The 144,179-nt window shown below is 41.9% G+C and overlaps 2 protein-coding genes and 1 long non-coding RNA gene across 7 annotated transcripts; 2 read left to right on the forward strand and 1 right to left on the reverse strand.

Moving 5' to 3' along the window:
• Nucleotides 1-22,562: 22,562 nt before the first annotated feature.
• Nucleotides 22,563-77,942, reverse strand: trmt61a (tRNA methyltransferase 61A). 4 transcript variants are annotated; one of them, XM_041214471.1, is made up of 4 exons: nt 77,871-77,942; nt 56,195-56,557; nt 35,857-36,123; nt 22,563-23,216 (listed from the first exon to the last, which is right to left on the reverse strand). In XM_041214471.1, the coding sequence occupies exons 2-4, from the start codon at nt 56,523-56,525 to the stop codon at nt 22,903-22,905; spliced, it is 912 nt and encodes a 303-aa protein (XP_041070405.1). In that variant the 5' UTR covers nt 56,526-56,557; nt 77,871-77,942; the 3' UTR covers nt 22,563-22,902. The 4 variants fall into 4 exon arrangements, with proteins under 4 accessions (XP_041070405.1, XP_041070407.1, XP_041070406.1 ...); XM_041214473.1 differs by having other exon boundaries at nt 77,875-77,892; XM_041214472.1 differs by lacking the exon at nt 77,871-77,942 and adding an exon at nt 76,455-77,234.
• A 128-nt stretch (nt 77,943-78,070) lies between these two features.
• On the forward strand, nt 78,071-98,506 carry ckba (creatine kinase, brain a). Of its 2 annotated transcripts, none has more exons than XM_041214466.1 (8): nt 78,071-78,177; nt 79,349-79,554; nt 80,576-80,730; nt 81,715-81,847; nt 85,505-85,676; nt 89,038-89,161; nt 89,243-89,432; nt 98,126-98,506. In XM_041214466.1, exons 2-8 carry the CDS (start codon nt 79,362-79,364, stop codon nt 98,302-98,304), a joined length of 1,146 nt encoding a protein of 381 aa, XP_041070400.1. In that variant the 5' UTR covers nt 78,071-78,177; nt 79,349-79,361; the 3' UTR covers nt 98,305-98,506. The 2 variants fall into 2 exon arrangements, with proteins under 2 accessions (XP_041070400.1, XP_041070401.1); XM_041214467.1 differs by lacking the exon at nt 79,349-79,554 and adding an exon at nt 79,901-80,099.
• A 2,049-nt stretch (nt 98,507-100,555) lies between these two features.
• On the forward strand, nt 100,556-105,429 carry LOC121292648. The gene is made up of 3 exons (XR_005946309.1): nt 100,556-100,601; nt 101,939-101,989; nt 102,069-105,429. It is a non-coding gene; the product is annotated as an uncharacterized LOC121292648 (long non-coding RNA).
• The last annotated feature ends 38,750 nt before the right edge of the window (nt 105,430-144,179 follow it).

Genomic DNA, 144,179 nt, shown 5'->3' on the forward strand with positions numbered 1-144,179 from the left:
TGCTCCTGCTGCTGGCCCTAGCTGTTATCGAATGGATGGCCGTGACACCCTGGATGCCTTAATACAGCAAAGGTTTCTGTAGTACATCTTGCCACTGCATCAGAAGGGGTTTGGGGAAATTTTGCCCTTCCTTTTCCCACTTGCCATGAAAGAGTCCTGTAGCCCTTACATCCATACATTCTCCATCACCCCACATGAGAACACGATTCCTCCTGCCATCCCTGAACCTTTGGGGCAGGAATTTCCCATCGGTGAGCGGAGGGCAGGGCCCCCTCACCGACGCATAAAATGACCGCGATGATCTCGGGCGGAACCCCGACGTCACCACGCCCCATTTAAATTTTCCGGTAGGCAGGGGTGCAGCAAAATCAGCTGTGCGCCCGCAGACTTGTCAATAACCAATTGAAGCCATTTACAGAGCAATTAAAGTAATTAGTGGACCTGCCCGTCCAACCTTAAGGTTGGCAGGCAGGCCAAGAGCCCCGGCGGGAAGTAGAAAAAGCATGAAATCTCATCCACGGGCAGGATGAGGTTTCATGTAGGGTTTTAAAATATTTTAATAAAGTTTTTGTAGAAGTTATGGACATATCCCAACTCATGTGACAGTGTCACATGAAGGGGCATGTTAGGGAATTTTTATTATTCTATTTTTAGCTTTTTTACATTTAGAGCCGATCTCTCTGAGGCAGCATTTAGCCTCAGAGAGATGAGTGCGCTCTTTCATGCGGATATGTGAAAGAGCGCACTCTCAATTTTGGGATTCCCCCCCAACTGCACAGGGAGCGCATAGTGCTTCTGTGCGGACGTCACACTGGGTGGGTCTTAATTGGTCCGCCCATGTAAAATGGCGCCAATCAGAAGCACGCCTGTGCGTACCCGCCATTCAACTTCGCCCCCGACGGGGGAAAATCCTGTCCTTGATTTCCTCCCTCAACCTTCAGACATCAGTCACACAGACACAGCAACTGATAAGAGCACCAGTATGAGGGAATGTGAGTTTTGTGTTTATCCACAAGCTTTAAAGGCTTAAAATCAATAAATAATAACCTCACCCATCTGCCCCTCTTTGTGACTAATGTGGATATTTACTAACACGTTTACGAGTGCTCCGGCGCAGCCCTCCCCCCTTGCTTGCAGCTGCATTGGAGAAGGGGTCTGATTTGCCACCTCCCTTGCCCCCGATGTCCTCTGTGCGACTGTGGCCTTGAGTGGCTGGCCACTCCAGGAGGCTTTTACTGAGACGCATGCAAGTCTTCAGTCGCCACGGCAATGGTCGAGGACTGTGTCAATGACTGATGGAGGAGCAGATGCTGATGCTATCAGAAGTGCCATGAGAGGAACTTCCAGATGGAGGCAGCTGCTGCCCACCCTCTGCCGCTAGGACCAGTTGGCCCTCCCTGCCAAGGTGAGGTTCCAGCAGCTAGATGAGCGACCAAGCTCCCAGTTCCCCTGTTGTACCAGGTCTGTGCCCCTGAGCTCAGATGAATGACTCCATAGGCTCCTCATCTGACTCGGAATCAGTTTCTGGAACACCCTGGACACTCCTCTAACTGCTTGGGGCTGCTCCACCACACTCTCTGGCAGTTGGATGTGTGAATGTGAAGTGCCCTCACCAGTGTGTGCTTGACCCTTGTCTGATGAACTGAACTCTGCTGAAGTGCCAGCATCTGTGATGGTGCTGGGTGCAGACTGAGGATGTGATGCTGCACCCTCTAAGGGTTCCTCCTCCTCCTCCTTGAAGGGAGGTTGCTGGATGGCTTCTGGTGGAGCTTGTATTGAAGCGGCTTCTCTTGTAACAGGGAAACATCAGTAAGGGGGTAATTGAGTATTGAATAACTTGACACATCAGCCCTACCACACGTCTGACATGAGTGATTGAATTCCGAAGGCACAATGTATTCTTGAATGATGATGTGAAGCTTCAGATGATGAAGCTTGTCAAGCGTAAACACTATTTATCAGCCAAATTGCATAATTCCTAACTTCTATCAAAGCACTATTTGCTATCTTCCCTTATCAACCAGTCTGAGACCTTTGCTATTTCACCAGAACCAGGCCTCTTCCCAACCTGGCCATTGCCTATACCCCTGGACAGAGTCAGGCTCTACTAGCAGGGCTAGCACTTGCTCCTCGAAAAGAGTCAGGACTTCCAGATTGGGTAGACCCCTGCCTGTGCAGGCTCTCTCATGGGCATTGTGGGCTCACCTTCTCCTGATAAGATTTGACGCAGAGATTTCATCAAAAATTTCAAACTATCATATGTAATGCCCCAAACCCATTATCAGATCAGTGCATGCTAGCCTGGAACCTTTGCTCATGTGTCAAAAGGTGATCCTGCCAACTACCTGCGGTATAACTAGACCACTGCTTGAAATGCGCAATGGAGTGGTCTAGGGCAGCTGTGTCCTTGTGAATCATGGTACTTTTGATGAGCAGCTAACCCCAATTACTTTTTCATTCGCTAGCGTGACGCCTAGCATACTAGACCAAAATTGGTCATACCGATGCCATATGGCCACCGATTACCGATCATCCTGGCTGACCTCATGAGGTCATTGAGCCTTTTGTGGCACTGGGACCAAGTCCTTCTCACCACGCCCACACTGTTGACCTCTTTGGCCACCTCCTCCCATGCAGCACAAGTCTGGCTGGGCTTCCTCCTCTTGCCCACAGTTGGCATGGGCTGGTCACTTCAACCGTGAACTGCACACAGGTGGGCACCATGGATGGCCTCACTGAATCTGGTATGCCTCTCCCCTCACTCCGATGGCACTGACTTCTATGTATGGAAACATGCAACAAATGTACAATTCCTCAAGGCCTAAAGGGGGGAGGCTTGTTGGTTTTTAAAATTTCTGCCCCTATGAAGATTGACATGGTTTGCAGGCATAGGCTACAATTTACCTGGTCAGACTTACCTGGTCAGACAGAAAAACGTACAAATCTTTTCTCTGTATAGTTGATCATCTGATGGGTCACCTGACACTGTCCCGTGCCAGGGGGCCCTTCATATTGCTGGCCGTAACCTTGTTCTGGGTCACGGCCAGCAGCCTCTGACTGGACATCCTGTCTTCCAGCACTCATTGGGCGGGATGAAGGTCTACGACTCATCCTTGTTGCTAATTAGTGGCAATTAACTTATTATCAGGCACACTCTGACAGCGGGCCCAGAAATTGGAATGCTGCTGACTTTGGGTGTGGAACCCACCGTTGGCGCATGACCGTGTTTTTCAGCCTGTTAACTCTGTTTATCTCTGCAGCAGATGCTGCCCGACCTACTGAGTATTCCCAGCATTTCCTGTTTTTATTTCAGATTTCCGACATCTATCATGGTTTGCTTTTGTGTTGGGTTTCTGCTGAGTTAGTTTTGAAAGGTAAATTCACTGGACTGTTTTTTTCTATGACCAGGAATGTTTTTTTTTTAATTTTGTTCTTCCTTCCTGTTCTGGTGCTCCAACCTGACAAGCACTTGCAGTACATTATAAACACTTTTAGAAGACTCTGGTTGGTTGTATTATAATTATATTCCAGTCAGGTAACTTGTTTCCTGGGCTTCGATGTACAGGGTAAATCAGGAATGTAATCAACAATTCATTGCCAACATTAATTAATCTGTTGAGGCTTTGTGTGGGAAGGTAAACCTATCCGAGTGTTACGCCTCTTTATTACATTAGCGACTTTGTTTGACCTTGAAAATCTGAGGCGAACTAAAGTGTACAGTATTATTCAGCACAAAACATGACAAGTTCTACTGCTCGTTATCAAGGTAATTATACATTTTGCACAACAATAAAAACACTTTAAACCGCTTGAAAACAAGATCAATTTTAAACACTGGTTGTCATTGTCAACAAACAACTTTTACAGATTATGAGAATGGTTTAAAAATATGAACTGCCTAGTGCTAAATATTGTGTTTACGTAACACTTAAAAATACACATAGCAATATTGCAGAAATAGGTTTCTAAATCTCACAGTTATGAAGTAGATCCAGCAGGCTGGAAGTATATGCAAATGTCAGATCAGCAGCAAGTCTGGGAAAGTTGCCCTATTTTATTGTGGTGCTAATTATTCAGTTCACAACCTTTAGTTCAGTCAAGATCTTCTATTCACACTTCTAGAACTAAAATCAAAAGTTTTCTTCACATAAATATCTATAGCTTCTATCACAGAAATTAGACACTCAGGTTCTATTTAGTTCACTCATTTATAATTGTATTTGTACAATGACAATTGTAATGTACTGTAATTATGCACAGTAGCTTAACTATAGTTTGTATCCCTCATTATAGAATTATGATGTGCCCATCCTGGTTCAGTAGTCCAAATAATTTGATGCCCTATCTTTAGTTATCACTCCTGTAGAGCCTCTGACAAGACACCAAGGAAATGCGCTAATTGTGCCCATTTGACCAGTTCCCAGAAGCAGTGTGGAGGGAGACCATTTGTCCTGGCTCTTGGTTACAGAATTCTAAAACTGGGTTCCATTCTTCCCATAGCGATGTGCCTTCTTCTGCTTCAGGTAGTATCCCATTCAAGGCTTATCACAGTTTGGGAGTTGATAAAGAGGATGTTTAGTGACCATACACTAATGTTACACCCAATCAAAATGTTCTGTTTGGACTAATTGTGATACTTTCAAAAACCATAGGATGCTAATCCTGGGTGATTAAAATTTAAAAATGGCAGTTGGGTGCTTCCTGCTTTATTCTTGATGCATTCATGTTTGCTATCATTTTAATTGCCAGCTTTTCAGGAACATCAAGCTGTCCCCACTAGGAGGCATGGAGCACAGGGTGGCCTCAAAGAATTAAAATTCAGAGTCAAGTCACCAGGGCCAGGGAGGGAAATCATGGGTCCTGCTTTTTCTCCTGTTTCCCGGCACCTTATTCCTCCCCCCTCCCACCCCTCCGCCTTTAATCCCCTCAATCATGCACAATATCTTTTCCCCTTTCAAGATTCACCAATCAAAAAATTCACCGTAGTTTGTGTGTGCCCGAAAGGTGATCCCAAAGCGACTATTAAACAAACCAGAGTACAATTTTTACTTTAACAGCATCATGCAATATGGTTAATTTGACAAGAAAATATCCCATTAGCTATTTTACAATGCTTGCACAGATGATAACACTGATGTTGGTGACTGCCTCTGCCCTCATTAATATGTTCTGCACATTGCACCATATGGATATGACAGTAAATTTATATTTGGGGAAAGATTCAATACTTGCAACCCAGTTAAACTGCACAAGGTCTTTTCCATTCTGTAGAAGAAGTAGAAGACTTTCTCCTGCCTGGATATTATTCAACATAATCATTTCATATATGGGTGCAGTTGGATTCTGTTTTATCTGAAATCTCATGGGGTAAAAAAATCAAATGACTCCAGAGAAACAAAATGGAATGATTGAAAAACATAGATCTTCACTGTCATTGAGAAGCGTTGGAGCCTTCAGGTGCCTCTATGCAATACATCATTTTAGAGGCCAGAGGACAAACTGAATGGTTCACAATTATATGTGTTTCTTGATTAGCAAGTCTGAAGAATCTGCTGATTGCTGCTTTTCACTCCAATATATTTTTAATATCTACTATGCAATACAACTTTATCATAAAATTTCAATACTCAAAACACATAAAAGCACCAAGATGGAGTGGGATAATAGGTAAGTAGACAAAAGGGCAAGGTTGAAGCCAATGGAAAAGTCTCTTGAGAATCATGATTCACCAGCCCCTCACACCCACCAGCCCTTCACCCCCCCCCCACATCCTCACTCCAACCACCCCCTCAACCCCCATGACTGCCTTAACCCCCCACCACCTCTCCACCAACCCCACCATCACACGCCCTCACTCCCCCCACACCCCCCCCCCACACCACCGCACTCCACTCAACCCTTCCCCTGCGCCCAATTGGCTCTAGAATAATTACAGCTTTCATTTTCCATTTTTCAAGCAGATATTCAACCAACAACACTCTTCTGACAGAATGTGAACTTCTTCCAACCTTTGGACAGCTTCTTGGTTTTCTGGCAGCTTTAAAAAAAAAACTGAAGCTGCCCAAAGGTTGGAAGCAGCAGCGCAGCAACTCAGGAAAACTGACCCGAAAGAACGGTTTTAGAAAAATCAGAACTGTCATGCTGATGGTTCCCTTTTTTTAAAGCTGGTCTTTCAGGTTTGCATCTCTAGCAGCTCAGTCTATATGACAAGGTACTCCATTTAAAACATCAAGCCCAGGCCTTCCCCAGGCCCTGGGCCCTGGGATTTGGCATCATCTGCACCCTCCCCCGCCCCCATCTCCCAGGCCCTGCAGGCCACATCATTTGGACTCCAAGGTGATTTTAACTGGCTCGCAGCAGTGATCCCCAGTGGCAGGCCTGTCAGTGAAATCTGGCAGTAGGCAGGTTTATAGCCAAATGTAGATCTATTGGCTTCTCTTTAAAAAAAAGGTCAACTCTTTATATAGCACCATTAACATAACAAAAGGTCTCAAGGCACTGCAGCTAATTTCAAAGCAGGAGCAGGAAATTGGGAAAGGAATGGCTAGGCCAGATTTTAAGGAGGCTTTTGAAAATTGGCGGAGGTAGAAAAGTATTTAGGCAGAGGATTCCAGATTGCTTAGTCCAAATGGCTGAAAGCTCTGCCACGAATTGAGCGCTGGGGTGGAGGGTGGGGAAAGGAGAGCTCACCCAATTGGCCAGAGTTAGAATAACTGAGGATGCAAGGACTAGAAGGTTTTGCAGTCGTAATGGTGTGACAATTTGTAAATGAGAATGAGTTGAGTTGCTGAAGAACAAGGAATTAATGGAAGTTGGCTGGGGGAGGGGAGTTGTGATTATGTGTGTGTGTGTTATTTGCGGAGCAATGTGGAGTATCTGGGAGCAGCACAGCCCTTGGAAGGTGCAGAGGAGCACTGACGGGGTTGAGGACGCAGTCTGCAAGTTAAAAATTTTATACGTAGTATGTTGTGATGGGCAAAGCCTTTTAGCTGAGCAACTCATTTGGGCCCCCTCGGTCCCGTTGATGCTGTGCATACTGTTCCGTTGAAGCTCTTGCCCCACCCACAACTCCTCTGGTCTCATCACATTCCTGCTTTCTCCCCTCCAGTCTCACCAGCATCGCCACCACCCCCCGCACCTCCCCCACTAACCCCCAGCCCCCATCCCAACATTAGCTCCTCTGATGAAGTGACCCTTATTATTCTCCCACAGAATTAGTCACCCTGGATAGACAATAGATTTGAGTGCTGGAATTCTGGATGAGTGAAAAATAGTGTTGGAAAGGGAAAGAGTGAAAAGGGAAAAATACAAAGAAAAAAGTGATGGAAGATAAAAATATACAAATAAGGAGAGAGAGAGACCATAATGAGGGCGTAGAGGTGAAGTGAAGGAGATAAAGAAACAAAAGTGGGGAGAAGACAAAAGTGAATAAGAGAATGGAAAGCAGAACTGGAGGAGTTAGAAACAAAGGTGAAGGTGGAAACAGCAAAGCAATGAAAGAGGAGAGAAAAAAAAGGAAAAAAGGGTAAGAGAAACAGAAGTAGAGGAAAGAAATCAATAACAGCGAAGGGTGAGACAAACATAAGTAAAAGAGGAGAATGAGAGAGAAACAGAAGTAAAGGACATTAGGGGAGAAACAAATGACAGGGTGAGAAGAAAAGCGAAGGATGAAATGAGAAAACCAAATGCAAAAGAGTTGAAAAACAGATGTGAAAAAGAGAAACCTGTTCTTAATTACCACCACCAGTCTCCTTATTTAGAAGCTGAAAGACTTCTCAAATTTGTCTAGAATGACAATTAGCTTGAGCTGGCATTGAACATGTGGGTAGGAAATGTGTGTGGGTTGGCATTATTTTGTCAATGGTTACACCTACAGTGGAAGCCAGATTGAAGGGCTTAAAAAAACAATCCACTACCTCCCAATGCTCTGATTAAATGTATAACTATTTCTATAACGATTTATTTTTTTCCACTTTCTGGAGGCTGCCTGCAACTTCTTTAAAACGTTGTGAGGGATTCTATGTTTTTAAATTTAATTTGCATCTTTAAGGAAGACCCTAACAAAAACCGAAACTGAACTGAAAAGGGAACAGGTAAATATAGACTGTCCACCAATATTCATTACAAGCCTACCGACTCCCACAGCTACCTCGACTACAGCTCCTCACACCCCGCTTCCGGTAAGGACTCCATCCCATTCTTTCAGTTCTTTCACCTCTATCCCATCTGTTCTGATGATGCCACTTTCATAAACAGTTCCTCTGACATGTCTTCCTTCTTCCTTAACCGAGGTTTTCTACCCATGGTGGTTGTCAAGGCCCTCAACCGTGTCAGGCCCATCTCCCGTGCATCTGCCCTCACACCTTCTTCTCCCTCCCAGAAACATGATAGGGTCCCCCTTGTCCTCACTTATCACCCCACCAACCTCCGCATTCCAAGGATCATCCTCCACCATTTCTGCCAACCCCAGCATGATGCCACCACCAAACACATCTTCCCTTCACCCCCTCCACCCCTCTCCCCCCCCCCACCCCGGCGGCATTCTGCAGGGATCATTCCCTCCGGGACAACCTGGTCCACCCCTCCATCAACCCCTACACCTCAACCCCCTCCCACTGTACCTTCCCATGCAACCACAGAAGGTGCCCCTTTACTTCATCCCTCCTCATCGTCCAAGGGCCCAAACACTCCTTTCAAGTGAAGCAGCATTTCACTTGCACTTCCCTCAATTTAGAATGCTGCATTCGCTGCTCCCAATGCAGTTTCCTCTACATTGGAGAGGCCAAATGCAGACTGGGTGACCGCTTTGCGGAATACCTTTGATCTGTCCGCAAGCATGACCCAGACCTCCCTATCACTTGCCATTTCAACACACCCACATGTCCTTCCTTGGCCTGCTGCAACGTTCCAGTGAAGCTCAACGCAAACCGGAGGAACAGCACCTCATCTTCCGACTAGGCACTTAACAGCCTTCCGGACTGAACATTGGGTTCAATAACTTCAGATCATGGACTCTGTCCTCCACTCCCACCCCTTTCCGATCCCCCCTTTTCCAATAATTTATAATTATGTGTATATATATATTTCTTTTCCCACCTCTTTCCATTATTTTTAAATGTATTTCCATCCATTGTTTTATCTCTACCTATTTCAATCCCTTCCCCCCACCCCACCCTCATAGGGCTGTCACTTGTACGTCCCACTTTCTACTCTTGTCATCATTAGCACATTCCTCAGCTAATATCACCACCGTCAACATCCCTTTGTCTATGACATCTTTGGTAATCTCTTCTTTGCCTCCACCTATCACTGGCTCTCTATCCAGCTCTACCTGTCTCACCCCCCTCAACCAGCTTATACTTCAACTCATTTCTATATTTCTTAGTCCTGATGAAAAGTCATACAGACTCGAAACGTTAACTGTATTCCTCTCTGCAGATACTGTCAGACCTGCTGAGTTTTTTCAGCTATTTTTGTTATAGAAAGGAAACTGACTCTTCCAGCTTCTAAGGAAACGGAAACAAACAGGTTTAAAAACCAAAACTTCTTGCAAACTGATCCTAGTTGAAAGATATAGTGACACCGATCAGTCTAAGCTGAGCAGTAGCGGTTGATGAGTCCAGTGGTACAGAACAGGCAAGTTGAAGAAGGCAGATTCCAGATACAGAAGCTGAGAACAAGTTGCTGGAGCTGTTTCTGTTACTCGAAAATAACACTGGTGGATCTGTCATCAAGACTGAGTTGAGCAGGTTCCGCAGGTGTGTGCATTTCAGTGAAGAATGTGCCCTTGGAGCTTGGCTTGGTTGTGCACTGCTGTCAGCTGGGGATCAGACTAGCTTGAAAGAGAGGAGCTGAAATTCTTCATGAGGTTTGTGATAATCACCAAATTCTGAGTGGACTGCTGAGTCAATTTGCAAGAATTGCCTTACTTGTGTATGTCATTTAAGGTGCAATTTATTGTTTATGTTCAACTACAATTTGCCTGTCAATTCATGTTTAACACGTTAATTCTGAGTGTTAGAGTATAGGATAGACAGTCTTTAGCGTATGCTTTGTTGATCCGTGTATAATAAAAAAAATTCTGTTTTAAACACTGGAATCTTGTGGCTTTATTCTTTCAGTAAATAACTGGGAATATTTCGTTCACTTTTAAGAAAGAAGTTACTGGTCTCTACCAAGATTGTAACATGTGTGATTAGCTGTTAATAGAATCACAGCATTGTTGCAGTACAGGAGGAGACCTTTGGGCCTGTCAAGTTCATACCAACTCTCTTCTACAAGAGTAAGTCAGCTAGTCTCACTCCTCCGCCCTTTCCTCGTACCCCTGCAATATTTTTTTTGTCTGCTGTGCTTATCCCATTCCCTTTTAAAAGCCACAATTGAAGCTCCCTCCACCACCTTCTCAGGCAGTGTATTCTTGACCCTAACCGCTCGCTTAAAAAAATTGTTTTCTCATGTCATCTTTGTTTCCTTTGCCAATCACCTAAAATTCGTGTCCTCTGGTTCTCAGCCCCTCCATCAAAGGGAACAGTTTATTTTTATCTCTGCCTAGACCTCTCATGGTTTTGAACATTCCCCTTTCAATCTTCTCGAGTCCCTCATGGAGCTATTCTCGTAAATCTTCTCTTCACCCTTGCCAAAGCCTTCACATCCTTCCTATAGTGCGGTGCCCAGAAACGGACATAATAATCCAGTTGAGGTTGAACTAGTGTTTTATAAAGGTCCATCATAACTTCCTTGCTTTTGTACTCCATGCCTCTATTATTTATAAAGGCCAAAACTGTGATAACAAGGAAGCTCACATATTTTGGACACATGATGTGAACTGGAGGAGAGTGTTGTAGAAAATGAGGTAGTGCAAGGCAAAACACCTGGAAAACATGCAAAAGGAAGACCCAAGATGGCATGGACGGATAATATCAGAACATGGGCTGGCCTCCATATGGAACAGGCAGCGAGGGCAATGGAGAAAAGAAATCATTGGAGAAAGTTTGTTCATAGTACGGGCAACTCTCAGAACAAGGGCAGATGAAAGACAAGACAACCTGCCCTGTCCCCTTCAGGTCGCTCTGTCCCTATACCCAGTTTAGAATTGTACCCTTTAGCTTACATTGCCTCTCCTCATCTTCCTATCAAGATGCATCAGTTCACATTTCTCGGCATTAAATTTCATCTGCCATGTGTCCATTTATTCCACCAGTCTGTCACTATCCTCCACACAATTTACAATACTTCCAAGTTTCGGGTCATCTGCAAATTTTGAAATTATGCCTTATATACTCAAGTCTAAGTCCTTAATATAAAACGCTTAAAGGCATTCAACCAAAGTTCTGATTATCCCTTGCACAGAGTAAACAACTCATTTCAGCACACTAGGCTATGCTGGGAACAAAGGGTCACCATAGAATCTACATCCCATCACTAAACACAGGTCACAATGGAACTGAATTATGAAATCTTAGCCAGTTTAGATAATAAATAATGTAATTGATACCAAACATCAAACATTTACAGTGCAGGAAGAGATACATATATTGCAGGCTTTGTAGTTTTATAATGGTAGTGATAGCCAGAGTTCAACATTTATCAATGTTTGTTCTAATCAGATGAAAATCTTTTGTCATGTGATTTTAAAACACATGTAACTGATGAAAATTGTATTTGCAAAATTTGCAGGTCTATTTAAATGCTTGTATAAAAATAAACTATAAAGTCGACGTTGCATTTAAAGTTCAGCGTGAAAAAGATAAGGGAGTCAGGCAAGCATTGACAATATGCCTGCCTTTCCAGGTTAACATGCAACTCTCCTTGCATGCTGAAACATTATGACCCTTGAAATATATTTGCTGCTTTTATTTCTGAATTCAAAGGAACCTTGCTTTCTTCACCTCATTGACCTTAAGTATTAGTAATTAATATCAGTGACAATGATGGGCCAAATACTGATAGATTTATGAGAAGATATAGTTTGCATTGTTCCTCTTATCCATTAAAATCTCAAAACATGTTTTGGAAAAGCCTAAGCTATATATTAAAAATGTTGTTTCAATTATGTGGAAATGACATCTAGGACATCCAGTTGAATGTCATTTGTAGATACCAAGCCTTGAAGACAGTTTTTTTTTTCCATTACCAATCTCTTAAGTCTAACAGTTAAAAATCATCAAAGATGGTTTGGATCATTTATGCTGAGGCCAAGATGTCTTAAGTACTCAATAAATGCAGGCTTCTCCAGAATAAAGCTTAAGTGAACTCCAGGATAGAGAAGACAAGAAAACATGACTAAAATATCATCCAGTAATCCCTTATTTGACTTTAATCTCCCAGCTGTCCCTGACATACAGAACCATACTACCTCCTCACCTGTCTACTCCATCTTTTCTGAACACTATGCTCTGTCTGTTGTATTCTTTAACATCTTCAGTGATCAGCTATGTTTTAAATATTCTCCAAAGACTCACTCTCAAACCTCAATGCCACACTGTAGTTTCCCTACTGCCACAACAGTGCCCAGTTCTGGTATCATAATCCTAATGTTTTACCATTCATACATTTTATTGTAGATTTTCCCTCTTTCTTGGCCCCTAGTATCTCCCTGCTTCTGTTACCTGGTTCTTGTATTACTCTGTGTCTATCCACACTCTGATCAGCCTCATCCCTTTCCCTTCCCACCCATCCATTTTTTATGATTCTTGATAGCTATGTCAACTGTTTCTCACCAGTCTCATTGTTCCTGTTCATGCCATTTCTTTGGGGTTTAATCTTGTTAAATTACAGTGAGAAAATCAGGAAGCCTCCATGGAAATTCTACACCAATATTTCAGGATGTACATGGAAAGGTCAGTACTCAGGAAATTCAGTGGGACTAACAGATTTCAGCACTTGTACTAAACAACATCTCAGAATCTGATATGGTACAACATTTTCCAACATGCTATGCTACTATCATGCCCCTTTATTTGATCTTTTGCTTAAATTGCCAGTGACGTAAAGGAAACATTTTAATTGGTTGTGGAATAATTTTGCATTGCCTCACTCAAGATAAAAAGCATCACAAGTTTTTGACCATACATATAAATGCAAATACTAATTAAGCACAAGGTGACTTGTTCCTCATTTATGCTAGCTTTCAACATGCTGATAAAAAAAACACATACTATTTTGAAGTCTATGCTCCACATGGGTACAGTGTGATAATAGTCTATGTTACCTCAGGAGGGCGAGATGGATTATCAATTTGGCACTTCCAGCTGAAGATGGTTGTAAACGCTTTGTAAGCCTTATCTTTTGCTTGGGCTTCTCGGAGGTTGGGGATGTTCATGGAGCCTCTACCTCTGTTAGTTATTTAATTCACAAATGGATGTGGCAGTACTACAGAGCTTTAATCAGAACTGACGGTTGTGCAATTATTTAGCTCTATCTATAGCATGCTGCTTCTGCTGCTTCATACAATAAAGGGTCACCATCGACCTTGTTAACCTTGTTTCTATCCACAGGTGCTGCGGAGCCTGCTGAATATTTCCAGCATTTTCTGTTTTTATTTCAGCATAACTTCCTTGCTTTTGTGCTCAATACCTCTATTTATGAAACCCACGACCCAATATGATTTGCTAACCATTCTCATTATGTCCTGCCAAAGGTCAATGCACATGAATCCCCAGGGCTCTCTGTCCCTGTACACCTTTTAGAACTGTGCCGTCTAGTCTATATTGTCTCCCCCTATTTGTTCTGCCTAAATGCATCACACCACATTTCCCTGTATTAAATTCATTTGCCACTTGGCTGCCCATTCTGCTAACCAATCTATGCCCTGTTGCAATCGAATGATATCATCCTCACTGTCAGTTACATATCCAGGTTTAGAATCATCAGCAAATTTTGAAATTTTACTTTGTATTCCAATATGCAAGTCAGCTACATATATATCAAAAAAGCCATGGTCCCATCACTGACCCTTGAGGAACAACACTGTCTACCAGCCTTCACACTGAAAAGCAACCATTTAACATGACTCCCTGTTTTCTGTCCTTAAGCCGGTTTTTTTATCGCAAGCTGATACTGATCCTCCTATTCCACGAGCTTCAATTTTGTTAACCAGTCTTTTATGTGGTACTTTCTCAAAAGCTTTCTTAAAATCCATATAGACAACATCTATTTCTTTCCCTTCATCCACCTTGTTACTTGACCAAAAAGTTCAATTAGATGGGCAAGGAAAGCTCTTGATAGTTACAACCTACAACCCTACCTCAACTAATGAATAAGTTGAGGTGAACAGCTGGAAGAAGCACTGAGGATAGCAAAGGTACAGAATGTACTCCGGATGAGGGACTTCAATATCCATCACCAAGAGTGGCTCGGTAGTAGCGTTATTGACCAAGCCGGCTAAGTCCTGAAGCATACATAGCTGGCAGACTGCCCCTCAAACAGGTGATGGCAGAACCATTGAGAGAAAAAACCCACTTGACCTCATCCTCACCAATCTACCTGTTGAAGATGGATCCATCCATGACAGTGTTGATATTTGAGACCACTGGATAGGCCCTGTGGAGGCAAGGCACATCTTCACAATCTTGCAAAAGGCAAGGCTGAAGCATTTGCAACCATCTTCAGCCAGAAGTGCCGAGTGGATGATTCAATTCACTTTCAGCCATTTCAATTTACTCCACCCCATATCAAGAAATTACTGACTGCACTGGATACAACAACTTCTATTTATAGAGCACCTTTAACATAATAAAACATCCCAAGGTGCTTCATAGGAACATTATAAAACTAATTATGACAACGAGTCACAAAAGGAAATACTCGGTGAGATGATCAAAAGCTTGGTCAAAGAGGTTTCAAATAGCATTTTAAAAGAGGAAAGCGAGGTAGAGGGGAGGAAAAGCATAGGGAGGATATTCCTAGCTTAGGGCAATTGAAGAGATGTCCACCGATGGTGGAGAGATTAAAATCAGAGATGCACAAGAGGTGAGAATTAGAGGAACACAGATATCTTGGAGGGTTGTGGAGGTTTGGAAATCACTGCCTGAAAAGGTAGTAGAGGCAGAAATCCTCAACTCATTTAAAAGGTGTATGGGTATGCACCTCGAGGGCTATGGACCAAATGCTGGAAAGTGGGGTTAGGCTGGGTCGTTTATTTTTCGGCCAGAGCAGGCATGAAACAAGTAGCCTCCTTCTGTGCTATAAACTTTCTATGATTCTATGAACATTTGCACCACATAAGTGGTAGGCAATGACCATCTCAGGCAAGAGAGAATCTAACCATCCCGATGACATTAAATGGCATTACCGGCATGGAATCGCCCACCATCAACAGCCTATGGCTCATCATTGACCAGAAAATCAACTGGATTAGCCAGATAAATAATGCGACTACAAGGAGCAGGTCAGAGGCTGGGAATTCTGCATTGAGTAACTCATGTCCTGACTCCCCAAAGTCTGTTTACCATCTACAATGCACAAGTCAGGAGTGTGATGAATACTCTCCACATTCCTGGATCAGTGCAGCCCCAAAAACACTCAAGAAGCTCCACACTATCCAGGATAAAGCTTGATCGGCACCCCATCCACCACCTTAACGATTCACTCTCTCCACCACTGCCACACACTGCAGCCATGGTGTGCCAACAAGATGCACTACTGCAACTCATTAAGGCTTCTTCGACAGCACCTCCCAAATATGTGTGCTCTATTAGAAGACAAATGTAGAACATGCATGGAAACTAAGTGACATAACATCCTGACAAGGAAATATATCACCCTTCCTTCATCATGACTAGGTCAAAATCCTGGAACTCCCTACTTAATAGCACCATGAGAATGCCTTCACAGACTGCAGTGGTTTAAGAAGGCAGTAATCCACCACCTTCACAAAGGCAATTAGGGAGGGGCAATAATTGCAGGCCTTGGCAGTGATGCTCACATTCCATGAACGAATAAACAAAAAGTTAATGATGGTCATAAAGTACGGATAAGTAAACTTTCACGTATGGAAATTATAGCTTTTTAACAGCAATGTGCAATTTGGGAGGAAGTTTCAGAAAAACATCCAGTACGTAATACTCTAAAAGTTTCAACTACCTTGACAGCTAGCAAGGATACTACATTATTAGGAAATGCTTAGAAAAAGAATTGAAAGATAAAACATTAACCTTGCCAGGCAAGGTGAACTCCTGGCAATGACAGTGCTATTGTAAACTAAGCATTGACGGCTTGACAACATTTAAATAGCTACCATTTAAGGTAAGGGGTCCCGAGGCTACATAAAGCAAAACTGAACAAAGATGATATCAACATTGCTTGAATATAAAGTACACAAAAAGTGCAACTCACCAAAATGCAAAGAGCAAGCCACAATAATGCTTTGCTCGTATGTAAGTAATTCAAGTTTAATACTTTTCATCTACAAACTAAGGTGAAAGAAATTCATCATTTGGTTTTATGAGCAGTAGTACACCAGGTTTATTTGAACAATCAAAATTTTTATTTGGTGATTGCGAACTTTAATGAAATAATATGGACACCACCATATTTTTAAAAAAATATCAAACATTGATTTAAATTGTTAATAAATCAGTCTAATTAGCAACCTGCAACCTTTGGGCATTCAACACAGTAGAAGCTTTTAAAAAGTATTAAATTTGTAGAAGAAAAGTTGCAAGCAACTTAAAAAAGATTTTCTCAGCATACAACATAAAATTTGCCAAACCCATCTTTGTGTCACTTGTGTTGAGTATAACTCCATCCTGTTTTGTACCATGCTGAAAATAGATTTTAAGAATGTGATGTTTAACATTATTATTATTATAGAGCTCCCTATAGTGTCTGTAAATCTGGAGCAGCCATATAAAGGCAAGATGGGACAAATACACTTTGTGCTGTTGAAATGCTGGTCATAATCCCAAAATAATAAACTTCAGTTTTTCCGATGTATTTTGTCTCATCACTGAGACTTTGGAGAATCAGTAATTAGGGAATAGGATAGATTTGTGTTCCGTATGAATACTCCTTTTGAGAGGAAACTATGTTAATTGACTTTTATATCATAGCTGTAAACTTAAAACATTTGTAACTACAGACGAGCTGTGTAGCCTTTAAGCAAACTATAAATTGATTTAAAAATATATTTAAGATTAATCTAATCAAATTTAAGGAACAGCTACACAAAACCAATCAAGGCAGCTCTGGGTTGTTGAACACAGGTTCCATCCCTAGCAAATGTCATTTACATTACGAATTCCAACTGCATTAGACATTTTGCCGAATATGTTTGGAAAAATAAGGATTTAATAAAGAAATTGGAAATATAACAAATGTTTCAGCTTATCCTGAATTTTCCAATAAACAGAGTCCTCATTTAGTTCCTCAGCCGTCAGCATGGCAACTGTGATAAAACTACAGACTGTGCTACCATCTGTGAATCATTTCACCAAACAATACTGTCAGCATGTTCTACTTCAAATAGCAGAACTAATCTAAAATGGAGAAAATAACACACTGGGTGGAATTCCCAGATTTGCACAAAGTGCGGTAGCGGACGGGAAAAAAGTACATTCTACTCACTTACTACTGAAATGGCGGGTTTTCACGCCCTAATGTCCCATTCCTGGCGCATCCCACCTCATTAATAATGCATTTCTAGGAAACACGCTAGGTTGCTGGTGGGGTGACCTCTGATTTGCCTACTCCACTGTCACCTCAGGCTTTCAGTAAACCGGGCGCCATATTTAAAGGCCGCCCTTGCACAGAGCTAACACTTGCTATGGGATTGGAAGCTGCTGTAAAGTCATGGCTGCTGAAGGGAGGAAACGTGCTGCCCCCAAATTTAGCTTTGCTTTCCTTGGGCGCCTATTGGATGTAGTGGAAGCCCGCCGTGAAGTCCTCTACCCTCGCTCTGGGTGACCATGCAAGGTCACCAATCCAGCATGGGAGATGGTGGCAGCGATGGTCAGTGCCAACACCCTGCAAAAGAGGCCAAAAAAGGAGGAATGATCTCCTCCCCTCCACCAGGGTAGGTCACTCTCCTCATCGTTCTCAACTCACAAACCCATCTACAGGGATCTCACTCACTGCCAGTTCAAGGGACACCACCATTCACTCTCTCACACACACCTTCATCTGCCCCTTGGATCATATCCTCATCCCGTCCATGGCACCACACTCACCACCCACACACGCTAGGCAACCTTCTCATCTGGCCTGGCAGGTGTCCTGCTTACACTCTCTCCATCTATCTTCATGCAGGCCAAACTGACACACAATAAAAGGGAGGGGTCACAGACTGACCGAGGAATTCCTGACATCAAGGTCCACAAAGACTTTGAAAATAGAGTCAGCAAGCTGGCCGGTGACGATCTGGACTGTTCCTGTGCTGATACTGAGGTTGTCGGATCTCAATCAATTGAGGATCCAGCAGTGCAACATCCATCAGACTGTCATGCTGTGAGTGAATTCCCCTGTTCTGCAGTCCCCTGCCATGCACTAATTATTTCTCCTTGCTTTCGCAGGCACTCCTGGGTAGCAGCCGAGGGGCTCCATGAGCCAGGTCCTCGACTCAAGCCCCGAGGACACCTTGGAAGAAGAATCTGATGACACCCTAATTGAAGACCCACACCCTCCACTAGCGCAGAGACACACATCTTGGTGAGATGTTATGAGGGTTCTGTGTGAGCACATCGCACTGTCTGATCCACAGCAGGCAGTGGGAGGGACTTCCCAGGTTTCCAGCACTCGGAGGACTGCTGGAGGTCAGTCAATATTGCAGATGCTGTATTTCTGGATATTCCATCACCTTGGGAGGCTGTAAAATATGCAAAATTTGCTCTGAAAATGGAAGGTATGAGAACAAGGAATCAAAAATAAAATGATTATTTCGTAAATTTACTATTCAACAACTACAGTAGGTAACATTAACCTGAAAAACATACTGGCAGCTTGCTTTGTTATCTAATCCTATTGAAATTCTTTCCTTCATTTCCCCTATTTTTGTTTCCCTCCATTTTACATGCACTATGCTTTTTAAATAAATGTCTTAATCATATTTGGGCATATAAACAGCTAGGCATTTATCATTTATCTGATATTATTGCATAAATCAATTCTCATACAAGTGTGATTCCTTAAATATAGCAAATTGATTAAGAAAAGGATTTTTTCTATAAGCAAGCAGGAGAATGTGATTTAAATCATTAAGTTTGAGTCAAGTGACTGGACCATTGTGAGCTTGTCTGATGACTTTACTGTTCTTTGGGAATACTGCTCTGAATTACCCCTAGATAGGCTATTCCATAGCTTTACCATAAAAAAGTTATGAGGGTTCAACTTTTACTTGCCTATTAGAATCAGTTTTCCCTTGTTATATAGCTTGTGTTAATGCCAAATATCATTTGGGATTACCTAGTCCCTAGATCTCCAATCCCAAATAAGATCAGCAGCATAAACTGCCTCTTTCCCAATGTAGACATCCATAGCACCTTTTTAGTCTTTCCTTAGATTTCAGATGCCCAAATCCATTGATCAACTTAGTTGCACTTATTTGTACGTCATTCAAGTTCAAAATGTCCCATCCACTCATGATGTCCATGATAATGTTGATAGAACTGACCACTGTGCATGTTCCTTAAGGTGACAATGTTTATCCCCACAGTAAAGACATCCTTTATCATGTGCTGTTTCCTTGCTAAATGAGATGAACTAAAAATATATGTAGTAGTAAAACTCGGTCTCTATGAGATGCTTTGAGCCATCATCAGCAGCAGAATTGCATGCAGCCACAATTTGTAACCTCATGGCCTGGCAGACCCCTCATTCATCCATTTTCAAGCCAGAAGCTTAACCCTGGTTCAGTGGAGAGATCACAGATTTGAACTTGTGACCCCAAAACATTAGCCTGGGCCTCTGAATCACTAGTCCAGTGACATTGAAACATAGAAAATAGGAGCAGGAGTAGGCCATTGGCCCTTTGAGCCTGCTCCGCCATTCATTATGGCTGATCATCTAACTCAATAGCCTACTCCCGTTTTCTCCCCATATCCTTTGATCCCTTTCGACCCAAGAGCTATATCTAACTTCTTCTTGAAAACATACAATGTTTTGGCCTCAACTACTTTCTGTGGTAGCGAAATCCACAGACTCATCACTCTCTGGGTGAAGAAATTTCTCATCTCAGTCCCAAATGGTCTACCTCGTATCCTCAGACTGTGACCCCTGGTTCTGGACTCCCCCATCGGGAACATCCTTCCACTATGACCACTATGCCACCATCTCCCCCTATCAAATACAGAGTCTGGGCTGGCACTTCGGTGCACTATTAAAGGAATGCTTCACTATTGAGGTGCCACATTTCAGATGAGACTTCCATGGACCTGTCAACTCCCTCAGGTCGATGAAAGATTTTTTTGAAGAGCAGGGAATTTGCCAGGTATTTCAGCCAGTATTTGTCCCTCAGCCAATACCTTAAAACAGATGATTCTGAACATTTAAATTATTATTGGTTTTCGGATCTTACACATGAAATTGCCTTGCATGTTTCGGTGTTACAATAATGACAATGCTGAAAAAGCATTTCATTTTCTGCAGGGCAATTTGGGATACTTGAATGGGACAAACCGATGGATTCAGCTGGTCTCTTTCTATACTTTCCATGTAAACTCATGCTGTCAGGAAATATTCTTCACACAGAGTGACCTGCCTAGTCTTCCGAGTAAGCTAGGGCAGACAGAAACTAGTCATTCAAGCATGTGATGAGGTAGGGGCTGTATCTAGGGAGGGAAACCATGGGCCAGTTAGCATAACATCTGTCATTGGGAAAATGTTAGAGTCTATTATAAAGTATGTAACAGCAGAGCATTTTGAACTGCAAAATATAATCAAGCAGAGTCAGCCTGGCTTCATGAAGGGGGAATCATGCCTGGCAAATTTATTAGAATTCTTTGAGGAGGTAACAAGCAGGGTAGATAAAGGGAATCAGTAGATGTAATATATTTGGATTTCCAAAAGGCATTCAATAAGGTACCACACATAAGGCTACTTAATAAGATAAGAGCCCGTGGTGTTGGGGGTAGTATATTAGCATGGTTAGAGGACTGGCTAAATAATAGAAGGTAGAGAGTTGGGATGTGGGGGCATTTTCAGGATGGCAACTTGTAACTAGTGGAGTGCCAAACGGGTCAGTGCTGGGGCCACAATTATTTACAATATATATTAATGACGGAGTTTGCAAATGACACAAAAATAGATGGGAAGGCAAGTGGTGAGGGTGACACAGAGTCTACAGAGGGATATAGACAGGTTAAGTGAGTGGGCAAAAATGTGGCAGATGGAACATAATGTGGGAAAATGTGAGGTTATGCACTTTGGCATGAAGAATAGAGGAGCTGAATATTATTTAAATGGAGATAGATTGAAGAAAGCTGCAGAACAGAGGGACTTTGGAGTCCTTGTGCGTGAATCCCAAAAAGCTAGCATACAAGTTCAGCAGGTAATAGGGAAGGCAAGTGAAATGTGGGCATTTGCTTCAAAGGGAATGGAGTATAAAAATAGGGAAGTCTTGGTAAAACTATACCAGGCACTAGTTAGACCACACCTAGAATACTGTGAACAATTTTGGTCCCCTTACCTAAGGAAAGATATACTGGCATTGGAAACAGTCCAGAGAAGGTTCACTAGTTGATCCTGGGGATAGTGGGATTTTCTTATGAGGAGAGGTTGAGCCGGTTGGGCCTGTACTCATTGGTGTTTAGGAGAATGAGAGGCAACTTTATTGAAACATATAAGATTCTTAGGGGGCTTGACAGGGTAGATGCTGAGAGGTTGTTTCCCCTTGTGGGAGAGTTTAGGACCAGAGGGCATAATCTCAGAATAAGGGGGCTTCCACTTAAAACAGAGATGAGGAGGAATTTCTTCTCTCAGAGGGTAATCAATCTGTGGAATTCTTTATCACAGAGGGCTGTAGAGGCTGGGTTGTTATGTATATTCAAGGCTGAGATAGACTGATTTTTAATCAGTAAGGGAATCAAGGGGTATGGGGGAAAGGCAGGAAAGTGGAAGATTATCAGATCAGCCATGATCTCATTGAATGGCAGAGCAGACTCGATGGGCCGAATGACATACTTCTGCTCCTACGTCTTATGGTCTTAGGGTGCCTACAAGGGTTACCTGGCCTCCTCTTCTGGTTCTTCGTAAATTTTGAATTTTTTTTGAGCTCCATGCCTAAATTTGAAATTAACTGAATATTCTCTACAGAAAGACAAGTTTCAGGATCTTGCTGTCTTGCAGTACTTAAAACTCAAATATAGACAGTAGCCATGTGTACCCGTAAATGAATTTTCCAGCTTGCCAACATTTCCAAACACAGTGAGCAGTCTTGCAACACAAAGTGGAAAGTTGGAATGTTTTCATACCACATCGTTTATAAACAAGTACAACCATCACCATGTAAGTCAGCCATCAAAATCACTCTCCAATTATTTCATGCTTATGTGTGCATGCAGCCTCAGTCTATATGTATCAGATCATACCAGTACATTTCAAAATTTACTGTAAGCAAAAGTCACTTAATATTCTTGTATATAAAACATTTATTAGAAAATCAATTAAATAAAAAAAAAATTCTAAAGAAACAAAGGACAGATGAAAGAAGGCCAGCACAACATGCCCACATGGAATTTATATGTGGTTTAGAGCCCACTGATTCATTCCATTTACAGCCCATGTTCTGATTTTGCATTCAATTCAATGCTGTTTCTCCGACATTTTCTGCAAAAACAGAGTAAAAGGTTATGTTCTTGCTGTCATTCTTGGCATGCATTACTGAACCAACTCCACATAAATGCAACTCTGTGGTATTTGATTCCAGATTCCAGCTTTTTTTTTTGGAGAAAATAAAACATTTGTCAGTGCCTATGAGAGATACTTTGTAGCAAAGGTTAAATACCCAGTATGACCTGCCATCTCTCTCAGAGGTGCACCACTTTTAAACTGTTGTGAATCAGTCCAGCTGTTTTCCTTTGATTGGTTCTTCACGTCGCCTGGTGTGTCCTGGTTATTTGTGTCTCCTGTACCAAGGTCAGGGAGCTGCAGGCTCACAGTCCTGACATCATACACACGGAGAAGAATTTCAAATGTACTGATATCCATGAAATCTTGCTCAGTCAAAGCAAGGCAGGTGCGCTGTACTTGCTCAATACAGGGAGAGAAAGAACAGATCCTTCCACCTGCATTAAAAAAAAGACATTTAGATATTAAAAATAATTAAAACATCCCATGTGTCCATTCTACCCATCACAGACAAAATTAATTAACGTTCACCTTTCTATCTTTGTTTGAAAACCATGACACACACACATTTGATTTGTCCTTTATCCTTCATTTCTCATTTGTCCCTTTCCTTTATCCCTCAAGTTCTAATTTTTCCCCACCAGCCCCACTTCCCTCTTTTTAGCACCTTATTTTAAATTCATATAGACCGCTGTTATTTTATTAATTCAACATGATCATGATTGTTCCCTTCCTCTCCCCCACCAGGCTCCCCTCCTCCTGTGGTCAAAGACTGTAGAGGTGACAACCCAATATGATGGAATGAACCGAAAATTCAACGAATGCAAAGGAATCCTATGGAATTCAAAGCAGTTTTGTAAATTAGACAGCAACCTAACATCTGATTTGAACAAAGCCACATCATGGGACCTGCACAGAAATGATGGAAAAGGTCAGGAGTGATTATACAACTCAATAGGATTAGGTGGCAGGCTGCACTGTAAAATAAAATCGAAGATGTATTGGCATGTTAAACCCTCCATGGTCGATGTTGTTTTCATAATGAGGTCAATCACAAAGTTCTTTGGAGAAGAACCATGGGACAACCTTTTCCCCGAATACAGAAACTTGCCCAAGGGCATTTTTACTCATTAAGAACTTTAAGAATGTAGAACACGAGAAAAATACACAAAATATGAAAGCATTATTCCAGTTGGGGGTTTAACCAATCAACTAAAGTATCAATTCCTCAATTTTATATTACAACCCCGCCCCCCCACCACCCCGAGTAAAGTCTAACATTCTATTAGCCTTCTTGATTACTTTTTGTACAAATGCACATAGGCACCCAAATCCCTTTGCTTTTCCACAGCTCCTAGCCTCTCCCCATTATGAAAATATTCCGATTTGTCCTTCAAATCCAAAGTGGATGACTTCACACATCCCTACATTGAACTCCACTCGCCATTGATTTGCCTACTCACTTAATCTATTTATGTCCCTTGGGATATTCCTGCTCCTATGTACTGAATTTACTGTAAATCCTAACAGCGTCATCTGTAAACTTGGATTTACAATTCTCTACCCCTTCATCCAAGTCATTGATATACACAGTGAAATGGTGACTATGGTATTGTTAATAATTAATCTTTCCAGCCTATTTGTTGGAGCACTTCTACATTGTCTACCTTATCCTCATCATTTTTCTGTTTGGATTATACATCCTATGCAATAATTCTACATGTAACATTGTCAATATGATTAATAGAGCATTTTCCCCCAGGTTGTTAATATTTTAAATGGTTTAATGCTTTCTACTAACAAAATTTAATTTTTATATATGCTCCATTTTTAAGCTGCAATAAATTGTTAAGAAGGAAGGGTGTTAATCACGCTTTAAGCCTCAAGATTCAATATCCCTTAATAAAATGCGGCTTTAAATTTTTGCCTTTGGTGCAAAGTCACCCCTTCAAGATGACTGATAAGGGAGGTTACTCCCAAAGCCCATCCAAATCAAATCAAGGATCATCAGTAAGGACAGTACAAGAAAGTCCTGACCTTGTGCCTCAGATTCCCTGTGGATTAATTATTCAAAATAAATGTAATTTTACTAAACTGCAAATCGCAGCAAAACTTTGAAAAGGTTAAGTCAAGTTAAAAACATTTATTCCATTTGCAACCTGAGAGATTGCTCCAGGTTGTTTTGAAACCCATATTTTGTGCAGCTCAATGGAATTCAACAGCAACAATGACCTTAGAAAATATCTGCATGTTGTCAGCTGCTTGAGTAAAGGCTGCATTGTAATCACCTTAAGTTACTTTCAAAAATAGCCAGTACACTTCAACCTACCAACTTTAATCAGAGAATCTGTTCAAGCTATTCTAGCAATGACAGAACCTATCAAATGGCAGCTATTTACAACCATTGCAGAATTCTATTTGATTAAATAAAAGCATTTCACAGATATAATGTATGCAGTAATTGTTGCTTTGAAAAACCAATCAAGTACCAGGTTCAAGTAGATTTTCACTACCTCTAGCCTTGGTTGCTTACAAAATATATAGCAAAAGGAAGCCAAATGGCAATCAGTGTAAATTTATCCTTTGAATTCAGCCTCCAAAATTTGTATCTTTCAAATCTGAAGTAAGAGATAATGCTGGCAAACCACCTTCTTTAACACCTACTCTCCCCATCAACCCAAAGGTCTTGAATTCATGACCTGAATATTATACCTATTTATAGTTGATGGGTGGAAAACTTAACTTGATAAAGACCAAGTCCTTCTGAATCACTCAACCGGACATGCCATTTAAACCACTGAACAACTTTCCCATATATATTAAAAAAAGGGCTGTTTGACCCTCCCAACCTCCAAGAGGGATTCAAAGAAAAATAAATGCAACAATTAAAATAACATACAAGGACATTCAAATCAGAACCTGATTTAACCAAGACGAATAGGCTTTCTCTTCTATTCATTGGTTAATAATTGTTATATCTAATAATAGTTCTTTTGTAGAGTTTCAAAATACAAAATTATCAGCCTTTCCTACAAGTGCTCTTACCACAGCAACCAGCCTCCTTGTATGTCAAATAATGTGCCATCTCTGGATTCTTGTCCATTTGCTGCAACCCCACCCTTGCTGCCTCAGCATTTCTTACTTAACAGCACAGCTTTTAACCATCTGGATCCCAACCTTCTGCAAATTAAGTGACTCTTGAATCTTATTCATTGTACTTGGTGGACCAAACAGCCTTTTCTTAGCCCATGCTTTTGCTCCTCATGCACTTCTCTGGTTTTCTCTGGCAATTCTTTCCCCTTCTTTGGACACTGGTTCTTTGCTGGGGTACAGTTTCATGGGCATCAGTAATGGTCCAGTATCTCTTTCAAGTGGCCATTATTCACGTTGGATTATTGACGGGCAGATTGTGCTGGCAGACTATTAAACTATGATGGTATCGCAAGTATTTGATTTGCCCTCATCCAAGTCCACGCACATAAACTTCCAGCAAGGGTTAAAAGATAGACGTTTTGGAGCAAGAACCCCAGACAATTTTCCTCTGCATGCAAAGGGTAGGGACCAATTGTAGGAACCCTGTCATCATCCTAAACTAGATTATCTAACAAATTTGGTTGAGAGCAGTATACCTCAAACCCAAAGCACTTTTGAGAATTGCTAACTTGATGATATCTAATTACATCTCAACTTCTATGCTTTTATGTCACACTTTTAACATAGCAAAAATGCTCCAATTTCTTCACAAGAATGTTAAACAAAATTTGATACCGAGTCATAGGAGGAAATAACAGGACACTTAAGGTGGGTTTTAAGGAGCATTTTAAAGAAGGGAGAGGCACAAAATGAGGAAGAGAGGTGGGGCATTTAGGGAAATTAGGGCCAAGGCAGTAAAAGCACCGCTGTCAATGCTAGGGCGCTTAAAATCAGGGATGTAGAAGGAAGGCAGGACTCTTGGAGGGTGGTTGGGCTGGAAGAGGTTAGAGATGGCGGGGGGCGGCAAGGCCATGGGGAGATTTGAAAACAAGGGTGAGGCGATGGCAGACTGGGAGCCAATGTCGGACAGCAAGGATGGGTGATAAATGAATAGAATTTTCTGCGATTTAAGATATGGGCAATTTTTTAATGAGTACAAGTTTATGTAGGGTGGAAGATGGGAAGCTAGCCAGGAGAAAATTTGAATCACAATAGACAATTAACATATTCTGCTTATTTGGTTTCATCCATACTGTAATGCTTAAGTTTTAAAGTTTGTAACATTGGCACACATTTTCATTGTTACCGTCTCATTTTTTTCTTGTATCTTATGTAGGCCATTTTGTTCTGTCAAATAAATATAGCTGTTCCCATGCGCATAAAATACTAGCTGCATAGCTCTCACAATGGCTGCAGGTTGCTTGGTGAGAAACCCATCTCATCAGCCTCAATCCAGCTGTCATTGCGCATCAGTTCACCATACAGACAAAAAAATGTGTTCATATTTGATACCAATGATATTTAATCGTAAATGATATTAAAATACTTTTTTCGTAAAAACTATTTTTTGGTTTAACATTATATGCATTTTTGTAAGTAGTATGCCAGGTATTTTTGACGATAAAGCTAATAAATTAACAAGATTTTCCTACAATTTCCGCTGAGACACCAATCTCAGCAAATTTGTATTCCAATACCAGCTGAATTTAACTCTTCTTCGAATCATAGTGAAAGTTTAGAAATTGAAACAAACTCAAAAAACAACTAAGCAGAACCTATTTTACAGCTCCATATGAATGACAGTGAACACTGATGGGAGAATCTGCTTGCAAGTCTAATAGCTGTATCCATCTGCTTCTTAATATTATCTAGAGTTAACTGAGTTGGCTGCACACGCCTCCAGGTGGACATTGGGACGAGGCAGAATCGGATCACCCCACACATTACTTCAGCTGAATATTTTTGCGAAAATTTTAGCTTTGCCTCTTGCACTCAAGTACTGAACCCCACGATTCTTGAGGGCAGAGATATTCATGGAACTACCTCCATCCATCACAGGCCTCACTATTCACTATTTTTTTCAACCAGGTGAGATAAAGGTAGGAACAGAAGTAGACCATTCAGCCCCTCTAGCCTGTTCCATCTTTCAATGAGATCATGGCTGAACTGCGACCCAACTCTATACACTTCCTTTAAAATCCAAGAATACCAACCATCTAGTCCTGGTGGTGTCACTCATTAATATCATTATTTTCCCCATGAGAGTTATTTTGCTGACATTAATTTTGATGAGTTCCTGTCCCTGATTCAATATTAGTTTCCTAGGCAAAAACAGAATTACCTGGAAAAACTCAGCAGGTCTGGCAGCATCGGCGGAGAAGAAAAGAGTTGACGTTTCGAGTCCTCATGACCCTTCAGCAGAACTGGGTGAATCCAAGGAGAGGGGTGAAATATAAGCTGGTTTAAGGTGGGGGGGGGGGTGGTGGGGTGTGTGTGTGTGTGTGAGTGGAGAGAGAGAGAAGTGGAGGGGGGTGGTGTGGTTGTAGGGACAAGCAAGCAGTGATAGGAACAGATAATCAAAAGATGTCACAGACAAAAGAACACAGAGGTGTTGAAGTTGGTGATATTATCTAAACGAATGTGCTAATTAAAAATGGATGGTAGGGCACTCAAGGTATAGCTCTAATGGGGGTGGGGGGCATAAAAGATTTAAAAATAATGGAAATAGGTGGGAAAAGAAAAATCTATATAAATTATTGGAAAAAACAAAAGGAAGGGGGAAGAAACGGAAAGGGGGTGGGGATGGAGGAGGGAGTTCAAGATCTAAAGTTGTTGAATTCAATATTCAGTCCGGAAGGCTGTAAAGTGCCTAGTCGGAAGATGAGGTGCTGCTCCTCCAGTTTGCATTGGGCTTCACTGGAACAATGCAGCAAGCCAAGGACAGACATGTGGGCAAGAGAGCAGGGTGGAGTGTTAAAATGGCAAGCGACAGGGAGGTTTGGGTCATTCTTGCGGACAGACCGCAGGTGTTCTGCAAAGCGGTCGCCCAGTTTACGTTTAGTCTCTCCAATGTAGAGGAGACCGCATTGGGAGCAACGAATGGAGTAGACTAAGTTGGGGGAAATGCAAGTGAAATTCTGCTTCACTTGAAAGGAGTGTTTGGGCCCTTGGACGGTGAGGAGAGAGGAAGGGGCAGGTGTTGCATCTTTTGCGTGGGCACGGGGAGGTGCCATAGGTGGGAGTTGAGGAGTAGGGGGTGATGGAGGAGTGGACCAGGGTGTCCCAGAGGGAACGATCCCTACGGAATGCCGCCAGGGGGTGTGAAGGGAAGATGTGTTTGGTGGTGACATCATGCTGGAGTTGGCGGAAATGGTGGAGGATGATCCTTTGAATGCAGAGGCTGGTGGGGTGATAAGTAAGGACAAGGGGGACCCTATCATGTTTCTGGGAGGGAGGAGAAGGTGTGAGGGCGGATGCGCGGGAGATGGGCCGGACACGGTTGAGGGCCCTGTCAATGACCGTGGGTGGAAAACCTCGGTTAAGGAAGGAGGACATGTCAGAGAAACTGTTTTTGAAGGTAGCATCATCAGAACAGATGCGACGGAGATGAAGGAACTGAGAGAATGGGATGGAGTCCTTACAGGAAGCGGGGTGTGAGGAGCTGTAGTCAAGGTAGCTGTGGGAGTCGGTAGGCTTGCAATGGATATTGGTGGACAGTCTATCACCAGAGATTGAGACAGAGAGGTCAAGGAAGGGAAGTGTCAGAGATGGACCACGTGAAAATGATGGAGGGGTGGAGATTGGAAGCAAAATTAATACATTTTTCCAAGTCCTGACAAGAGCATGAAGCAGCACCGAAGTAATCATCAATGTACCGGAGAAAGAGCTGTGGAAGGGGGCCGGAGTAGGAATGCAACAAGGAATGTTCCACATACCCCATAAAGAGACAGGCATAGCTGGGGCCCATGCAGGTACCCATAGCCACACCTTTTATTTGGAGGAAGTGAGAGGAGTTGAAGGAGAAATTGTTCAGTGTGAGAACAAGTTCAGCCAGACGGAGGAGAGTAGTGGTGGATGGGGATTGTTCAGGCCTCTGTGTCTGTCCTTGGCCTGCTGCATTGGTCCAGTGAAGCCCAACGCAAACTGGAGGAACAGCACCTCATCTTCCGACTAGGCACTTTACTGAATATTGAATTCAACAACTTTAGATCTTGACCTCCCTCCTCCATTCCCACCCCCTTTCTGTTTCTTCCCCCTTCCTTTTGTTTTTTCCAATAATTTATATAGATTTTTCTTTTCCCACCTATTTCCATTATTTTTAAATCTTTTATGCCCCCCACCCCACTAGAGCTATACCTTGAGTGCCCTACCATCCATTTTTAATTAGCACATTCGTTTAGATAATATCACCAACTTCAACACTTCTGTGTTCTTTTGTCTGTGACATCTTTTAATTATCTGTTCTTATCACTGCTTGCTTGTCCCTACAACCACACCACCCCCCTCCACTTCTCTACTTCTCTCCCCCCCACCTCCTCCCACCTTAAACCAGCTTATATTTCACCTCTCTCCTTGGATTCACCCAGTTCTGCTGAAGGGTCATGAGGACTCGAAACGTCAACTCTTTTCTTCTCCGCTGATGCTGTAAAAATTCTGTTCATTTTGACATCCTTCTCTAGTTTCTTTTCATATTCCCTTTCAATATGTTTTGTCACCCTTTGTTCTTAGTATTCCTTCAGTTTTCCCAGATTGCATTTTTTTTGTTTTTTCCTTTTAGTTTTATGTTGCCTCTTATTCCTTAAGTCATCCATGGATTTTCTTTTTGTAAGTAAAGTTCTTGTCCCTTAGGGGTGTAACTTGGGTCTGTATCACATTAGATTCTTCCTTCTCCCTTTTACCCATTAACAGTGCACTGTGGGCAGACTCTATGTCAGTGCATTGAAGTCAACCTTACCTAAATCTAGAAACCTGGCTTCAGGTTTCTTCCTTACATTAAAGTCGAGCATATTATGATTGCTATTAGAGAAATACTCATGCACCATTAGGCTGTTAGCTAAATCTGGCTCATTACTAAATCTACTATACCTTTCCCTGTTGTTGGTTGTATGACATATTGTTGCAGAAAACATCCCAGACACACACAAGAATTTCACTCACTATCTTTCTGACATATGCGAATCTGCCTATCCCATCTATATGCAAGTTAAAACCTCCCATTAAAATCACTCTGCCTTTGCTAAATGCTTGTCCAATCTCTGTAGTTATACAATCTGCCACTTAACAGCTGCTACCAGGATGCCTATGTACAACTCTCACCTATGTATATTATTGGCTTGGCCTAAATAGCCAAGTGGTTATGGTACTGGGTTTGTAACCCCAAGATCAAGAGTTCAAATCTCACAATAGCAAAACCATGAAACAATGTAACTTCATCTGAAACAGATGGAAATGGGTGTGTACTCGAAAGAGTTACAACTCTCACCTGTCATAAATCTTTTTCTATTTCTTCATTCTACCCATAAAGTCTCCTGCTGCCTGCCTGCTTACATCATAATGTCCTTTCTTACCAGTGAAGTGACTTCATCCTTAATCACTCAGGCTACTTCTTCCCCCTATCATTTTTCCTATCTTTCCTGTAGGCTGTATAAACTGGCATATTTAGTTCCCAGTCCTTACCATCTTGCAGCCATGTCTCCATAATGGCTACCATGTCGTAACCCCAAGTTGAATTTGCAACTTCAATTCATTCAATTGGTTTCTTATAATCCATGCGTTTATATAAAGAATACTTATTTGGATCACACACTCTAAGCTGTCACATATTTACTTTTCTCTCTTGGTTTAATTACTTCCTATCTCTTAGTTTTCCCTTTACTTGTAGTGCCTAAATAACAATAAATGACTGTCCCTTTACTCTCTTGCCTTTTGTTTGTTTTCAAACTATTATTTATACTACCTTTTCCACTCCAGGTTTCTAGCCCATTTACTAGTTTAAAGTAGTTGACACTGCTCTAGTTATCCTTTGCGCTAGGACCCTTCCTTGTTCCAGCCCAGTTCAGGTGGAGCCTGTCCCAATGGTATGGTTCCTTTCTATCCCAGTACTGGTGCCAACGTCCAATGAAGTGGAACCCCTCTTTTTGCCATGTGCTCAATCCTTCAATCTGCTTATCCCTATGTCAATCCAGAGACATAACCCTCAAGATCCTGCTCTTTAATTTAGCTCCTAGTTCTTGGTGGTACTCAAACACTCTTCTCCAACGTGGAACATGACAACTGGATCCTCCCCTGCCCTCTCCATTTCCTTTCAAGCCATTTGAGATATTCGTCACTTGAGCGCCAGCGAGGTAACATACCATATGGGACTCTTGATCCTGCTTATAAAGGGTGCTATCTGATCCCTTAATTATTGAATCTCCCACAACTTTAAATTACTCTCCTAATCTCCCTCCTCTTCCCCCCAACTTTGGCCAACCTCTGGTTTCAAGGTGCCATGTCTGCATTCTTATCCTTATCCTCACCTTCAGGTACATTGTACTTGTTGGATAAAGATCAGTTTCTGTGAATCCTCTTGTTCTCTATCTTGCCGAGATTTTCCTTACTCTACATGCTATCGGTCACACGCACCCTGTTCTGAACCTGCACCTATGTAGTGTGACCAAAGTCAGAAGCAAACTGTCCAGATACTTCTCCCCTTCCCTTTTCAGTTGGTGTCTCTCCAACTCACAGTCCAGCTCAATGACTGAGCCAAAGGTATTCAAGGTAGAGATGTCTACTGCAGATGTATTCACTCAGGGGTCCCGTTGTCCACAAACTCCCACATATTGCAGACCAGGTACCAACATGCACTGTTGTATTTTAGTCTAGATTGTTTATAGAACCATAGAAAAGTTACAGCACAGAAGGAGGCCATTCGGCCCATCCTGTCCATGCCAGCCCGAGGACACCCAGTTGCCCTTTCTAATCCCACCTTCCTACACCTGGCCCATAGCCCTGCAGCTTACAGCACTTAAAGTGCAGATCCAGGTAATTTTTAAGAGTTTAGAGTTTCTGCCTCTACCACCAACTTGGACAGCGAATTCCAGACACCCACTACCCTCTATGTAAAAAAGTTCTTCCTCATTTCCCCCCTACACCTTCTGCCACATATCTTGAATCTATGTCCCCTGGTTCTAGAATTCTCCACCAAGGGAAACAATTTTATCCTGTCCACTCTATCTATTCCCCTCATAATTTTGTACACCTCAATCAAGTCACCTCTCAGCCTTCTTTTTTCTAAGGAAAACAACACCAACCTATACAATCTCTCCTCGTAGCTACACTTTTCTAACCCTGGCAACATTCTTGTAAACCTCCTCTGCACTCTCTCCAGAGCTATTACGTCCTTCCTGTAATGTGGTGACCAGAACTGCACACAATACTCCAGCTGTGGCCTCACCAGTGTTTTATACAATTCCAACATTATATCCTCACTTTTATATTCTATACCTCTGCCAATGAAGGAGAGCATTCGATATGCTTTCTTTACAACCTTGTCTACTTGAACGGTTGCCTTCAGGGACCCGTGTATTTGTACGCCAAGATCTCTCACTTCATCTACCCCTCTTTGTATATTCCCATTTATTATGTAATCCCTGTAACTGTTTGACCTCCCTAAATGTATGACCTCCCACTTCACTATGTTAAAATCCATCTGCCACTTTACCGCCCACTCCACCAACTCATCTATATCGTTTTGGAGATTATGGCTATCCTCTATACTATCCACTACTTGGCCAATTTTTGTGTCATCTGCAAATTTCTCAATCGTGCCCCCCATGTTCATGCCCAAATCGTTAATATATAACACAAACTGCAAGAGTCCCAACATCGAGCCCTGTGGAACACCACCTGAGACAATTTTCCATTCACAAGGGTATCCATTGACCATTACCCTTTGTTTCTTGTTACAAAGCCAACCTTTTATCCAGTTTGCCACATTACCCTGAATCCCATAGGCTTTTGCTTTCCTGACCAATCTGCCATGTGGGACCTTGTCAAACGCCTTGCTAAAATCCATGTACACAACATCCACTGCACTACCTTCATCAACCCTTCTTGTCACTTCCTCAAAGAATTCAATCAAATTTGTGAGGCAAGACCCTCCTTTAACAAATCCATGCTGACCATCCCTGACTAGTCCGTGCCTTTCCACATATATCCAGTGTTTCCACTAAACTGCATGTGTGCTTGACTGTACAGCAGCCTTGAAAGTATTATGCAGACATTGCTATGAGTTGAATATTATGTTTGCATGGCTGCGCCAAAATATTGAAAGATAATGTGCGTTTAAAAAATTGGCTGTGCCATCAAAACTTCACGGGGGAGAATGTTGTAAATTTTTCTTCCTTTTCTACCCACTAACTTGCGTTAAGGACTAAAATACTGAACAAAAGTTTTTAAACATGACTGCCTCATGCTTACACAAACCACTACACATACTGGAGGGAAAAAGCAGCGCCTCTTTCTCCCTATGCATTGCATTTCTACACTCATCAAATTCCCACCTTTCACGTAACAAAAACAGAAAACGCTGGAAATGCTCAACAGATCTCGCAACGTATGGGCAGAGAGAAACAGAAACAATGTTTCCAGTCTGTGGCCTTTCATCTGAACCTGAAATGTTAACTCTGTTTCTCTCTCCACAGATGCTGCTTGACTTGTTGAGTGTTTCCAGTATCATCGTATTTTGTTTTTGTCCGAACTTTTTCACTCTGTTTACAATCACTGTGCAACTACTCTAACATTACAAATCTTTTCTTGGATTTGTTGGTTGTGGGGCTGTTGAGCTTTCTCTATAGCCTCATCTTTCTTGTGGTTGATATATAGATATGCCTGTACAGTAGCTCCACAAGTTGGGCCTCATTCTAAGTTACGGCTGACATGGCTCCTGGACAATGTTCTCTCTAACTTCTTTTTGCTGTGCACAGCTGGTTTGTTGCACTGCATGGTCTCTTAATGCACATATCTTAAAGGGAATGTTGCACGTGCACGCTCTGTTTGTTCCTTGTGTGGCACATTTTCCGATTGCTCTTTCAAGCCTTTTGAGATATGCCTTTCTAAACTCTCCACTGAACCAGGGTTAAGCTTCTGGCTTGATAATGATGGAGGAATGAGGATATGTCATGCCCCGAGGTTAAAAATTGAGTGCGTACAATTCTGCTGCTGCTGATAGCTCAAAGCATCTCATAGAGACTTAGTTTTGCTACTACATATATTTTTAGTTCATCTCATTTAACAAAGGAACAGCTCATGATAAAGGGTGTCCTTATTGTGGGGATAAGCATTGTCTTCATAAGGACGATGCAGTAGTCAGTTATATCAACATCATCATGGATATCGTGAACAGGTGGGACATTTTGAATTTGAATGGAGTACAAATAAGGGCAACTAAGTTGATCAATGGATGTGGGCATTTGATATCTAAGGAAAGACTAAAAAGGTGCTGGGGATGTTTACATTGGGAAAGAGGCAGTTTATGCTGATGATCTTATTTGGGATTGGAGATCCAGGGAATAGGTAATCTCAAATGATTTTGCATTAACACAAGCTCTATAACAAGGGAAAACTGATTCTAACAGGCAAGTAACAGTTGAACACTCAGATAAGATACAACTGTTTTATGGTAAAGCTATGGAATAGCTTATCTAGGGGTGATTCAGAGCAGTATTCCCAAAGAACAGTAAAGTCATCAGATAAGCTCACAATGGTCCAGTCACTTGACTCAAACTTAATGATTTAAATCACATTCTCCTGCTTGCTTATAGAAAAAATATTTTTCTTAATCAATTTGTAATATTTAAGGAATCACACTTGTGAGAGAATTAATTTATGCAATAGCATCAGATAAATGCTAAATGCCTAGCTGTCTTGTGATTTGATTAAGACATTTATTTAAAAAGCATAGTGCATGTAAAATGGAGGGAAAACAAAAATAGGGGAAATGAATAGGATTAGAAAACAAAGCAAACTGCCAGTGTGTTTTTCAGGTTAATGTTACCTACTGTAATTGTTAAATATTAAATTTACAAAATAATCATTTTATTTTTTGATTCCTTGTTCTCATACCTTCCATTTTCAGGGCAGATTTTGCATATCTCACAGCCTCCCAAGGTGAGGGGATGTCCAGAAATACAGCATCTGCAACACTGACAACTCCAAAACCTTCTTTACAAACATCTTGGTTTTTCACGGTGACCAAATGATCTATCTTATGATCACAAAACTCCTCTTCAGCTTTCTCTGCTCGTTGCTTATGAAACTCCACAGTGTATAGCCGTCCTGTTGGTGCAATCGTCCGAATGATAGCATGAGAAAGAGAGCCACTTCCTGTACCTACAATACAAAGAAAAAAGATGGTTTTGTTTTTAACTCTTTAAAAAAAAAGCACATCATGTAACAAAAATACTTGACAGAATTGAAAAACGCACACTTGGCAGCAAAAGGTGAAATGACAGTGACGAAAGGGACTGTTGATGGGCAATTTTTGGGGAGGTTTTTTTTAAGATAGGAGAGTTAGCAAGGTGATGAGGTTCAGATAAAGAATTCAAGATGGCAAGGATAAAATGGTTTATAGTTCTGCCTTTGTCTATTGTATTTGAATAAAATATTTGAATGTACAGCTTGCATAGGATGGTGAAAAATGTATAATAAATGTTTCTCAGTGCATAAGATGCATCAATAAAAGGAATTTGAGTTGCTTGGTTCAAACATGCTGAGGTGGGCACAATTATATCAGCACTTTCTCAGGTCAACTCGGGAAAGGCAGTAAATGCCAGTGATCTCTACCTGTTCAAACTGAACTCAAAGCAAACTTCAAGAATCGTCTTGTCTTTTTTCTGAGCACTCTGGTCTGAACATTGGCTTCAGTAACTTCACACCTAACCTAGTTTCTTTACAGTAAAGGTTGCTGATATGGGGGTGTACCCAAGCAGCTTTGTGAGGGGAGGGGGAATGGTGGGTGAGGTAGAAGTGACATGGTGAACGTCATGGGTATAGATTCTCAGACACACAGTTTGATTGGGAAGGCCAATGTCAGTTTCTGCACCTAATATTGAGCTGTCTTTTTCTTGTTATGAAACTGCCATTCTCACTGTTTCTAGCATTTCAGTTCTATATTTATTCCTGCACATATAATCTGTTTTTTCATTCCCCTTCTCACAATTTATTCCATTCTCTCGCTATTTTCCTTGGACAGGCATCTCACTGTCTTAGCTGTAAGTTTATTCATATTTTAAGATGTTTCACCAATGCCTCAGTAAGATGATTTATTACATTATGTAAATGTCTTGCTTTTTTTAAACAGTGTGTAGCTCATTGAGTTCATCAACTTTCTCTCAAGGTTGGAGTGCCTGTTTGCCGCCTTCTCCTCCAGTTTCTCTCCCCTACACCCACCTCTTCCCAGCCACCAATTCTATTAAAATGCTTGGTTTATCTTACAGACCTGAAGAAAATCATGCCTGAAATTTTAATTTATCTTATTCTTTAGGCAAAGTGGTAAATATCATGATCATACAGGGTGAAGGAGGCCTTTAGCAACAAGATGTGAAGCTTGATAAAAATGGGCCTTTGTGGCAGACGGCATTGGTGAAACTGTCAAGTTTGCTTTGGGATTGTCACTGGTGGTATATGAGAAACCAGGAGCCCTAGCTCCCCAGAAAATCCAATTTAAAAATAAATGCAAACCAAACATGGCAGGCAGGGGGGCTCTGCCCTGGCTGTTAAAGCTGGGACACTAATCATGAAGGGGTAGCAGCAGGTGCAGAATACACATTTTCCCAGTATTGTCACACTCTCAGAAATCCCATTTAATGATCGCTTGTTGCGTCCTGTGAACCTCAAGTTAAGATTCTTTGTTCTCCCCATTGCTAAGAATACAATGTTGATTCATAGCCTACCATTGAAATGGAAATCAGTGCATGAATGAAGTTCAAGACTGTTGCAGATGTTTGAAGTTTCAGTAAAAATAATCCATTCATAAGCAAATTGGAAACGTACCAAAAGAACTGTGCAACTATTCTTGAAGTTAAACTGAACATTATGCTCAGTCACAAATCCAGATGCATATTTTGATACTACATTTGAATAATTATTCATAAACAATCTAGCTTAAATGCTTAAAACTCCAGTGGACCTGAGGCACTTGCATTGTTTTTATTTTTAAATATACCAATGCTTCAGTAAAATGCATGTGTGCAATATTGAAAAGTGCTGGTATTCTAGATAAGTATAAATTGTCATCGAATCCATATTTTCTCCCTGCACATTCATGAACGATCCAGTTATATGCTTTGATCCAAATTTTGCAATAGTAGTGACAGCAAACTGTTAGCGTTCACTGTCATTACTCATCCACTGCGTATATGCTTCCTCACACAAAGTTGCGTTCCTCCTTACCCCTGTACTTGGTGATCTACATTGGCTCATGATCAAATGTCTCAATTTCAAAATTTTTGTTTAGGATCTGGAATGCACTGCCTGAGTGGGTGGAGGAGGCAGGTTGAATCAAGGAATTCAAGGGGAAATTGGATTTTTATCTGAAAAGAAGCAATGTGCAGGGCTATGGGAAGAAAGCAGGGTGTGGCACTAGGTAAGATGCTCCAACGAAGAGCTGGTGCAGACTCTGTGCTGTTACAATTCTGTGATTCTGTGATGTGAAACCCCTCCATAACTTTGCCCCACCCTATCTCTAATCTGCTCCAGTCCCACAACCCTCCAAGATATTCGTGCCAAATCTAATACCGGCCTCTTGAGCATCCTCAATTTTAATTGCTCCACCTTCAGCTATCCAGGGCCTAGCGTTGAAATTCCGTCTCCTAACCTCTCTAGCTCCTTAAAACATTTCTCTTAGATCATGACATAACATAGAATTAATTAAGGCCACATGAAAATAAAACCTGACTAGGTAAACATCAAGTAGTTCATACAAATTGAAAATAAAAAAATACTCTCAAAAATCTAGCTTATAATAATCAATAACAAAACATATTTCAAAATCCACTCAAAAGTTCATCCCAATACACAAGGGGCTTCTCCTTTATATTCATTTGCTAAATCAGCTGCTACTGAAATCACCATCTGTGAGAACCACTTGAGCATATCTCCAGTAGGATCACATGATCAAGCTAAAAAAAATCCTCTGACATCACGCCTGCTTAAATATATTTACATAATCAGCCAACCTTAAGCGCAAGTCCTTTCCTCCCTAATCCAAATGTCATGAAACAAAACCTATTCTGCAGACAGATATTCTGTCAGTTTAAATTGGCACTTGGACATTTTAGTGGTTTTGTGGTTAAACCTATAAATTCTATACTGGAATAGACAGCCACTTAAAAAAAGGACAAAGACAAATGCCTTATTTAATCTCTGCACCTAGTCAGAATAACTTGTGGTGGAATTTACCAAGAGCCGTGACGATGGAGATATTTTTGAAAACCTGCATTGCTGTTTTGAATTTAAAGTAGAATCCATTTGTTTTTAAAAAGATTTTTTAAAATTAAATTTTGTCTTAACGTTTTCTAAATTTAATATACAATACAATAAATTTAATTTGAGACGCAGTGCTGACAAATTAAAGAATTACTTTTCTTATTGTTATAATCTACTTTTTTAAATTAAAAAAAAGCAAACATCAGAACTACTATCGAGTCAGCTGATCACGGAGCTATTAATGCTTCTTCTTCCAATGTTTCTTTGCTCCAGGAAAATGCTTTCCCTTCCACAGTGTTTCACCTTGATCATCTGGTTGAGATCCCAAACTCAGCATGTGATGGATATTTATTTGGCTGAATTATCATCCCATAGTTTTAATGGAAAAGTGGATTAATGATTATTTGTGGTGCTTATTATTGTAGTGCTTTGTGGAGAGGGCAGGGTTGCATTGTTGGTTATGGATCCCTTTAGCAAAGGGCAAGCTTAGACACAATGGGCTGAATGATTTATTACTGCATTAAACTTCTATGGTTTTAAAGGCACAATGCACTGGTCTAATGCACAGCCTCACTGAGCCATTTCGCTGGGAAGGAAGGAAAAAGCTTTATGCACTTTTGCTTTTCTGAAGGTTTTAAAAAATGGATGGCACTCTGCACCAGAAAATATGTAGAATTTCTGTGTGTCCTTGCAATAAAACCAGAAGTAAGGATCATTCTCCAGCAATGGAAGTTAGCTAGCATTCTCTCCAACTAGTTAATGGCTTCTATTAGGCAAGTAGAGAAAAAATCAGTTTTAAACCATTTTAAATGAAGTAATGGAAGGGGTAAACTAGTCCAATAAACTACAAGAGTATAAGCATTCTTCTGTTATGTCAGAGTTAAAGGCCTGGATTTTTGCAAAGTCATGGAGATTCTGGTGATCTTCCAAAATGGTGGGCAGGGCTCGGATCCAGAAGTCCCACCCACCAATTTCAACACATCCTATTTTCATAGTGGGGGTGGGGATATGGGGTGGGAGCTGACTCCCACAGGACCGAAACACGATCGCAGCAGGGCCATTTGAACTCACGGCTGAGTTCAAATTGAGTCCAAACAGACCCCATTTTCACTGGAGCAAGGGCCTTATCCTGCATTGTGGAAGTTATAAATCAGAGAAGCTGTAAATGCTCGAGAAGAATAAATAAGGTCTGTAGACCATCAGGTGTCAAAGTTATTTAAATGGCCAACCTTAAAAAATTGTCAAAAAAAAAAACTGCCTGTCCGTGAGAATTGAAAAAAAAATCTGTTCTAGCAGTTTCAGGGTTTCAAGAGCTATTTGATGACATAACCCTGAGTGCCATCATTACAGTATAGCTGCTTTCCACAACTTATCATTATCACAGTGTGGAGGGTGGGGTGGGTGTTCCAAGTTCACAGTTTGATTGGCAGCTCAAAGAGGTTATTAAAGGATTAGCTGTGGGGTTGCAAATAAAAATGTTTTTATCTGGGATGAAGCACTTGAGGGAATTTAAATGCACTGAATGGGATTTTATGAACGCGGGACTGTTTCTTCATATAGCAAAGTCTGTAACAGATATTTGCAACTTTATTTTATTTCATCTCAGCATGGCTCCCACGGTCTGCCTATGGGGGATACTGGGTGAGTTGGCATGGAGGGTATGAGGGGTTACTGGGTGTAGGTGGAGGATTGGGCTGGCATGTGTAGGCATGGAGAGTGGATGGCGGTGAAAAGAGGGTTGTGAGGGCTATAGGATCTAAAGTTTAAGTGATCAATTAGGATGAAATCCCAGAGAAACGAGGCAGACTCGGCAGCCCCTATGGCCATCTCTGATCTGTGTCCGGGGACAGTGGGCCCGATTCTATCCCGCATCCGCTACCTCCACTCCCTCCCCCTTTCCAAATATGCTGAAGATTCTACCATTTGTGACATTATTTCTCCGAGGTGGGTGCGCCAGGCCATGAAATTTCCCGACTCGAGCTACCCACCTCGGAAGTGAAAATCTAAGCCACTGTTTCAGATCTGTCTCTGATGAAAGGTCACAGACCTGAAACATGAACACAGGATGTTTGGACTATGTTAAAGCTGGCAGCCCACCGCCTTGAGAGCAACACAGGATGCAAGATAAATGCAGTTGTGCCGGCATTGCGCACATCCAGAGATTATTTTGAGGATAGAAATCAGATACTAATAACACTACTAAAATCAGGAAAAACAGTTTTTGTTATTAAATGCTGAATTTTGTATATTTCTCTTGAAGATGAATTGCTCACAGCATAAGCTGTCCATCATCCTCCTACGCAATTTCCACAGATGAAGAAAGCTAGATGAGTCTGTCAAACAGATGGAGTCCAGTGTTGGCTTCAGTGAGCTGAAGAGGGAGGCTTTGATCAATATTGATCAGCTTGTTGCAAGGACTCAATTTACTACATCACTATCAAATCACAGGAGTCATGGAATGAAAAGAAAATTACTAACTTGAATAATAATTTTGTTCATGACATACTTCAAATACAGTTGTTGATTGGAGGTGGTGGAACTTTGCCTATAGGGAAACGTTCAGAAGAATACAAAAAAAAACAAAAAAATAATCCCAGTGGTGTTCTAATGAATAGCATTGGCTCAGCACCTGGGGTGAACAGTACAGTCATTAAGCATCGAGCTCTGCAGAAGAGAGAGAAACCAAGCCCAACTGGGTATAATTGTAAGCATGCCTGGGACTTGGATAAGCCACGACAATGGAGAAATCAAATCCACAATGCATTTAACTGCAAAACTGGAGGGCATTTCAGTTATGCTGCATCAGAAATGAAATCACCATTGCATCTTCAGCACCATTCCTAAGCAGTGACCACAACATATTTAGATTCAGTGCAAGAATCAAAAAGGAAAGAAAAGCTAAAGACAATTCCATTGATCAACAATGGAACTGATTTGACAGACAGAAAAGGTGCACATGAAGTGTCTACAAGTAGGATAAAAATTGAAAGTAAAAGTTGGGATTAAGCTGAAACTTAAAAATATAATCAGTAAACCCATATAGGGAAAATAATACAATGAACGTCAGGAGAAATAAGTGGAAGATACAAAATGCGAGATTAGAGAAGTGAAAGGTAATCAGCAAGAACAAGGGGCAAATAAGAGACTTTCTTATGCACATATTATTTATAAGACAATAGACAAGATAGAGATGATACAGGCAAGCTTGGGGTGAAAAAAATTAAGGAGACATACTACATTCGTCGATACTATAAATGCAGGGGGTGCGAATAGGCAATTAGCTCTTGCAGAGAGCCGGCACAGACACAACGAGCCGAATGGTCTGCTTCTGTGCTGTAACCATTCTATGATTCTAAATAATTAGTTTGTCTCCATTTTCACAGAGGAGCTGCCTGTTGGGATTACAGGATCGTCAGAATAGTATACAACAGCTATGCACTATTATTCAAAGAGAAAGGGAAGTCACCAGAATGAAGGTAAACAAAATCACTGAAACCTTGTGACTTACATCTGAGGGGCCTAATGATTGGGCGGGCGGAAGGGTGGGTGGAAGGGTGGTTATAACTTTTCAAAATTCTGTGGAAAAAGACAGATTGGGCTAGAGGACTGGAGAGTGGCAAACCTCTTCAAAACATGACATGGGGTAGAATTCTCTGCCTGTCGGGTGGCCGTTCAGGAGCAGGCACGGAGCCGATCGCCATTTTATGTGGGTGGGCCAATTAAGGCCCGCCCAGCATGATTCACCGTTCCCAAGGACAGCGGGAGGGATCGGACGGCGACGGGACTGCAATGACTGCCGGGTCCAATGGTGACCCGGCAGCCTGCTTAAAGAGCGCGTAGGCAGCCTTCCAAAGGTTGGCAAAGATGGCCAGCAGAAGGACTCCTGAGAGCGCTGCTGGTGAGCAGGACAGACAGGGGGGCACGTCAGTGGGGTACTGTGTCCCTTGCTTCTCAGACGAGTGCCTTGCTGCCCTCGGAGGAGATGGCAACACGGTGTGAAATCCTCATGCCCAGGAATGGGAGGAGGAGCCTCTCCCACATGACAAAGCGTGCCTGGGAGGAGGTGGCAGAAAGGGTCAGCGCGCATGATATGGTGAGACACACCTGGGTTCAGTGCCACAAGTGCTTCAACAACCTGTTGTGATCGGGAAGGGTGAGTACTGTGTTGGCATGGGTCACTTAACACAGCAGTTAAGTTTGCCCCCCTGGCTCCCGTTGAGTTATTCACGGCATGTGTCCTTCGGTGGGTGGGCCAGCATTTATTGCCAATGCCTAGTTCACCCTGAGAGGGTGGTGCTGAGCTGGGTTCTGTATCTGCTGCATGTGGTAGACTTACACCCACAGTACTGTTTTGGGGGCAACCTCAAGGATATGCACCTAGGCGCAGTGCTGCAACTCCTAAACACATCAAAGTCAGGCTGCTGACTGACTGGGTGGGGAACTTCCAGGTGGTGGGGCACCCATCCATCTGCTGCCCTTGGCATTCCACGTGGTTGTGCTTACATGCTTTAGAAGGTCATAAAGTGTGAGTGGCAAATGTGATGAAGGCAGCCTCTGGGGTAAGGAGGTCAGCCCCTTACTTGGTGTGATTGTACAGTTGCTCTAGGGTCACAATTCACGAGCCCTGCAATGTTTCACTCAGGTAGATGTGGCAGGGATGCAATGGCAATCCAGGTACAGGGTGGACTAATCAATGCTCCTCTCTCCTTTTCAGGAGACGACCGCACACTGACAGACTGGCGGAGGCCAGGCACAGTTGGTGATTCTCACCTGAAATGAGCAGGAGGCTCTCAAGCTGGAGAGGCGCCATTTGCCCAGGTCCACTGGTAGCGGTGAAGCTGGGGTGCCAGGGGAGATAAGAGTGCCATGCGCGGAGGTCACCATTTCTGTCCTTGCAACCATTCCACTGTTGACTGTTTAATGAATTAAGCTTCCAACATGGGTTTCCCATTGATTATGGAAGGAGGAGTGCATACTGATCCGGGGGCCAGGCATGCACATTGACAGTGACTCAACTTCAACTAATTAAATGTTCTTCCTTTCAGCCTTACCGGAACAGGGCTGGGACGAGGAAGCAGAGGGACCGCCACTAACATCTGAGGGCCCTGACGAATCACAAGCACCAGCATCACACCATCTCAGCCAGGCAGACACCAGCGCAGATATTAGCACCTCGGTGGGGATTAGGTCATCAGCTAATGTCCTGGGCCAGAGTAGTGAGGGCACTCCACACTTGCTTGAGGTGCAGGTGGAGACAGAGAGTGCCCATGGCGCCGGCAATCGGAAGGCTGTAGGGGACTAGGAATATGCTCAGTCGGTGGCTGATGATGTGCCTCTGGGGTCGTGCCTGAGGCAGCAGACACTGGAAGTCCAGCAGGGTCTGCGGGAAGATCTGGCGGAGATACATAAGGCAATGCATGGCATAGTTTCCGTGAAGGAGGAGTCCATGCGGAGCATCAGCTATGCATTGACCCTCATGGCTGAGCACAATGCTTCCTCCATGGAGAGAGTGACAACTCTTATGGAGAGGCTCCTCCAGGAGAACAATCAGGGCTTCCTGGGGATGCGTTCAGACCTGCAAGCAGCAATGACCTCAGCTGGTCAGAGTCAGTGTGGAAGATGGACTGGGCACCCAGTATCCCAAATAGGTGCCCATCCATCAATGGTGAGCAGGGAGGTCTGAAGCGGTCTCACGTTGGTGCAGCAGCTGCCTGTCATCTCTGCTGGCTCGTCTCAGGGCACTCTGGATGAGGGCAGCAGCTCCTCCACCCCACTGCCAGTGATCGTGGGATCTGAAGAGGCTGATACCTGCCAATGATCCTTTCCCGACGGGGCCATCACAGGCTCCACGGGCCAGAGGACACCCGCCAATGTCATCAAGGCCAACAGGACAGCAGAGTGAGCAGGATGTCTCGAATGCCAGTGCCAGCGAGGGGCGAAGCACCCTGACGTAGCACCCATAAACAGAAGCTTAAGGCACCTTAGGCACACCACAAGCTTCTCACTGGTGGTTTTATGTTGTCCTGGTATTAGTTGATTATAATTTGGTGTGCAGCTCAACACCTTTGAATTAAGTTTCTTTTCTGTTTTATTTTGTGAATTCATTAAATGCTTTATTTGTGATCAAGGCTCAGGGTGTTTCCTTACTTCTGCAGGTGTATGGGAACCCATGATGTTATGAGTGACTTATTTGTCATTAAGCTTTAATGACAAGGCACATAGTTAATGTTCCTAGCCAGGCAGATGTTGCTTTCAGGTATCGAGTATGGAACCTGCAGCCCTGGCATATATTGGATGTCCATCTGTGATGGGCTAGCTGAAGGTTCATTGGATTAAAGCCTCCCGGGTGTCCCTGCTTCCCTGGAGGTTGCCTGAGCCAGCATCTATCCCCTCATCATTCTCCTGTGCAGGCTCTTCCTCGGACTCACTACTGGACTCATCATGTGCAGCCAGAGCATCTGCGTCTACATCATCTTCCTCCACTGCATCACCACTTTCCAGCGCCAGATTGTGGAGAGCGCAGCATGCAATCACCATCAGCGACACACGATCTGGAGACACATGATCTGGGGGTACTGCAATGTGCCCCCTGAACAGTCCAGGCATCGGAAGTGCATCTTGAGAAGACCAATGGTTCTCTCTACCACAGCCCTTGTGCAGGCATGGCTTCTATTGTAGCGCTGCTCAGCCTCTGTTCTTGGATGGCGGAGAGGCGTCATGAGCCACCTTTTGAGGGGATAGCTCTGGTCACCCAGCAGTTATCCATCCAGCCAGGCTGGAGCACTGAAGAACCTTGGCCCCTGGGAGTATCTGATGATTTGTGTCATGGGAGCTGCCTGGGTACCTTGCGCAGACTTGCAGAATCTGCATCCTATGGTCACACAGTATCTACACTTTCAAGGAATGGAAGCCCTTCCTGTTGACAAAGACACCCAGCTCACCTGCTGGTGCCTTGATGGCCACACGTGTGCAGTTAATTGCACCCTGGACACGGGGGAACCTAGCGATCGCTGCGAAGCCTCTGGCTCACTCCGCCTGACTGGCCTCATCCCAACGGTAGTGAATGAAAGTCAATGCACGCCTGAACAGAGCTTCTGTCACCTGCTTGACACAAGTGTAGACAGCTGGGTGGGAGACTCTGCAAAGATCACCCGCCGACCCCTGGAAAGAGCTGGAGGCAAAGGAGTTGAGGGCAGCCATGACCTTCGACGCCAATGGTATGGGGTGCTGACCCACAAAGTTAGCGCAGATCTCAGGGCCTATCACCTGACAGATGGAGGTCACTGTCCTCCTTGAGAGACGGAGTCTCCTTCAGCACTGCACCTCAGGCACACTGATGTAGCTGTTTCACCACCTGTAAACACTGGCAGGATAGTGGCGTCTTCTGCGGCTGCTTCCGCCTTGCATTTCCTGTTGGCCCTGCACCCCTTGTGCCTGCGCTTGTCCTCCTAAAGGTGGCTCCCCTGGAGGTTGAATATGGACTCCTTGCCTCCTCCCCCTTCTGGCCCTCCAGTGGAGAGCACAACTCCCATTCCCAGGGTAAGGAAAGGCTTCCTGAAACCAGTAAGGTCCCAAGAATGATGTTTACTACAGACTCCTGAAGCCTGTTATTCCTGTCCAAGTAGCTGTGAAGAGATTTGAAGTTGTCCTGTTCACACAGGCAAGTAGGAGTAAGTTTAAACATTAAATGTCTACCAAAGATCACTCGCGAGCCCACTAACCCTTCTTATCGTGGCCGTGGATGGGATTTTTAAAAATCTGGCAGACCCGCCTGCCCGTTGCACCCGTGTAACGATCTGAAGATCGCACAAGCTCTGAGAAATCGCAGTCTGTTAATGGCTCAAGGGCTTTAAGTGGCCCTTTAATTAATGGCAGGCATCAGAGATCATTGCATGCCTGCCCACCGAAATATCGTGATGGTGCGTGGTGACGCACGCCCAACATCAGTCCGCGTCATTTTGCGCATCAGCGTGTCGGGCCCGCCCCCACATGCTAAAGTAAAAATTCTGGTCATGAGTAAATTAAACAATTATAGGCAAGTTACTCTTACTTCATTTTTTGGTAAGATATTAGAGTCTATAGTAGGGGATAAAATGACAAAATACTTGGGGAAATAAATATTAAAAGTGCTTGACCTAAACTTATGCAGCCCTGAACAGATGCATTTACTGAAGTATCAAGTGAAACAAATGTACTTGAGTAAATATGTGACAAATGTTTACGTGAAGCAGTCCTGCAAAGAGATTTCTTAGAAAAAAAATGATTTAATTGCTTTCCCTGGAACCAAATGCTAAACCCATGTTTAACTATTTCTCAGATCCTGGCCATTTAAGGAATACAAACCTACAGTAATCAAAAAAGAATTATTATGCCATTATTACTAGGCCTGCCATTTGTAAAATCAAAACCTCAAAACATCTGGGAAAAATGCTATAGTGATTCAGTCTTGAAAAGACCACAGTTAAGTCATGTTTATGCTGTACATTATTTGAGTAATATGAATAATGTTCGAAGTCCATGATGCATTGTCACTGTTGCAAATACATCTTGAAGAGATAGCAGCAGCTAAAGAGGAAAAAGCACCAAAGAAAAAGTGCAAACCAAATAGGATTTTCCTAATGGGTTTGGAAAATCCCTGTACTATCATTTTCACTAAGCTGAGTATTTAGACCTAGAAATAATGTTTGTAACATAATTGAATTAAGCAAAACATTTACAAGAAAATGGTTAACAATTGTCTGTATTTTATAGGTTTGGAATACCTATAAAAATATTTCTTTCTCAAAGCCATGAAAAGCTTCAATCTGGTGTTTGTGGGCGATCCCAGAGCCATCACTTCCAGCTGAAGAGACCAGTTAAGTTGTAGTTTCAGCTCCCAGTTTCCACCTGAGCCTACAGCTTGCAGGAATTTTGTTTAAAAAAAAACAAAAAAAGGCCAAGAGCAAAGCTGACAATTTATAGCAGACTAGGGCATCTGCTTGTGTGCTTCACCTCTCTTCTGCTCTCCCATGTATTCATGGCAACCCTCAGAGAAACCATTTCTTGGAGAATATGAAAGTAAGCAGGATTTGTTCTTTTTTGGTGTAAGACATCAAAAACATTGCAAAGCATGAATTCACCTTTTTCTGACATAAAGCCAAAATGGTGAAGGGGATAATATAGCATTGGTGGTAATACTAGAGTAGAAATCCAGAGGCTTGATACTCCAGAGGGAAGTTCAAATCCCACCACGGCAACTGAAGGAATTTAAATTCAATTAATTACTAAATCTGGAATAAAAAGCTAGTCTTGGTAATGGTGATCAAAAAACTGGTGGAATGTCATAAAAACCCAACTGGTTCATTAATGCCCTTCCGGGAAGAAAATTGTCCGTCCTTAACTGGTCTAGCCTACATATGACTCTAGGTTCAAGGCAACTATTAATTTCCCTCTGGATTAGGAGGCCAATCAGCTGTATCAAACTGCTACAAAAGACAAAGAAGAATAAAACCAGATGGGACACCCGATATCAATTAGACATGGACACAATAAAGACACAACATGCACACTCGACCATGCAGAGTCCTCATCACCAACTTGGGCCAAAAATTGGGAGAGTTGTCCTATAGGCTACTCAAGCAACAGCCTGACCCACCAAATTATACCTTACAGCCAACTTCCCAGACTCCTTCATCACCATTTCTCGCTATGTCCCGTGCCACTGGCAGGGCAGACCAAGAAGAGGTGGCAGTACAGTAAGATACAGTCAGTAGGTAGGGATTGTTAGTGTAGTTAATCAGTTGAACTCGTAACGTGGCTCATTTACATTTGCTAGAAGTGTCATACATTCTTATGCAGGGACTGCCCTCAGCAAACAAAACGAATATGTTCAAATATAAAAGCAAAATACTGCGGATGCTGGAAATCTAGAACAAAAACAAAAATACCTGGAAAAACTCAGCAGGTCTGACAGCATCTGCGGAGAGGGACACAGTTAATGCTTTGAGTCCGTATGTGCCTTCATCAAAACTAAGACATATAGAAATGAGATGAAATATAAGCTAGTAGAAGGGTGTGGGACAGGAGAGCTTGATTGGGGACCAATGATAGATGGAGGCCAAGAAGAGACTGCCAAAGATGTCATAGACAAAAGGACAAAGGGGTGTTGACGGTGGTGATATTAGCTAAAAGATGTGCTAATGGGGACATTAAGGAAAGCAAACAGGACAAGCTAGTGGCAGATGCCCCTAGTGCGGGTGGGGTGGGGGGAAGGGATCGAAATGGGCTAAAATGTAGAGATGAAACAATAGATCGAAATAAATTTAAAAATAGGAGGGAAGAGAAAAAAAAGTTGTAAAAAAAATATATAAATTATTGGAAAAATGGGGGCCAGAAAGGGGGTGGGGATGGAGGAGAGAGTTCATGATCTGAAATTGTTGAACTCAATATTAAGTCCGGAAGGCTGTAGAGTGCCTAGTCGGAAGATGAGGTGCTGTTCCTCCAGTTTGTTTTGAGCTTCACTGGAACATTGCAGCAGGCCAAGGACAGACATGTGGGCATGAGAGCAGGGTGGTGTGTTGAAAGGGCAAGCGACAGGGAGGTCTGGGTCATGCTTGCAGACTGACTGGTGTTCTGCAAAGCAGTCACCCAGTCTGCGTTTGGTCTCTCCAATGTAGAGGAGACTGCATTGGGAGCAGCGAATGTAGTAGACTAAATTGAGGGAAGTGCAAGTGAAGTGCTGCTTCAGTTGAAAGGAGTGTTTGGGCCCTTGGACGGTGCGGGGGCGGGGGGCGAAGGGGCAGGTGTTGCACCTTCTGCGGTTGCATGGGAAGATGCTGTGGGAGGGGGTTGAGGTGTAGGGGGTGATGGAGCAGTGGACCAGGGAGTCCCGGAGGGAACGATCCCTGCGGAATGCCACTGAGGGGGTGAAGGGAAGATGTGTTTGGTGGTGGCATCATGCTGGAGTTGGCGGAAATGGCGGAGGATGATCCTTTGAATGCGGAGGGGTGATAAGCGAGGACAAGGGGGACCCTATCATGGTTCTGGGAGGGACAGGAAGGTGTGAGGGCGGATGCATGGGAGATGGGCTGGACACGGTTGAGGGCCTTGTCAACCACCGTGGGTGGAAAACCTCAGTTAAGGAAGAAGGAAGACATGTCAGAGGAACTGTTTTGGAAAGTGGCATCATCAGAACAGATATGACAGAGGCGAAGGAACTGAGAGAATGGGATGGAGTCCTTACAGGAAGTGGGGGCTGAGGAGCTGTAGTCGAGGTAGCTGTGGGAGTCGGTAGGCTTGTAATGAATATTGGTGGACAGGATATGTTCAAAACTTGTACCTTTTTTGAATTACCCAGGAGCTTGAAGAACCCATAGTTCCCCACTGCTTTCTTCATGGCAACGCCTGGACTAATTAGAGTCGACTTGCCAATTTGCAGCCTTTTATCCTGCAGTATAAATTGTTGTTTAAAATTTGGCATTCTTGCATTTGTCCTGATGAGTGCAAAATGAAAAGCTTTGGCAATATGTCTCTCTTATCAGCAATATAGAAAAAAAATTGATGGACTATGGGAAAGAGCGGGTGAGCGGGACTAGCAGAGTTGGTCTTACAGAGAGCCTGCACAGACATGATGGGCTGATAGGCCTCATTCTGTGCTGGAACTATTCTTTGATTCTATTTTATGATTCAAACCAATTATATTTTTGCCTCATTTTAAGGTAATTTTTCATAGAATATTAATATTTCAACAGGAGCTTTTAGTTCATTAATGCATATGTAAATTATAAAATCCACAAAGATGAGAGAGGATGAAGACTTCTCAATGTACATCACACCATATCACAAATCTTGATAATGCAATTTTGATATCAGCAAGACCCAATATCATTAACATTCTTTTAATGCTACGGTGTCTCAGATATTTGATTTTGTAATCTTAACATGTTCATTGAATAGCATACAAAGTTTTATCGCAATATATACAAACAGTAATAAAGATTTTTATTTTTACCATCACAAAAAGAACTAAAAACAGTTGAAAATTTGGCACCAGCTGCTATGACAGTGGAAAGCATCATCGGTCACTCTGTAGCTAATAGTAGTTTTTAAATGGGAGCTAATATTTGTACTTGGTTAACATACTAATAGATTGACATGCATATAAAATAGGCTGATTCATGAACGTTTTTTCTGATGTATTATTGAACAAATGCAGTTTGAATCTTTTATAAACTCAGGAAACCGCTCTTTTAAAAAACAGGAATTTGAATATGTAAATATGATTGCAGTAAAAATAAAACAAGTTGAGTAGATATGGCTATGCGTCCAGTATATTCATCAATTTTCAATTAGGTGAATACAGTTGTTCTGCAAATGTCATTGCATTGTACCATCTTGTCCGTCAAGAGCACAACAGTCACAAGGATTCCCTGCTGCAATGCTGAGTTTCATGCTGCATTCTTTTTTTAAAGAACTAACCTACCTATAGAAAATTCTGACCATTACAGCAAAGATCTGACTCTCAAGGCAACTTGATGCTTATTTTTAAGCTTCTTCTGGACATGGTATCAGGTATCTGGCAGAACATACAGACTATTGTCGGTAGAAGAAAAGCTTCTTGCACATTCTTGATTCAATTTTAGCTTTTACATACCTCCAGGAGAAATGGTTCAACTCTCATTTTGGATTCCTTTCTTTCTAATTCAACTTGATGAAATTCTATACACAGCTGGAAGGTTACACAACAATCTTATTTCTTAAATTTTGATTAAGTGTTTCAATGTGCAGAAACATACATCATCAGGATTTGAGAACAGATTAGGCAAAAAACAATACATAAAACTACATCATTGTACTTCTGGTGATTGTACAAGGCTTCTTTTAAAAATAAGTACCAGATATTCCGCTACTGTTCTGGTGAGGTACAAGTCAACTGAGTGAATCAGGGATTTTCATTATTTGGGGGATGTGTGAAGAAGAAATATTTCTTTTAAGGGGCTAATTTTCACACTTAGTTTTTTTTTACAGTATTAGGCAATAATCACATATGAATTTCTTTGGTGTTTTAACTTTTTTGATGTTCCTATCCTGAATAAATAAAATGCACCAGAAAATTGATTGGACAGCTCATTCTCAATGGGTTGGATTTTGCTCTGAGTGATGTCATCGGGTTGGATTTTGCTCTAACTTGCACCTACCCATTGACTTTCTTTGGGCTTTCACATGGCAAGTTGATATCAGCCAAATAGCACATTGTCCTCTACAAGGGGTCTGGGACCTCGGTGTGAATGGAGCAAGCAACAATGCATCCCCTTAACCAAGCAGATTGAAGAGTCGCTAATGAGCAGCACAGAATCTGAACCAGGAAGTTCAAATTAGAATAGTGGATTCTATGTCAAATGAAAAAGTGAAATAAAGAGCAGGAAAAAAGGATTTGAGAGAGAGGGAGAAGTCAGAGAGAGAGAGAGAGAAAGAGACAGTGACAAACAAAAAGGTTAAACAAAGTTTGCATCACCAATAATTAAAAGCTGAAGGAATGTGATTTTACACTTGTAAACATTACATTCCAGTGCCAGAGAGGTGGTTTTGTAACAATTAAGATATCATGCAGTGAGAAAAGTACTGTCATTGGAATAGATGAGGTCTAGCCTTTTTTTTTGCTGCTTTTAATTTATATATTCATAGCCAGTATAGGAATTTCATGTCGATCAATGTATTTTAATGGGGAACCAAGTAACAATATTCCATTTTCACGCAGCTTATGGAGGAGCTGCGTATCTCAAACAGCAATTTCATGAATTTCAAGTTTAACTGCGCATGTGCCATCACTGGAAATTGTTGTCCAACTTGTGAATAACAGTAAACACTTTTAGTCTCACCATCATTTTTACAGCAAAATACAGCCATTAAATTCTATGTTCCTTTCTCTCTTTTTCAAGGGACCTAATCTTTTCATAGAGATCCAATTGTGTTGAGGCTGTGGTTCAAGTAATAATTTTATTTTTATTTTTCAATAGTGACTACAAATTAAAAGTACTCTGTTGGCTGTAAGCATTTTGAGACATCTGGTTGTCATCAAAATGCTATTTAAATGCAAGTCTTTCCTCTTTTAAGAAAAATCAAACTATATCAACCTTGCAATCAGTATAATACTGAATTGAACAAAATTCTAATACCAGAGCACTGTATAGTGCAAAAACAGAAAAAAGACAGTTTGAACACACTTGTGATTTAAGAATCTATTGTTTTCATGAGTATTTACTTGCAGGGGCTTGGCTATTTTCTCCATAATTGCTTCAACTGTACTTCAAGTACTTTTTACTTGTGGTTCCCCCATTCTAGAAGTTATTTTTTCTATCCTTTAGGCCCCATGTGCTAGACACTATTTTCCACGCAAAACAACAATCAGACAACTTATTCCAGACCTTCAATAGTACTGCTCGAACCCATCATTGCAAGGTTGCAAATTGACATTTCCTTCAAAATTCTTTTCAGTTTTGCACTGAATTCCCCATTTCCATTTCAGATGAAAACTGGAAACTTGCAACATAGAAATTCCCAATCACCTATCTCAAATGGTACTCAGCACTTCAGGTTGCCATAAAATTAATTACATACTTCCACATGAATTAATTAACTAGGTACTTAAACCAGATCCTCAATAAAGTTAAAGCTTAATACTTTGTCCCCAGTGTCAATCTTTCCATATCAAAATTTCTAAGACAACAGCCAAACACCTCTGAAGGCAAGTTAAATCCAGTTCTGACATTAGCTTCCATTAATGCTAAAATTTAAAAGTAAATAAACAAACAGAATAGTCTGATGAAATGTAACATGAGTTACAGATTCCAAGGCACAAGTGATTAGGAAGACAAACGGAACGCTGGCATTTATTGCAAGAGGAATCGAGTATAAAAGGAGGGAAGCATTACTGTTCAGGGCCTTGGTGAGACCGCATCTGGAGTACTGTACACAGTTTTGGTCTCCTTACTTAAGAAAGGATATAACTGCATTGGAAGCAGTCCAGAGAAGGTTCACTTGTCTAATTACTGGGATGAAGGGGTTAGTACATGAGGAAAGGTTGAGCAGGTTGGGCTTATAACACATTGGAATTTAGAAGAATGAGGTGATCTTATTGAAACATATAATATCCTGAGGGGACTTGACAGGGTGGATGTTGAGTGGAGTGTTTGTGGGAAATGGGAAAGTCAAGGCCAAGGGTACACAGTTTAAAAATTAAAGGTCTCCTATTTAAGACGGAGTTGAGGAGAATTTTTATTCCCTCATAGGGCCATTGTAATTCTCTTTCCCAGAGAGCAGCAGAGGCTGGGTTAGACAGATTTTTGATCTACAAGGGAGCCCAAAGTTATGGGGGGCAGACAGGTGGGTGGAGTTGGGGTCACAATCTGATCAGCCATGACCTTATCGAATGGCAGAGCACATTCAAGGGACCAAGCGACTTACTCCTGCTCTTAGTTCTTGTATAAATGCAAGTGTTTCCTTGGCATACTAACTTTTTGTGATTCATGTACTAGGGCACCCAGGTTCCTTTATACCATAGAGGGCTGCACACTCTCCATTTAAATTATATATTGTTTTTCTATTCTTCCTGCCAAAGTGGACACGTTCACATTTTCCCACATTATACTCCATTTGTCAATTTTTTGCCCACTCACTTAAACTATCCATATCCCTTTGCAGACTTTTTATGTCCATTTGAAAGAATATTTATATAGTAATACACCTCAAAGCTCTTCACATAACGAGTTATTTTTGAAGGCAGTGACTATCCTGCAGGCAAATAGAGCAACTGTTCACAAAATCATAAGAAATAGGAGTAGGTCATTCAACCCATCGAGCCTGCTCCGCCATTCAATAAAATCATGACTGATCTGATTGTGGCCTTTCCTCCATTTTTCCTGCCTGTCCCCTATAACTCTGGACTCCCCTGTCAATCAAAAATCTGTCTAATTCAGCCGTAAAAATATTCAATGACCCAGCTTCCACTACTCTCTGCGGAAGAGAATTTCAAGGACCAGTGACACTCCGGGGGAGGAAATTCCTCCTCAGCTCCATCCTAAATAAGAGACCCCTTATTTTTAAGCTGTGCCCCAAATTCTAAATTCTCCCATGAGGGGAAACATCCTCTTAGCATCTATCTTGTCAAGTCTCCAAAGAGTCTTATATGTTTCAACAAGATCATCTCTCATTCTTCTAAACTCCAGTGAGTATAGGCCCAAGCTGCTCAAGCTCCTCATAAGACAATCCTTTCATCCCCAGAATCAGCCAATGAACCTTCTTTGAACAGCTTCCAATGCAAACATAACCTTCCTTAATTAAGAACAATACTGTACACAGTACTCCAGATGTGGTCTCACCAGTGCCCTGTACAGAAAAACTTCCCTACTTTTACACTCCATTCCCCCATGCAATAAAGAATGTCTGCAACAGCAACATCCCACAAACAACATAAATCATTAGTTAATAAGATTTTATATGTATTTTTAAAAAATATACATAAGTATTGCTTTGAGGCAGTAAGTAGTCTTACCCTTCTTTAACTAAGCCATGGCATTTTAAATATCTACCTAACCACATAGAAGGTGCAGAGTTTGAAATAATATATAATTATATTCCCAAAGCTTGTGTATGTGCCATACAAGATGAATAACAAGTTATTTCTGCAAGATTTTTCATATTCCTAAATAACAAGAAATGCAATGTTACTCACTTTCTACCATCATGCATAGAGAAGATTAGAAAAACAGTTTTATCTCCAATTGTGGAAATGGTCATACTTGAAAATTAAATTCAGCAGCTGAGCAAGTAAATTGAGGCATCTTATCCAGAGAAAATTGGGCATGCATTGAAGAATTTGAACATCTTTCCTTGCTGCAAATTTAGTCAAGCTATAAATATCTTTGCGGTATGTATGAATATTCCCAGTACAAGTAAAAAAATCTGCATGCTCAGGTTCTATGTTATTCAGATAACCTACCTGACTCACAGACAATCGATCCTGGCTTCAACTCTAGCATCATGATGATCATAGAGATATCAGTGGAATAGAGGATTTGAGTCCGATGAGGAAGAGTCACGGTCCAGAGTTCTGGAGTTGGGTGTAGTATATATACCCAACCTCCTTTGCTGCATGTAACCTTTGACCCATACTTTTTCCCAATTAGATCAGCTGAGTGTTTGATAGCCCCATATTTTGTTTGCGTTGCGCCGCCTTGTTGAACTTTGATTGCAAACATTGAATCATGGCCCAGGAAGACGATGGCGGTGTCACCATTCTGAATGACATCTCTATACTCCACAAAACTCATTTCTGTGAATGGAATACAACGACTGTCACAACCTAGGAAAAAACAACAAAGCAGACAAGAATATCAGGGTAACATTTTTACATCAATAAGTTCAACATTTGTTTTTATTACCCCACTGTAGTAGGAGAGGTATAAATTTGCAGTTAAAGTTTTTATATGGATTCAGTAGAACGGGCACCCTTTACAACAACACAATTCATTTTTCCGATAGCTTAGTTTGTAAATGGGCAAGATTGAGTCATATGCTCTAAGAATGTCCCACAGTTATTTTTGATCTGCGTCATTATCCCATCTCATTCAGGGCCACAATGGAGCTTCTATAACTGGTCTTATTACCAGGCTGGGGGCAGGATGGATGGGAAAGCAGGATAGAAAGAGGAAGTTGGTGCTCTCCAGTATCCTGGTTAACATTTTTCCCTCAAGTAACATCACCAAAAAATTTGTTCTGAAATATCCAAATCAATCATTTCATTGTTGTTAATAGGAATGGAGTAGCCAGGAGGATCAGGTAATATGAAAGCAGGGTAAAAAGTCAAAAACCAAAAGCCAAGAACACTGAATGGTAACTTTAAACATTCCAAGCAGCGTTTATTACATACATATTTGGGGAAAAAAAGTGTTAAAGAAAGCATCGGTTCATTTCATCATGATATTGGTAATCTGGTATCCAGGGACAAAGAAAGGGAGTTAATAAGTAGTCTAAACACACCTATCTTTATTTAGAAAGAAGGACAGCTGACATTCTCAATCTCAGGAACAGCAATGGAAAATCTATGCAAATAAGAATGTAATTACATATTTAAGTGCTCTGAAAATAGGTAAACTACTGCTCACACAAATGTGTCTTAAAATATCAGGGAGTTGAGAGTTATGAGGAGCTGGCATGAAAGAAGAGTCAAGGCCTGGAGCAGATCAGCAATGATCTTACCGAATGGTGGGCAGGCTTGAGGGGCCGAATGGCCTACTCCTGCTTCTATTTCTTATGTTCTTAAAAGGAGAAAGGGACTGATGTTATTGATGGTCTAATATTTTGGTAAGTTTACCAAATTTGGAACATGTACTTAAAAATAAGAAAGTAATTAAACATACGCCAGAAAGAAAATCATTCAATGTTAAATTAATGGGAATTTGATCTATACACCTAATTTCACCACTCTCCCACACACACAGTTGATTAGCTCCCAATGCCAGATGGCAAGGCTCATATATGAGTTTGATACAAAATGGTGCTAGCACTAATGGAACCAGCAATTAGCCAACACCTCCCCAGAGAGGACACAGAGAAAAAAATGGCAAAAAAAAAATTGGGTGCTTAAATTTTCCTGAATGCTTTCAATATAGTTCTACATCAACAATTAAAGCTGAAGTAGACAAAAGGTTCTGAATTTATTAGAATGGCTTTAAATCAGGAAATTAATAGCCATTTGTTAAAACTTTTCAGGCTGAAACAAAATCTTTGATTGCAGAAGAGGCAAAAAGAATAGATTCTGAAAGATTTAGATCCTTAAAATAGGTATCAGGTACTATGGGCAGAAATTTTCGCTCGCCAGGCGGGCAAGCGCCCAACCAGCTCAAGCATGAAATGACGCTTGAGGGAGACGAAGGCACGCCCATTATTAACTAAGAGGCCAGATAAGTCCCTTGACACATCAATTGTTGCTTAATTTACTTAGCCTGCGCAAATTTTCAGCTGTCGCATTGGCAAAACGGGCAGGCCACAATTGCAAAAGCTCATCCACAGGCAGGATAAGAAGGGCCAGCAGCATTGTCAATATGAGTTGTGAGGAGTTTTGGAGATCGTGTGCTGCTGGTGGATTTTGTGAACTGGACAGCTTCATCTCGCTTCAGAGCTGCATTCTGAGCATTTCTAGGCTTCATTTCAGGACTCATTGGTGTCTTCCAGGCCCCTGGAGAATTCAGGCTATGTGGGCTCTTCCAGGTATCAGACAGCCTTCCATAACCCTGGTAATGGAGATTGTGGTCTCCGCTGGTGGCACCTCCTCTGACGGAGAAGAGAGGGGCAGAAGGGAGAGGAGGCCAGGTGTCCTGATGCAGCTTCCTGGGGAGTGACCTCTGGGAGTAGAGGCGCAGGCACAAGTGGGGCAGGGCCAGCTGGCAGTCGAAGGTGGAAGGGGCCACAGAAGACGGCACTATCCCGCTGCCAGGGTTTACAGACAGTGATGCAGCTACCTAAATATGTCCGAGGTGCAATGCCGAAGAAGGCTCTGTCTCTCAAGGGGGACAGTGACCTCCATTTGTCAGAGGGTCGGCCCTGAGATCAGCTCCGATTGTGTGGGTGGACACCCCATGCCAGTGGCTCTGAAGGTCACAGAGGCCCTCAACTTCTATGCCTTTGGCTCTTTCCAGGGCTCAGTGGGAGATGAGTGTGGAGTCTCCCAATCAGCTGCCTTTAGTTGTGTCAAACTGATGATGGAAGCTCTGTTCAGGTGTGCATTGACTTTCATTTATTACCATACAGACAAGGCCTGCCCGGCTGAGTGAGCCAGAGGCTTTGGAACGATTGCTGGGTCCCCCTACGTCCAGGGTGCAATCGACTGCACACGTGTGGCCATCAAGGCACCAGCAGGTGAGCCGGGTGCCTTCGTCAACAGGAAAGGATTCCACTCCACAAATGTGCAGATACTGTGAGATCACAAAATGCAGATTCTGCAACTCTGTGCAACGTACCCTGGCAGCTCCCATGACACTTACATCCTGAGACACTCCCAGGCGCCGAGGCTCATCAGTGCTCCAGCCCAACTGGATGGATGGCTGCTGGATGACAAGGGCTATCCCCACAAAAGGTAGCTCATGATGCCTCTCCACCACCCAAGAACAGAGGCCGTGCAGCGGTACAACAGGAGCCATGCCACCACAAGGGTGGTGGTGGAGAGAACCATAGGTCTTCTCAAGATGTGCTTCCGATGCCTGGACTGTTCAGGGGGCACACTGCAATATCCCTCAGAGCACGTGTCAATGATAGAGATTGCATACTGCGCTCTCCGAGATCTGGCACTGGCAAGGGTGGACCCAGTGGAGGAAGAGGATGTTGACACAGCTGCGCAGACCACAGATGATGAGTCCAGTAGTGAGTCCGAAGATGAGCACAGTGAGGAGAACGCTGAGGGCATGGACACTGACCTGGGTAACCTACAGGGAGGCAGTGACACCCGGGATGCTTTGATCCAATGCTCCTTCAGCTAGCCTACCAATAAGAACCACCATCGCATACCAGGGCTGCAGGCTCCATACTCGATCCCGGAGAGGACCATTTCCTTGGCTACCAACATACACTCTGCCTGTGCAATAAAGTTTCAGGAGACGCATGTCCATCATTACATAATGGCTTACCCTGCACCTACAGAACAAATGATGCATACGAGGCCAATAGCACAAAATAAGATCTCCCAATTGTGCATGTGAAACATATCTGAATGAACATAAGCTGGTGTTCTTTATCACACCATTAAAAAGTTAAAGCGAAATGGGGGTACAAAATATCACCCATCATCTTGTGCTTAAGGTGCTTTACATTAAAGTTTGCGGGTGCTACGTCTAGGTGCTCCCCCTTGCTGGCACCAGCATTGGAGACAGCCTGCTGACTCTGTCACCTTGTTGGCCTTGATGACCTTGGCGGTCATCCTCTGGTTGCTTTTGAATTGGCGCCGGGTTGCCATTGGACCCAGTGGACATCATGCCCCCACCCGTCTCTTCTCGGAGCTTCCCCAGCCGCCTTTCATCCTAGGCGGGCCTTAATTGGCCCACCAGCATGAAATTGCATTGCCATGCCGATTGCAGACGGTGGTTGGCTTCCCGATCGTCCCCGCCGAGCCCACACACCAAGGGCAAAATCCTGCCCAATGTGAATAATTGTAAGGTGATTTCTTTATTCAACAATACACATCCTGGAGTACTGTGAGCAGTTCTGGGCACCATACTATAGAAGGATATACTGGCCTTGGAGGGAGCACAGAGTCAGTTTAATCCAAGGATTAAGCTAGGAGGGGAGTTTAAATAAACTAGGGTTATATCCCGTGGAATTGAGAAGATTAATCAACATTTTCAAGCTATTAAGGGAACTGATAGTTTCTCCAATCTACACTATTTCTGCTTGTTGGGGAGTCCAGGTCTAGGGCTCTTGGTAGAGCCAGCTGATTGGAAGTGAAGTTAGGAAACACTGCTTCACACAAGGAGTGATAGAAGTTTGGAACTCTCTTCCACAAATGGAAATTGATCTTAGGTCAATAAAATTGTTAATTTTAAAACTGAGATTGCTTTTTTAGCCAAAGGCATTAATGAATATGCGATAAAGGTAGGAAATGTAGCTCGATTGTAGGTCAGCCATGAATGGAAGAACAGGGTTCGAAGGGCTAAGTGGTCTACTCCTGTTCTAATGTAAAATAATTAGAATGGGAGCAAGGTACCAAAAACAAATGGGACATGACTTACAGGGATTGTAGTGCACTGATGTTTTCTTTCACACTATTAGTTAGGAAAGCATTTGGAAAAACTATTTATCCTTCATAGTGTAAATCAGGTTTGCTTAGGCTCAGTTAAAAATGGCAAATGAGGTACCGATTAGCATCATCAGAGACTGAATAGAATTTAAAAGGTACCGCTTTTTGAGATGTTGGTTGGACTCCATTTAGGGAACTATATGTAGTCTGGTCACCTCGTAATAAAGATATTTTCATCCTTGAGAGTGTAGAGGGGAGCGTGAAAAACATCTTTGAAGTGAACTAGTTGACATCTTTATGATGAAGGGTATTGACATGACTGATTGAAGGGAATTATCCACTATAATGAAAGGTTTAAATATAGCATGGCATAAATTGTTAGCCAAGTGGTGTTACTGCTTTAGAGCAAGTTACCAAACAAGATCGGGGATTTTTTTAAACTGGAGTAGTGCCTGTCAGGTGGTGCCCTACACACCAACACACAAAAGCAGTGTCAGAATTTTTTCTCTATCATTTTCTCTTTCAGTGCCTGTTGACCTACTAGCACATTATTTCTGCTGTTGTGTATGTTTTTCGGCAGTGTTAGCACTATCTTCCTATACATTATCTTTTGGAAATTAGGAAGAGGATCTACACCTTGGAGCTGTCAATATTTGCAGCGGGACCTTCCACACAGAAAAGCTTGAAAAGCAGTGGGTAAGGCCACTGAAACACAGTACAAACTGGCAAAGAAACAGTTGATTGTGTTAATGGATAGTAAAGGGATGGAGTAACTTGGAAGCATTGGATAGGTTTGACCCGAGATCAAGTGACAGGTCTTTTTGGGTCCAGAAAAATTAATGGTTCTTATGATGAAAACAGTTCAATAGGCGGAATTGTTGAATAAAGAATAGGTAGCATCAGCTTAGTAGATGGGGAATTCTATGTCTATTATCTAAGGCTCAGACAGCTTAAGGATGAAGGCAAATGGGCAACAGCTGCAACAATGCTATTCTCCTGCATCTTTGACACCCAAAATTAATTGGCACTAGTTAGAAAAGATTGTTTGGAAAGATGTCAAAAGCACCACTATATAAGCAGGAAAATTAAACTGGTTTAGAATAGATCATTGATTTTTGTTGAATATTCAGTTGGGATGAAAATTTCAAAAAATAAATGCTTGCAAATATATTCATTAAATGGTCCAAAGGCAAAAACTGGTATTAACTGTAAAATAATCATAAAAATAAGTTGGAGACTTAACCATAGAATTAGCTTACAAAGTATTCTTGGTCTTGAATTTCCAAACTTTGTAAAATAGCTGATTTAAATATTTCCTGCCTGAAATATTGATGCATACCCCAAATCCCTGATCTGCACACAAAATGGTGCTGGAGACACAGGAATGAGCAAAATTAACATCTAGCAGGTCCATGTTTCGGGAAAAAGATATATGACTCAGCTGGTAGCGTTCTCACTTCAGAGTTAAATGCGTGGCTCAAAGATTGGTGTAGGAGAAATGGGTTTCAGTTCATGGGGCACTGACACCAGTACTGGTGGGTAGAAGGGAGCTGTTCTGGTGGGACAGCTTCACTTGAACCATGCTGGGACCAGTGTCCTGACGAATCAAATAACAAGGGCTGTAGGGAGGGCTTCAAACTAAATGAGGGGGGTGGGGGGGGGTGTTGTTTCTGGAAAGGTGATATGTAGGCTAACTAAGCAACAGGATATGGCAGCATTGCAGGGCAGTTATTTAAGTACTGACAACCAGCATGACAGGACAGGACAGTGTACAAACATAAAAAACAGCAGCAAATAGGGTCAAAGGGGGAAAAAATGGTAAAAAGGCAAAATTAATGGCTCTTTAATTAAATGCACATAGTATTTGTAACAAAATAAATGAATTAACGGCACAAATAGAAGTTAATGGGTATGATCTTATAGCCATTACAGAGACATGGTTACAAGATCATTAAAGCTGGGAACTAAATATTCAGGGGTATGTGACTTTTCGAAAGGATAGGCAGGAAAGAAAGGGTGATAGGGTAGCTTTGTTAATATGAGATGGAATAAGTATGATAGCAAGAAATGATCTGGGGTCAGAAGATGTAGAATCCACATGGGTGGAGGTAAGAAATAGCAAGGGGAAGAAGGCACTGGTGGGTGTAGTCTATAGACCCCCTAACAGTAGCTATTCCGTAGGGCAGAGAATAACCTGTAACTAGTAGAGTGCCACAGGGGTCAGTGCTGGGACCACAATTATTTACCATATATATTACAGACTTAGATGAGGGAAGTAAATGTACTATCACCAAGTTTGCGGATTTCATAAAAGTAGGTGGGAACGCGAGTGGTGAGGATGACACAAGGAGTCTACAAAGGGATACAGACAGCTTAAGTGAGTGGGTAAAAATTTTACAGCTGGAATATAATGTGGGAAAATGTGAGGTAATGCATTTTGGCAGGGAGAATAGAGGAGCTGAATATTATTTAAATGGAGAAAGACTGCAGAAAGCTATAGCACAGAGGGATTTGGGAGTCCTCATCCATGAATCCCAAAAAGCCAACATACCAAGTTCAGCAGGTAATAGGGAAGGCAAATGGAACGTTGGCCTTTATTTCAAAGGGGATGGAGTATAAAAATAGGGAAGTCTTGGTAAAACTATACAAGGCATTTGTTAGACCATATCTAGAATACTGTGAACAGTTTTGGCCCCCTTATCTAAGGAAAGATATACATGCATTGGAGGCAGTCCAGACAAGATTCACTAGGTTGATCCTGGGGATGCAGGGATTTTCTTATGAGGAGAGGTTGAGTATGTTGGGCCCTGTACTCAATGGAGTTGAAAAGAATGAGAGGTGAGCTTATTGAAACATTTAAGATGCTTAGGAGGCTTGATAGGGTAGGTGCTGAGAGGTTGTTCCCCTTTGTGCGAGAGTCTAGGACCAGAGGGCATAATCTCAGAATAAGGGGTCGCCCATTTAAGACAGAGATGAGGAGGAATTTCTTCTCTCAGAGGGTAGTCAATCTGTGGAATTATTTACCACAGATGGCTGGGTCGTTAAGTATATTCAAAGATGAGATAGACAGGATTTTAATGAGTAAGGGAATCAAGGGTTATGGGGAAAAGGCAGGAAAGTAGAGTTGAGAATTATCAGATCAGCCATGATCTCATTGAACAGTGGAGCAGACTCGATGGGCCAAATGACCTACTTTTGCTCCTACATCTTATGGGCTTACAGAAAGAAAGAACCTGAAGTCATATATTGCTTTTTAATGACCTTAGGATATCCCAAAATACTCCACAAAGTAATTTTAAGTGGTCACTATTGTAGGTAAAGCCTACATTTGCACATAGAAAGACCTCCAACAGCAGAAAGTTGAATAGTCTATTTTTTAAAATGAAGTTGTGTTTGTTGAACGATAAATGCTTGTCAGGATATCAGAAGAGCTCTCCTTCATCAAACAATGCCATAGGATCGCTTGCATCCACCTCAGCAGACAGATATGAACTCGGTTTAATGTTCATTCAAAAAAGGACACCTCCAAGAATACAACACTCCTTCAGTACAGTTCTCAAGTATCAGCTTACATTATGTGCTTAAGTCTCTGGAATGGGGTGGGTCCACAAACTTCTGACTGAGAGCAGAGAGTGCTAACACTGAGACCTACACCATGTACTCAAGAACCATTCCACAACTTGAGCAAATAATCTAGGGTGGCTAACATTCCAGTTCCGCACTAAGGTAATGTTGCCTTGTCTGAAGTACTGTATCAGTTGTTAAACTGAGGCCCACCTGAGGCACCTTAGATAGATGCAAAGGATCCCATGGTATTATTCACAAAGAGCAGGGAGTTCCTCACTGCCCTGACTAATGTTCTTCCTCAACTAAAACCAACAAAAATAATAATTTATTTAATTATTTGTTTATAGAACCTTTGATTTGGGTAATTGGTTGCCATGTCTGCCTACATAACAGTGTCTGCCCTTCAAAAAGTATTCATTGAATGTGAAGGGCTATGGGATGTACTGAAAACACAACAAAGGTGCTGCATGTTCTGCTTCTCTTTTCCTTCTAAAGTATCAAAAAGGGCGACAGATCACAAACCCTTTTAAATCAGTGGTTTTCAAAGTGGGTTCAAAGACCTTATTGGGAATCTGCAAATAGCTTATGAGTGGTTCACAAGCTTTCTGCCACTAAGATTACCAATGACTGCTTTCAGAAATGTCAATAAGTCGGGTAAGGCTCAAGCTGGGTGTATGCAACAATGGTTGGTAGTCTCCAGAGCAGAAGCTTGACAGGGCAAACCAAGCAATAAATGTATGAGCAGACAACACTCCAATTTCACTATTTGTGTTTTCATTTGAAGCCAATGTCCTGCTCCCCTCATTATTGGCACATTGATTGATGCTTCAAATGACTGAAGAATCAGGGAACCCAGGCTTAATAACCTTAAGTGACTTCAGAGAACCTCATGGTTCCCACTGACCCCACAAGAATCCGAAAATCCATTTCCATAATTATTCAGGGATCATAGGAACAGAAGTAGGCCAGTCAGCCTGTCTTGCCTGCTCCACCATTCAATTAGATCATGGCAGATCGATTACCTCAATGCCACTTTCCCACGTTATCGCCATATCCCTTGATTCCATTAGTCCCAAAAATCTATCGATTTCTGTCTTGAACCTGCTCAATGAGCTTCCACAGCACTCTGGGGTAGAGAATTCCATAGATTCACCATTCTCTGAGCGAAGAAATTCCTTCTCATCTCAGTCTTAATTGGCCTGCCCCTTATTCTGAGACTGTGCCCCTTGGTTCTAGACTCACCAACCAGGGGAAACATCCTTCCAACATCCACCTTGCAATGACCTGGAGAATTTTGTAAGTTTCAATGAGATCACCTCTCATTCTTCGAAACTCTAGAATGCAGGCCCAGTTTCCTTAATCTCTCAGGTCAGGCCTGATAGCAGAAACACAAAAAAAATCTACATGAAATACTTATTTTTTTTAAATGACACAGCCAACGTGGCAGCATGGATAATTTAATCTACATTAAATGTCCATCAGGAAGTGTGGGAAAACATTTTTGATCTGCCACAATTGCCTAACACAGCCAAGGCAGTAAATCTAGTCCTGTCAAAGTGCCAATCTGGCAATACTACAGCAACTCTAAATAAAAAGAGTGCAGACACACTGAATTATGCAGCTGAACAATTACAGAAGTTCTCAGATATCCTTGTCCTATTTAGGGTTGTTGATAATTAACTTGCTGCTCTCCTTGCTGGGGTACAGCTCCGGAGTTGCCAGGCACCTCCAGTGCTTTGCCCATGGCAATCTTAAAAACATATTTCAGTGCGGCAGGTTATTCTATCACTCAAGGATGGGGGAGGGGGGCGTGGGGGGGATGGAATTAAGAGTAGAATTATCACAACCAAGTCCACGCCTATCTTCAGTCAACATTGACACGCCCATGCTTCCAGGAAGAGGTCAATCGCGAGAGATTGTTGCTTTTCACTCATTAACCTAGAGTGTAATAAAACAAAACTAACACCCCTCCCTTTCCCACCTCTGCAGTAAAATAACTCGGGACAGGTTAGGAACTGAATTTATTACCTTTCATAATCTGTACGACTCAATACTCACTGTACAAACTAGATACACTGATGAACATTTTAATTCATTCTGGGAACTCCCAGCATTTCGACTGGGATGAGCAGTGGACTTTTCAGATTGAGGGAATTTATATAATCAAATGTTTTCCACTGAAATCATCCCAGGCCCATCCAATGGGCAACATGAGAAAAAGAAACACATTACAAGTGGAAGTTGGTGCCCTATTTTTCAAAGAGATACCAATTTTCTCAAATACAAAAATTATGTAAATACATTTATCATAATATGTGTAAGAACATAAGAACTTATGTTTTTATAATATTCACTTTCAATATAATGATTGTTGCTTTGGTGAACATGTTAACAATGAACTTCCTACTTCATTTTCTGCTGGATTGGAAACCAGAGCTGATTGAAGTGCTTTAATCAGCTTGAGAAGCTCTATTCCAGCATTACTGGAACATTCATTAAGACCATTAGTAGATAGACTGTGATGTAACTGCTGAATTATGGCAGCTGCTTTTGTCCCTGCAATTAAAAGATTTTCCCATGCATCCATATCTACTCTCTCAACCAATAGGACCTCCAGGACTAAATGGTTTATCAGTGTCCCACAATGCACTGAACACTAAATGGAGCATGAGGAATAGTTGGGATTTATGGTTCAGTGAGCTTAGTACTAAGAGAGAACTTTAACTGAAAGTCTTATAATGAAGACAGGATGGAGGTATGTTAACAGTTTTGTGGATTGTTTTTTAGGTGATGCAGAAACAATCAAGCACATCTTTAGACAAGTTTTTTTTCAACTGTTGGCTTTGAAAATTTCCCTAAATAACAAGTTTTACATTACTGTATACTATTTAAACAATTATCCTTGATAAATTAAAATAGCCTTTTCTCTAATTTTCAGATTGTTCATCTAAATTCTACGTATTGCCATCTCACCTAAACCTTTGAGCTATTTATCAATTAGCAAGGCTAGATATTAAAGCTGTAGTGACAAAAGAGAAAATGTATGCACCACCTTTAGAAAAGCCAGTTGTTTTTGTATACCATACAGAATACCATAAGGAGTCATATTAAATATAACTTTTGGTTTAAATATATTGAAGTATAGGTTTTGGCAGAATTCTTAGCCTATCATATTATACAATACCCACCTTCTGTATTCTTCCAGATCAGGAAGAAAAAAACCCAAGAAATGTTATGAAGTCATCAAATATACCTTCAAATGACAAACTCAACGATTACACACACACACAGCAGCAGCTAATGACAAGCTGAGAAATAAGCTATACTATACATAAAGGCAACTGATTCAAACGATTTTATGTTGATTGCATAAAGACACCCTTTCCACCTGTGTGATCTCAGTTTAACGAGCAGCTTTTTCTTTTAAAAAAAGTATTGTATTTGGCCCTAAATACCGCAATTGTAGGATTTGAAAACATTTTTATAACCATATTGACAATTCATTGAGAAAGAAAGACTCTATGAGAAGGATGCACCATTCCTTGGCTAACTAAGGAAGTTAAGGATCAGATTGAAAGAGAACACGTACAATATTATGAAGGTTAGTGGTAGGTCAGAAAATCGGACAAATTTTAGAAACCAGCTAAGAATGACAAAACAAAAGAGAAATTAAAGTATGATAGGAAGCTAGCTAGAAATATAAAGGCAGACAGTACAAGTTTCTACAAATATATAAAAAGGAAAAGAGTAGCTAAAGTGAGCATTTGTCCCTTGGAGGCTGAGACTGGGGAATTAATAATGAGAAACAAGGAAAAGGCATTGAACAGGTATTTTGTAAGAGCCTTCACTGTAGAAGACACAAAAAGCATTCCAAGAATAGTTGAAAATCAAGAGGAAAAGAAAAGGAAGGAACTTAGAACAATCACGATCATTAGGCAAAAGGTACTGGGAAACTATTGGGATGAAAGATTGACAAGTCTCCTGGACCTGATGGCCTGCATCCTATGGTTTTAAAGGAGCAGCTGCAAAGATAGTGGATACATTAGTTGTAATCTTCGAAAATTCCCGAGATTGTAGAAAGGTCCCAGTGAAAAAGCCCATGCATAACAACCCTACTGAAAAAAGGAGACAGAGAGCATGAAACTATAGGCCAGTTAGCCTAACATCTGTCACAGGTAAAATACTTGAATCCATTATTAAGGAGGTAACAGCAGGCATTTAGAAAATCATAATAGAGCAGGCAGAGTCAACATAGTTTTGTGAAAGGGAAATTGTGTTTGACTAATTTATTAGAGTTCTTTGAAGAAGTAACAAGCAGGATGAATATTGGGGAACCAGTATCTATGGTGTATTTGGATTTCCAAATACATTTGATAAGGTGTCTTATAAAAGGTTACCACACAAGATTAGAGTTCATGGTATTGGGGTAACAGATTAGAATGGATAAAAGTTTGGTTAGCTAACAGGAAGCAACAAGTCGGGCTAAATGGATCATTTTCAGGTTGGCAAAGTGTAGCTAGTGGAACGCCACAGGGTTCAGGGCTGGAGCCTCAACTATGTACAATCTATGTCAATGACTTGGATGAAGAGACCGAGTTTATGGCAGCTAGATAGGAAAGCAAGTTGTGAAGGGGGCACATAGTCTGTGAGGGGGTACAGATCGGTTAAGTGAGTGGGCAAAAAAATCTGGCAGATGGAGAATATAGGAAAATGTAAACTTGTCCACTTTGGCATAAAGAATAGAAAAGCAGAATATTATTCAAATGGAGAGACTGCAGAAATCTGGTACAAATGGATCAGGGTGTCCTGGTATATGAAACACAAAAAGCTAGCATACGGGTACAGCAAGTGATTTGGAAGGCAAATGGAATGTTGGCCTTTATTACAAGGGGACTGGAGTATAAAATTAGGGAAGTGTTGCTCCAGCAGTTTAGGAATTTAGTATGACTGCATCTGAGGTACCATGTACAGCTTTGGTCTTTTTACATAGGGAGGAATATACTTGCATTTGAAGCAGTTCAAAGAAGGTTCACTTGGTTTATTCCTGGAATGAATGGGTTGTCTTATGAGGGAAGGTTGAGCAGGCTAGACCGATGCTCATTGGAGTTTTGAAGAATGAGAGGTGACCAGATTGAAACATATAAAAGATTCTGAGGGGCCTTGACAGGGTGGATGCTGAGAGGATTTTTCCCCTTGTGGGGGAGTCTAGAACCAGGGGGCAGTTTATAAATAAGGGGCCTCCCATTTAAGGCAGAGATAAGGAGGATTTTTTTTCTCTCAAGAGGTTTGTTAGACTTTGAAATTCTCTTCCCCAGAAAGCGGTGGGGAGCCTAAAAGGCAATGCCAAGAGCATACAGAACTGCAGTAGAGGCATCTGATACCAATGTAGAATAAGTACATAGCAACTGACTTCTTAGTACAATTAACTAGTTGTATGAAATGCGCTCTGTAAAGAAGAACGCTTGCTGTTTGTGAAAATATGTTGTTGAACTATAATAAATGGGTCATACCCTGTGTGATGCTACCTATTTTTAAACCCTAAATCCTCAGTGTTCCACTGCTGGGAACAGTTCCACTTATGGAAACACTTCCAGGAAGGAAATAATCTTGTTTGGATCAATATTCCACATGCATATTACACAGTGTAATGTTTGCACATTGCAGTAAGTTTTTTTGAAGCTAGCTCTGTATTGCTACTTTCTTTTAATGGGAAAGTAATCAATCAGAAATACATTCATTACACAAAACATGCACAGTTTACAAAGAGACCCCAGTTCAAAAATTCAATTTCATGTGCAACAGTTTCAAAAGGAAACCTTATTTCAACCAACGTTATGAGGTTACATCATGCTGTATTAGACCAGCAAGAAGTTACCCCTCACTTTTTCCAACAGCCACAGCTTTAATAAATAATCACTGCTATTGGCGCACAGAACCGTATTATCTCTTTCATCTGGACAAACTTTAACATGCCTAGATTTGGCCAAAAATCACACAAACCTTTAAGAATAATTGTTGTATAAGATTCATTGGAAAAGTATTGTTATTCATTCAAATACTAGAAATCTTCACTTCTTAGTCTTCATTTAATACAAGACTGCTAATGGCTAATTAATTAGTGAGCAATCCAATTAGTGGTCAGTAACCATTTTGTCCAATAAAACTCCAATTTTAAACACCTGAATCTGATAAAGCAATTCGTTATTTACTCTCACTTATTCTCCTCAACTATATTTAAATATATTTTATACAACAATTTTGAATGCTTGTGAAGTGCAATTCTAACCTAACCACTGGGAAATAGTCAGGGGCTGAGTATTCGCAGGTGAGTAACTTACCTGCTGACTCCCCAAAGTCTCTCCATGACCTACAAAGCACAGGTCAGGAATGTGATGCAATACTCCATCTGCATGAATTACTGCAGAGCCACCACCACTTAAAGCACAATACTGGCCAAGATAAAGCAGTCCACTTGGTCAGCACCCCCCATCCAATAGCTTAAACACCAACGTTACCATCACTAATGTACCACAGATGCAGTATGTATTATCTACAAGATGCATTGCAGCAACTTACCAAGGCTTCCTCAGCAGCACCTTGCATATCTATAACCTCCACCACCTGGAAGGTAAAGGCCAGAAGATGGAGGGGAACACAATCGCCTAAAAGTCACATGCCATCCTGACTTGAGCATATGTTCTCATTACTTTGTTATCATTGTGTCAAAATTCTGGAACTTCCAACTCAACAGTATCGTGGGAGCAACTTTACCACATGGACTACAGCTACTGAAGAAGGTCCAGCACTACTACCTCAAAAGCAACTAGGAATTGTCAATGACACCCACACCCTGAGAACTATTGTTTTAGAAATCAGAGTTACATGATTACAGCAGGTTTAGATAAGGCAGACAAACAAAAGCTGTTCCCATTAGCTGATGGTATAAGAACCGGGAGTCACAGATTTAAGGTTCTATGCAAGAGATACTGGGGGGATGTGAGGAAGAACTTCCTTTTGCACAGCAAGTAGAAATGATTTGAAACTTATTGCGAGAGTGGCGGAAGTGGAGACAATCAATGATTTCAAAAGGAAATTGGATGAGCACTTGAGGGAAATAAACTTGCAGAGCTCCCTGGATAGAGCAGGGGAATAGGCCTGACCTGGATTGCTCTACTGAGATCCGGAATGGACTCAATGAATCAAAGTCCTCCTTGTGTCCCATAATGACACAACTTTGTCTCCTGCGTTACAATACAGAATTACACAGATTATTTTCATTATCTTCCAACTCATACCAAATGTGTAAATGAGGTTAGAGTATAAAGAGACAAACACTTTTATGGTAGGATATTATATTGTGAAACACCTTACCATGGATTGTAAGTCTTTGTCACATTCTATTTTAATTTTTAGACTCTACAGAATATCCTCAGGTACAAGGCATGCAAAGCAAGCTGTTCACAAATCTGCATTAAAGGAACAGTGAGCGTTTAGTGAATGTGTAAATTTAAATTTCTAAAGTGACTAAAACTGGATCCTAGATGAGGGAGTGGGGCAAAGCAATGGCCTTGTAGGCCAGTGAATGCTAAAAGCTGGAAGTCAGTGGAGTGCTTAATTCTAAAGTCACATTTATCCAGATGATTATAAAAGGAAAGATTCAAGGCATGAGAGCAAATAAAAAACACAGCTAAAAATCATAAACCAAATAATAGCTATACAGAAAACAGCAGCATATAAGAGACAAATAATTTCACAAGTGATTTCAAATGAAATAAGTTGAAACAACTAGTGCAAAGGCTGCAAGGCTGATGAATGGTGTGACGATTTAGCAATAAGCACCAAGCATGCATTTTATACTTCAAATCCAGTTAACATGAGAAGTGCAATGGCACTGATTCATAGACAGCTAAGCAAAAACTCATTAAGTTTTGATATTTTATGCTAAACTTTGTAAGTCTATCATTGAGGTGACTGTTCATTTTAAAATGAGTATATCTTGGGAAAAGATATCTCATCATTAAACATGTGCATATGATGCACTTGGACAGAATAATAGTATTGAAGATGTTGTATCTGACAGGCAGAACCCAAAACAATATACCAATTAATAGCTACATAAACTCATGAAAAGTTGATTTTCTCTTGTAAAATCACCTACAGTTGAGAACTGCATGATACATCCCAAGTTACTAAACAATTCACCTCCAAAATCAAATCCAATTCAAGCTGAAGAGACAAAATTTTCCACACGCTTTGATCGTAAGGTTCTTAGGTGAACTGAGCTTAAACAGCTTCATTCCAGTTTCTCATGAAAAAAATGCCTCAATTTGGCACTAAATTGCCAAAGAAAATGACTCTCTTACTCAAAGGAGGAACTCGGAGGGTTTGTGGTTAAACTACCAAAGTAGAAAGAACATTGTTCTGCTTTTGGCCGTGTTGTGTCTGACCAGGGACTTCCTGACACTAAATCAAATTGAGAATTCCATTCTACAGCATTTTTTGAACAGCACATGAATTTGCAACAACATGAGATAGGAATGCAGAGTTTATCAATAATTTCTAAACTGATAGACAGTCTGGCTTGAACGTAGTAGAAATTAAATTGCTTCCCATGCATTGCTGCCTTTGTTCTAAGGTGATAGAGGTCATGGTTTGGAAGGTGCTGTCAAAGGAAACACTGCAAGTTGTTGCAGTGCATTTTGCAGATAGTACATTCTGCAACCAATGTGTTCTAGTGCTGGAGGGAATGAATGCATAAGGTGGTGGATCAAGTGGGCTGCTGTGTCTTGGATTGTGTTGAGCTTCTTGAATGTTGTTGATCTACACTCATTCAGGCAAGTAGAGAGTATTCCATCACACTCCCGACTTGTCTCATAGATGGTGGACATGCTTTGGAGAGTCAGGTGAGTTACTCGCTGCAGACTTCCCAGTTCCTGACCTGCTCTTGGAGCCACAGTATTTATATGGCTGATCGAGTTAAGTTTCTGGTCAATGCTAACCCCCCATGATGTTGATGGTGGGGGAATTCAGCACTAGTAATGCTGTTGAAATATCATGGGGCAATGGTTAGATTATATTTTGTTGGAGATGGTCATTGCCTGTCACTTGCGTGCACGAATGTTGTTTTCCACATATCAGCTCAAGCCTGAATATTGTCCAGGTCTTGCTGAATGTAGGCACGGACTGCTTCAGGATCTGAGGTACCGAACACTGAAATCATCAGGCAACATCCTCACCTCTGACGTCATGATGGAGGGAAGTAGTTGAAAATGGTCAGGTTAGGACACTACCCCGAGGAACTCCTGCTGTGATGTTCTGAATCTAAGGTAATTGGCCTCCAACAACCGCAACTATCTTCTTATATTTTAGATATTATTCCAACCAGTGAGAATTTTCCCCGATTCCCCTTGACTTCAATTTTGCTAGTGCTCTTTAATGCCACACTCTGGCGAATGCTACATTGATGGCAAGGGCAGTCACCCTCACTCACTTCTTGAGTTCAGCTCTTTTGTCTATATTTGGACTAAGGCTGTGATGAGACCTAGAGCCGAGTGGTCCTGGCACAACCCAAACTGAGCTTTGATGAGCAGGTTCTTGTGGATTAAGTGTTACTTGATAGCACTGTCAATGACATCTTCCTAGAGGTGAAAGTAAGCCAGTACTGTCTGGTATGGCATACTGGTAAGAAAGTTGCTGAAGCATTCAGTACAAATGGGTAAAATAGACTAAGTTTAACTGTATTAATAACAGAAAATCAGATTTATCGCTTGAATGAGATATATTTTACATTCTCTAGAAACAAAATGCTCCCCTTCAGTTTTAACTTCTTGTCAGGTAGAAGGCGGTCATGTGATTCGAAACGTTAGCTTTTGAGTGCCATAGTAACTGCTTGCTTCTTATTGGTTAAGTCTGTCGTGTCAGGTGCGCAATTTATAGTGGGAAAAAAATGCCACCTAAGCAAATACAAGTTCAACAGACCCTAATGGGTACGTTTAAACGTAAAAGTGAGGAAATGGGGGATTGTCAGTCAAAAAGAACAGCAACAAATGAAGAAGCTGAAGGTCATCCACAGGGTAAAAACACTGACACTTTTACACCTTTGTCATGTGAACCATCACAAAGAGAGGAGACAAATGAAACTGCTGAGTTGCTGGGTAAGCAAACTGAGACTCAACCATACCCTGCTGTGTGGTCAAAAATGTAATTTGAGTTCAAAAATAACTACTGACTTTTTGCTTCTGGTGGTAAACCTAGGTGCACAGTATGTCATGACATTTCCGATTTGAAATTGCACCCTGCAGGAGGGGTTAACATCTCTCTAAACTGGGCCTCTTGTGAAATATCCTTGTATGGAAAGAATAAAGAGACAGAACAGTCCTCCCTTTGCAAGAAAAAAGAAACCTGCAGCTCACATGAAGGCTGAAAATATTCAAGCCATGGTTAAAAAAGAAACTCTTCTTAGTCTGAATGCTAAAAGTGAAGAAGCGGCATTTGAAAGTACTGTTCATATATTCTGTACAGTTTACTACATTTTCAAAACAAATCGACTACTCAGTGACCACAAGAGCCTGTGACCTACAGCAAATCAACAGAATTGAAATGGAGGGTTTGTTGCATAGTAGACCAGTTTGTGTAGACATAATCAACCATATGTCCACTGAAATGAAAAAGAAAATTGTCAACAAAATCATCGACAATAAGTCAAAAATTACTGTACTTGTTGATTTATTATTCTCGCTGGAAATTCAACTCTCATAATTTTTTTGCAAGTCAGGATAGATGGAATTGAGGCCAGTTATGTTCCCTCTGGATTTGATTAAGCTGCAAAGTGCAACAGCAGAAGCCATTAAAGGGGAAATTTTAAAATGCTTGCTGTATTGTGGCTTCACTAAAGAACTATTATTCGAAGTGTTGATCTGTTTTTGTAGTGATGGCGCAAATGTGATATTAAGAGTCAAAGCTGGTGCTGGAAAACTACTACAAATGGACTTTTCTAACGTGATATTATAGCAATGCCTCAACCATAGACTGGAATTTGCTGTTGATGAAGCTTTAGCAGTCACTGGAGGTACAAATGACTAAGACTTTTTTAAACACGGTATATCTGTTGTATAGTCAATCACTAAAAAACTCTCGTGAACCGAGTGCTCATGCCAATGAATTATGCATTGCACTTCAAAAAAAATCTACAAAGTATTCAATTTAAGGTGAATGGCGTCAACGTGGAGAACAGTTAGTGCAGTCTAACAAACTTACCCTGCTTTGGCAAAACACTGAGGAGGCCTCACAAGACCGGTCGAGAGACAGAAGGGAATGTGTTAAATTTCAAGACTACCCTCAAAGCTGTGTTCTGTAAATTTGATCAGAAACCTTTCTTTAATGCTGGATGTGCTGACATAACTGAAAAACTTGTCTGAGATGTTACAAAAACGAAAAATGACCATTCCAAAAGCAGACAACCTAATGAAAATAAAGAAACACCAAACCAAATGGCGCTGGAAAAAGCCCCAGAATCAACTCGCCTCAATTCATTCAAGCAGTCGTTGACAACATAAGGTCAAAACTATTCACAACTGTCTCAAACAAATACGATCAAAGCACATACGAAGAAAGGGCTTCTGATTAAAATAACTTAATTAACAATTTGTCAGTTTTGAATCCTGACAAATGGTAAGAGGGTCCAGAGAATCCCTACTTTGAAGAAAAGGAAATGAGAGCATTGATTCTCAATTGATCAGTAGGAAACATACTTGGGATTTGTGGAATTCAAGATTTTCTGGAGGAAAACTTTGAAAACTTAAAAAAATGTCCTTACAGCAGACACCCTTGCTGCAAGCAACACTGACTGCGAAAGGGGATTCAGTGCAATGAATAACATCACTACAGTGAAATGGACCACACTTACCACTCGTCAAGTAGTGGACTTGCTCTTCATTTCATGTGTGGGACTCCTTCAGTGGAATCCCATGCCATATGTGAAACTGTGGCTTGGAAAAGGCTGATATGCAGCACATTCATCCCAAGGCATGGCAAGAGAAGAACAGGGAGAGCAATGAGATCGGCTGTAGGGACCAAGGCAGGAGTTGCTATAAGGTTAGTTCAGGCTTTTATTCCAATATTAAAGTTTTATTCTAGAGTATTGGTAGTGGCATTGAGTATCAAAGTCTTGCAAAGGGATCCATGAAGTTTTGCCTAGGAGTGGAGGTGGGAAACAGGGATTGCAATACGGCCACACCAGTGGGAAAGTTAAGTTACTTTCATTCCTGCATCTTCTATGATTATATTGATGATTGACAGTAGACTGATGGGATGGTAATTGTCCAGATTGGATGTGTCTTACTTTCTTGTGGAGATGTCAGGATGATGTGTGATTTGGAGGTCAATTTTTCACATTACTGGGTAGATCCCAATGCCGTAGCTGCACTGAAATAACTTGGCTAGGGGCACAGCTGTATCTGGAGCACATGTCGTCAGTATTAAAGCTGGGTTGTTGTCAAGGCTCATTGTTGTATACACAGTCTCCAACCATTATATCACATGCAGTGGACTGAATTGGCTGAAGACTAGGATCTCTGATACTTGGGACATGAGAAATGCACTATCCTCTTGACACTTCTGGATGAAGATAGTTGCAAATTCTTCAGGCTTATCTTTTACATTGACATGCTGGGCTCCCAATCATTGAGGATGGTGATCTTTGTGGAGCCTCCTCCTCTAGTTAATTTACCACCACCATTCATGAGTGTGTGTGGCAGGACTGCAGAGCTTTGATCTGATCTGTTGTTGGTGAAATCACTTTGCTCTATCTGTCACATGCTGCTTCTGCTGTTCAGTATGCATGTAGCCTCATGTTGCAGCTTCACCAGGTTGGTACTTCATTTTTAACAATGCCTGGTGCTATTGCTCATATGTTCTCCTGCACCTCAACAATCCTCTGACTTGATGACAATGGCAGGCTGAGGGATATACAGGGCCATGAATTTACAGATTGTTGAACACAATTCTGCTGATGATGATGGCCCACAGTACCTCACGGGCTCCCAGTTTGAGCTGCAATATCTGAATATAGAATGGAGTACAAACCTAGGTGTCTCGGAAACAGAACGGGGCAAATTTAGTGTTGATAATCTCAAAATCATGATATACTAGCAACTCTACTTGCTTTAATAGGGTCTTCCTTGACAAACGCGCACACAAGCACCAAGTTTGAGGGTGGACAATCTGTAACCTAGTGAATGCCTCGGTAACCTTACAGATTTTCAGCGCTCCTGACCCCAAAAGCCTCTTCTAACGCACATGTCGAAAGGAAGTAAAAACTCACCAACCCACACGCCACAAATGGAATCCCGACACTCGGCGCACGCCAAAAACGTCACCACACATGTCCTTGGCCGCCGGGTGATGACATCACCTCACCCCGAGCGGAGCCGCGCGACTCTTTGATTGACAGACTGTGGTGTGAATGGGATTAAATTTACCAGCCAATGGGAGCCCAGCCCTGCTGCGCTATATAATCCAATGGGAACGTGTGGAACGCTCGGACACCAATCAGGGTGGCGCGGAGACAGGCAGAGGTGGGAAGCGAAGGCTGAGAATTAAATTGTTTTTCAAAAATTCTCATCGTTCAGGTAAGGTTATGTTGAAAATAAAAAAAATAGATGCAATAATATAATTACAAGTCTTTTTGTCCATTTATTTCAAAAACCATTTATATCTATTTCAGATGAAAAGTCTAGCAAAAATGCAAGTTAAATATATGTGATGGTCCTTTAATAAATTATAAAGTATTTGAGAAGATGAATTAAGATCTGTTTTGCTTTCAGGGTTAACGAAAGGTTTAACTGTGGTTGCCCGTTTAGTTTAATGATGAAGTACTTATCATTCCCGACCTAGAGAAAAAAAAATCCATTTGGATACATGGTAGCTTTGAGGGGATTCTCCTGAGCGTTGACTGATTAAAGCAGTTACTGGTAAAGCAGTATTGAAGGAATGTTTGTTCGAAATAGTTTGTGGATTTTCTACAATTTTAATGGCCATTTCCTAGTTAGTAAAATGTTGCTCATCTTTAAAGCAACATTCAAATGTAATTTTCTGCACTTGAAACAAAAAAACCTCCAGCAAGCCATTTGTATTGGAAAAGATCAAGAATGGTATTTGTGCTAATCCATTGGCTCTAATCTGTGACATCTGGACCTTAATACATAGCTGCTGTACTTGAATTGCCCTTAAATTGTGCATGGAATACATAGCGAAAGGGTCACGAAGGACGAGGAATTTACGTAAACGTAAGGCTGCTTAAGAATCCAATAAGATCTTCAGTAACACGGAAGAATTATAAAACCATCAAGGGATTATTATTCCTTAATCGACAATGTTTTCCTTCCAGAATGTCGGAAAGGGCAAAAAAGGGTTCAAAGGCTCTAAATGTCAAGAATCAATTTTAAAAAATCATTAAATCGTGCTTAGTCATTTAGTATTTCGGTGATTGTTGCCTAGAAATTGTAAGGGGGTTAAAGCGCCTGAACTATGCTAGAGTCTTTGACATAATCACCCAGAACTTTGTTTAGACCATCTGCTTCAAATATTTTTGTGAATTTCGAATTAGTTAAGTTCTCAAATTCGCTCCAGAAACTCTCATTCTTGCTGAATGGCATGTTTTTTTTAAATTAATCTGCAAATGGGACTCATTTGTATGCTTAATGCAATATATACGGTGTGTTTTGCACCAAAACTAGTCAAAGTCTCATCACTGGGAGTCCGCATTAAATCCAATTTCTAAAACTCTTGTTTGTGTTGCAGTAAAGTGGTTACCATGCCATTCAGCAACAGTCACAACCTTCTGAAGATGAAATATTCCGCTAAAGAAGAATTCCCGGATTTGAGCCAACACAACAACCACATGGCTAAAATCCTGACCCTGGACCTGTATAGCAAGCTGAGAGATAAGCAGACCCCCAGCGGATTTACCCTTGACGATGTCATTCAAACTGGGATTGACAACCCAGGTAAAAACGCACTTTGACGAGCCATCTGCTTTCCTCGGTTACAGAAGGTGTTGCTTTTCAAAGGCCGTGAGAAATCAAATGGAAAATTTAAACTAAGCCCGACACTTATCAGCTGTGCTTATAGCCCGGCCTGAGCACAACCAGTTACATAATGAGTTGGGATCATTAATTTAAAACATTATGAAAGCCCTCTTTAAATGGTTATTAGTTTTAGCCTCCTGGCTTTCATCCCCTGCTAGAGTGGATTACACCTGCGTGGCCAGCGACCTTCCTTCTGTAAAGGGGATAGCGGATGGTGTATCTGATGTGATTCGTCTCATTTTACGTTTGATTTCATTCAATGTAGTTGTGACCCCCGCGCCTCGACATGGCCACGCTAAAGATAAAGAGATTATCGGCAGAAGAAGAGTTCCCCGATCTAAGCCAACACAACAACCACATGGCTAAAGTGCTCACTCTGGATCTCTACAAGAAACTCAAAAGCAAATCCACCCCCAGTGGCTTCACTTTGGATGATGTAATTCAGACAGGGATTGATAATCCCGGTAAAACGTTTACATTGACTGAGATATTGTAAAACCTCCCGCGCTGATCTCATTGCAGTGTAGTGTGATAAGTGTTTTAGTAGGCTCGGATGATTTGTCTACCATAAATTCCCGGACGATTATCACGGGACGTAAAACTGTCCTCTGGTGATATAACTGCCAGATCGTTTTAATAGTTTTTTTTTTAAACAACATTTCCCCTTTGCATGTAAATTTCACTTTTAAATGTTTTAGATTTAATGGCCAGTTTTTCATCCCAATTCTAATATTGAAAAGGTTGTTCCCAGTCAAAAAAAAGTTAAAGGCTAAATATTTCTGATGAACCCATACTGAGCACTGTTTTATGATCCTGTCTTCTCATTAAAAATGAACATTGCTCCTTATCACTGATCAGCGGATTTAATTATTATCTTGCATGTATCAGTTAAGGAAAAGCTATACATGTTTAAGAGCTGTTTCTTCCTTTTACTATACAGGTCACCCATTTATTATGACAGTAGGTTGTGTCGCTGGTGATGAAGAATCCTATGAGGTTTTCAAGGACCTCTTTGACCCAGTAATTCGGGACCGTCATGGTGGTTACAAGCCCACGGACAAGCACAAAACTGATCTTCACCATGAAAACCTCAAGGTGAGGGATTCGTTCCCGATTAAAGATAAAATGCAATCGAGTATAATCGGCATATGGAGAGTAAACTTGATGTGAAATCGCCGCTATGCCCATTGACTGGGAGGATTTTCAATTCACGTTTATGGTACTTCCTCTACGAGGCTGAATTCTGCCATGGTGCCTGCTCGTATCATTTTAATATTACTCTGCAGTGTAAAATGGGATCAGCAGATTTTTAGGCAGGGCATTTTAATATTTCGAATTTACACCAGGAGGAACTTTTATAGCTTCCTATGAAGCCTAATAGGACTGACAACATGTAACATTTGGCTGATTTGCATATACCCTAATTGTAATTAATAAATAGAATCTTATGAAGCCAGCAAAAAAAACTTGCATTTATGTAGTACCTTTCATGACCTCAGGACGTCCCAGACTTTACAGTCAATCACTATTTTCGTAGTGTAGCCAGTTAATAAATATCCAAAACCCAACAGCCAATTTGCACACAGCAAGACCCCACAAACAGGAGTGTACTAGTGACCAGACTATCTGTTTTGGTGATGTTCCTGCTGACCTTTTAACTGTGGAAAAGTGTAGGGAAGGAGTTATTGACATCTTCACCCAGTAATACAGCTGAAAACCAGAACATGATGTGTGCTGATGTGAGTTTGCATTCTGTGATCCTGTACTGCTGTTTTTTTAGGAATACTTAGGCCTATTTTTGTGTCAGTTGGTTGGTGGCCAAATTTTTTAATGCTAGTTGTGAAATAGTATTCTTTTCCTACATCATGCACATCAATGTAGTTCTTGCCTAATAAGGATAGAAATTGGAATTGAGACAAAAGGCTAGCCAAGTTGGCATAACATTCTCTTTTGGTGTATGGTCATGAAAATATTCGTTAATTGCTATCTGATGGTAAGGATAATTGCATCAACTTGTTCTTGTAATAGTAAATGGAAAAACCACAAAAAATGAAGATATAAACATGAATTCTTTTTTAGGGCGGTGATGACCTAGATCCCAACTATGTGTTGAGTAGTCGAGTCCGCACAGGACGCAGCATATGTGGTTTCTGCCTTCCCCCTCACTGCAGTCGAGGGGAACGTCGTGCTATTGAGAAACTTTCAGAAGAAGGTAAAGTCAAATGGGCATGGTGTTACTGAATCATCTATAAATCTAATCTGAATGAGCCATCACCAAGACATTGGAAAATACATGTTTGAACTTGTTTTCATACAAATATAATCTTCTGACCGCTCAGAAATTAGTTATGACACAATGCAGTCTATAATCGAACCCATTTTTTTAAAAAAAATGATCAGTATCACCCATACTGCAGTATCCCTCTTTTTTTTGTTTTACATTTCTCTCTCACTCAAAGAAATCATTCTAATTATGTAGAACAATAATTTCCCTTTGGATAGCTCTTTGTTTAAACCTTGCACAACCCCCCCACCCCGCCTCACCCCCACAAAGGAGTATTTCTGCTCCAAAACTATAACTCCTGCTAGCTGAGTCAAGTCAAAACATGACCGGTTTTACCTGAAATGGGAACTGGAATCGTTACATTTTCAGCATACTTCCTTAAACAAATTCAAGTTAACAACCACTTCTGGCTAATCTAATGTTTCAGTTAACTGTAAATGCCATGCCTGTGAAAAGTGTAATCCACATACTTGAACCATTTATGGAAATGTATGTCTGCACTCTGAGCTCGTGACCTCTTGTTAAAATCTGCAATGTTTTGAACATATTGGCTGTTTAGTTCTGCGAATCAATGTATACGACTGTGATAATAGCTGTGTTTCTTCCCTTTTTCCTCTTTTAAGACAGTAAAAGGAAGAATACCTTAAAATATATTTTGCATTTGATTCTTGTAAAGGAACAAATTTAAATGATTAAAACCCCTTCTTGGACTGCTTGACAAACCTGCTAATGTTTGGCCTCTCAGCAGATAACTATTTCCTCATTTCTAGGCAAAAGAGCCAGTAACAGAAGCCTGAATTTAAACTCCCCTGCTGGCAGGTTTTCAAGTGTAGGGGGTGAGGAGTGTACAATTGATGGAACAGGATTCCCTCCAGGTTCCTGCCTGCCCTGACCATACAATGATTTTTTTTTACACTAGGGTGTGCAAGGCCTCCAACAGGAAGCCTGCCCTTGCTCCAATTGAGGCCCTAAAGTCACCAATTTTTGGCTACTTAAGGGCCGTTTCCCACCCAGCCTCCATTTTTAGTTTTGTTGGAAGATTGACCTTGTGTGGGGGAAGCCCAAAAATCAACGGACTTAGATCTTGGGCAGAAAGTTTGGAGGGGTGGATAGTACCTACATCAGAAGCCCCCTTCTGAAGCCGGGTACCCCACAGTCTCGTCCCCCGAGATCCTGATCATGCCCACCACCCTGTCTCTGGGCCCTACCCTCCCCATCCTGGGACCCTTTAAACTTACCTAAGCCTCTGGTGCCCAGAATTAGTCTCAGGCATCTTCATGGACCTCCTCTCCTGTCCACTGGAGTTCCTTTCACTGCAGGGACTGGAGAGCTGCCAGCCAGCCAATCAGATTGGCCAGCAGCTCTCTAAGGTGGGACTTCCTCCCACGTAAAGGGCAGAAGTCCCACCTGCAGTCACTTAACACTCATTTGTGTGTGAAATGGCTGTGGGGCACTCAGAGTTGGCGGGGAAGCGAGACCCTGCCATCTGAAAAACTCAGGCTAAAGGTCTTGTATGAATGATGCTGCTGATTCTCACTGGAAGTAATAATCTGTGACTTACTAATAAAACTCTCTGTACCACTTATTTCAGCAAAACTCTGAACCAAGTATTTCAGGTTATAAACTGAAAAAGGTTGATTACGTAAAATGAAATACCAGAAGGTCAGAAGACCACTAGATTATAATGCCCCTGAAATGAGAGAATATTTTGGCAGTTTTATACAATTCCTTCAAACAAATTGCATTTTTGATAAAATGATTTACATGAATTAGAAAAAACTTCCAGAAACCTCCATTTTTGGCTCTACCTGTGACCAAGCAATACAAAATAAATTGAGGGAGGAGAGGGGGAGAACTATTCAATATTCATTTATTAACTTGGAATGGGGCAATTTCTGGCTACAGACCAGTTAACAGGGTGGTACCCTCAAGTTTGTTTCCAGTTCTTCCATTTGGGAGTGGTAGAGAGTAGTCAATGAGTGATGTGAATTCCTTCCAAAATAGCTACAGAAAACCATTTTAAAACAAAAAAAATAGAAACATGAACACACCGGGACTGAACAAGTGATATATTCCCACTACCTTAAGCAGGACTGTTCTGGAAGGCTGACTATTGGACTGGGACCCACATATGCTGCATACCAAACATGCATCAAGGTTTCTGTAGACAACCTGCTGGGGTGAGAACTGCATCTATCTCAAACTTGACTGTCAACATAAAAGGATTTGGGGCAAGGCAGTGACTTCTCTTTTGAGTTCCCAGACTTCTGGGGATCAGAGACCTGGCAAAGCTTGGGGGAAACTATGCTTGTGAATATTGGGGATGGTTACCTGCCAGGCAGTAGAAATGTGTCTTACACTGGGATCATGTCCTGAACATCTGGAGGAGAAGCACAACTTTTCTTCTTTTTAAAATTATTTTTAAGTGGGCTTTGAAGCACCTGCAAGTTGCTTTTGGAGATGAAGCCTGGCACATAATCCAGCCACTCTTCTGCCAGAATTCTTGGATTTTTCAGTAGGCAGGAAGTCTAGATCAGTGGTTCTCAGACTTCTCTTTGGTTGAAGGACCCCTTTTCAAACAGATTAGTAATCACAGAACCTCCTTCACCCCCCCTCCCCCCCCACCCCCACACATCTAAATTGCAATACTATATACAACTCCTGTTGCATATACAATGTTTTATTAATGCCTTTTAAGAAAATGGGTATTTAGTACACATTAGTGAGTGTGGAGTGCCTGTTTCTCACTCCAAAGTCTCTTATCTTTAGGGTCATGGAGAGGACATGAGCCCAGAGAGGGCAGAAAACAGAGCAGGGGGAGAGTAGGAACAATAGGAAACACATTATGGTGAGCATGCCTCTGGTCACTACTCACTTGTTACTTTTGAATATGGCACCCTTGACAATGGTCCACCCCTAGGCTGGCCCTGTGTTGCACACTGCCTGGAAAGCCTCCGCAGACATTCATGGGGTCCTTAGGCCTGAGATTGAGAGCCACTGGCCTGGGTACACCCTAGTGATTTGGCCATTTCTCATTTATGAGAATCTTGGAACCCCCCCCTCTCTCAACCTACAAGTTTTAACATGGTCAACAGCAAAAGTTCTGACAGATGCATCTGACCACTTACATTATGATGCACTGACTCTCCAGGATTTTGGAGACATGGCCTCTTGTACTTTAAGACAAAATCCTCCAAATTGTTTTGCTCTGAATATTCATCAACTTTTACCCAAATGCAAGTATACATTACACAGCTGCTAACTGATCTCATAGTGATGCTCATTGTTTATTTCACAGAGCTGCAAATGTTTTCATTTGATAAACATTGAGCTTAGTGAGGCCAAACTTCCAGTCTTCAGAAGAAGATTAATGGCATTCATTGGCCTATTATTTGTACTGTTGCAAATATTGTATTGGCAATTCTGAAACTTGGCCTTTTTGTTCAATCTATTTCCTTTCTTACTGAGGTTTTGACTTCGTGTACCAAAGTAATCAGACTGACTATTCAATTTGGAAGTGATTGTAATCTTAACTTTAGAAAACTTCTCAGCACAGGCTAAATTTTTATTCTTTTTATTCACTAGCTTTGGGAAGTCTGGCTGGAGAATTTACTGGAAAATATTATGCCCTGAAGAACATGACTGACCAGGAGCAGCAGAATCTAATCGATGACCACTTTCTGTTTGATAAACCCATATCTCCACTGCTGTTGGCCTCTGGGATGGCACGTGACTGGCCTGATGGTAGAGGCATCTGGTCAGTTCTTGTAGGGACTGAAAGATAATGAAAAGACAAATTTGAAATTATTTCCACTTGCTTCAATTCAGTTTCTCTTGTTTTAGCATATTGGGACAATGTGCTTTAATGGAGCTAATAAAAATGTCATACAGGAATTGTCTGACTTTAGCAATTTCAGAGGGCAAGTTAGCCTAAAGTACCTTTGGGGAAAAGCTAATTGCTTTTCTAATTTCTGCTGAAGTTGGGGAATAATTATGTATTTTGAAGTCCTCCTTCAGGTTGTAAAGGCAATATCTTGAGGTGAAGGTGGGTTGGAAGAAAGAGTTCAGCTGCCAGAAGAGGTGTCATGGAAGGGTTTACTGTTTGGCTTTCACATAAACTAGTATTAACTGTCTATTTTCAATTCGCTTGTACATACACACACCGGCTATTTTACTGCATTGTTAGCTTTGTTATGCATAAGTCAGTGGTTCACATTGTAATCTGTTTCCTCTTCATGGTTACAAGTGTGGTTTAACTTATTTTCTTAGTTATTGGGAGGGCTGTGGCTTGAGCACAATTACAGGTATCTAATTTCTTGTCAACAAGTGCTTATGGTGGATTGGGTGAAAAAACAATAGTGAGTTTAAGTATTTTCTAAACTTGAAAAGTGGTGTCTTGTTCCTCCCCTACCTATGCTGGCAAGCAGAGATTCATCTCTTGTTCAAAATACTAAAATAAATCAATACCCAAATGTGATGCCCATTTAGATGAACAATTTCATTCTTTTTTTCATAGCTGCCTCAATGAAGGTAGTGATTTTGTGTATGGTTAAATACCTAATTTCTTATCAAGTGCTTATTGTGGATTGGATGAATAAACTTCAAGTTGATAATACACCAGGGTGGAAATTGTACAGGCACTGGCCATAATCTTCCAGTCCTCCTTAGATATGGGCATAGTGCCAGAGGATTGGCGAATTGCACCCTTCTTCAAAGAAGGCTGTAAGGATCAATCCAAAATAAAGGCCTTTTAACCTCTGGTGCTAAAACTTTTAGAAACAATAATCCAGGACACACAAATCACTTGGACAAATATGGATCAATTAAGCAAAGGAATTTCTAAAAGGTGTTTATTAATGTGCCACATCACAGACATGTCAGCAAGTTGAAGCCCTTGGAATTAAAGGGACAGTGGCAGCATGGATACAAAGTTGTTTCCTGTCACTCAGCCATTGTGGTAGCAAACATTTGTGTTTCAAATTGGAGCAAGGTAGACAGTGGGGTTCCCCAGGGGCCTGAATTAAGACTACTGCTTTTCTTGATTTTATATATTAGTAACCTAGACTGCTATGGGCCTGGAGTTTCATGTAGCTAGGCCAGACCAGGTAAGGACAGCAGATTTACCTCCCTAAAGGACATTTGTGAACCAGGTGATTTTTTTTTTTACAATTGATAGTTTCATAGTTACCATTACTGAAACTAGCTTTCAATTCCAGATTTATGCTTTAATTGATTTTTTTTTGTTAATTAAGTGAATTTAAATTCCACCAACTACCATGGTGAGATTTGAACCTATGTCCCCAGAGCATCAGCATAAAAGGGAACAGAACAGATTTGAGAATGGTTCTGGCTGAGTAATGTAGGTTGGAGAAACTGTGGCTGTTCCCCTTAGAGAAAATATTAAGAAGACATTTGATGGAGGTGTCCTAAATCATGAGATTGGACAGAGCAGGTGGGGAGAAACTCCTTCCATTGGTGGAAGGCTCAAAAACCAGAGGACAACTAATATTAAGGTGATCGGCAAAAGAACCAAAAGTGACCTGAGCAAATTGGGTCTATTTTCTGAGGAGTTTAAAAGAATGAAACGTATGAGATTCTGAATGATAGGGTAGACTCTGAGGAATTGTTTCCACTAGTTGGGAAACCTAAAACACGGGCACAATCTCTGGACAAGGGGCCAATCATTTAGGATTGAAATTACTTTGCTTTAAAGGGTTATGAATATTTGGATTTTCCTTCCCCAGTGGTTTGTGGTTGCTCCATCATTGAATACATTTTAAGGCTAAGATAGGCAGATTTTTGGTGTCTCAGGGAATCAAGGGATATGGGGAACAGGTGGGAAAGTGGACTTGAAGCCCAGGATCAGCCATGATTGTATTGAATGGTGGAGCAGGCTTGATGGGCCATATAATCTACTCCTGCTCCTATTTCTTGTGTTCTTGTATTTTTATGCAGTGATTGATTAGGATCTGGAATACACTGCCTAGGGGTGTGGTGGAGACAGATTTAATTGTGGTTTTCCAGAGAAAATTGGGTAATTAACTGAAGAGAAAAAAATTTCAGGGCTAAAGGGAAAGGTAGGTGAAAGGGACCAGCTGAGTAGCTCATGCCAATGAGCTGACATGGACATGGTGGGCCAAGTGGCCTCTTCTGTACTGTAACCAGTCAATGATTCTATGATTAAAAACAAAAAAACTGCAGATGCTGGAAATCCAAAACAAAAACAGAATTACCTGGAAAAACTCAGGTCTGGCAGCATCGGAGGAGAAGAAAAGAGTTGATGTTTCGAGTCCTCATGACCCTTTAGAATGACCCAAATCTCCCTGTCGCTTGCCATTTTAACACTCCACCCTGCTCTCTTGCCCACATGTCTGTCCTTGGCTTGCTGCTTTGTTCCAGTGAAGCCCAACGCAAACTGGAGGAACAACACCTCATCTTCCGACTAGGCACTTTACAGCCTTCCGGACTGAATATTGAATTCAACAACTTTAGGTCGTGAGCTCCCTCCCCCATCCCCACCCCCTTTCTGTTTCCCCCTTACTTTTTTTTCCAATAAATTATAAAGATTTTCCTTTTCCCACCTATTTCCATTATTTTTTTTAAAAAAAACACCCCCACTAGAGCTATACCTTGAGTGCCCTACCATCCATTCTTAATTAGCACATTCGTTTAGATAATATCACCAACTTTAACTTTAACACCTATGTGTTCTTTTGTACTATTGTTGTTGACATCTTTTGATGATCTGCTTCTATCACTGCTTGTTTGTCCCTACAACCACACCCCCCCCTCCACCTCTCTCTTTCTCTTTCTCTCTCTCCGCCCCCCACACACACACCTTAAACCAGCTTATATTTCAACTCTTTCTTGGACTCGAACTCAAGTTCTGTCGAAGGGTCATGAGGACTCGAAACGTCAACTCTTTTTTTCTCCACTGATGCTGCCAGACCTGCTGAGTTTTTCCAGGTAATTCTGTCAATGATTCTATGAGTTAAGTCCTCTTGTCAAAAGCTCAAACTATTTAGTTGAGAACGTACACTGGTAGTGACTTTGTGACAAATTGAACAACTTAACTTGTACAAGATATTGAATTGTTCCAAATTGAACATATTTTCTAGGCACAATGACAATAAGACTTTCCTAGTTTGGGTAAATGAAGAAGATCATCTTCGAGTCATATCCATGCAGAAAGGTGGAAATATGAAAGAAGTCTTCACCCGTTTCTGTACTGGACTAACAAAGGTACAAATTAGCAGCATTGCAAGTTGGCAAAATTCAAAAGTCTGTTTTCCTTTTTAAACAATTTTTTAAAAAAAATTCTAGATTGAAAACATCTTCAAAAGCAGTGGTCATGCATTTATGTGGAATGAGCACCTTGGCTACATCCTGACGTGTCCGTCTAACCTGGGAACAGGTCTCCGTGCTGGTGTCCATGTGAAACTTCCCAATCTCAGCAAACAGGATAAATTTGGTGACATTCTGAAAAGATTGCGACTGCAGAAGCGTGGTACAGGTAGGTTGATTCTTATCTAGAAAGTAAAGGATATTGTTACAAAACTCTGAACATACTGTACTACATTGTAACAATGGTGCTGGATTGCCATCCAAGATGAAGTTAACGATTAAACTATGCTTCAAGTAATTAACTCTTGCAATTACAATGGTCAAAGCTCCTGTCTACAATAGACTTTGGCCAAGGAATTCAAGTAGAGCTGGAGACAGTGGCTGTGAAGGTGATTGTGATATTGAGTTTTTATGCATCTGGTTCCTCCAGGTTGGAGCCGGAGATACTTGCAACATCTCATTGTTTGCTGTTCACTGTTGCTTGAGAGAGCACCAGTGAATTTCCTTTTCGTTTGAGACCTAACTACATTTCTTTCTCTAGCCAGAGAAAAGCAGGCAGAGCAAGCACATGTCCTGTGCCAGGATTGCGGTCCTTCCCATGGGGCTAGGTGCCATTGACTTCAGGTGCCACAGGTCAACTTTGTACCTATACCAGCACTGAAAGGGATTCCCCGCCCTCAACATCCTGCTAATAATAGACATGTAGGTCAATGCCTGGTATCCTGGCAGGAGTCACGGTGCCTTCATTCTGCAGCAGTCTGCTGTGCTAGCTGCACTTGAGCCACTATGGCAAGGCAGAGAGTGCCTACTGGGTGATAAGGGCTATCCAATGACAATGTGGCTGATAACTCCAGTGTGCAACCCACATACACATGCACAGCATATATACAATGTCAACCATGCTGCTACACAATGTGATCATTGGGATTTGAAACAACACTTTCACCTCCTGGACCACTCTGGAGGAGTGCATGTCAAAATTCATGGTGTTTTGCTGCATGCTACACAGCCTCACTATCATGGGGGCACAGCCTTTTCCACATGCTATATGGTGAGCTGCTGAAGAGGGAACCTAGGCAGCCCCTTTTTTGGTTGGCTGTCCATGAAATCATCAGTTTAGTATCCATAATTACAATCCCAAATCTCCATTCACTAAAGTCCCACTCCTTACCTGATTGTTACAATGTCCACTTGGCCAATATTCTAACCCAAATTTATAAATCAAATCATGCCCCATCAAATGAACACCCCTATGCATTCCCTTTAGTGCCTGTGCCTAGTGCTCCTATGCAGTGCTATTCAGTGGCTGCAGCATGGCTGGTGGTAGGCCTTGGGGGATCACCTCTAACAACTCTGGGCTTAGAAGGGCTGCATTATCTTGACATGGGCTTCAGCAGTATAGGCACTGAATGAATGGCAGTGGTAGGAGGATGAATGCTGCCTTCCTGAGAAGCCAACTGGTTTTTGCTTCATGGATCCAATGTCACTCCCCCAGGGCAGTTCCTCCACAATCCTAGGAATGTTATACATATTGTGGGGCTGCTGAGAGCCCCTGCAAGCCCCTTTGCATGCTCTTATTCACAGCCCTGAAGGTACCATCTGAACCTGCATGGCAACAAGCTAACCTTGCATGATGGCAGGCTTCCACAGCACTAAACAGATGTTGAGTGGCAGTTCCTTGTGCTGCATTGGAAGCTGCGATGCTTGCTATCACACACTGTCATACTGAATTCACAAGTGGGCTGATGGAGTTGGCCACCATTTCCATGCTGGAAAGAATGGGCTCCAAGCTTTTGTTAAAAGCCCTGTGCCATCCCAATAATGGCTCCTCCCATGAGAGTTAGGACATGCAGGCTTGGCTATCCCCCTCCCTGGTTTGCTCTTGCTGACCTCGGTTGTTTACTATCTTGTCCTGCAAGAGCAGGAAATGTCTGAGTGTCATGCAGTTTATTTGTTTGGCTGATTTGAGTAGCTGGCAGTGTGCAGGCAGTGAGATGAGTGTGAAGCTTGCAACAGTATTTAAGTAGGTGAGGGAGTGGTGGAGCATATGAATGCTAAATTGGTAGCTGGGTCATGGATGTGGTGGTTAAAGGTACTATTGGTTGGATATATCATTTCAAGATGCATTCACTGACATTAATCACTTCTGTGAGGTCATTTGAACTTCTTGCAGCTTTGCATTCAGATACACAGGGCTTGACCTCCATTACTATCTGCTCCCACAGCCTAATGTGTGTCTGAATGGCCTCCTGGCCCTCTTGGGGGTAGGACATCACTCTTCCCTTTCACCAGGGTCTCCAGCGCAATGTCAAGAAAACCTTGGAACCCATTCCCTCATGTTGTGCCATTCTGTTTTTCCCAGGTCAAATACCACTGTAGAAACATTCCCAGCACCTGCTCCAATCACAATGTGCCTCCCCATAAGAGTGCAAGCTAGCTTTAAGTGGTGCTAGACACTCACTATATTGAACACCTCAGCACAGAGCTAATCAACAATATAGTTAGTGCTAGTGGGACGTTGAACTCATTAAAGTGGGCAAGCAGCACAAAGTTTGTATTCTGCATGTATTACAATCAATGGGTATGGGTTACTTGTGCATTGCAACCCCCCACGCCTGTTTTTGAGGACTATCAAATTTGACCTCTAACATGAGGAATTGTGCTTTGTGATGTTTGTTTGATGCTCTGATCAAACTATGGAAGTTCACAGCACAAGGGGAAACCATTCAGCCGTGTCAATTCCAGCTTCTCACTGGAGCAATCTTAAAATTAATCCCACTGTCCTTTTTCTCTTCCCCATAGCAAGGCTGGTGCAATCACCAGACAAACTAGACAGTTGCTTAGAGTGGCAAAAAAAACTGAATGAGAAGTCTTTCCCAAAATCTCATATTATATTCCTCACTGTTTATGCGACTGTACATTTATATGATTATGCTAAAACTCTGAGCCAGTACATAATATCCAAGAATGTAATTTAATCTAGCCCACTGTAATTTAATCTAGCCCACTCTATCATAATTATTGTGTAAGTTGTGCATAAAATCATCTATTAGCTGTTGCAGGAACAAGTAGTACTACATCATCTGAGCCATATTATGCATTATAATGTGCATTTCTTCTAGTACATAACCTAGAAATATAGAGCAATGAGAATGTACAATCTATTATAATAATATTCTCCTTTTTCATGTTTTAAAACTCTAATAAATGCAGAGCTTTTATTCATACTAAGGCACAATGTTCATTTCTGAAAGTTAATTGTTGGGGGGGGGGGTGGTTTGCAAGGCTGGACCTTTGCCTAGAGTACTTAATACTCACTGGCCCTGCCCCATAGTCTTACATTTTCTGCTTCGGTTATCCAATTCTTTATGGCAGAGACTTTTTTAAAACTATACCCAATGGTAAACAATTCCAGACTTCGATAACTCTATACAAAGATTTCCTGCCAACATCTTTCTCCAAATTTAACATGGTTGCTAAGAATACCATAGAGCATTCATGTCACTGACAGCATCAGAATAAATTGCTTTCCCCTTTTTTTTTGTTTAAAAGGAGCTCTATTAAATCTCATCTTGGTTTTTTTCATTGGAACTAATTCCAGTATCTCATCTCTCCAATTATAGTTTCTCACCACTGAGAGCATCCTAGTGAATCTTCGTTGTATGACTTTAATGCCCTTTTATATTCTTTAGGTCATGGTTTTGTTGGCTGGACATCAGCCATCTATAGTGCTGCTTTCTTGCTCTCTAGTTGTGTTGCTGTTTCAGGTTCAGAAATGCCTTGCACTTACGGCTTATCAGCTCCTGGTCATTCTCATCGAACTAGTCTTGGTGTTTCCGAGTGACCAAGCGCCTCTTCAGAGGTACTGATTATGGAGGCCTTGAGGGCAGACCAGATGCTGTGGCCACTGTCTCTGGGTCACTGGGACTCACCAGGTTGGCAGTGAGGTACTGGCTGAATAGGGCTCTCTTATCAGAGTCCTTAAGTGCCTTAGTGTTGATTTTCCTGCGGCATTGTTTATGTTGCTGTCGCTGCTTTGGGGCTACATTTGATGTTGATGACAGAGCGAGTTAGGCAGTGGCCTGCCAGCAGTCATTGGCTCCTGTCATGGCACAGGTGATACACACGTCCTTGTGGTCCCTCGCTTGGAAAATGACATACTTGAGCAGGTGCTAAACAACAGATGGTGGGTGGACAGAGCACAGGAGATCCAACAGTTAGCTGACCACCATGTGTGAGATTGCTTTAGCACAGTCAAGACCACCTACAACCCAAGGCCCCACTCCTCTGCTGGCCAAGAACAGAGATGTGCTCATCAAGAACTGAGACACAGTCAGCACCCACTGGAAGGAGCACTTCGAAGATCTTTTTAACAGAGACTCTGTCTTCAACGTGAGTGTCCTCGACTCCATCCTGCAGCATGCTCCCTGCCATCATCTCAGCACAACCCCAACTCAGCACAAGGTAGAAAAGGCTATTCGAGCAACAAGTCAGCAGGAGTAGATGGAATCCCTTTAAATGGCAGTGAAGCACTATTGGCATGACTACATGGTCTTATTTCCCTTATCTGGTAGGAGGAAAGCATGCTAGGAGATCTCAGATACCATAATCCTGATCGCCTTCAAGAAAGCTAACCGGTCTGACTGTGGTAACTATAGAGGAACCTCTTTGTTGTTGGCCACAGGGAAGGTCATCGCAAGAATCCTCCTCAGTCGCCTTCTCCCTGTGGCTGAAGAGCTCCGAGTTTCAATATGGATTCTGTCCACTAAGGGGCACAACAGACATGATCTTCACCACACGGCAACTGCAAGAGAAATGCAGGGGACAGCACCAATCCTTGTACATGGTCGCGTTTGACTTCAAACGCCTTCGACATTGTTAACCGCGAAGGATTATGGAGCATCCTCCTCCATTCCAGCTGTCCACACAATAACATGCAAGCTGTGGTCCTGACCAATGGATCCACCACAGACCCAATCCATGTCCGGACCAGGGTGAAGCAAAGCTGTGTCATCGCACCAACACTCTTCTCCATCTTCCTTGCCACAATGCTCCATCTCGCCCTCAGCAAGCTCCCCTGCTGGAGTGGGGCTAAACTACAGAATAAATGGGAACCTGTTCTATCTCCACTACCTGCAGGCCAGATCCAAGGTCGTCCCATCCTCCTGCCATTGAACTACAGTATGCAGAAGATGCTTGTCCGCTTACGCTCCGATGCCAATCTCCAAGCCATCATCAACACCTTCACTGAGGCATATGAGAGCATAGGCCTTACACTAAACATCATCTGTAAGACAAAAGTCCTCTACCAACCTGCCCCCTACACATTGCACTGCCCCCACCCCAGTTATCAAAACCTATGATAAGGCCTTGGACAACGTGGACCACTTTCCATACCTTGGGAGCCTATTGTCAACAAGGGCAGACATCGACTCTGAGGTTCAAAACCGCCTTCGGTATGCCAGCGCAGCCTTTGCCTGCCTGAGGAAGTGTTTGAAGGTCAGGACCTCAAACCTGGCACCAAGCTCCTGGTCTACAGAGCAGCCCTCCTTTATGGCTAAGACGTGAACTATGTGCAACAGGCACCTCAAAACTCTGGAGAAGTACTGCCAGCATTGCCTCCGTAAGACCCTGTAAGCCCATTGGCAGGATAGGTGCAACAACATCCGTGTTCTTGCTCGGGCCAACATCCCCAGCATTGAAGCATTGACCATGCTCAATCAGCTCCATTTAGGCATGCCACATCATTCACATGCTTGATACAAGACTCAAGGAACAAGTGCTCTACTTAGAGCTTCAACACCGCAAGCAGGAGGGCAGAGGAAACACTTCAAGAACACCCTCAAAAACTCCTTGGAAAAACTGACATCTGGGAATCTCTGGCCCTAGACTGCCCGAAGTGAAGGGAAAGCATCCAGGAAGGAGCTGAACACCTCGAGTCTCATAGCCAAAGGCTAGCTGAAGCCAAGCATCAACAGCGAAGGAGTGTGTGGCAACCCATTTTCTCCCTACTGCTGTCTGCCCCACCTGTGACAGCAGTAAGTCAAGTATTGGACTCAACCTGAACTCCTTTTTAATGTGGAAGAAAGTCATCCTCGACCCCGAGGGACTCCTTAAGAAGATAAACCTTTTAGATAATGGAGCACTCAAAATTGCAAATAGTACTAAACTGTGGCATAACCATTGCCTTATACATGGCCCCCCTGTTCCTCTTTCATTCAAAATGCTATTGCCCTCTTTGGTGGTTTTTATCAACTTGCACTTGCAAGGAATAATGCATTTCAACCCAAGGTTTATTTCTGCACATAATTTAGCAGAATTTTCCATTTGAATGTATTCTCCAATCCCTGTTTATCATCCCTTAAATCTATCCGTTCACACCATTCCATGTTTAAATTGCATCTCCCACATGTCTGTCATCGTGAAACATTTCACAGACCACGTCGCTGTTTGCCAACACCAATTATTTTTTTGTTTCTGATCTGTGTAGCACTTCCAATTGTGCTGTACCTCAAGCAGCATCTATTAACCCTAATTTTTTTTTTTTGTCAACCAATTTTCTCTCCATGTTGCTTTGATACCATATGTCTCAATTTTTTGTCAGAAGCTTCCTGTGTAGGATTGCCTGATGACACTACAGCTAGTGCATTTCCACATCCAGCACATTTCAATTTTACTTCAATGAATCACATTGGCTATCCTTGATCACCCATGCAATAATCTCCAGTTATTGATTCTTCTAAGTTTGTTTGCAACTGACTCTACAACCCTTATTTAGTAGTGGTGAAAGTGAAAAAAATACTTTTCAAAGATTCTACAATTGTTCTAGAATATGCTTTTCAACACAATAACAGAAAATATACACAGTGAGCACTCTGGTAAATGTTGGCCTTTTGATCCAGATCATCACAAATGTTGCCTAATCTGAATAGTACAGGTTTCTGGCTGAGCTGGATATAACATTCGCTTACCTCTCCAGGATTTGGATTGTCACCTTTTTAAGTGGTAATTTTGAGGAAATTTTCTCTTGTATGGAGCCTGGTTAAGATACAAATGTAAGGGGCTCAGGATTTATCATCTAAGTGTTAGATCAGGGACAGGGCTCTGTGACCATCTAGATAGTGCCCTGTAAAATCCAGCTCATAGTGTCATTCAAAAAGCTCTTCTCCTTTATGGGTACTATGTTCCTTGCAAACAGCACCCCAGCTAAGAAGTCTGGGGGAGCCTGTCTCTCAATCCTGACTGCTGTCTGCAGCAATTCAACACTGGGAGCATTACCTCCTGTAAAATTTCAGGCAGGTTGGTTTAGGTGGATAGGTAATAGTATGACCATCCACTGGATTTTACATGCCCCCCTGTCTATAAACCTGCCAGTGGGGGCTGGTAAAACCAGCCCTACAATGCACACCAGATTAATTCTCTCACAGCATCATGCTGAGCCCATGGTGTGTGCCTAGCTTGCTAGGACTGTCAGTTAACACTGGACAATTGAATTGCTACAAACAAATGCTCTGAAGTATTGAACAAATAGGTAGCATAACAGAACGGCAACTCATATGTTTATCTGAGTTGGGGTGGATAGGAATTCCAAACCAAGCCAGTTTCTGTGACTTCAAACCACTATTTAAAAAGTGTTTGTAAATGGCCTGGAAGCACCCTTGCCTTCTGCATTAGTGTCTGGGCACCATCTATGCATTGGGTTGCTTGTCTTGCAACAGCCTTGGAGTAAAGGGAAGACCTTTTAGAACAGAGATGAGGAGAAATTCTGTTTTTGTTTTGGATATCCAGCATCTGCAGTTTTTTGTTTTTATCGCTGCTGAGTTTTTCCAGGTAATTCTGTTTTTGATGAGGAGAAACTTCTTTAGCCAGAGTGGTGAATCTATGGAATTCATTGCCACAGAAGGCTGTGGAGGCCAGGTCATTGAATGTATTTAAGACCGAGATAGATAGGTTCTTGATTGGTAAGAGGATCAAAGGTTATGGGGAGAAGGTGGGAGAATGGGGTTGAGAAACTTATCAGCCATGATTGAATGGCAGAGTAGCCTCAATGGGCTGAATGGCTTAATTTCTGCTCCTATGTCTTTATGGTCATCCTTTAAAAGAAATCTGAGTGCTAGGCCAAATTTGGATTCTGTTGAATAAACCTAAACCAGTTCTGTTTGGATTATCACTCAAGATTTGGCATTATTCCCAGTAGATCTAGCTTATAAATTAAGTTGCTATTTTTATTTTATAATTTAAACAAGTTTAAAGCATGATTCACTTCAGTCTCTGTTAGGACATTTTGAAGCACTGAAGTAACAGTTTATAGTTTTCTATTTTCCTTTCTGTATTCTATATATTTCCATGGTATGCCTGAGCTTTGTTTATTTTTAATCCATCAAATAATTTTGATAATTTAAAAAAAACTGTACATAAGATATATTAAAAAGTACATTTGGCAATCACTACCTTAAAAGGACCTTAGTGTGATTCAGCACATGTATTGCTGTTTGGTAACTAATTCAGACTTTTAGACATCTTGTCTGTCTAGAAATGAATTTTCAAATGTAATTCAATGGCTTGAGATTTTCTTAAAAGGGAAAACAAAGTGCTTTTTTAAATAGACAATTTGTCAGATTTTTGGCATTTAACTTAGCACAGAAGTAGCCATTTTATTTTAACTAGGGCCCGGATTTTCCAGCTCTGCCCGCCATCAGGTTCTTCTGGTCCTGCCAGAAGTAATGGGTTTTTGGCTGACCTGTTGCTTCCGCTTCCCCCATGGCTGGACCTGCACGGCAGGGCTGGAAAATCCTGGCCTAATTCTTCTGCCATTTGTACCAGTAATGCAACTGATGTCTTTTTTTGATTTCTCATTGCTAGGTGGTGTTGACACTGCTGCAGTTGGTGGTATTTTTGATATCTCCAACGCTGACCGTCTGGGCTTCTCCGAAGTTGAATTGGTTCAAATGGTGGTTGATGGTGTGAAGCTGCTAATTGAAATGGAGAAACTCCTTGAAAAGGGTCAGGGCATTGATGGTCTTATCCCAGCTCAGAAGTAAAGTCACTTTATCGCACAACTTCTAACCTATTCACTGGATGTATTGTATAATAATATGAAAACCTCAAGATGCCAGTCTGGATTGGGAAAAGTGTCATCTTTAGCAAAATATCTTCCATAAATGTAGTAATCTTGAAATTATTATCATTGCATTGTTGTTGCTGGTGATGGATTAAAAATGAATAAATATACTTTGGTCCCGACAAATGAGTGCACAGTAATTTTCTTAGAATCTTGCTTGAGCTTTTCTTGATCAGCTATTGTAACTTGTGGGTCTGGAGTTGTACATAGGCCAGATGAGGCAAGGACAGCACATTTCCTTCCCTAAAGGAAACTAATAAACTAGGGCTTTTATGACGATTCGGTAGTTTCATGGTCACCATTGCTAATGCTAGTTCTTAAGTTATTTAAAATAAATCTGAAACTAAATTTAAATTCCCCAGCTATCATGCGACAGCTGTCTGTGTATCATTAGTCCAGTAACATTTGACCATCATGCTACTATACCCACACCACTACTACATACAAAAAACAAACTTGCTTGATTCTGGGTTTTGAGTGATTTGCCTCAGTGGAGATTGTAATAGGATAGAACAAGAAAGTGGAATTGATGTGCAATCTTTACTCAATGGTAGAGTGTATGTATGACTCCAGACCCACAACAAGGCAGTTGACTTGCTGTCCTCTGAAATGGCTTAGAAAGCCACTCAGTAGTCTCCAGGGTAATAAATACTGGCCTTGTCAATAACATCCACATCCCATGAATGCTTTTTAAAAAAAACACAAAAAACAAAACAGATAACAAAAGTGCTGTTGGCCAATCAGGAGTGTACAACAGCAGTAATCTTACTCAATTATAGAATGGGACTGAGGGGCCATATGACCTTCCTCCTATTTCTTATGTTCTAATTTATTTGGAGGCATCATGGGTATCAGCTTATTGCTGTATAGCAATGTGGTACTTCATCTAACACATAGCCAAAAAGTGCTGAATCAAAAATATAATAATATATACCACCTAGTTATGTCTCCATGATAATATTTTTATGTTTTGAGGATGATCTGTGAGAGATTTAGCTCTAAATGAAATTCATTCAGCTCTAAATGAAGCGCATTGACAAAGACTGAATTGTGAATAGATTATGGAAACTGTAGCAGTAAAACAGTGCGAATCCCTTCAAATTGAATCTGGAGTTTGTGTTAAGTCTGTAAATTAACTAATTATACTTGAGCTGATAATTTTGATTTTTTATTGTGTTGACTGCAGGCACTGATGTTCCTTTTTAGTTAACATTTGGACACTATCCCACATTGTAGCTAATTCACTAAGCAAATTTACAAGTTACTAAAAGTAGGTTCTGATCCCAAACATGACATGGGCTAATAAGTAAAAATTAATATGAAACATGGAATCTTTTAATTGTTTAAGAGCTACAGGTCATCTCACCTGGGAGTTGTGGTCTGCATAAACAACTTCAGCATGGCTATGAATGTTCGTATGTTCAGTGCATGGGTATGGATCCATTTCTTAATATGGGAAAACTAGGCTTGTTCCAATTTACAAACTTTAAAGAACACCTGTGAACATTCAAATGGCAATTCAACAGAAGTTGAGTTTGAGAACAAGGACAGCTGGCAATACTTCACCCTTGTTTATTTTTATTCATTCACAGGATCTGGGCTTTGCTGGCTAGGCCAGCATTTTTTGCCCATCCCTAATTGCCCTTGAAAAGGTGGTGGTGAGCTGCCTTTCTGAAATGCTGAATCCATGTGGTGTAGGTACACCCACAGTGCTGTTGGGAAGGGAGTTCCAGGGTTTTGACCCAGTGACAGCGAAGGAACAGTGATGCATTTCCAAGTCAGGATGGCGTGTGACTTGAGTGTTTGGCAGGTTGGGCAAGGATATGAACAAAGGAATTTGTGTTTCATCTACCTGGTTTCACACGATGCAACAATAGTTACATTGTTGACTAATCATGACAATCAATTTCTATAAATTAGTCCACAACAGACCTAGAACCAAGGTGCGGACAATCTCCTTGAGGTTGAAGACTTTAGAAACATGTTCCTTCTAAGCATGCTACACCTACCATATGTCATATCTCAAATTATTCATACTTTAGTCTGAAATATTACTTTCTGAAAGAAGTCTAACTAATTTGTAAATCTATCTAATAGGGCAATTTTCATATAACCAGTTGTATTTTCGGTTTCTCACTTTTCTCGCAGAATATTTGACTCTAGAGTACATCCACAACTTTCCAGAAAGCAATCAAAGACCTGCGACATTATCTGAAAGTAAGTTGAAAATATTTGCTTTCGGTACTGTGGTAAGTTTGATATTGTCTACAAAATGTTGGAAAAATGCAGTATAGCTATTAAATTAGCTCATCACTTTCAAGTTTGAAAATGCATATTTGGTTACATTGATAAACTTTACAGTTATAAACAAATGACAACAGTACCTCTGAACATTTTTCTAGGCCAAGTTCATATAATGACTAACAGAGTAAAAAATGCCTTTTCAGAAAACTAAGGTTTGCTTTGGGAAACAGTTCAATGTTCAGTTAATTATATAACAGCTGTACTTAATATTCAATTTCTTTAGGATACTAAGGCAGGCTTAAACTTGTTAGGTTATTATCTCTTGGGTCATTGAAATTAAAAAGACATGTTATCAAACATAGGTTAGAGAAGGAGAAACATTCGTTTTGCTAGTTACAATAAAGATTGTCAATTAGATTAGAGTAGCAGTTTTCTTCTGGCCACAGTGAAATAGGAAACTTGTTCCTGGGCAAGCCTGGCTAAAATCATTTTCCTAGATTTATCTAGAATAGTCCACTCATGTTCAGAAAAAGAAAACATATGGTGCTTTGGTTTGGCCTTATGATGATAAGGGAGAGTACCTTACTAGTTGTAAATATGTAGGAATGGAAAGAAAATTGATATTATAAAAGTAGAGCTCTTCATGAATTATGATATAAGCCCACTTTTGGAAGTAATGAGGGATATAGGGAGGACATTTTATGCAAATCTAATTAGGTTGCTATTAATTAAGTGGTTGCAAGCACTAAATCTAGTAACTCTAATACAATCTTTTCAAATTTAAATTGGTCGCTTGAATTCTTAAGAAGCTGAATATAGTGGCTGTATCATCAACATATTCTGATATTTTATTTCATTAAATTAATGTTGCAATTATGGAAGTATTAGACTTTAAGCATGCAGATGTATACCATTTCCAGCTCAAACTTACTTTTGCATGGTTTCACCCTACATTGCACCAATTCTGGGGAACAGGACAACCCAGCAAGCATTTCTACCTTTGTAGAATAATTCAGCTGAGATTGGAAGTTCAGCAGCGTGGGAGATTAAGGGCAACATCCCACAACAATCTAAGGGCAACAATCTACATCCCAGAATTGTAGATTGCATGTGTTGCTACATCAGTCTGCTATACTGTCAATCTACCTAGCTAACATAGAAACATAAAAAGGAATATGGCATAGAAGGAGGCTATTTGGCCCACCATGTCCTTGCTGGCCACTTAGAAGTTATCAGAGTTAAGAAAAAGAAGAGCTATATGTTAGCAAGAAAAGTAGTCTGGAAATTAACATTATTCTTGTATTTTACAGATGGCGACCAAAATTGATTTTGAAATTAAATCTCTAATATTACGTCAACTGGTAATCTATTCTATTTTTAACAAATATTTTGAAAATTAAAACACTTGTGTGGATTTATAAAGGAATCTTTTATATGTAGATTGCAATGATTACAGAACTGAACTGAAGATACAAATTTGTAAGATGGAGACCTATTGGTGGCACCAAGATTTGGAACAATGGTGATATAGCTACCTCTTGGAGGTTTGCAAGTCAAACCTTCTGACCTTCACTGTGGTTGTTTAATTACAGTGTACTGGTATGTACACAATGCACTTTGAATCATTAAAGGTCTGGTGGTGGCGGGGGTGAGAAATGTTAACATTGAGGAACACATGGGTTTAGATGCAAATGGGGATGTTTAATTTGTCGAAAATGTCAATGTGACCAGGAGGCAGCTGCAATGCGGTGATTTCTGTGTTTAATTTGGCCACATTTGGCTTGTATCTGTATCCTCCTTCAGCAAGGTGGTGTGTCAATTTAAATCAGTGTATTGAAATAGTATTTTAACAGGCATTTAAATTTAATTGCACCTGCATGGATTCCCTGGGCTCCATGAAACTCACCAATGAAACCAAGGTGCAAAGAGAATGGTAATTATTATGGGGCTTATTAAAAGCCATACATGCAACAGCAATAAATATGGAGAGCTCATTGCCGCATTCTAATCTCCCAATAGGAAAGGATTTGTTGAGAATACTTGTGGCGAGAGGTTAATTTGTGCACTTTGGAGATACTAAGTTCAGGATGGATGAAGCTATGACTGTCTTAGATTAGACCTCAGATGATGAGCAAGATGACCATCAACAGCAGCCAAAGCAACAATAGCATGCAGGTGATCAGCAGAGCAGGGAGCAACAGAGGGGATGAACTCACATGAGGCACTATCAGTGTAACCGGGTGTTCAGGTGAAGGGTAGGCTTCCTTACACCCTGGAAGACCTCTACTCTCGGAAGCTGAGGTTGTCATATCAGGTGGAGTCAGGCATCTGCAGTCTCCTAAATGTACATCTGTTGGCAACACGTTACCAGTGGCTGTGAGAGTGATCACTGTTCTCAACTTATTTGCTTCCAAAATAGATTTTAAATTTAAATGGCAAGCCAGCAGGTTTACCAAGGCACCCACTCAACAGTGGAATTCCAAAGGCTTCCCTCCACTTTTGGTTACTGGACACTGCAGACTTCTGCAAAAGTGGTTGGAGGCATCCCCAAGGCTGTTTTACGTGGTCCTCTTAGATCTTACATGACCCCACAACATACCTTTCCATTCTCTTTATATATGTTTCTCTCTCTTTAATCTGTAAGTTCCATTGTTCTATATATCTTTGGAAGTTTACTTTTCCCATAATATAAAAATCTTTCATGTTGCCAATATGGTCAGTACCTTTGGAAAAATAAACCCCTGCTTGGCCTTACTTATCTTGTTAGTTGTAAACATCCTATCATCCCTTTGAAACCTAAACAACTCTTGCCCTTCACTTATCGAAAAATGCAAATTTCCTTCACACCCAACATGCTCAGCCTTCATCCATGTTTCCTCATTAGCATTTCAAATGCTTTTTACCCCTAACTTGTTTTGATAATTTCAAGCTTTCAGTCTATCTGACTCTAATTCAATTAAATCAGCAATACAGATGCTGACACCCATAAGCCTACTTTACAATAAACCACAATAATATCATGAAAAAAATATTAGTTTCATGACAAATTGCTCCACCAATGCCATGCCAGACTTGGTCATCAGGAGAGAAAGCAACAGGTTGGGTACTGATTGTAGTGGAGGTGGGTCAACATGTACCACCTCTCGTTCTCTCTCTATCCCTTGAAATCTCTGTTATCTTCTACTGCAATGATGGAATGAACAGGCCAATGAATAGCGGCATGGCATATCTGCAGTTTGGTGAGTGTGACTACTGAGGACAAGAATTGAACTGTGTAACGCTCAGGGGTGAGTGGCAGTGCTGAATTGATACATAGGGATTTGACAAAGTCCATAGAAATGCAACAAGAGGCAAATGTGTGTAAAGAGTTATGAAATAGGTTTGACAAGGCAGAGTGAGGGGGTGGAAGGGTGTGGTGTGTGGAGAATAAATTGTGCAACTCTCCATTCCTGACATGATTAGGTCATTAAAGCACTTCTTGCACTGCATCCAGGAAACTGACTGAGTGAGTTGGATTTTCCTGGCATCCTGGAGACAGGGATGGAGGAAGGGAGCTAGGAAAATAGCGGGGAGACACATAAGGACGGCTTCCAATGCATTCCCTCATGGAATGTTACTCTGGGGGACTCCCGCATGTGGGCTAGCAGCCAATTAGTCCAATTAAGGTCCCACGTAGGGGTTTTTTTTAATGGCGTTGAAGTAGCCCCCCATGTTATGCTGAGGCTTCCAGTTCAATTGAAGCGTCCTCCCAGCAGCAGATCAGTGGGCCAGCGGAGAGGCTCCACTCTCCCTACTGATGGGGCCATGATGAAAGGCTGCACTCGTGGCCATGCCCAATCCCGCAGACGGTTACCCCTCCATCCCAATGTTCTTTTTGGCAGCAGGAGTCTTCACTGCAGCCCTTCTATTTTGGCCAGCGAGGGGTGTCTCCATGTTGAGGCATCTTCATGGTCCCTGACCTGCCTCACAGCATGAACCTCTCTCAGTGGGGCTGCTGAGACTCCAGAGCTGCCAGCTCTCTGATTGGGCCAGCAACATTGGGAGTCCATCTACCATCCTTAATAGGATGGTGAAGGTCGAGGCAGTAAATTAGGACCCTGCATTCTGGAAGATTGTGCTGCCAATCTCGCTGCTGTCGTGCCGACTTGAGACCCATTTGGCCCCAACTTTGGGGTTTCAAAGCCTGTAGGAAAATCCAGGCCAATGGCCACCTCCAACCACACTTGTTTTCTTTGTTACAGCAATATGTTTCTTACCAGCATTGCTGGGGAATTGTATCTTTCTCCCACTCCTCACTGCACCCACAGTGCATCAAGCAATACTTCAATAAATTGTGATGCGGTCCTTGACTGTCCTGAATCCATGATGAAGCTTATCCCTCTCTTTGTTCAAACTCCTGACACTTCAAAATTCTGTCTTTGGATTGGCCTTTTAAATACCCCAGTTGATTGTGTCATCTGTCAGCAGGTAAAATTACAGCGGGAAAATTACAATTGGGTGGCTGCATTAAAATGCTACAGACACACACATTGTAAGTTTTCCTGATGCTGATATTGCACCTCTGCCTCTACTCCAAACCAGCTTCGAGTTAATATTGGAGCCCAGGTCTCTCTGAAGTAACTTCTTTATGTTCATATTTCAGATAAAGCAACATTTACTGTATTTGATACATCATTATGATTGGTTAAAATTGATTTTGTGCGTGAAGTTATGTGTTCAGATCATTTAATTTTATATTGCGTAGTTTTATTTAGTTTGATGACCTATGCACTTTTGCACTGATGATATTTAATTTTATCTTTCATACCCAGTTTTGCAATCAGTCAAACTAGACTGTTACATTTTTTAAGGAATCACCAATGTAAGGCGCATTTATTATTATGGTGTTTTTATATTTACAAATTAAAATGATTTTATTATGGTCAAGACTAGTTTGGATCATTTCAAATTTCCCACAAGCCATAGGTAAAGATATTAAGCAGAATACAGTTGACAAAGGCACAGTTTTATCACTGGAGGTGTGAGCCAAAATACTTCACTAAATGAAATACCTTGAGGTTGATGTTATTCCAACAACATGGAAGACAGTGAAATTGAATTTCTTGTTGCTGCCTGTGAACGGAAACTCATTGAATATTCTTAATATGGTTTAAAACCTTCTGCACAAGGGATTATATTTCATGTGTGTTAAAAGAGCTGATGATCTCTTGATGCATTCACCTTCACTTCTGCCAATACATTATCAGAAGTAGCGTCACATCATTTAACAGCACCATTTGACTATAATATGCAATGGCTAATGTAACTTCTACCATACTAATATACCATCACCTCCAGCTTCAGAATCCCAGGAAGAAAGACAATTTAAACAGATTAGTTATGGAGCTTAGGCACATATCATATCTATTTAAAAATTCACGTGTAGAGGACAAACATTGGAATTCTATTTGCTGCAATATTTCCTAATAAGAATGAGAATGTATTATGCCATAAACTATCCTCTAGCGTAGTCCACACTTTTGTAAGCTTTCTAATGATTGTATAACATAGAATAATACATGTAAGACATGGATCCTGATTTTGACTCTGGATGGATGGGTGGCGAAGTGAGTTGGAAAATTACCCCATTGTTGCAGAAATCAGGGCCAGACTATTTTAACCCTTGGACCTGATTAATATGCTGCCAGTTCACTCCTGCCTGTTTTAGGCAGAAGTCAGCAGGAAGCGAGGCTACCCGTCCATGCAAGGCATGTAGCGGGATTAGGGAGCAGAAGCACCTTCTGGGGGCTTTGTGCTTGGTAAGGTGGGAGGCAGAGTGAGCAGTCTGGGGTAGCAGAAACCTAACCTTTTCTTGTGGAGCCTGGAGGAGCATTCCTGGTCACAAGAAGGAAAGAAAAACTATTACCTTGTTAAGTGATCTTCTGGGGTTAATCCTCTTCTGTACTGGGTTGGCCTACCAGGACCTGACATACATATGTAATGAAGGAAATTGCTAGCTTCAATCAAGTATCCTTGCTGCTTTCTCAGGAGTACAGGTAAAAACTGCAGGCAGCGGGATCCTGGGAACTTTGAACAGATAAGCTTATTTGGGGATTTTTAACTGCCGACCTGCTTGTTTTCTACAAGGGTGGTAGTGTTAAAAAGGCCTTCTAATTGTGGTTGTGACATTGGTTTTCCATATAATGGTGAGCATAATACCTTCCAGTGATATCTTTTGCATAAGTACTGTGGTCATGGCAGTGCCGGGAGGAAATGTTCTGTATATTGTACTGGACTTGCAGTGACTCAAGGGGATTGTTTGCTCATCTGCTTCAATTAGTTTGAGATTCATAATTGAGGTTAGAATATGCCACCATGAAATTATCTGACAGATGCTATCCAGTGTGTTAAGGGACTAGAGCTATAAATTACGTTCTAAGTCCTGAGCATCAGCTGATATTGTGGAGCATTCAATAAAGATGGTGCCATACCTAACAGTTGAAAGTATGAAATGATTTGGTTCCCAGATAAGTAACAAAAAGATAAGCTTAATCAGAAGTTTGGAATGGATTGGAGTGAAGGATTTAAAAGATTTTGAAGCATCCCATATAAGATTTTTTTGCATTTGTTCATGGAATCTGAGCATTGCTGGCAAGGCCAGCACTTATTGCTCATCCCTGATTGCCCTTGAGAAGGTGTTAGTGACCTGCTTTCTTGAACCACTGCAGTCCATACAGTTGGAAAAGGAATTCCACGATTTTGGCCTAGCGACAATGAAGGAATGGTGATCTAGTTCCAAGTCAGGATGGTGCATGGCTTGGAGGGGAACTTGAAATGGTGCTGTTCTCATGTGTCTGCTACCTTTAAATAAAAGCAAAATACTGCAGATGCTGAAAATCTGAAACAAAAACAAAAATAGCTGGAAAAACTCGGCAGTCCTGACAGCATCTGCGGAGAGGAACACAGTTAACATTTCGAGTCCGGATGACTCTTCATCAGCTTATATTTCACCTCATTTCTATATTTCTTAGTTCTGATGAAGAGTCATCCAGACTCGAAACGTTAACTGTGTTCCTCTCCGCAGATGCTGTCAGACCTGCTGAGTTTTTCCAGCTATTTTTGTTTTTGTCTGCTACTCTTGTTCTTCTTGGTTGTGAAGACACCACCTTGGAAGGTGCTGTCGACAGAGCCGTGACAAGTTGCTGCAATGCATCTTGTAGATGGTATGCACTGCTGCCATTGTGTGTCAGTGGTGGAGGGAATGAATATTTAAGGTGCTGGCTGTGGTGCCAGTTAAGTGGGCTACAGGGGTGGTAGCATTAAAAAGGCCTTCTAATTGTGGTTGTGACATTGGTTTTCCATATAATGGTGAGCACAATACCTTCCCTGAATGGTATCGAGCTTCTTGAGTGTTGTTGGAGCTGCACTCATCCAGGAAAGTGGAGAGTATTCCAGCACACTCCTGACTTGAGCCATGTAGATGGTGAACAGGCTTTGGGGGGGTCAGGAGCTGAGATACTCGTGGCAGAATTCCCTGCCTCCAACTTGCCCTGGTAGCCACAATATACAGCTATCAAAAATGTAATATTTGAACTTACAAAAAGTTATTTAGCCAATAGATACTAAATGAGGGCTAAATTACATGAATACATTTCTTGAAGAATTAGTCAGTTAAGTTGCTCATCCATAGTAACACCCAGGATGTTGATAGTGGGGGATTCAGCGATAGAAATGACATTGAACGTGGGTTGTTAGTTTCTCTCTTGTTGGAGATGGTCATTACCTGGCACTTGTGTGGCACAAATGTTACTTGCCACTTATCAGCCAAAGCCTGAATATTGTCCAGGCCTTGTTCCATGCAGGCATGGACTGCATCAGTATCTGAGGAGCTATGCACAGTACTGAACACTGTGCAAACACCCCACTTCTGAGGGAAGGTCATGCTGAAGATGGTTAAGCCTAGGACACTACTCTGAGGAACCCCTGCAGAATTGCCCTGGAGCTGAGATGATCGGCCTCCAGCACCCATAACCAGATAATGTAATAAAAAATTTATGTAAAAAAGGATTGCTTATATGTAGAGACAATGCATGTGCTCCATATTTTTATGAAAAACATCAGTCAATATGTTAATAATTCATAGTTTCTGTGCAATTCATAAGCAAGCAATATCCTGTGCTAGTTAAAACTTTGACCATCAAAAAGATTAATATCTAAACTTACAAAAGTTTAGTTAACTAATGGATACTAAATGTAGATTAAATTACATGAATACATTTCTTGAATTGACCAGGGAATAAAGCATTATACAGAAGGACCTAGAACAATAAGAAAACCATTCTAATACATATAAATGCATTGTCTTATATAAATATTAGGTTACACTCATAGAGATTCCCCCTATTCAGAGTCTAGGTTTTAAATTTTTTCCTGTGAACTCATGCTACTTGCAGATGTATAACACATTTAACAATAAGAAACATCTCAAGGTACCTTTCAAAATGATAATGAAAAGTATGGTGCAAATCAAGGATGAAGGTCTTAGAATGGATGACCAAAGGCTTGATCAATGAAATGAGTTTAGGGAGGAAATTCCAAAGCATGTGGCCCCAGCAATTGATAGTAGTCCTGCCACTGGAGGAATCTGAGGAATGGAAAGTTTGGGGGGGTGGTGGGGAGGGGGTGGGTGAGGAGAAGATTGTTGGGCTGGACTATGTCAAAGCCAGGAAGAATTTAAATATGAGGATGAGAATCTAGAACTTTGAAGCATTGGGAGTCCTGAACCCAATGTAGGTCAATGAGGACAGGGGTGAAGGGCAAGTAGGGGAGACTATGGACAGTAGATTGGATAAGGTAGAGTTTACATAAAGTAGAGGATGGGAGGCCTGTCAGGAGAGCATTGAATTTGTCGAGGCTGGGGATGATAAAGTCATGGATCAATGCTGGGGTGGGGGTTGGTGGCGGGGGGCACTGAGATAGAGGTGGAGATAGAGGTGGCACATACAAAATCTATAGATGAGACCATTGTTAATGATACTGTTGCTAGGTACTTGCTATATTTCTTGAATGAACATTATCACACAGTGCTTTGCAAGAACTCAGCTCATTTTTCAAATTAAAGATCTTCTATTTCCCTTTAATTTTCAATGTCATTTTCACACAGTTCTAATTAGATATTCAGCTTTGAACATTAGAGTGAGAATTCCAGTGACACTACCACAGCTTGCCCGAGGGTGTCTTTTCTTTTTCTTGTGATGGTGCTGACCTTGCAAATATTAAAGAAAAATTGTACAATGTTGTGGAAATCTAGGTGAAATCCAGCTAGGGTGACATGAGATTAAATAACAAACTCAGTGGATTAATCTGCAGTGCATGCAGAGAATGCTAACTGAGTCAGTTATAATAGATAGCATCTTCTGGACTATCTTAAAATACTAATTAATGGTTTTACATATAAACGTAGCTTTGTAAAGCAATCTTTCGGCCTTGGAAACAATGGTCGCTACCATGGATGTGGCCTATTTTTGGAATGGCGCTTCCCAAATAGATTGGAGCCTCCAGCTCTGTTGTCTGCCTGTCCTGCCACTGGGAGGTCACCAGGATTTACTGGTTGGGCTCCTGGTGTGACAGGGCACCCCCCCCCCACCCCCCCAACCACCACCACCCCCAACACCCCCCCCCCCACCCCCCACGCCCCCCCCGCCCCACCACCCCCCCCCCCACCCCCCCCCCCCCCCCCCCCCCCCCCCCCCCCCCCAACCACCCACTGCACCAGATTGAAAGTCTTGCTGGATTTGGGCAACTGCCCTTAATCCCTCAAGGTACTTAACTGGTTACCCTCTATGTTTGGGCTGGTGGCCAGTATACACAAACCGCCACCTCTGCCAAAATTGCTGAGAGGCAGGACTACATTGGAAAGCAGGCATGCAACCTCACCTACCTCCAATACTGCCCCTGCAGCCAAACAAAAATTCAGCCCAATGTGTCATGTTGTTGGTCAAAATTCTTTTTTTGCAGAAATGATTCTGTAGATATCACATGTACAGGTGTATTTATAGGAATTGCACATAAGAGTAGTGTAGTTTATAATACTCCAAAAAGTTAAGAAGTATGAAGGTAAATTTGACAGCACCTTCCAAACCTGCGACCACCACCACCAAGAAGGACAAGGGCAGCAGATGCATGGAAACAGCACCATGCAAGTTTCCCTCCAAGCCACACATACTGATTTGGAACTATATTGCTGTTCCTTCACTGTCGCCGGGTCAAAATCCTGGAACTCCTTTCCTAATAGCACTGTGGGTGTACTTACACCACATGGACTGCAGTAGTTCAAGAAGGTGGCTCCACCAACATCTTCTCAAGGGCAATTAGGGATGAGCAGTAAATGCTAGCCTTTCCAGCGAAGCCCACATCCAGTGAAATAATTTTTAAAAATGACACTTTGTATGTCAGGTAAGTAGGATGAGTTGAATTATAACAGTAAACAAAAACAAATTAAAAATCGTAAAGAGCAAAACCAGGAGACACATTGAATATAAAATAGTTGAGCACAACAAAGGACTTTTAAAATGTATATACTGGATGAGGGAATGTATAAATCTGCTTAAAATTGACAGTGGGATTCTGGAATCAAGTTCTTATTTGTATTTACTCAGGAAGCGAAAGATAAATGGCCTAAATTAGAGATCAGATTTTCAGGGATAACAGAGGAGGGTCTACACAATGTGCAAATAACAAAAGATACATTTTTAAAAAGGTTAGATTCCTTAAAGATTGTAACAGCTACACACGGTTTAAAGGAAATGGAGACTAAAAATGGTGAATAGTGCCATTTTGTAACTTCAGAAAGCTTGGTAGAAAGAAAGAGTTAATCAGACTAACTTGAAGTCTGCTTGTGAAATACTGCTATTGATTTTTCTCTTATTTTCTCTTTATTGAGCAGGAAAGTATGAGTTAATGTTGAAGTAGTACAGCAGCAAAGACACAAAAGATGATGTATGTGTTGGATGGAGCAGTAGTGGCCTGATGATCATCAAGTATTCTATGGGTTATAGTGGAATAGTCAGCACTGTACATAGTTTATAAGAAAAGGAAATTTGGGTTAATGGATTATAATGACAAAAGAATAGAGTTTTAACTAAAGCAGGGCTTCTTCTTCCTCCTATTTAAGGCATTGGCCAGACCTATAGGGCAATGCTGATCACCTTCTTACAGGAAGAATACTACTGCTGTTGAAATAAGGCCTGAAAATAATTTCACCTCTCTGCACTTTAAGAAAGGTTAAGGAATTTAGGCTCATTTTCTTTGGAAGAGAAACGTTGAAGTGACCTTGCTGAAGCTTGCAAAGTTACAAAAACAAAATTGACAAATTAATTCAGCCAAATTGGTCAGTATGATGAATCATTCAAATGATTAAGGGCACATGTTTAGGAACTTAGGAGTGAAAATTCAGATTTCCCCTTTCAAAGGTTGAATTGTTATAAAATAGGATGATAGGAAAATTCATTGAAACAAGTGGTGCAAATCTTTTTTAAAAAGCAATTAGACCTGCTTCTCAAAAGAAAGAGATTGAAGGAAAGAGGATGTGAAGAAAGAAAGAAGTGTAAAAACAGAAAATGTTAGAAATACAAAGTAGTTCTGGCACCATCGGTGGAGAGAGAAACAGAGTTAATGGCCTGAGTTTTTGGGTCCCACCAATGTTGGAGATGGAAGCAGCTGGGGTGGAAAAATTATGAGGCTGGCTGGTGTGCCAGCTTCCTAACTGTTCCGACATTAGCCATTTTGCCTGATGTGAGGTCAGGACCTGGGAAGGCCACCCGCCCCCACAAAGGCTTGCAGGCAATTAGGCTCATTAAGAACTTTGTTGAGCAAGGATTGAAGAGATCAACTGGGCATTTTCCAGTTGACTTCCAGTGTCCTGACATGATGGAGCACAGTAGCCAGGTAATGGTGCCTGTTTCATATACTGGCTGTGTGGTTGCTGGCTTCTGGTATGTAGGACCTATCTTATCTAGAGAGACTGTAGTCTTATACCAGCCATTACTTCAAACTGGTTTATTAACACTATATATAGGATAGGGTACAGAGTAGGTATGGCTGTCATAAGTACATTGTCTCTCCCTGTGTCTAGCACATGACTACTGATGTCACTGTTACATCATGGTCTATATCATTCATTACCACAAGTATTCTATTAACCCATTACACTATGGTGTCAATGCTCCTCCCAGGCCTACAGGGCCCTCTCCTTCCTGAATATTGGTACAGCCAAAGGCTGACCTGTAGAGAGGCTCTTCACTCTGCCCAGCATCATCTCCCTCCCACCCCACCCTGGCTGCTTTTAGTGTTTTCATTAAAGTTTTTATAAAGTAGCTGAGAAGAAACCTTCATGTTGAGACTACCTCTTAGATACTTACCTTATACTACAGTCAGGCAGGTCTCTGAAGTTGGAGGGCCTCTGAACGGGCTTCCAGCTTTGTAAGCCCACCCACAACCCTTAATTGTCTCCAAGCCAATTAAGGATCATCCACATGAAAATCTTGACTTTAACCAGTTTCCCACTGGAGGGGGATTTGGAACCTTAAAGCAGCCTCAAGGCCTGTTCCCTGCCAAGGAATACGCAGGCCAATATTTCAGGTTGATGACCTTTCAACAGTTTTGAAACATTAACTCTGCTTCTCTTTCCAAAGGTGCTGATTGACTTGCTGAGTATTTCCAGCATTTTCTGTTTTTATTTCAGAATTCCAGCATCTGCAACAATTTGCCCTTGTGTAAAAAATATACCTATTCTAAAAGGCATGTGTTCTTTTAACATGCTGCCCCTTTTCTGTTCCTTAAAAGTCTTGCTTTTGTGACATAATAATTCTAAACAGATAATAGGGAGATGATGAAGCCAAAAGGAACTTGAAAGAACTTCACAAAAGCACTGGATGCATCCTCAAATAGGAGAGAAATGAATTTTAAACAAATGTGTTAATTGTTTGCAAGACAATACTCCACAACATAATTTCAATGCTTATATTGTTTTACATTGTTAAATATTTAGCAGTTCTTCACAAACAATGGATATTTCAAAGGATATCAGGACTGAAGAGCATTTCTACCCAAAGGTCTGGGCAGGACAAAAACCCATGTCCCAAGGTTTCAGGAGTCATGCACAAATGCATAAAAATAACATTTTTACTTTACTATTTCAACACCTAATTTCATTTTATGATCTTCGATAGATGACATCAGCTGAAAAGCTTTATGGCAGTGGTTTAATTAGATAGAAATACAGTATAGCCAATCTTGGGTTTCCTAGATCAAATGTTAAAATGGTCACTGGCATGGGGATGGATTATGCACTGAGCACAGGCTCCCCATGCCCCATCATAAATATCAGGGGCAATCTTGCCTTCAGTTGGCCAGCTCACCTTGCTTTAATTTTTCAGGCGACGGCCCTTTAATTAGTATGAGGCGGGACTTCTGTCAGTCTTCCGGAAGAAGTCCTGCCTTACAGAGCTGCTGGCCAATCAGTGACCAACGGTTCTGCACCACACCAAAATCGGTGGCCACCGCTGGTATTGCAGGAGGCCTGGGAGGAAGAGGTATCTTGGGTGCCCCAAAACCCAGGTAAGTTCGTGACTTCGCCAGGGCTGGGTTGGCAGGCCCCGGTAAGGGAGATGGTGGGGAAGTGGGTCGGACAGGGCGGGTGGACACAGGGTGGCAAAACTGTGGGAGCGGGTGACTCTGGTTGGCACAGGGGGCCTGGGAAGGAGGCAACCCCACTGACAGCCTGCAGGGTTAAAACTGCTGCCCCACATATTGAGCGCAGGCCTCTCCTGCCGCCTGTTAAATCGGAATGGTGGCGAGGCGAGGCCCTTAATTGGACATTAATTGCCCCATTTAAAAAGACCAGAAGTAGTTCAATCAACACCTCCCCCCCCCCCACCCCACCACTGTCTGTTAAATTGTGGCAGGGTGGGTTGACCAGCAGCAGGCACTCCACTGGTGGCATGGCTCCCTAATTTACAGGTTCACCCACCTGTTTTCCCACCTGCGGGTGACCTGTTAAAATTCTGCCCATAAAGTAGAGATGTACGTATGGCGAGCTCGTTGCCAGGGATAGTATGGCCATAGATTCAGGCCTAGCTTGTGCCCCAAATCAGCTGAAAGAATCCAAAAGTACGGCACCACTGGCACTACAAGTTTAATTTCCTTTAACAATTAAGTTTTGTTAACCGTCATGTAACAATCTATTTTTGAATCTAGTTTGTAATATGCAGTACCTAGGTCACAATTTTCATAAAACAGTTGACTTTAAAGGGTCATGCGAATTTTTATAAGTTTGGTGACATTATGTGGTTATTACTCCATTATGAAACCAGGAAAATGGTAGGAATCAATGTAGCTGTAGTCACTCTCAACTCTTCTGACCGTGATTTCTGAATTATGTCAACATTATTGAGTTTGTTACAATTACATTTGTGCACCCTTGTTGCTTTATTACTACAAGTATAAAGTGGTGTACAAATATAACCAGTTAGTTTAAAATGTTTTTCTCAGGTGCCTGAGTTAAGAAATAATCCAACTTAATTGATTATAAATGTTATCAAATGTACTATTGCTGATTTAAATCCTTTAGTATAGGAATGAAGTAAAGAATTTAATAAGCTTAGAAAACACAACTGAAATTAAACTAATTCTGAACTATTATTCTGTTGCTATGGGAACAGAAGCTTACAGGCAACACAGAGGTTACTTGGACATTGTTCTAAAAAGCTGGGAGGTGCCTCTAATCTGGCTCCAAATGGAGTTTCAGATGACTAACACGGTGTAAACCATATTCCTTTTGATTAGTCATATAAATAATCCATCACAAACTCATCTTTGCAAAAATAATATGCAGAACTTACAATAAAGGGGAGTTGTCTTTATATTAAAAAAATTGGCTGATTTTGTTAATGGAGTGATGGGCGGATGAGGGAAGGCAGAACATCCAACAAAGCAGTGAGTTATATCTTATCAACTGACGCCATAGTGTGTTTCAACATGATTTATATTGTTATGTCCCAGTTTCTAAATTAATCAGATAAGGTTTGCCATTCACTTACCTTGTGGATTTCTCAGAGTTCTTTAATGGAAAATAGTTTTCGCTACTTCAGGGAACTCTATAATGCTGCATTTTCACAGCCATTTTCATTTAGTTACTTTCAGAAAAATGATTAATTTCAGTGCCTTGAGTACTCAGAATTCCCCTATAAGAGAAATGAGTGGGCAGTATTTAATGGAGTCGATGGGGACCTGCCTGCTGGCTGGAGAGCTGGTGAGAGCCATGTGTCACCTCTTTTACGGAAGGCCCACCATATTAAGTGCTGCTCAAGCACTTAACCGGGCCAAAGTGGGCCCACAGGGGTGGAATCCTGCCCGCTGAGAGCTGCCAGTTGATCAGAAGCTGTCAGCTTTATTGACCGACACCACCACAAGGAGGTGGTGGTTGCTGACAGTACGATACTCATCCAAGGCCTAGCATTGCTGCTGGATCCTAGGCCACAGTTGAGTGAAGGTTGGTAGCAAGGGCAGGGGGTGGTTCTCAGCAGGCCCTCCCCTTCCTGATGCTGGATCCCTCAGTCAAGCACTGAGTGCCTTTGAACAAGGGACCCAATCCCTTAGGAGCCCACAAACAATGCTTGTTTGTTTGGCGTGCTCCCCACATGGTGAGCCCCTGCCCATAACTGGGTTAATACCAGCAGCAACAGGATGAGGCCCTCAAGCGGGCATTGATTACTCGCTGAAGAGCCTCAATTGGCGGCAGGGTGGGAAGGTCATCCACGGGCCTTCTCATCACAGTCTTAATCAGGGTGGGAGGCAGGAAGGTGGTGGGGTCCCCAACTTCAATTCTCCCTCTTGATTAACTGCCCCCACCGCCACCCCCCCAACCAAGCACACCACAGGGGAGGGCATTTAGTCCTGCCCAGTTAGTGCAATTTAACAGAAATACATCCTAATACTGTTGAACAAGTCGTTATTTATAGCTTTTCATTTAATTTGCTCTATGACTTCCTCCCTGTAATTCTCCTTTCCTGAAGCAGTGACTAATGTATGATATAGTTTTGCAGGCTGTAATAATCCTCCTGGACTTCATACGAATCTGTTGGGTATTATTGAGCTGTTTTTTTCCGTGGAAATCACAACTGAGCCCAGTTCACACATCCTGTAGGGTTCACTGGACAGCAACCAGTAGTTGGACCCTTGGCTGATTCTGTTTTGTTCCATCCTACTGGAGCTAATTGTAGCATCTAACCACTGTCCCAGCTGAGATTATGTACATCAACACAGATCAGGGATTCAACTGCAAGTTTCCTGTGCTGTAGGATTCAATGGCACAATATGCACTTCATTTACTCATCAAGGTTTTAGTGAAAATGGTGGCGTGTGGGTCATATAGATATGTAGCTATTTATAAACTATAAATACTGAATAGATTTTGGTGCACCTTGATCTTTATATAGTTGCAAGTTACAAAATAAATCTATAGATATGTAGGAACTGTTGATTTTTACTCTGACATAAGAGACTTCACACATATTTAGTTATTCGAAAGCCCGCTAAAAAATAATGATCCATTAGTTTAATCTTTAACCGCATGTAGTTAGCTCTTGTCTCCTACTATCTGTGACCAAATACTGGCAAAACTGTTGCTAGGAAACATAAATAGATGCAAATCAGGAACCCTAGATTTAATTTTACAAAGGCTCCCTTTTGTGCTTGATCACTCCTTCCGCCTCCAGCTCTTTGGGAGGCCGGCTTTAAGGTCAAATCGATGACGTTCAAATGCTAATGGATTACTCTATATTCATTTTGTAAATTTGGAATAGTAGACAATTGTAATTTAACTTGTTTAATAAAATGTCAAGTGGAGGGACATATGTGTTTCTGTAAAGAATGGGGATATGATTTGTTAGAAGTATCAATGGTAAAGTTAATGGGAAACTCAAAACTAGTAGCAAATCCTTCTTTAAATTCAGTCAATAACAATTGAGTAGACCAACCAGTCTGAGCTGGTTCTTTTCTGATCCTAACTGGAATTTCAACTGCCAGCTCAGTACTTAACTCCACACCTGTTATACGCACTGCAATCAAATAAAAAAAGTAAAAAAATCCAAACTTCAGGAATTCTTTTAATTGAAATACAATAATTGCCTTTACAGTTTATACATAGGAAGATGTCTAGTTTTGTAGAAATGGATAACAAAATGAAAATAAAAATCAAGAGAGATATAATGGGCTGCTGGTTCGCTTGCACCAGTTTTACACTATCAGAAAGTGTCAAAATTACTCCCACTGATCCCAACAGAATATTTAGAGAAGGCCTGAAATTTGTAATTCAAAAAAGCAGACAGAAGAAAATTGGAGAAGCAAAATCAGCCCATAGTGACTTTCAATAGAATATAATACCCCACGGTACTTACAGGGGAAACGGTCAACACTGAGTAGGGGCATGGGCAAAATGTAGGGGAGGTGACCAAAAGCAGGGTCAAAGGGGTAAGTTTGAGGAATCATTTGAAGATGGGGACGGAGACAGAAAGCAGTGGTTCAGGGAGAGAATTCCAGGAGGAAGGGCCTATTACAGTGAAGGGGAGGAGATGATGCATTTTAGAGGCCTGAGTTGGAAGAAAGGAGGAAGAGGTAAATTGCAGGGGTAGAATACAGCAGGTGTATACTTGAAGCCATGGGTTTTGATATCGTGGGGTACAGGTGGGTGGGGACAGGGTATACAGGAATGTTCCAGAATACGATACACTTGTAAAATTCTGGATGAGTTAGAGTGTGTGTACGGTGCAGGGGAGGCTGTCAAGGAAAACATTGGAAAAATTGAGCTTTGGGTTGGCAAAGATGCGGATGAGCAGCAGTGAGCAATAGGTTAGAGCATAGAAGCGTGGCATTCCAGGGAGCTAACAGTCTTGTTGATGGACTGAATCTAGGTTTTTGAAACTCAGCTCAGGATTGAATAGGATACTGAAGTTGCCCATCTAGAAGCTCAGCCTAGTGAACAACAACGGATGGTGAAGTGAAGTGATGAAACTGGTGCATAAGGTTTGAAGGTCTTAGCTGGAGTCAATCAACGTGGTCTTTGATGTTGTTGACACCCATGTTGAAGAAATTTCTCATTCATGTATGAACCAATCTTAATTGCAGTTGTATAATACAGAGCACACAGAATTGGATTTCATCTGCCTCCATATTTGTGGATAATATCACTGAAGGACAACAAATAGATAGGGACTAGGAAGAGGTCAAGAATGAAGTCTTGAGGCACACTCGAATTGCCCTTGTTGGTGTAGAGTATCCAATGAAAAAGATGGAGACAGGTAGGAGTGGGACCAGGAGAGGTGGATCACAAAACAGAAGGCAGTGAAGGGGGAATGGAATAGCTGAGTGTAATAAAGGCAGCAGAGGGGTTATGGTAGACATGGAATGAAAATACACAGTAGTTGTAGTCACAAGAATACTATTGGTGAATTTGACGAGGGAAGTCTCGGTGCATGGACTGAACCTAGAACTGGGACTAACGAACAGGAAGTGGCTGGGGAGATTGCTGACTTCAGTGTTTATGATTTGTTCATGATCTTAGGAAGGAAGTGAAGAATGAAGGAACAATGAGCAAGGTCGAGACAATGAATTTCTTCAACTTCTGGAAAACCAGTTGGCCAGTCTATTAGTACCAGCATTAGCTAGTACTTGGAATTGATTAAAAAATTATGGTGCATGAGTTCCTTATGCCTATTTCTTTATTTCGCCTGCCATAGTTTGTCCTGATTTATTTGCTGGGCTACTATAGTAGTAATGTGAATGAGCTACTTGGGGATGGATAACAGGAGCCTAAAATTGTCGAGACCATTTGTATAAAATCTATTTCCAATAATTTACAACAGACCACATGTCAGTATCATGAATGTCCATTCACTATACATGCAACAATTAGTGCAGTTTTAGTTAATTGCTTGCTTATGCAAAGCTGTTATCTTTTCCAGTCCAAGTTCTCCGTAGCTAATTAAATTTGTCATTAAAGATGATGAGAGAGTTCAATGGCAGTAAAACAGTTTAATGGAGTAACATTGATCTCCAGGTGGAAATACAAAAAAATTCAATGTCAAGGTCAGAAATTGAACACACTGTAGTTTGTAGCACCCCCTTATGGAGAACAGTATAAATACAGCAGTAGATCAGGAATGATTTAACTGAGTCAAGTGCCCTAAATTTGTTTGCTGTTTTTGCTGCCTTAAAATGAGCATCCTGGTATTTTTGGAGGTGACATTCGGAGCTGGAACCGCTTCTATCCTATAATGGTTGTGTGATAGTTTGGGATGTATTTGAGGCCTTCCTAATGTTCACTTGCTGAAGTTACTGCCAATTAATTACCATAAATTATAATTAGGAGGAACTGTGTTACAGTCCCCAAATCCCATGACTTGTGCTCCAATTCCACTCAGGGTAACTTAGAAAGAAACAAAAGAGGAATGCTGTTGGAAATCCATTAATTTGGAACCTGTATATTGTAGGAACTTCTAAGAAATGCATGGAAGTTACAACACAGAAACAGACCATTCAACCCAGCCTCCCTATGCCAGAGTTATTCTATGGTGAAAATGCAACAAGATTTGTTGGTTATCATACATTTATTTCTCCCCTTGTAGTGTTTTGCCCAGGTGCTACCTGAGAGGCATTTAAAGAAGGACTTGCATTTATATAACATTGTTCACAGCCTCAGGACGTTCCAAAGCACCTTACAGCCAATGAAGTACTTTAGACGCGTAGTCACTGTTGAACTGTAGGAAACACAACAACCAATTTATGATCAATAAGCTCCCAAAAACAGCAAGATGATCATATTTGCTTTTTAGTAATGTAGATTGATGGATAAATATTGGTCAGGACACTGGGGATAACTCCTCTGCTGTTCTTTAAAATAGTGTCATGTGATCTTTTACTTGCACCTGAGAGAGCATACAGGCATTAATTTAACAACTTATCTGAAAGACAGCATCTCTGACAGTGCAGCCCTTCCTCAGTAATGCACTGGAGTGTCACCCAAGGTTTTAGTGCTCAAATCTCTGGAGTGCGACTTGAACCCACAACATCCTAGATGAGTACCACCAACTGAGCCTTGACACAAAGATTAGACACATCTAGATACCTCTGTGTTACAAAAGGCTCATGGGACTTGAGAAGACTGGGATGGCTCTGCTTTCCTGGTGGCTTGAACCTGGGAGAGAGCTGCTGCTGGCTGCATCTTTGCAGATTCTGCCTGGGCATCTCCTACATGCTACTTTATTGTTCTCAAAGGGGAAGGCATTGCTGCTATCTTGAGAAATGTTAGCCGTATGCAGGTTGTCTGCAGTCATTGCAAGTCAGGAATTGTGTCCCAGTGGTGTCTATAGATTCTTCACTTATCCCATCTTTCTTAAATAATGGTTAAATTTAGTTTTCCAATCCAAAGGAATAGTTTCCAAATCTAAAGAGCTCTGGAAAATTATGACTATAATTTGTGCTTTCAGAGAAAAAATAGTCTAACTAGAAAACTAATTCATAATTTACTACATATTATGGAAACCTCAACTTTATTTTGTGATAATATAATTTTAATTAGTTGACAGATACAGTTATGTTTTTACACTACAATTCTGACTTATTCTTTTCAACAGGACAAGCAGCTAGGAGCTATTTGCTTGAATGGGTTAGTTTTCATACAATAATACTGAGCATGCTCACAATTATTATTTTTCATTTCAGTTTTATTGATTGAAAAGTTCTTCTATCTGGAGAGTACTTCTAACATAAGTAGCTCAAGGTCACTGCTATTTTATATGATCTTTCTTGGTTGAGATACTATAACAATTCAGAAACTATAAATTAGTTTTCAAAATATATTTTTTCCTCAGAAAATGAGAATTATCCAAAGCAACAAATAACATTAAAAATAATCAAAGCAAAAAACCTTATAATGAGAATAATTACACAATATGAAAGCTACAAATAGATAAAAGTTGACCAAACTTTACAATCGCCCATAACAAAGGTTTGATTTGAGGTGATAATAAATTGAAGAATTTAACATAAATCTCTACTTAGCGAATTTTCAATATGGAAACTAATATCTAAGGACAAGTGAACATGTCTTCATTTGGTTTTATATTTCCTACATTTCTAATAAGCTGATCAACATATAATGCTTTTCAAAACAAGATCGATTTATCATTTGTTTTAAATAAAACTCTGGTTGAATAAGCTTATTTTCCTTGGTTTATGAAGTTAACACAACTCCTGTGATTTGGACTCCTTTCTTTTTGCGAGATGTAAGGTTTTCTTCCACCACTGGAATAAAGTGCTCACACAACTGCATCGCATATATACAAATTAATGTATCTGCATATGTAGCACAGTGAATAATACGTGGGTGTAATCGAATTGAAAGTTGATGAGATGAAATCATTCATTGAATGACTAAAAAGCATATATAAACCACAGGATCAATATTACAGCCTTTAACTCAATCACTTTACATCTGTTGCTCTTATGGAGTTGGTGGTTAACCTTTTACTGCTATTATGAAATCATCAGGGACGGGAGAGATATAAAGACAAAAGATACAATGTACCAACTACATTTAGCATGGGTGCAAGAAAAGAATCCCATAGATTGGAGGTAAGATCTCATAAACAAAGCAACCTAAAATGAGAGACCTGTCAGACTATGGCAACTGGTATGGAATGACGTAGCTATCAGTCCTGAGGAATGTGTTTAACTGAATAGAATGAGCAAAGCTGCAGGCAGGAAAACAAACTTGATTTAAGAAATAGAATATCTCTAATAATGTTATTGAAACATTTCAGAACAAATTTCAGATTATCATTAACTTCTTGGACTGTCTAAAATTTTTGGACTTTGCTTGTATTGTAGGCAATGTGAATCTGAAGCTGTGTAAGACTATCATTTGCTTTGAATAAAATCAGCTTGAATACAAATTACACCTGTAAACAATGGCTAGAACATTTGTGCTGAGTTTGGGTAGAGTGTTGGTCTCCGAGTCTCACTGGAAAGTGTTAGAAATGTCAGGTTTTAAAACAGTTCTAATTGAAACTGTTTATATATTTTCAAGATAGAATGGAGTTGGAGACCTAAAGAAAAGACAATTTTCATTGCTCCCTGGACACAAGACCCATGTGATTCATGTTGCCATGGGGATGGGCTCCAGAGGGAATAGTACATAGGAAGCCATTGTAGGACAGGGTTGTAGGTTTTCCTAAGATGTTCCTGAACCACACTGAAACAGTGGCTTGGATTTAATGGAGGCAACTGGTATCTTGGCCACTAGCTGAAGGGCCAATGGGAATCCCATATCACCTCTTTTACGGAAGGCCCACTAATTAAGTGCTACACAGGGACTTTTTAAAATGTGTTCATGGGATGTGAGTGTTGCTGACTAGGCTAGCATTTATTGCCCATCCCTAATTGCCCTTGAGAAAGTGGTGGTGGTGGTGCGCTGCTTTCTTGAACCACCACAGTCCCTGTGGTGTAAATACACCCATAGTGCTGTTAGGGAAGGAGTTCCAGGATTTTGACCCAACGACAGTGAAGCAACGACGATACATTTCCAAGTTAGGGTGGTGACTGATGGTCAGCTTGCTAGTGTTTCCGTGAATCTGCTGCCCTTGTCCTTCAAAATGGTAGCAGTCGTGGGTTTGGAAGGTGGTGTCTAAGGAGCCTTAGTGAGTTCCTGTAGTGAATCTTGTAAATGGTATGCACTGCTGCCACTGTTCATTGGTGGTGGAGGGAGTGAATGTTTGTGGATGGGGTGCCAATCACTGGGCTGCTTTGTACTGGATACTGTCAATCTTTTTGAATGTTGTTGGAGCTATGCTTATCCAGGCAATTGGAGAGTATTCATTCAGACTCCTGGATTGTGCCTTGCAGATGGTGGACAGGCTTTAGGGAGTCAGGAAGTGAGTCACATGCCACAGAGTTCCTAGCCTCTGACCTGCTCTTGTAGCCACAGTATTTATACGGCTGATCCAGTTCAGTTTCTGGTCAATGGTAACTCCAGGTTGTTGATAGTGGGGGATTCAGCAAAGGTAAGGGGCAATGGTTAGATTCTCTCTTGTTGGAGATGGTCGTTGTCTGGCACTTGTGTGGCATGAATGTTACTTGCCACTTGTCAGCCCAAGCCTAGATATTGTCCAGGTCTTGTTGGACATGGACTGCTTCAGTGTCCGAGGAATCGCAAATGGTGCTGAACATTGTGCAATCATCAGCGAACATTCCCACTTCTGACCTTATGACGGAAGGAAGGTCATTGATGAAGCAATTGAAGATGGTTGGGCCTTGGACACTAACCTGAGGAATTCCTGCTGTGATATCTGGAACTGAGATGATTGACCTCCAACAACCACAACCTTCTTACCTTGTGTTAGCTATGACTCCAACCAGCAGAGAGTTTTCCCCTGATTCCCATTGACCCCAGTTTTGCTTGGGCTCCCTGATGTCACACTTGGTCAAATGTGGCCTTGATGTCAAGGGCAGTCACTCTCTTCTCACCTCTGGAATTCAGCTCTTTGGTCCATGTTTGAACCAAGGCTGTAATAAGGTCAGGAGCTGAGTGACCCTGGCTGAACCCAAACTGAGCATCAGTGAGCAGGTTATTGCTAAGCAAGTGCCACTTGATAGCACTGTTGATGACCCTTGCCAGCACTTTACTGGTCAGAGTAGACTGATGGGGCGGTAATTGGCAGGTAAAAACAAAAAACTGCGGATGCTGGAAATCCAAAACAAAAACAGAATTACCTGGAAAAACTCAGCAGGTCTGGCAGCATCGGCGGAGAAGAAAAGAGTTGACATTTCAAGTCCTCATGACCCTTCAACAGAAATAGGTGAATCCAAGGAGAGGGGTGAAATATAACCTGGTTTAAGGTGTGTGGGGGGGTGTGTGTGGGGGGGCGGGGGGGGCAGAGAGAAGTGGAGGGGGGTGGTGTGGTTGTAGGGACAAGCAAGCAGTGATAGGAGCAGATCATCAAAAGATGTCACAGAAAAAAGAACAAAAGAACACAGAGGTGTTGAAGTTGGTGATATTATCTAAACGAATGTGCTAATTAAGAATGGATGATAGGGCACTCAAGGTATAGCTCTAGTGGGGGTGGGGAGCATAAAAGATTTAAAAATATTTAAAAATAATGGAAATAGGTGGGAAAAGAAAAATCTATATAAATTATTGGAAAAAACAAAAGGAAGGGGGAAGAAACAGAAAGGGGGTGGGGATGGAGGAGGGAGTTCAAGACCTAATGTTGTTGAATTCAGTATTCAGTCCGGAAGACTGTGAAGTGCCTAGTCGGAAGATGAGGTGCTGTTCCTCCAGTTTGCGTTGGGCTTCACTGGAACAATGCAGCAAGCCAAGGACAGACATGTGGGCAAGAGAGCAGGGTGGAATGTTAAAATGGCAAGCAACAGGGAGGTTTGGGTCATTCTTGTGGACAGACAGCAGGTGTTCTGCAAAGCAGTCGCCCAGTTTACGTTTGGTCTCTCCAATGTAGAGGAGACCGCATTGGGAGCAACGAATACAGTAGACTAAGTTGAGGGAAATGCAAGTGAAATGTTGCTTCACTTGAAAGGAGTATTTGGGCCCTTGGATGGTGAGGAGAGAGGAAGTGAAGGGGCAGGTGTTACATCTTTTGTGTGGGCATGGGGAGGTGCCATAGGTGGGGGTTGAGCAGTAGGGGGTGATGGAGGAGTGGACCAGGATGTCCCGGAGGGAACGATCCCTACGAAATGCCGACAGTGGGGGTGAAGGGAAGATGTGTTTGGTGGTGGCATCATGCTGGAGTTGGCGGAAATGGCAGAGGATGATCCTTTGAATGCGGAGGCTGGTGGGGTGATAAGTGAGGACAAGGGGGACCCTATCATGTTTCTGGGAGGGAGGAGAAGGCGTGAGGGCGGATGCACGGGAGATGGGCCAGACACGGTTGAGGGCCCTGTCAGCAACTGTGGGTGGAAAACCTCGGTTAAGGAAGAAGGAGGACATGTCAGAGGAACTGTTTTTGAAGGTAGCATCATCGGAACAGATGCGACGGAGGCGAAGGAACTGAGAGAATGGGATGGAGTCCTTACAGGAAGCGGGGTGTGAGGAGCTGTAGTCGAGGTAGCTGTGGGAGTCGGTAGGCTTGTAATGGATATTGGTGGACAGTCTATCACCAGAGATTGAGACAGAGAGGTCAAGGAAGGGAAGGGAAGTGTCAGAGGTGGACCACGTGAAAATGATGGAGGGGTGGAGATTCGAAGCAAAATTAATACATTTTTCCAAGTCCCAACGAGAGCATGAAGCAGCACTGAAGTAATCATCGATGTACCAGAGAAAGAGTTATGGAAGGGGGCCAGAGTAGGACTGGAACAAGGAATGTTCCACATACCCCATAAAGAGACAGGCATAGCTGGGGCCCATGTGGGTACCCATAGCCACACCTTTTATTTGGAGGAAGTGAGAGGAGTTGAAGAAGAAATTGTTCAGTGTGAGAACAAGTTCAGCCAGACGGAGGAGAGTAGTGGTGGATGGGGATTGTTCGGGCCTCTGTTCGAGGAAGTAGCTAAGGGCCCTCAGACCATCCTGGTGGGGCATGGAGGTGTAGAGGGATTGGACGTCAATGGTGAAGAGGAAGCGGTTGGGGCCAGGGAACTGGTAATTGATGATGTGACGTAAGGTGTCAGAGGAAACACGGATGTAGGTGGGAAGGGACTGGACAAGGGGAGAGAGAAGGGAGTCAAGATAACGAGAAATGAGTTCCGTGGGGCAGGAGCAAGCTGACATGATCGGTCTACCGGGACAGTTATGTTTGTGGATTTTGGGTAGGAGGTAGAAGCGGGCCGTCTGAGGTTGGGCAACTATCAGGTTGGAAGCTGTGGGAAGAAGATCCCCAGAGGAGATGAGGTCAGTGACAGTCCTGGAAACAATGGCTTGATATTCAGTGGTGGGGTCATGGTCCATGGAGAGGTAGGAGGAAGTGTCTGCGAGTTGACGCTCAGCCTCCGCGAGGTAGAGGTCATTGCGCCAGACAACAATGGCGGTTCTGGTAATTGGCTGGGTTGTATTTGTCCTTTTTTTTGTGAATGAGACATATCTGGCCAATTTTCCACATAGCTGGTAGATGCCAGTGTTGTAGCTGTACTGGAACAGCTTGGCTAGGGGCGCAGAAAGTTCTGGAGCACGTCGTCAGTACTATTGCTAGAATATTGTCAGGGCCCACAGACTTCCCAATATCCAGTGCCTTCAATCGTTTCTTGATATCACATAGAGTGAATTGAATTGGTTGAAAACTGGCACCTGTGACACTGGAGACTTCTGGAGGAAGCCGAGATGGACTATTCACTTGGCGCTTCTGCCTGAAGATTGTTGCAAATGCTTCAGCCTTATATTTTGCACTGATGTGTTGGGCTCTCCCATCATTGAGGCTGGGGATGTTTCCTCCTCCAGTGAGCTGTTTAATTGTCCACCACCATTCACAACTGGATGTGGCAGGACTGCAGAGCTTAGATCTGATCCATTGGTTGTGAAATTGCTTAGCTCTATCACTTGGTGTTTATGCTGTTTGGCATGCCAGTAGTCCTGTGTTGTAGCTTCACCATGTTGACACCTCATTTTTAGGTATGCCTGGTGCTGCATCTGGCATGCTCTCCTGCACTCTTCATTGAACCAGGGTTGGTCCCCTAGTTTGTGGAAATGGTAGAGTGGGGGATATGCTGTAACATGAGGTTACAGATTGCGTTTGAGTACAATTCTGCTGCTGCTGATGGCCCACAGCACCTCGTGGATGCCCAATCTTGAGTTGCTAGATCTGTTTGAGATCTATCCTATTTAGCACAGTGGTAGTGCCACACAGCACGATGGAGGGTATCCTCAACATGAAGACGGGACTTCGTCTCCACAAGGATTGTGCGGTAGTTACTCCTACTGATCCTGTCATGGACAGGTGCATCTGCTGCAGTCAAGTTGGTGAGGATGAAGTCAAGTATATTTTTCCCTCTTGTCAGTTCCCTCACCACCTGCCGCAGACCCAGTCTAGCAGTTATGTCCCTTAGGAATCGGCTGGTTCGGTCTGTAGTCATGCTACCGAGCTATCTTGACATTGACATTGAAGTCCCCCACCCAGAGTACGTCTACTCCTTTGCCACCCTCAGTGCTTCCTTCAAGTGGTGTTCAATATGGAGGAGTACTGATTCATCAGCTGAGGTTGGGGGGATACTTGGTAATCAGCAGGGGGTTTCCTTGCCTATGTTTGACCTGAAGCTGTGAGACTTCATGGGTTCAGGAGTCAATGTTGAGGACAACCAGGGCAACTCACATCCGACAGTATTCCACTGTGCCGCTGCCACCTCTGGTGGGCCTGTCATGCCAGTGGTACAGCACATACCCTAGGATGGTGCTAGCGGTGTTTGGGATATTATCTGTAAGGTATGCTCCCATGATTATGACTATGTCAGGCTGTTATTTGACTAGTCTGTGAGACAGCTCTCCCAATTTTGGCACTAGCCCCCAGATGTTAGTAAGGAAGACTTTGCAAGGTTGACAGGGCTGAGTTTTCTGCTGTCATTTCCGGTGCCTACGTCAAGGCTGGGTGGTCTGCCTGGTATCACTCCTTTTAGGCTATGTAGCAGTTTTATGCAACTGAGTGGCTTGCTAGGCCATTTCAGAGGGCATTTAAGAGTCAACCACATTGTTGTGGGTCTAGAGTCACATGTAGGCCAGACCAGTTGAGGACAGCAGATTTCCTTCCCTAGAGGACTTTAATAACAGGATTGTGGCAGGCCTTCTCTGGAATCAAGGACCCCCTTGGTGTAAGTCCTGCTGGCTGAGAATTGCCAGCCACTCAGAGCCTGGCATCTCTATTAAACAGCAGTGCCACTGATGAGGCAGTGGCTACTCCTGTTACGACACACACCCGAGGCCTAGTTTTGTCACTGGATCCTGGGCCACAGGTGAGGGGTGGCAGGAGAAGGATTGGTGGATTGAGCCTCGCAAGGGCGGGGTTTGGTAGCAAGGGCATGGGAGTGGTTCTTAGCAGCCCTCCCCCTTTGCAATGCTTGGTACCTCAATCAGACACTGAATGCCTTTGAATGAGGGACAAACCACACCACCTCCACCAGCCCCATGGGAGCCTGCAAGCAACTACACAATGATTTACATGTCATGGTCCCCAGATGGCAAACACACCCCCTACGCCTCCATGCACTGCTGGGTTAATATCAGGCACTAATTGTTTTCCCACCATGGACTTAATGGGAGTGGAGGCGGGAAGGTGATGGGGGTTCCCACCCACCGCCCTCCTCCCTGAATAAATGTCCCTGCAGAATGTGGTGACAGCCAGCGCTCAGATTGAAGAGACCAAGCTTGGGAGGATTTAAACGTCAGGAAGATTCATCAAGCTTTGAGGGCGGTAGTGAGAAGTGACTGAGAAGCACCCTGGGAGAAGTCAGAGCAGTCACCGCAACCCAGAAGGGGATTGAGGAGGACCCACTGTCAAAGAAATGAATAGCCCCAAACATTACATTGCTGAAGTATTTCCATCCCTTCCTCCTCCTCAAACCAAAAAAAGAGAGAGAGGGAGAGGCAGTACCTTCAGGAGTGCACCAGACCTGTGAGGGACACTCTTCTGAAAGTGGATTTAAAAAAAGCAGCTGATTGGTGATTAAATCCTGGTGAGATTTTTTTTCAATCTATTAAAGTAATTCATTGCTTAATACTGAGGTAGGAGCTTAAAAAAAAAGTATAGAGTAGTATTGTGCAAGTATATTTAGTCAAGAAACAAGGTTCCTAGTTAACATAAATAAGGACCTGAGTTAGGGTATTTTTTAAGGGAGTATCTAGCTTAATCGAGAGGGATGTCATGGCAGAAGAACTCAGACCCGTGATATGCTCCTTCTGCAGAATGTGGGAAATGAGGGATGCTTCCAGCGTGCGGAATGTGTGTCCAAATGCAGCTTCTAGCTAACCGGATTTCGGAGCTGCAGCTGCGGGTGGACTCATTGTGGAGTGTTTGCGATGCTGAGCAAGTCGTGAATAACACATTTAGCGAGATGGTCACACCGCAGGTGAAGATTACACAGGCAGAAAGGGAATGGGTGACTTTCAGGAACAGTAAAAGACTCAGGAAGGTAGTGCAGGAGTCCCCTGTGGTCATCCCCCTCTCTAACAGATATACTGCTTTGGATACTGTTGGGGGGGATGGCCTCTCAGGGGAAAGCAGCATCATCCAAGTTCACCGCACCATGGGTGGCTCTGCTGCTCAGAGGGGTGGGAGGAAAACAAGTGGCAGCACTATCGTGATTGGGTATTCAATAGTTAGGGGCACAGATAGAGGCTTCTGTGGCCACAAACATGAATCAAGGATGGTATGTTGCCTCCCTGGTGCCAGGGTCCAGGATGTCACAGAGCGGCTGCCGGACATTCTGGGGAGGGAAGGTAAACAGCCAGTAGTCGTGGTACACATTGGTACCAATGACATAGGTAAACTAAGGGATGAGGACCTGTAAGCTCAGTACAGGAAGTTAGGAGATAAATTAAAATGCAGGATTTCAAATGTAGCAATCTCGGGATTACACCACGTGCTAGCAAGAGCAGGGATAAGAGGATAGACCAAATGAACATGAGTCTGGAGAGGAGGGATTCAGATTCTTGAGGCACTGCGACCGGTTCTGGGGAAGGTGGGACCTATACAAATTGGACGGGCTGCACCCAGGCAGAGCTGGGACCAGTGTCCTTGCGGGGGCTTTTGCTAGTTCTGTTGGGAAGTATTTAAACTAGTGTGAGAGGGGGATGGGATCCCAGGAGTAGGACCAGATAGGTCAGATTCAGATCAGAAAAATGGAGGTAGAACATTAGCTAGGGACGTTGTGATAGACATGGAGTTACAGGAGAAGCAAAGTTTACAAAGTATCCAGCAAGGGAAATTGACGGGGTTAAGCTGTTTATACTTCAATGCAACGAGTATTACAAACAAGGTTAAGGGCACAGGTAGACACATGGCAGCAGGATGTCATTGCTATAACGGACACCTGGCTAAAGGAGGGACAAAACTGGCAGCTTAATATCCCTTGTTATAGAGTTTTCAGACATGATAGAGTAGGAGATAAAAAAGGAGGGGGGTAGCACTAATGGTTAAAGAATCAATTCCAGTTATGAGAACGGATGGTATACTAAATGGGTCAACAAATGTGGCTTTATGGATTGAGCTTAGAAATAAAAAAGGGGCAGTCACACTACTGGGAATATACTACAGATCCCCAAATAGTGAAAGGGAGATAGAAGAACAAATATGTAGGCAAATTTCTGCTTGTAAGAACAAGAGGACAATAATAGTAGGAGACTTCAACTATCCAAATATCAATTGGGATTCAAACAATATAAGGGGTACTGAGGGAGAAATATTCATGCAGTGTGTCCAAGAAAAGTTTTTCAACCAATTAGTGACAAAGTCAACGAGACGAGATGCAATTATAGACCTAGTCTTGGGGAACGAAGAAGGACAAATGGGTGAAGTGACAGTTGGCGACCATATCGGGGACAGTGATCATAATTCAGTTAGATTTTGCATTACTAAGGGAAAGGACAGAGACAAGGTAGGAGTAAAAGCCTTGAACTGGGGGAAGGCAAATTTTGCAGAAATGAGAAGGGACTTGGCTGAGGTGGACTGGACAGCACTGCTGGAGGATAAAACAGTGGAAAATCAGTGAGAAGCACTAAAAATTGAGATCCTAATTGTACAAAGTAGACATGTCCCCTACAAACATAAGAGTGGTACTGCCAAATCTAGACCCCTCTGGTTGTCTAGAGGAATACAGGGGAAGATCAAACAGAAAAAGAAAACGTACGATAGGCACAAAGAGCTAAGCACTGCAGATAGTCTAGATGAATATAGGAAGTGCAGGGACGAAGTAAAAAAGGAAATAAGGAAATCAAAGAGAGGGCATGAAAAAAGATTAGCAAGTAAAGTTAAAGATAACCCAAAGATGTTTTACCAATACATTAATGCTAAAAGGTCAGTTAAGGAAAAAGTGGGACCTATCAGAGATGAAGATGGAAACTTGTGTGTCAATGCAGAGGCTGTGGGAAGGGTTTTGATTGAATATTTTATCTCCATGTTTACAAAGGAAAGGGAGGTTGTAGATACAGTAGTCCAGGAGGAACACTGCAAAATATTGGATGGGATAGTCATAAAGAGAGACGAAGTACTTGAAGGGTTGAAATCTTTGAAAGTTGGTAAGTCGCCAGGGCCAGATGGATTGTTTCCGAGGCTGCTGAAGGAAGTCAGGGAGGAGATAGCAGATGCTCTGAGGATGATTTTCCAATCTTCACTAGATACAGGGGAGGCACCGGAGGACTGGAGAAATGCAAATGTAGTTCCATTGTTTAAAAAGGGATCATAGGAAATGCCAAACAATTATAGGCCACTTAGTCTTACATCATTGGTGAGCAAATTAGAAGAATCAATCCTGAGAGATAGGATTAACTGTCATGTGGAAAGGCATGGACTAGTCAGGGATGGTCAGCATGGATTTGTTAAAGGAAGGTCTTGCCTCAAAAATTTGATTGAATTCTTTGAGGAAGTGACAGGAAGGGTTGATGAAGGTAGTGCAGTGGATGTTGTGTACATGGATTTTAGCAAGGCATTTGACACGGTCCCACATGATGGATTGGTCAGGAAAGTAAAAGCCCATGGGATTCAGGGTAATGTGGCAAACTGGATAAAAGTTTGGCTTTGTAACAGGAAACAAAGGGTAATGGTCGATGGATGCCCTTGCGAATGGAAAGTTGTCTCATGTGGGGTTCCACTGGGCTCAAAGTTGGGACCCTTGCTGTTTGTGTTATATATTAATGATTTGGACGTGAATGTGAGGGGCACGATTGGCTGAGTAGTGGATAGTGTAGAGGATAGCCATAATCTCCAAAACGATATAGATGGGTTGGTGGAGTGGGCAGTAAAGTGGCAGATGGATTTTAACATAGAGAAATGGGAGGTCATACATTTAGGGAGGTCAAACAGTTACAGGGATTACACAATAAATGGGAATATACAAAGAGGGGTAAATGAAGTGAGAGATCTTGGCGTACAAGTACACAAGTCCCCGAAGGCAGCAGCTCAAGTAGACAAAGTTGTAAAGGTGGCATATGAAATGCTCTCCTTCGCTGGCAGAGGTATAGAATATAAAAGTGAGGATATAATGTTGGAATTGTATAAAACACTGGTGAGGCCACAACTGGAGTATTGTGTGCAGTTCTGGTCACCACATTACAGGAAGGACATAATAGCTCTGGAGAGAGTGCAGAGGAGGTTTATAAGAATGTTGCCAGGGTTAGAAAAGTGTAGCTGCGAGGAGAGATTGAATAGGTTGGGGTTGTTTTCCTTAGAAAAAAGAAGGCTGAGAGGTGACTTGATTGAGGTGTACAAAATTATGAGGGGAATAGATAGAGTGGACAGGATAAAATTGTTTCCCTTGGTGGAGAATTCTAGAACCAGGGGACATAGATTCAAGATAAGTGGCAGAAGGTGTAGGGGGGAACATGAGGAAGAACTTTTTTACGCAGAGGGTAGTGGGTGTCTGGAATTTGCTACCCAAATTGGCGGTAGAAGCAGAAACTTTAAACTCTTTTAAAAAGTACCTGGATCTGCACCTTAAGTGCTGTAAGCTGCAGGGCTATGGGCTGGATGCAGGAAGGTGGGATTAGAAAGGGCCCCTGGGTGTCCTCGGGCTGGCATGGACAAGATAGCCTGAATGGCCTCCTTCTGTGCTGTAACTTTTCTATGGTTCTATGGCTAGAGGGAGCAATCTCCCGGGTAATCCTTACTGTGAGAATCATTTCTGGGATTTGAAGTTATCTGGCTGGAAAAGGGAGTAGGAAGCAAGTCATCGTGAGCTAAGAATAGCTCTGGCTGGTTCCTGGAGAATGAAGTGTCCACTTAAGGGATACATTAAAGTACAACTGTGGAGGGGGATCGACAGTCATTTTAAAAATTAAATGGGGGATATTTTCTGTAGTTTAGAGCATAATTTGCTTACTGAATAGTGCTTCGACAATGTTTCTTTTAATTTGTTACGGTAAAAATTTTAAAACTTGAAAAATCTTGTGTGATCCTTCCAGTCAGTCATTGGCAATTCAAATACCTTTTAACAAATTATCAATCTCTATGAGGATCATAACATTACACGGGCAAACTTGGCTGCCTGTTTGTGCAGCTTAAGATCCTCCAAACATAAAATAAGATCACTGACAAGTTAGTCAGATTTTGGTGGTACTGGTTGAGGAAGAAACATTGGTTGGGACACCAGGAAAGCTTAGAACTCTGATTTAAACAGTGCCATGGAATCTTTAACATCCACTTAAACAACATGTGGATATTTAGCTTAATGTCATATCGAAAGGAAGGACGAATTTGTCCTTGTGGGACTGGGCCTCCCATTCCTCCATCATACCTTTGATGCAAGAACCAAAGAAACCCCAGAAAAATAGCATTTTTCAGGTTTGCTGCAGCTTTTCCACCAAAGTTACAGTGGATGATCATGAGAACCCTGCAGAAATTCATTCCCACTATCTCTGACAATACCACATACCTTCTGAATAATGCCCCCTTTTTACAGCACGATCTGCCATATTCTAATAGGTGTTCACTAATACACTGAAATGTTTTGGGAGATTCAAACAGTTTTTCTCAGTATGTTTGTGAAATAATGTATGAGCGAATGGGTGAATGCGTAGATATGTAAGTGGGTAGGGTGGGTGAGGTAAGTGGTTAAGTGGATAAAGTAGGTGAAAGAAATGGGTAGGTGGCAGGTGGGTGGGATGGCAACTGGGCAGGATGGAAGCTGGGTAAGGTGGCAGTTGGGCAGAGTGGTAGGTGAGGTGGATAGGTGGGTAGGGTTGGTGAGTGGTTAGTTGGGTCGGGTCGAGAGGTGTTGTCAGTTCAGGGGCTAGTTGGGTCTGATCGGGGGGGTGGTCAGGGAGGTGGGTGGTGGGGGCTAATCATGTCGGGGGAGAGTGATGGGGGGCGTGGGGTTCAGCTGGGTGGTGAGAAATAGTCAGGTCAGATCAGGGGGAGCTAGTCAGGTTGGATCAAGGGGAATCAGGAGGTAGGGGGAGAGTCGGGTCATAGGGGCTAATCAGGTCGGGTTGGGGGGAGTTGGGGGATCGAGGGGAATCAGGGGTTCAGAGGGTGTTGGAGGGCATCAGGGGGATAGTTGGACAGTTGAGGGGTAATTAGGGGTGTCAGTTTTATAGTTACCTAGAAGTTAGACTAGGATTTTTCTGTCTAATATTTTCTGGGTAACTATTCAATTAAGTCCCACAGAATTGTTCGAAGTCTCTGAGTCTAACTCAGAATTGGAGACTTTTTTGGAGGGTCCAGGGGAGCATGGTAATTACCTTCCAGTTCCTGCCAGCCCTGATTCATCTAACCCTATCAGCATATCTTTCTATTCCTTTCTCCCTAGCTTCTCCTTAAATTGGATCAATGCTGTTCATCTCAATGAATCTCTATCAGCGTTGTACAATACACTCGCCACATGTGGCAAATTGGCCACAGACATGTGGTGAATTCATTGCTGTTCATTTTTAGAGCCACACAGTACTGAGTTGTGTTAAAGTTGCAGAGGAGGATACTATCCTGAGGATCTCCTGCAGCGAAGTCCTGGGGCTGAGATGATTGGTTCCCAGCAAACACAACTATCTTCCTTTGTGTTAGGTATGTCTCCAACCAGTGGAAAGCTTTCCTTGATTCCCATTGACTTCAATTTTTCTGTGGCTCCTTGAAAGCAGGCTTGGTCAAATGCTGCCTTGACATCAAGGGCAGTCACTCTCATTTCTCTTGTCTAAGGCTGTAATGCGGCCTGGGGCCAAGTGGCCCTGGTGGAACTCAAACTGAACATCAGTGAGCAGGCTATTGCTGAGTAAGTGCCACTTAATAATACTGTCAACAACTTCTTCCATCATTTTACTGATGATTGAGAGGAGACTGATTGGCTGGATTGGATTTGCCCTGCTTTTTGTAGACAGGACATACCTAAACAATTTTCCGCATAAATGGAGTGTTCTAAGTGTACTGGAACAGCTTGGCTAGGGGCACAGCTAGTTCTGGAGAACAGGCCTTTAGTGTTACAGCTGGGGTTTTGCAAGGGTCAATAGTCTTTGCTGTGTCCAATGCCTTCAGCTGTTACTTGATATCATGCGGAGTGAATTGAATTGGCTAAAGACTGGTACTTGTGATGTTGGGAAACTCAGGAGGAGGTTGAGATGAATCATCCACCCGATATGGTCAGTGAGGAGTGACTGAGATTACAGAAAGAAAATGAACAACTTCGTAAAAAGATGGAAGAACTGAAGAAAGATAGTCCGGACATACAAAGGAAAGCAAGGCAGCAGGTAGCAACCCTTGAATACGAGTTGTCCCTGAAGGAACATGGATTTGAAATCCAGCTAAGAGAACTAGAAGATACCAGCCGGAATTCAACCATCGAGCTGAAACGTTTACTATCAGCACAACAGAAAGCAACCAGTCGATGGAGGGGCGAAACCAGAAACTTCTGGTTGAAGATGATTGCAAATGCTTGTTTTTTAACACTAGTGCGCTGGGCTCTGCTGTCATTGAGAATGAAGATTTTTTGAAGCCTCTTCCTCCAGTTATTTGTTTAATTGTCTACCATCATTCACAGCTGAACTGCAGATCTTTGACCTGATTCATTGGTTGTGAGAGTGCTTAACTCTGTTTATCACATGTTGCTTCTGCTGTTCAGCATAGATGTAGTCCTGTGTTGTAGCTTCATCAGGTTGGCAATTCAGTTTTAGAAATGCCTGGTGCTGCTCCTGGCATGCTGTCCACCACTTCTCATTGAACCAGGTTGGTCCTATGGTGATGGTAAAGTGAGAAATATCTGGATCATGAGGTTACAGCTTGTGGATGAATACAATTCGGCTGTTGCTGAATGCCTAGTTTAGAGGTATTATATCTGTTCTGAATTTATCTCATTTAGCATGGTGGCATCTAAACACAACACAATGGTGGGACTTTGAAGGTGGAACTTTGTCTTCACAAGACAGAATCTTGTCATCATGGACAGATGCATCTGCAACAGCTGGATTGGTGAAGACAAGGTCAAGTAGATTTTTCCCTCTTGTGGCTTCTCGCGCCACCTGCCATAGGCCCAGTCTGGGCAGATATGTCCTTCAGGACTCAGTCAGCTTGACATTGAAGACCCCCACCCAAAGTATATTCTTTTGCCCTTGCTATCCTTAATGCATCTTCAAATTGATGTTCAACATGAGGGGGTGAGGGGGGGCAAAAGGTAGTAATCAGCAGGAGGTTTCCTTGACTATGTTTGACCTGATGCTTTGAGACTTCATGGGATCTGGAGTCAATGTTGTGGAATTCTAGGGCACTCTCTTCTGACCACTGTGCTGCTACCTCTGGTGGATCAGTCCTACTGGTGCAACATTGGCTGTGAGATATGATTTGGTGAGTATGACTATGTCAGTCTACTGCTTGACTAGTCTGTGGTGCAGCTCTCCCAATTTTGGCACAAGTTCCCGGATGTTAATGAGGAGACCTTTGCAGGGTCAACTGGGCAGGGTGTGCCTTTGTTGTTTCTGTTGCCTAGGTTGATGCCACATTTTCATCTTTTTTAAATTTGACTTTTCTGTTGTGGTTTGGTACAACGGACTGGCTTGCTAGACCATTTCAGAAAGCAATTATGAGTCAATCACATTGCTGTACTGCTGAAGTCATGTGTAGGCCAGACCAGGTAGGATGGCAGATTTCCTTCCCTGAAGGCCGTCAGTGAAACAGCTGAGTTTTTATGATCAACTGCTAGTTTCATCATTAATTTCCACATTTCTAGTGCCTTGCTTCTCTCTGGTTTTAGTACTTTGGAACATTGGCTTTACTGCAGGTGAATTGTTTTAGTAAATTGTTGCAGTTATTGTAACTATATAAATTCTAGCAGATTCCCTTTGGTTTTGCTCTTGGGACTTCAAGATGCAGCAATTCAACCTGCAAGGTTACCATCTAGGTGGTTTCATTTGAAGATGAAAATGATCTTCAGTGACCAATGAGGTGCATCATTACAGCCTTACCAAATCAAAGCTTGTATACATTTTAATATTCTCATTAATTTCTTTTCCTCATGCCAACCACTTTTCTTCTTTGGTTTGCCTTAAATTAAATACAACCACGTTCCTGCTCTTCAGCAGGTTGCTCCTTTTTTGTGAAATGGACGTATGAAGCATTTGACTATTGTTGCACACAATAATCAGATTATCTCAGATGTTGACTTCATTCATGGCCATTTTTTAAAGAACTGTATATGAGCAATGCAAGGGATTTACACAGGAAATAAGGAAGAGGGTCTTTAGTGTTATTTTATTAACAACATCTAAACACACCAGAGTTTTTCCATTTTATTAGAATACTGTTGAAAATCTCCTCTTTCTTATTTCCCTTGAATGTCCATGCATATTTTCCCCTCCAAACGGTTCATGGTCTGCTTTTTGCAAAACAATTCATTTTGACTTTTACTTTGGAAGGTAACCTATCAGACAAGTTTAATTTTATAACACATCTCCATACTGTATTCTAGCCCCAAAATAAAGATTACAGAAGGTATGAATCTGCAAATACTGAAAATCTGAATGAAAAAGTGGGAACATTCATAATAAATCAACCTCTTGCTAAAACACAGGGTTGGGTGGAGGGGTTTGGTTAGGGAGGCTAGTTTGGGATAATTTAATTTGAATAATAAATAACACCTTGCTGAAGGCACACAAATTTCTTATATTGGTTTTCTTTCTTGATTTTGTCAATTTTATAAAGGCTAGACGCATATTTCAATTGAATAGAAAATCAGATGTGCCAAAGAATATCTTCTTAGTCAAAAGGCAGAACAGTAGATATCGGCAGAAGATATGATGTTGCTTGAAACAGCAGCCTTCTAAATATTGTTTGAGGTGATCGAGAAACTGGATCAAATGATAGATGCAAATCTGGTTGAAAATTCTTTAGGTCATCTGACCAGTCCACAAGGACAAAGGATATAACTCAACACCATTCATTAACATTTTCTTGGTAACTACTTCAAGTTTCAATCTCACATAGCTTTTGTTTCTGCCATGTAAAAAGATGGTGCTTCATAGGCAATGGATTTTTCCACTTCAAAACTATATGGAGCAAAGCATGTCTGGCTAGCTTGGGTTTTGTTTTGCTGCATATAGTTTTGAAGTGGAAAAATTCATTGTCTATGAGGCACATCAGCTCATTATGCCCCCAGTGTTAGAGTGGGCAGTTCTGTGTATATGGTTGTTGTTTTAACTATTCACTGTTTTTATTTGTGAAGGATCATAAGCTTCACCAACACATTCAACCATCCAGATCCTTCCCCTTCCCCCAGTTGCCTCTCTTCCTTGAGCTTACCACTTACCATGTATTCATGATACCTTCTGACCTTCTCTTTGAATCTGTCCTCAGCAAATGCCTTAGCTACATCCCTGCACATCCCCACCTCAATGAATTTCAAGCTCAGCATGATGCTGAGCTCTTGTTCTGTTGCCTCCACACCCACTTCTTTGACCAGGAGTCTTGCTCTGCTTAATGGATCCCTTCACCTGTCTCCAACATGCTCCTTCCACCTGGACCTCTCCCTCATCCTCTCTCGATCTTTTCATTGACCATTGCCAGCTTTACATTGGCTGTCCCAGTTTCTCTCCTACTCACTCAAACCTGTATCCCTCTGAAACTTGCTGCACTCCGTTCTCTGAGGACCAACCATAACATTATCATCAAGCCTGCTGAAAAGTTATTGTCTGGTGTACTGGTCTCTACCTAGCAAAGGCTGAATGCCAACTCTCTTGACACTTCCTCTTACCTTCCCTTGGACCATGGCTCAATTACTGAACATCAAACCATTGTTCAGGACCGACACTGACCTCATTTCCTCTGGAGATGTTCCCTCCACTGCCACCAACCTCGTAGTTCCCCCAATAACCAAATAGCCTGCTTCTACCTCCTTCCCAAGATCTGTAAACAAGACTGGCCCGATTGACCCATTGTTCCGGCCTCACTGAACTTATTTCTTTCTATCTTGACTCCATTTTATCTCCTCTTGTACAGTTTCTTCCTACCTACATTCATGGCTTTTCTAATGCCTACATCACTGTAACCATTTCCAGTTTACTGGTCTTAACTGCCTCCTTTTCACTATGGACTCCACACACCATCCCCAGGACAGTCTCAGAACTCTACTCCTTTTCCTCAAATGAGGGCCCAACCAATCCCATTCACCACTACCCTCTGCCTGGCTGAGATTGTTTTCTCTCTCAACAACTTCTTCTTCAACTCCACTCAACTCCTCCAAATAAACGATGCTGCTGTAAATACTCGCATGGGACACAGTTATGCCTGCCTTTTTGTGAGATATGTGGAACATTCATTATTCCATAAGACCATAAGACATAGGAGCAGAAATTAGGCCATTCGGCCCATCGAGTCTGCTCCGCCATTCAATCATGGCTGACAAGTTTCTCAACCCCATTCTCCCAACTTCTCTCCATAACCTTTGATCCCCTTACCAATCAAGAACATATTTATCTCTGTCTTAAATACACTCAATGACCTGGCCTCCAAAGCCTTCTGTGGCAATGAATTCCATAGATTCACCACTCTCTGGCTAAAGAAGTTTCTCCTCATCTCTGTTCTAAAAGGTCTTCCCTTTACTCTAAGGCTGTGCCCTTGGGTCCTCGTCTCTCCTACTAATGGAAACATCTTCCCCACGTCCACTCTATCCAGGCCTTTCAGTATTCTGTAAGTTACAATCAGATCCCCCCTCATCCTTCTAAACTCCATCGAATATAGACCCAGAGTCTATATTCCTAATATGTTAAGCCTTTCATTCCTGGGGTCATTCTCGTGAACCTCCTCTGGACCCTCTCCATGGCCAGCACATCCTTCCTGAGATACAGGGCCCAAAATTGCTCACAATATTCTAAATGTGATCTGACCAGAGCCTTATAAAGCCTCAGCAGCACATCCCTGCTTTTATATTCTAGTCTTCTCGAAATAAATGCCAACATTGCATTTGCCTTCCTAACTACCGCATCAACCTGCAAGTTAACCTTAAGAGAATCCTGGAGTAGGACTCCCAAGTCCTTTTGCACTCCAGATTTCTGAATTCTCTCCCCATTTAGAAAATAGTCTACGTCTCTATTCTTATTACTAAAGTGCATGACCTCACACTTCCCTACTTTGTATTCCATCTGCCACTTCTTTGCCCATTCTACTAACCTGTCCAAATCCTTCTGCAGCCTCCCCACCTCCTCAATACTACCTGTCCCTCCACCTATCTTTGTATCATCTGCAAACTTAGCCAGGATGTCCTCAGTTCCTTCATCTAGATCATTAATATATAAGGTGAAAAGTTGTGGTCCCAACACTGACCCCTGCGGAACTCTACTTGTCACTGGCCACCATCCTGAGAAGGACCCCCTTATCCCCACTCTCTGCCTCCTGCCAGACAGCCAATCTTCTATCCATGCTAGTACCTTGCCTCTAACACCATGGGCTCTTATCTTACTGAGCAGCCTCCTGTGCGGCACCTTGTCAAAGACCTTCTGGAAGTCCAAGTAGATAACATCCATTGGCTCTCCTTTGTCTAACCTACTTGCTACCTCCTCAAAGAATTCTAACAGATTTGTCAGGCGTGACCTCCCCTTGATGAAACCATGCTGACTTTGCCATATTTTACCATGCACTTCCAAGTATTTTGAAATTTCATCCTTAATAATGGACTCTAAAATCTTACCAATGACCGAGGTCAGGCTAATCGGCCTGTAATTTCCCGTCTTTTGCCTCACTCCCTTCTTAAACAGGAGGGTTACGTTCGCGATTTTCCAGTCCTCTGGGACCCTCCCTGACCCCAGTGATTCCTGAAAGATCACCACTAACGCCTCCACTATCTCTTCAGCTATCTCCTTCAGAACTCTGGGGTGTAATCCATCTGGTCCAGGTGATTTATCCACCTTCAGACCTTTCAGTTTTCCTAGCTCCTTCTCCTTGGTAATGGCCACCATACTCACCTCTGCCCCCCCCGATTCTCTTGAACTTTGGGGATGTCACTCGTGTCTTCCACTGTGAAGACTGACACAAAGTACCTATTCAGTTCCTCCGCCATTTCTTTGTTCCCCACTACTACTTCTCCAGCGTCATTTTTCCAATGTCCACTTTTGCCTCTCTCTTACCCTTTATATATCTTAAAAAACTCTTGCAATCTTCTTTTATATTACTGGCTAGTTTACTCTCAAATTTAATCTTCTCCCTCCTTATTTCTTTTTTAGTTGTCCTCTGTTGGTCTTTGTAGGCTTCCCAATCCCTTGGTTTCCCACTGCTCTTCGCTGCATTGTATGCTTTCTCTTTAGTTTTATGTTGTCCCTGACTTCCTTTGTCAGCCATGGTTGCCTCGTCCTCCCTTTAGTATGCTTCTTCTTCCTAGGGATGAAGTTTTGCAGTGTCTCTCAAATTACTCCCAGAAACTCCTGCCATTGCTGTTCCACTGTCTTTCTTGCTAGGCTCATCTCCCAGGCAATTTTGGCCAGCTCCTCCCTCATGCCTCTGTAGTTGCCTTTATTCAACTGTAATACTGTTACATCTGATACAAGCTTTTTCCTCTCAAATTGCAGGGTAAATTCTTCCTCCTAAGGTTCCTTCACCTTAAGCTCCCTTATCAAATCTGCCTCATTACACATCACTAAATCTAGAATTGCCTGTTCCCTAGTGGGCTCCACCACAAGCTGCTCCAAAAAGCCATCTCGTAGACATTCCACAAATTCCTTTTCTTGGGATCCACTACCAACCTGATTTTCCCAGACTCCCTGCATATTGAAATCCCCCATGATCACTGTAACCTTGCCTTTCTTACACACCTTTTCTATCTCCTGGTGTATCTTGTGCCCCATATCCTGACTACTGTTCGGAGGCCTGTACATAACTCCCATTATGGTTTTTTTACCTTTGCGGTTCCTCAACTCTACCCACACAGATTCTACATCATCTGACCCTACATCATTTCTTGCTATCAATTTAATTTAATTTCTTACTAACAAAGCAACCCCAACCCCTCTGCCAACATTCCTATCTTTTCGATAGGATGTATATCCTTGGATATTTAGCTCTCAGTCCTGATCCCCTCGCAGCCATGTCTCCGTAATGCCCACATCATACCTGCCAATTTCAATCTGCGCCACAAGCTCATTTACCTTATTTCGTATACTGTGTGCATTCCGGTACAACACCTTCAGTCCTATATTTCCCGTCCCTTTTCTCATTGTCGTCCCTTTATCTGATGTGCTTGAAGTTAGATTCCTAGCCCTTTCCAAACACTCTGTCCTACTTTGTGTCCTGGAGACTTTAATAGGCTCTCCTTTCTTTTCAATTTTTTCATAATTTTCCATTAAGTTGAATCCACCCCCTACACGCTAACCTGCTGCTTTGTTTCCCATTAGTCATACCTCTTGGAGTTTTACCCTTCCCTCCACACCGCCCCCCACCCCCCACCCCCCTACTTTGTAGTTTAAAGTCCTGTTGACCACCCTATTTACCCTTTTTGCTAGAACATTGGTCCCAGATCGGTTCAGGTGGAGACCGTCCCAACAGTACAGATCCCTCCTGTTCCAATACTGATGCCAGTGCCCCACGAAATGGAACCCCTCTTTCCCGCACCACTCCTTTAGCCATGTGTTTACTTCCCTTATTCTCGTGTCCCTATGCCAATTTGCATGTGGCTTGGGTAGTAATCCGGAGATTATAACCTTCGAGGACCTGTTCTTTAACCAGTTCTTTTTTATTCCAGTTCTACTCAGGCCCCCTCACTCATTTCTTTTTCTGGTACTTTTTCTGTATTGGTGCTGCCTACTGCTCTCACCGCGAACTGGAAAATTTCATTGACTTTGTTTTCAATTTCTATAATTCCCTCACCTTCACCTGGTCCATCTCTGACTCCTCCCCTCCCTTCCTCAAGTTCTCTGTCTCCATCTCTGGAGAAAAGATAACCCCTTCATCTCAGTAGATAGCCTATGAGGAAAGGTTAGACAGGTTGGGTCTGTATCTGGGGTTTAGAAGAATGAGAATCTTATTGAAATATATACGATCCTGAGAGGATGTTTCTTCTTATGAAAGATATTAGAACTAGGGGACACTGTTTAAAAATAAGGGGTCCCCTATTTAGGACAGAGATGAGGAGAAATTCTTTCTCACAGAGGGTTGTTAGTTTGTGGAATTCTCTTCCCCAGAGAGTAGTGGAAACAGGGTCACTAATATTTTTAAAGCTGAGTTAGATTGATTTTCTTAAGAATCTGTAAGTATGGGAGTAGACAGGAAAGTAAAGTTGAGGCCACAATCAGATCAGCCATGATTTTATCAAATGGCAGAGCAGGCTTAAGGGGCTGAATGGCCTATTCCAGCTCCTAATTCATAAGTTCATATGTGCACTATAAACCCATGGACTCTCTCAGCTACCTCG

This window comes from Carcharodon carcharias, chromosome 20 (assembly GCF_017639515.1).
Source record: "Carcharodon carcharias isolate sCarCar2 chromosome 20, sCarCar2.pri, whole genome shotgun sequence".
Taxonomy (NCBI): Eukaryota; Metazoa; Chordata; class Chondrichthyes; order Lamniformes; family Lamnidae; genus Carcharodon; species Carcharodon carcharias.

Bases quoted from the DNA above. Each gene is read 5' to 3' on its own strand.
- trmt61a (XM_041214471.1), bottom strand. From the start codon at position 56,525: ATGAGTTTTGTGGAGTATAGAGATGTCATTCAGAATGGTGACACCGCC. The intron at 36,124-56,194 runs GTAGGTTATCTG...TTTGTATTGTAG, and splicing joins ATCGATTGTCTGTGAGTCAG to GTACAGGAAGTGGCTCTCTT. The intron at 23,217-35,856 runs GTATGAGAACAA...TTTTTAATGCAG, and splicing joins ATCTGCCCTGAAAATGGAAG to GTGGAAGGATCTGTTCTTTC.
- ckba (XM_041214466.1), top strand. From the start codon at position 79,362: ATGCCATTCAGCAACAGTCACAACCTTCTGAAGATGAAATATTCCGCT. The intron at 80,731-81,714 runs GTGAGGGATTCG...ATTCTTTTTTAG, and splicing joins TTCACCATGAAAACCTCAAG to GGCGGTGATGACCTAGATCC. The intron at 81,848-85,504 runs GTAAAGTCAAAT...TTTATTCACTAG, and splicing joins TGAGAAACTTTCAGAAGAAG to CTTTGGGAAGTCTGGCTGGA.